Source organism: Oryzias latipes, chromosome 4 (genome assembly GCF_053564925.1).
Source record: "Oryzias latipes strain Hd-rR chromosome 4, Olatipes_Hd-rR_3.1".
NCBI classification, from domain to species: Eukaryota; Metazoa; Chordata; class Actinopteri; order Beloniformes; family Adrianichthyidae; genus Oryzias; species Oryzias latipes.
Window position 1 is genome coordinate 19,553,411 of NC_136240.1, and position 144,179 is coordinate 19,697,589.

The 144,179-nt window shown below is 38.8% G+C and overlaps 7 protein-coding genes across 14 annotated transcripts in view; 3 read left to right on the forward strand and 4 right to left on the reverse strand.

Moving 5' to 3' along the window:
* The first annotated feature begins 3,472 nt into the window (after window positions 1-3,472).
* tmem125a (transmembrane protein 125a) lies at window positions 3,473-19,224 on the forward strand. Its single transcript, XM_011474158.4, has 3 exons — window positions 3,473-3,701; window positions 8,683-9,629; window positions 17,278-19,224. The coding sequence occupies exon 3, from the start codon at window positions 17,695-17,697 to the stop codon at window positions 18,385-18,387; it is 693 nt and encodes a 230-aa protein (XP_011472460.1). The 5' UTR covers window positions 3,473-3,701; window positions 8,683-9,629; window positions 17,278-17,694; the 3' UTR covers window positions 18,388-19,224.
* Window positions 19,225-22,453: 3,229 nt separating this feature from the next.
* On the reverse strand, window positions 22,454-58,834 carry ap1m3 (adaptor related protein complex 1 subunit mu 3). Its single transcript, XM_023954330.2, has 12 exons — window positions 58,596-58,834; window positions 50,378-50,534; window positions 49,885-49,952; window positions 49,313-49,443; window positions 34,424-34,571; window positions 33,255-33,381; window positions 29,050-29,192; window positions 27,993-28,064; window positions 27,645-27,803; window positions 26,395-26,520; window positions 25,470-25,545; window positions 22,454-23,566 (listed from the first exon to the last, which is right to left on the reverse strand). The coding sequence occupies exons 1-12, from the start codon at window positions 58,635-58,637 to the stop codon at window positions 23,544-23,546; spliced, it is 1,272 nt and encodes a 423-aa protein (XP_023810098.1). The 5' UTR covers window positions 58,638-58,834; the 3' UTR covers window positions 22,454-23,543.
* Window positions 58,835-59,177: 343 nt separating this feature from the next.
* c4h1orf210 (chromosome 4 C1orf210 homolog) lies at window positions 59,178-70,650 on the reverse strand. 2 transcript variants are annotated; one of them, XM_078946026.1, is made up of 4 exons: window positions 70,434-70,650; window positions 62,966-63,434; window positions 62,708-62,893; window positions 59,178-62,250 (listed from the first exon to the last, which is right to left on the reverse strand). In XM_078946026.1, exons 2-4 carry the CDS (start codon window positions 63,021-63,023, stop codon window positions 62,048-62,050), a joined length of 447 nt encoding a protein of 148 aa, XP_078802152.1. In that variant the 5' UTR covers window positions 63,024-63,434; window positions 70,434-70,650; the 3' UTR covers window positions 59,178-62,047. The 2 variants fall into 2 exon arrangements, with proteins under 2 accessions (XP_078802152.1, XP_078802153.1); XM_078946027.1 differs by lacking the exon at window positions 70,434-70,650 and having other exon boundaries at window positions 60,489-62,250; window positions 62,966-63,041; window positions 63,133-63,265.
* A 15,545-nt stretch (window positions 70,651-86,195) lies between these two features.
* tie1 (tyrosine kinase with immunoglobulin-like and EGF-like domains 1) lies at window positions 86,196-111,108 on the forward strand. Of its 2 annotated transcripts, XM_023954331.2 has the most exons (24): window positions 86,196-86,465; window positions 87,433-87,729; window positions 87,869-87,979; window positions 88,109-88,264; window positions 92,498-92,629; window positions 94,625-94,771; window positions 94,848-94,976; window positions 95,248-95,393; window positions 96,404-96,548; window positions 97,613-97,771; window positions 97,904-98,041; window positions 99,547-99,849; window positions 100,912-101,202; window positions 101,699-101,892; window positions 101,984-102,130; window positions 102,218-102,281; window positions 102,390-102,500; window positions 104,889-105,079; window positions 105,299-105,412; window positions 106,345-106,415; window positions 107,102-107,142; window positions 108,776-108,872; window positions 108,948-109,047; window positions 110,423-111,108. In XM_023954331.2, the coding sequence occupies exons 1-24, from the start codon at window positions 86,420-86,422 to the stop codon at window positions 110,492-110,494; spliced, it is 3,402 nt and encodes a 1,133-aa protein (XP_023810099.1). In that variant the 5' UTR covers window positions 86,196-86,419; the 3' UTR covers window positions 110,495-111,108. The 2 variants fall into 2 exon arrangements, with proteins under 2 accessions (XP_023810099.1, XP_023810100.1); XM_023954332.2 differs by lacking the exon at window positions 99,547-99,849.
* Window positions 111,109-119,793: 8,685 nt separating this feature from the next.
* Window positions 119,794-138,437, forward strand: mpl (MPL proto-oncogene, thrombopoietin receptor). Of its 3 annotated transcripts, none has more exons than XM_023954335.2 (12): window positions 119,794-119,971; window positions 120,214-120,334; window positions 120,454-120,620; window positions 122,899-123,053; window positions 123,173-123,317; window positions 124,489-124,603; window positions 125,647-125,816; window positions 126,156-126,298; window positions 136,706-136,859; window positions 136,943-137,024; window positions 137,199-137,286; window positions 137,421-138,437. In XM_023954335.2, the coding sequence occupies exons 1-12, from the start codon at window positions 119,887-119,889 to the stop codon at window positions 137,886-137,888; spliced, it is 1,893 nt and encodes a 630-aa protein (XP_023810103.1). In that variant the 5' UTR covers window positions 119,794-119,886; the 3' UTR covers window positions 137,889-138,437. The 3 variants fall into 3 exon arrangements, with proteins under 3 accessions (XP_023810103.1, XP_023810102.1, XP_078802154.1); XM_023954334.2 differs by having other exon boundaries at window positions 119,795-119,971; window positions 137,418-138,437; XM_078946028.1 differs by lacking the exons at window positions 119,794-119,971; window positions 120,454-120,620 and having other exon boundaries at window positions 137,418-138,437.
* On the reverse strand, window positions 131,506-135,314 carry LOC144991892 (uncharacterized). Of its 2 annotated transcripts, none has more exons than XM_078946032.1 (5): window positions 134,711-135,130; window positions 133,449-133,506; window positions 133,245-133,306; window positions 132,363-132,458; window positions 131,506-131,871 (listed from the first exon to the last, which is right to left on the reverse strand). In XM_078946032.1, the coding sequence occupies exons 1-5, from the start codon at window positions 135,008-135,010 to the stop codon at window positions 131,773-131,775; spliced, it is 615 nt and encodes a 204-aa protein (XP_078802158.1). In that variant the 5' UTR covers window positions 135,011-135,130; the 3' UTR covers window positions 131,506-131,772. The 2 variants fall into 2 exon arrangements, 1 of the variants encoding a protein (XP_078802158.1); XR_013655555.1 differs by lacking the exon at window positions 134,711-135,130 and adding an exon at window positions 135,142-135,314 and having other exon boundaries at window positions 131,661-131,871.
* Window positions 138,438-141,110: 2,673 nt separating the features above from the next.
* The window catches only part of ddah1 (dimethylarginine dimethylaminohydrolase 1), a 91,919-nt gene continuing 88,850 nt past the window's right edge, over window positions 141,111-144,179 (reverse strand). For all 3 annotated transcript variants that reach the window (XM_020702490.3, XM_078946031.1, XM_004068032.5), the window contains one exon: window positions 141,111-143,004. In XM_020702490.3, the coding sequence (XP_020558149.1) occupies window positions 142,885-143,004 (120 nt within the window). In that variant the 3' untranslated portion in view covers window positions 141,111-142,884. The remainder of the gene's footprint in view (window positions 143,005-144,179) is intronic.

Here is a 144,179-nt window from a genome sequence, read left to right on the forward strand (position 1 = left end):
TATATAAATCAAACTTTTAACTTTAAATTTATTCTAATTTGATGTCACATAAAACAGTTTTTTTTAACATTGTAACATTCAGCTAGTGTTTGGAGTGGGAAACACCTTAGTAGAAAAAAAACGTTTTCCTTGCACAAATGTATTCCACAATTTTTTTTATTTCACTTCACTTTTTTTGACTCTCAAAAAAGAAGAAAAATAATGAGAATTGGGTTTTTTAGACACCTCAATAATAAAAATCCACACCTGGACCCAAAATGGGGAGCAAACCTTGAAAATCATGGTATTTATATTCCTATATAACAAATATTGACTTTAGTTGCAGCACAGAGGGGAAAACGCAAAAAGAGTTTGAAACTTATTCTTTACCAATCCAGAAGAAGTAGGATGCAGATCATTCTATTTAGAAAAAAACTGATCTACTTAAACATTGGGAAGAATCTAAGTTTCTATTTAAATTCAAATGTCACCTAAAGAGAATGATCCACTTCTTGATCTTTGTGCATTTTTGTGCAAAACACTTTCAAACCTGCTGAATTTTTTTCTAAGACATTATATTTTATTTCTTTATTATAAATGTACATTGCCACATTGAAATAACGGGAAGGCATTTGGTTGCTTTGATCAATGGATCACAGGAAAGTTGTTCAAAGCAAAGTTAAGAAAATGATTCCTCCCCAAAAAAACCAGAAACTGCTTCATAAGTTGCTGTTCAGATGAGTGTGATGCTTAAATGAGTGAAGTGAGATGTTGCATCACCTCCACATTCACACTCTCTTGCTCACATACAGTAATGCATCCATCCAGAACAAGGACACCAATCATTTCCTGTGGCTTTGGTCTATAAATAACGTCTATTCTGTCTGCACATTTTTTTTTTTTTTGCAGCGCCACAATAAGTAACTAACTGTGAATGAGGAACTTGATCTAATTTTGGATTGCAATCCTGAGGGCGATGAAAGAATCAAACCTAAGAAAGAAGAAGAAGAAAAAGGAGTGGTGTTGGGAGCCTGCACTGCAACAAGAAGAAGGAAAAAAACTTGCTGAAAAGCTGAATATGATCCAGACTCAATGCTGAGCTGATGAGGAGGCACAACCTAATACTGAACACAGAAGGATGTCAGTGTCTGCAGAGCTTATTTTTCTTTTTTTCTTCTTCTTCCTTGAACTCCACTGACAGTTTGATGGTTGAAAACATCCAGAGTTTAACTTTTGACAGTGAGCTGCCACTGTGACTCTTTTAGATGGGACATTACCCTATTTTTTACTCCAGAATGAAAGGCAAAACAGTCTTTCTGGGGGGAAAAAATAAATGTTAGAATGACAGCAACTGAGCTCACCTACACATAAAAAATAGATGTTTTTAATACATTCCAGGATTTAGAAAATCCTGGGTTGAGGACACTGCCCTGTGTGTAGGATTATGTTTTATATTATTATGGCCCACAACAGTCAAGGACTACAAGCACCATATTTTTACTTACTGCAATTTTGAGCAAAAATATGACCCCTATAACATACTCAAAACCTTAACAAAATTTGCACACACCAAGAACTTCTACTCTGTGAAAAATGACACCAGAGCGGGAAAAAACGTCCGAAAAAAGGGGCCCAAATTTCTTATGGGGATCGGGGGAAAAAATGAAAGAAACAAAAAGCTCAAAATCCATTAAAGAAACCAAAACATCTATGTTGGGGGTTTTCAAAGGAAGTTTTTAAAAATATTATGGGATATTCACAGGCTTGATGGCCATTGTGTAGCAAAGTGTGAAATTTGACGATGTTCGCATTTTACTACATTATGGGAAAAGAAAGCTTTTAGCGATCATCATGTAATTTACCACACATGCCACCAGGTGAAGTTGACAACCACAACCCAAGTTTTGTTGACCTTTGATCTCGGGAAAAGGCTGCCATTTTGAATATTCGAATAAAATCATCTTAAGTACACGCAACAAATTTAAACTCCTCCTAGAGATTTCAATCCATCGCCTCCTAACTCCTCGAAGATCATTGGAAAGCTACTTGAAAAAAATGCTGGTTTTAAAGTAGGTCCATTTTGAAATGTGTTGGCATGGCGAGCTCACAAAAGTGGCGTTCCCTTGTTACTTGCACATTTTTTTAACTGGAATATCGTGAAAGTTTAATACATGAGTTGTTGGCTCAAACACAAGAAAATGACATATGGTATGAACACATTAGGCTGTTGGATGTGGTTACCAAAAAAATCTTGAGTTGCCAAGGAAATCCAAAAGTTTAAAAATTACACAGACCTGTCTGTCATCCCAAGGCAACCAATGGAGATGAAAGTAACAGAAAAGCCGCCATTTTGAAAACAATTGTATTTTGTTAATTTGGAGTATTATGCCAGCGGCAGAAGGGAGAGTGAGGAGCGTGCAGAAGCAGCTCACCTAGTGAGGCTGTCAAAAGGTGGCAGCGAGAGCAGGTAACACATATGGACCATCCAACGCCGTTTGCAGCTTTAAAGTCCCACGCCATCTTTTAACCTAATGTAAAAGCATTCTCAGTGTTTTTTTTAATTACAATTATCTCGTTTTTAGCCAAAATTTAAAAAAGGTTGTGTTGTTTTCTGGGACTTATTTTCAGAAAAGCAGCAGAAAATCACTAGAAATCGGCTCCGAGTTGTGAGCAGGACTGTTGACGCATAGTAAGCTCAGTTTAATTTCCCACCATCTATTTTTTTTACTCACTTAATTTATAGTCCCTTACAAACCCAACACAACATTCCTGTTGCAACAAAAATGGTGATCAATATTGGAGCTATTCAGCAATACATTTTGATCAAGATGCCATCTCAAAGGAAAATTTAGTAGTACATGTTACTTTTGTCGGCATGTGGATGTTTCAGAATGGAGCAGAGCAGAGATTTTGTGGCTACATCATCGCTGCAAGCTTTTTCCAATGCCATTTTTTCACCTGTCTGATGATTCTGATTCACAACGATTTGAATAAAGAATTATTGAGAAATGCAATTGTGTGCCTAATTGTCTTTATTTATGTCCTCAATCATCATAAAAATGCCACAATGACATGTTAAAAAAACCAAAAACATGATTTTCATTGGAGCGGGTCTTTGGGTTTTCATAAAACAACACATAAAGTCCAATAAGTATTATGAAAGTGTGTTTAATTAAGCAAAATGAGTGTAATTACAGTTAAGGAATCTTCTTCTGTGTCCTTGCACAATCAGCTACATCACTATGGTAATTAGAAAGATGACAGTAAAGGTCACAGGGCTTTCTTTATTGCTGTTATTAACAGCCGCGTGCGTGTAGATTTAGCAGAGAAACCCTGCAGAAATAATCTCCCATGCAGCCGGCGTTGTGTTCATTAAAGCTCTCAGCACAAACGTGTTTTGGTGGACACCCCGCTGACACTCCACCCCCTCCCCCGTCTCAGGCGCCTCCCCCCGCCGCCGCCACCGCCGCCGAGCGGCCGCACCTGCATTAAAGTGGGGACGTCCGGCGGCCGAGGAGGAAGAGAGCGCGCGCAGACCGGGGAGCTGCGGACAGAGCTGAGCCGAGAACCAGAGCGCATCCGCCGGATCCATCCGCAGCGCTCCGACCGTCGAGACCCCAAAGGCGGAGACGGCGCGTTCAAGACGCGCGCTTCCGAGGAATAAAATGAAACGGAGCAGAGCGGGGATACGACGGATCCAGACTGAGCGGATGAGCGCGCAGGTAAGAAAGAATAAAAATACAAAAGAATAGAGCTGCCCCTAGAACAACTTAGAGCAAGAGTGTCAAAAATCTCAGCCTTTAAAGCCAAGAGTTTAAACTAAAATGTGTCTTTTAAAGTTATTAAAAATGATTCTCACTTAAAAAAACATAAATATGTTTTATTTGCATTTATGTAACCTAATAATCAAAGCAAAAATGAACTATGAACTACTCATTTTAGTCCCCATATGATATTTACTTAATCTTAATCTAAAAATGTTAACTTCTTTGGTCATCCAGAGGACTGAGTTTCTGTTTTGGAAATACCTTCAGTTTTCACCTACCAGGTAAACCGAGTTCCATGTAATAAATCAGGAACTTATCTAACAAAGCTCATATACATTTTTTTCTTTTATAAAAGTTGTTTACAAAGAAACATACCTGCAGGGACTTTTATGTTTTTGTTGTTATAGTCTAAGCAGAATGAGTGGAATTTCTAATAGGAGTGGATAATCTGTTTTTCTCACATAAAAAAACAAGGAAGTGAATATGTTTGTCATGGTGTTCCACCCTGACCTTTGCACCCGTCCAAGGCTCTTCACTCCTCCAGGAAATGCTCCTACACTGAAACCCGCAGTTCACCACTCTGCTGTCATATCAATCCATGCTGCATCGTGGAAAATCCATACCAACACACATAAAGGAAGTGTTGCTGAAGCTGTGTTCAATAGTGAAATTGGCGGCGATCAATATGCTGCTCACACGTGGATCTGCCATAATGTGCCACAGATGAATAGTGACAGGGGATTGGAAGTAGATGACATGCTGGTGCTCTCATTAAAGTCCGAACACTTTCAAGATCTGCTAAGAGGAAATCCAACACCTACAAACAAGTCAGGCTGAAAACAAACATGTGATAGATCTCATTAAAAAAAAGTGCCTGAAGACAACAGCAAAGGAAGAAAAGTGTGTGTAGCTGGGGTGGAGTTGTGCAAGTGTTTTATGTGCAGGAATCTGTGAGAGTGGTGGAAGAGCATCTCAGAAGTTTGGGGGCCCTTTTTTCTGCACCAAACAGATGTCGGGTGTCATCTGGAGCAGCTGACACATGAATTATCCTGCAAAGCAACTTTTAGAAAGATTGTTTGCTCTCAGAAATAAACAGATTTTAGTCCATTTGAATTCATCTCAGTTAGAAAAACCCAAATAACGAAAAGTGTCTGATTGAAAAATAAAAGTTTTACTCCGACTTTGTAGTTTACGTTTTTTTTGGTCACCAGATGTTGCAAATAAAAAGGTTTAAATCGTCCCTTGTAGTTACTCTCTAAGAAGGAAGTTGGTGCTGTTATCACATCTTCTCACTGTTATCAGGTCATACCTGCTGCTCCCAACCATTGAAGGTTCAGCTGATCTTTAGTTAATCATAGCAAAATGACTCGTCACACTGATAGCACTTTAAAGAAACAACATTACCCCCCCCACCCCTATTTTTGACCTCAATCTCATCTTCTTAAAACATATTTCCATAGGAAAATTTGTTTGTGAGTTTTTTGGGGGGAAAAACACAACATTTTTATTATTACACATCCAAAATTTATCAAAGTTCTGCTTTAAAATCTGTTAAAGAATAAAAAAAAGAACATAAGAGGGAAAAGAGTTAAGATTTGTTCCCTCTTGTCAGCAGGAGTGAAGCAGAAGGGAACCAGCGTGTTAACTGGTGATTGGATTAGTGTTTTAATTTTGCAGCTGTGCACAACCAAAAGAAACTGACTTACCAGAGGCTATTCCCGCTTTGTGTGTGTGTGTGCGTGTGTGTAAGTGTATGTGCATGTGTGTGTGTGAAAAATTACCCCTTTATTTTACAGTTACATAATCAAAACATGAACACACTTTAATATAACCTACCATTTACTGCTTGCAAAAGATTTGGTGTCAAAAATATCGTTTATACTTTTTACTTATTTGACTCATTTGATTGGCTTCCAGTGTTCAGGTAGAAGAATAAATCAAATCTACAGTTTGGGATTTTTAAATAGCTGCCACAATGCAGAAAAATCCAAATAAGCACATGTGCACAAGTCTTGATTTTTTTTTTTTTATTGTAGACACAGGCTGCATTTTGCATTTTTAAGTCACTTCATCTTGAAAACAGGTGTTTGCATACATTATGCTGCAAGGGCATTTGAGTCAGCGGAGGGGATGATGCTAAGATGCAGTGATCTCGGCCCTTTTTATGCAAGGCTCTATTGCGGCGACCAACAGACGTGAGATCAAAATGTGGCCACGTAAAGGAGGCCTGCTGGTGAGACAGGGGAGCAGATGAGAAATGTTGTAGAAAAGGTCCGTCTAGAAGCAGAGATAAGGGGATGGTAAGAGAGAAAGCAGATGGAGATGAACGTGTGTGGACAAAAGTATCAGGGGAAAGGTCCTGGCTGGACGGGGCTGGTTGGGGATGATGTTGCATCTTAAGATAAGAAATGTGCTCGAGAGGGGAGACATAAAGATACTGAATAATGGAAATTATTGGTGAAGGATGCATTAAAACCTGTAATTATTTCCGCGACCCTTAAGATTGAGAGTCAGCAGCCACATTAGCTGCTCTGTGAATCATTTAGGGGGTGGTTCGTTGAAAAAAGATTGCCTGAAAGATCTATTAGATTAAAATGAATCATCTTTCTTCATCCTCACTTATGTTAGGGTTGCTGATCACCGCACTTATTCATTGTCTAAACATCCCAAAAAAATAGTAAGCAAAAAATATTTTTTGTACCAAGTTTTTACTGTATTGCAATTAGTGAACAGTAAAATATTTTACGAAAACTTTTCCTTCATTAGTTAGCAAAAATGATTAAGTGGTAGCCAGGGTGCAGCCAGCCCCCCCCCCCCCCCCCCCCCCCCTTCATCATGTCTTTAAATCTTTCCTCTTCAACCACTGACAGAGGTCTCATTCCTTTTAGAAACACGTTAAGGATGCTCTGTGTACGCCTTGCAGCCATCTCTGGTGTGCACTGGCTCCTCCCCAGTCTGCCACCAATGGCTCAGAACAGAATTTCGAGCTTCTGCGTCCAAAACATCCATGATCGCGGGTCGGTACGCAAGTTTTTAATTTCGGTTGCGAGCTCCATGTATATATCGGGCGTTCATTGATTGCGCGCTGACAGTTCAACCGGTTGTACTTTTTCACTCTGAATTGCAGCACTGTGACCAATCAGGGACTTGGATTGAGTAGTGACATGCATGTGGGTGGCGCGATGATCATGAAGGAGACATTAACAATTGCGGTTTGTGTACGGTCGGATAAAAATGAATCCTAGAAATACATTTTTTGGAACAGAGCTGTGAAAAGAAGAAGAACCTTTTGCTACCTGCATGTCCTGTGCTTGTCCGATGTAAACAACCGACTGGATGCACGTTTAAAAACTGAAATGACCCAAAAAAAAACAACCAAACAAAATAATAATGCGTTGACAATACTATATTAGCGTCAATGATTTTTGACAGCCCTAGTTGAGATGCAACATGCCTCAGGGGAGAAAGACACTGAAGTTCAGTAAGTGGTTGACTAATGGGGGATCTTCATGACAGTGCAGCGTGGGAAAACACATGAGAAGCAGACAGGAAGTGCCGAATGTTCCCCCCTGTTGTTCTTAAGCCTGTTTGTGTTCTTGTTGAACGTATTGGCAGGCCACACAGGGTCATGCAGACACCATGCCCCACTCGCTGCATAGCTGACACAGCTACTGTAATCCGACCTGCACACTTGGTGCTGAAAAGTGTGAGTCATGTTGTTCTAAAGGCACATCGTTCTGAACCAAACTGAACTGTGCCGTTCAAAAGTAGAGATACAAACGAGTGATTCAGAACTCCTGAATTGACAAGGATCTGGTCCCACATGCATTTAAAGATGGGAGAATGTGTAGTCATGCCATCAGCTTAATGTTAAATGTTAATGTTAAAAAACCCCACAATAGATTCCAATTTATCGACTGACCCTGTTTAGAGAAAAGATCCACCAGCATTGTTGTTTCTCAAAAAACTATAACTTCTAAAGAATTTTTTTTGTAGCTTTGCATATTAAGTCCAGTCTGCACTTAACATCAGAGACCACACAAAGGATCTTGTGGTTAGAAATAATTTAATGTAAATTAAACCAACAAAATGAGCAATACAACTGTCTTCAGAGCCACACAACCTCCAGATAAATGATATCACCACAAAAAAAGTGTTGCTCATGGGTTGGAATAGCTCCTTATTTTGATTGTGACTGCTGAGGACAAATCTGTAGTTTGGGATTTTGACCTTTAATGTTCTACTCTGATCATCATTTGATCTATTCTAAAATGTTCCCCGTGGTCTTTTAATTATAATGATGCCATTTTAGCCAAAAAAACAAAAAACGTGTGATGTTTTCTTGGGGATAGTTTCTGCAGAGCGGCATAAGTTCATTTAAAAAAACAATCACCCCTGAAATGTGGGTAGGTTGGTGTGGAGTAAACTCACCTCACTTCCCCATCATCCATCTGTTCACACCCTCTCCCGCTAGCTAACATTACAGGTGCAACAAAAATGTCAAGAAAGACATATATGCATATATTTGTCTGCAAGTAATGCATCTGATTGGAGCAGAGCAGGGAGCTTGTGGTCCGCCCAGCTTATTTTCTCCGTCACAAATTTGCATTCTTTCCAACTGCATTATTTGTCTGCTCCTAATTCACAATTTAATCAAAGAAATACTCAGAAATGGAACTTTAAGCTAAATTATTTTGATAAATGTCCTCCATCATCAGAATAAAACTACAAAAACATGTTAATAAACCCCAAAAACAAGATTTTCATTGACGTGGCTCTTTAATAACTCTGATACTTCAAAAAAAAACATGATTCATTGTATGTTAAAGAAAATTATAGGGAAGGAATAAATATAAAGCATGTTACAAAAACAAAAACAAAAAATCAAACATAAGATCTAAAAAAAAAATCTTTGTGTTTTTTCTCCTTCTCTTAGATTTTTCCTTGTGATCCATGACAAAGCAAGTACATCGACTCTTCTATTGTCCCAGGGCTGTTTCTCCCCAAGTGCCTTGACTGTCCATTGTGACAGAAAGAGACATCCAGCTTACCGTTTCTGTTTGCCAGCCACAACTGCCAGACCAGGAAGAGTGCTTAAATCTGAGCTCTATCCGTCATCCTCCTCCCCTTCATCCCACCACTCCCTTATCCTGGTCCTTCATTACTTTGCCCCTTCCTCATCTTTAGTTCAGCACAATTCGGAGTCCCACATGACAAGTCAGAAACATCCGCTATTCTCCCACTCCACGCGAGTCTTCTTTCCTCTCCCTCCATCCCCTGTAGTGCTTGGCTTCAGTGCCCATCACATAGACAGATGGAGCCAACCCTGACCCCTCTCCTCGCCCACGGGGACGCCAAGAGAATCAGCGCCTGACTGGAGGAGAGGGGAGTAAGCGCAAGTGCGAAGGGAGAGGCACGGGGGGGGGGGGGGGGGGGAAGTAGACCGTTGCTCCGTCGCCACGGCAACACATCCGACAAACTCCTGGATGCCACTTCATCCGCAGACGAGGCTATCGGATAAAACCACGCGCGGCAGGAAGCGCAGCGGGCGGGAACAGAAGGACCTCATGGTCCCCCCCCTTTGATTGTCCGTCAGACATCTCAGTCTGTGTATTTTTTTTTTCCCTCAAAGACAAGATGTGAACATAATAATCTGAGTATCACAAACACAGAAAAAGGAAAACTTGAGTTGAATTTTCATTCAGAGCACATCTTTCAGACATTTTCCTTGATCAGTGATCTAAATAATTTGGTGAAAGTTGGAGTGGCCCAACCAAGAGCAAGCCAGCAGACAAGGGTATTCTGTTTCCCAAGAAAAGAACAAGCAGAACTTCCTAAAAAGCAAAACAAACTTCCGTCAATCTGCCTTTGGGAGCACCTATGGTAAGCTTCTACACTTTTCCTGTTTGTTAGTTCTCATTGTTTGTTACCTGCTTGCCTTCTGCCTTCCCATAGACTCCTTTCTTTTTTTATTTTTTTTAAATCCAGATCAGCTTCCCAACTAGCACATAATGCCAGAAAAACAATTGAAAAAGATCCAAGCATCAATGCTAAAATGAGCCACTAATAGCAGGTGTAATGAATTCAGCCGGCCAACATATCAGAGGGGGGAATACCAGCGTCCCAAAGCTTCCTGGGTAATTGGAGTGTGGTATACAATTTTTTACTCTGAAGCACAGCTCCTCTAGTGACCTTGCAGGCGTAGGCCGGTAAAAAAAAAAGGGAGATGGAAAGGAGACTGTGTTAGAGATTTGCAGTTACATTGTGTTTGGGCGTTTTCATCATAAATGCTCTGTTATCCAATTTTTTTTGTCACTTAAAAGAGATTGAGAAGTTTTTTCCTTTAAAGAAAAAGACTATCTCTGTTCTTGTAACATGATTACTGTCAGTCTGATTGTAAAACCTACAGCAGAAGAGGGATTGTCAGCTCAAGAGAAGGAATGCAAGTCGATTTTTGTAACACTTTTCTGCCGAAATCAGCAGTAATAAGCTTTTATTGCTATTTTATTTGCCTTTTTTGAAAACTTTTTTTAATGCTGTCAACAATCGATGTTGAATATATAACAGGGCATATATATGAAGACATTGCTTGATTTTTATTTCAGCTCAGACTCCACATTATCGGCCTCTTATAGCCGAGTTGTGGCTGTCGGACTGCATTTGAGGTTTCACAGTGTCTAATTGGAAATCATATACTTCATTTTGTACAAACACTGCAAAATACCTTTCTATTTTGTTGATCTAAAGGCAGTAGTCATGCCACTTTTTCTTATTTTTCCATCAATTTTATTTACAGGTTGTAGGGATTAGAATACAAGCAAATTTTCTTTTTAATCTGAGATTAATGTTTTGTGTTTTTTTTAACCCCTCAAACTTCCAATGTACTTCAAATTATTTGAAAAATATTCCTCAGTGTTTTTTCCACCAAGAGGTGATGCTGTATTAAGTGGACTACATGATTATGTGCCCAAAAAGTTATTCAGCCTTATCGCTACTTCAAAGCATTGTTTGTTTATCTCATTTACAATGTGCAGAAGACATGGATGATGTTGAAAGATCAGGTTTAATTCTTTTTTAAGGGGTTTTACAAAAACATCGGTAATCACATCTCCATGTCTGGGTTCATGGGATCGTTCAGTTTATTTTTTTAAGTGAGGGTTACCTTCTACCGCAGGAGCCAGTGTCTGCATGACGGCGCTTTCAGCGGTACTTCTGTGTCTCTGTTATCCAGTTTGATGACTTGCTGTCCCACATTAGTCCAAGGAGGGAAAAATGAAAAACAAGAATAATAATGTTTTAAAGCAAATAAGCAAAATGTCAGTTTCAGGAGGAGAACGATCAGATTCTCCTCCATGTTTTTTTTTTGTCCTGTGCTGCCAGTAGCTAAGACTGATACACACACCTGCAGAGCCCTCTAGTGATTGTTAGCAGGAAACAACCACTAAAGGGCAACCAGTTGTTATTAGAAAACAAAACAAATGTGAGATTATTTAAAAAATCACATATGTCACTTTTGAGCATAAGTCGCACCCCTAGCCAAACTATGCACACACAAAAAGAATATGGTAGTTATCGACATGTAAATGTATCAAGGTTGTTATGGTGTTTGGATCCTAACAAAGGCTACATCCATCCTTCTTCCACTGAATCCTATTTGGGGTATTTGGGCTACAGAAGCCAACCCAGCTACTGGAAAAGGCAGGTGGGGTACACTCTGAACAGGTCTCCAGTCTGCCGCAGGGCCATGCACTTACATACGCACATAGGACAGTTTAGAGTAACCAATTAACCATGATGTTGGACTGTGGGAGGAAGTCAGAGGGCCTACAGAGAACCCATGCATGGGAAGAACATGCAAACGCCCCACAGAAAAGTCTCAGTTGGGATTTGAACCAAGGCTATCATGCAGTGAGGCAGGAGCGCTAACCACTGCTCCACCATGCATCCTCATGAGACTTTATCTGCTACCTAAAAAAAACTATGGGTACCAGTGTATTTTTTTTATTTATTTTTTTACCTTCCTCTAGGTTCAAACTCTTAAACATGACATCTCTGTTTTTATCATGTTTCACTTTGCCGATACTTTAGAGATGATGCTCTGCATTGACTGATGAGATGGGGGAAAAAATTTATTTAGATGAACCTGTGGACTTTATACAATGAATGCACTCCAGGATGAGCTTTTATTGGGGAAAGCGTGTTTTGTCTAAATTGTCTCACTATGAGTTCTGTAAAAGATGCTCAGTGGAGAGCGAAGCATTGAGTTAATGCTTTTCAACAGATATTTATGGAGCCAACACAACATGGACAAAATGACAGAGTTTAGAGGTCAAAGAAGTCATGCAGGCGGAGGGGCAGACACAGTCCAGCGCCTCTGTCTCTGGAAATGCATCTGAAGATCAGAGCGACAAACACAACAAGAAGTAAGATGAAGCTGTGCCATTAAGAGTTCGATTTCATCTGATGATCTCTGTTGTGTGCCACTGCCTCTAATTCGATCCTCTGGATGTTTCACGAATCTGGGAGACTTGTGCAAAACAGAAAAACAAAACAAAAAAACATTTCATACTACATTCTAAATAAATAAAGTGATTCTAAAATTTCTGTAAAAGTCCAAACTGACACCAAAAAAACACACACACACTTCATTCACAGTGCTATTTCTGTTGGGTGTACCTGTCATTGACTGTGGGCTCAAACTTGATGAGATTAATTAGTGACTCACACCTCTTCATCTCCTTAGTTTTGTGAGAGACATGCACCACACCACACATAAAAAAATAAATCTGTGCATCCTTTATACATCTGCGACTCTTGTAAACACTGGGTGAGTACACACGTACGCTGCATGTTGCCAATAAACACCCTCCCCCTCCTCCGCTGTAATTACCTCCCTCTTCTTTTGACTCCTTGTGCGTTCGCCCCATAACCCTAAGTCAGGGCGGTGCTGCTCTACTTTTCTGAGAGATCACACCTGCATGCGCCAAGAAACAGTCTCAGTTGAGCGTTTTCCAAGCCCGAAATAACCTATTTTTGTAATGGTGTAACGATTATCCGACTATATCAATCCTAATTGATTAATCAGATCGATCTGTCTGAGGCAAGCTGTTAATTAAATCAACCTATATCGTTATAAAATTGTTGCAAAATTAAATAAATGAATTATATAAATCTTGGAAAATATCATTTAGGTTGAGGCACAGAAGGTTTATTTCACTAAAACATAAAAATGACAGTGTCATCACAGCAGATAAGTCACATTTGCAAAGTCATGAGATCATACAGTGTGGCATGATGTTCTAATAATGCTCTGTCTGGAATATTTCATGTGGAAAAAAAAACAGTGGACTGAACTTGAAAATGTAAATGGATTTGCCATTAATTCTTATTTACTTATTTGTTTATAAGCATGTTTAACTTACACTTAATTATAGAAATACGAGGAATTAGGAAAACGTCACCTGCATTGTTCCATACCAGGTATTTATCACTGAGTCAAACGGAATTTCTGGCTAAAGATGTCCTGGATCCATTTCAGGTCAGCGAATCGGATCAAATCAGGTTGTTCAAAATGAAACAATGTCGACAATAATTCATATCAGCAACCACAAATTATTATATGAATTGAATTGTTGAAAATGAATAGTTACATCTTTACATTTTCATTTTATTTGACATGACAAGTTATATGGAGGGAAATAAAGTGATTCAGAACCGCAAAAGGATCTTTAGGTTCGATCAGCGTTACTTTGCTGGTTGGTTGGAGAGAATGAACCATGACTCCTGTCAGCATCTGTTGGAGCTCATGCTGGCTGTGATAGGAATCCAGTCAATAACAAGTTTTAAAGAGAAGCCGCCTGCTGCCCCAACGTCAAGAATATTTGTTTGAGTGCATGTGTGTGTGTGAGTACGTGCTGAATATATTAACATGAGTGTTCAGGGGGAGTGATGAGTTTACAAACTGTGCTGCCGACACCAAAAATGCTGAGGTAAAGAAAAGCGAGAGGGGCCATATAATGAGACTTTACCTGATACGTGATAAAACATCAGATATAGGATATTAATGAACCACCAGGGGAGGACAATGATGATTAACTGAAACACAGAAAGTGGGATCAGGTGTGTTTGTGTGGGTGTTTGTTGTGAAGGATTAAAAAACAATTTGCATTTGTGCATTAGCTGCTGGATTTGCTGCACGTGTGCTTAGATAGGTATGGTTTGTTGTACTGACAGCTGATGCTTCTTTTTAAAAAGCCACCGCCTCACCACGTTACCAGGGTGGAAACAAGAGAACTGCACATGCAAGTTTGTAATTAGGGACAAACTGTCGGAAAATCTTTTCCATCATGCATTTTGACTATAAGGTTAACTAAAAAGTTGAACAGCTTTAGAGATCCTCTCTTTTAAACAAACCCATGATTCTAAGGGATTAGAAAAAAAAAAGAAAAAAATGTATATATATATATATATATATATATATATATAAATATACAACTTCAATAGCCTTAATTTCAGTGAAATTGTTCAAATCTTAGTGTGTGCTTGGATTGGAATTCTAAAAGAAATAACACCATATCATTTTATTTTGTTGGCAATCCATAATAATATTAATTATACATTTTATTTATACAGCACCCTTATGGGCACCCAAGATTCCCGTACAAGTAGAGAAAAAATATAACAGAATTACAAGAATAAAACAGTAGTTAAATTCATAAAATTATGAAACAACAATAAATGATGCATGTGAATTTCTATTCAATTTTATTTTTGTTGGAGGCTGTGGTTGGAAGTTGAGAAGCTCACAAATTATAGGCCTGAAAAATGTGACAAGAGTTTTTATGTAAAAATTAATCCATTATTGTTGTCATCTTTTATTTTCTTTCCCACCAACCACATTCTTAGTGTTCCGTATTTTCATAGTTGACTTGAACTCCAGATGGACGGAGATGCAGGAAACTAAAGATCTGGGGCCTCATTTATAAAACTTTGCGTAGGATTTGCGTCAGAAGTGGCGTACGGATGAAACATAGGACGTGCGTACGCACAGAAATATTCGGATTTATAAAACCGTGCGCACGCACATCCTACGCATCTTTCCCTTAATAAACCACAACGAATTCTAAATGCTGCACAGCTTTTGCGGCTTCATGACACGCCCATAGTTGCCCATAAATAGTCCGTGAAACGCCCACAAATGAATATTCATTGATTGCGAAACCATGGCAAACACAGAGAGGAAATCAAAAAAACGTAACTTCACTCAATGTGAAGTAGAAGTTATCGTTGGCGAGGTGGAAAAGAGGAGAATAATGTTGTTTGGAGGGCACAGTGTGGGCATTACTAATGCCAAAAAGCCACGTGAGTGGCAGACGCCGTAATGCTGTGGCCTCACAACCTCGGACCGTGGCCGAAATAAAAAAGAAATGGTCGGACATCAAAGTCGAGGCAAAAAAACGTCTGGCGCTGCATCGCCAGAGTGTGTCTGCCACGGGTGGGGTGGGGGGGTGGGGGGACACCGGAGCTGACCCCTCTTGATGAGAGACTGGCGGCAAGAATTGGGGAATCCCTTAGTGGAGTGGTGACTGAGGCGCAGGGGGACGCCGACGCACCAGATGCACCGGATGACACCCCCCCAAAAGCCCGCAGAGGAAGTCGGAACCGGGTCATAAGCCACTCGTCCTCGTTTGCCAGCAAGTCTCCTTGCTGTCTAGAGATGCGTTCACTCCGAATTCTTCCATTTGCCACATCTTCTAAGAGCGCAAGATCAGCCATTGTGCGTCATTACGCATTGTGATGGGGAATTTTATTTCCTTCCATTTAATTACATCTGACAAGCTACAGATGTCGGTAATAATCGACGTGGAAATGGGAAATTGTTCAGCGCAAATGTAATTTCTTGTTGCTTTCTGAATGGTTGAGACATGTTTTATCAAAAATAAAACAAACTAAAGGCATATGCATGAATACCATAATTCTGTAGCTTATGAAGAAATGTTTTACTATGTAAACAACTTTCCCCAGTGGACAATTAATGCATCTCTCTCTATCTATCCATCTGTCTGTCTGATTGCAGCTATATCTGCTCCGCCAGACGGACACATTGACGAGAATATCAATTTTGTACATTATTTCGTTCTGTAAACTATTATTTATGAGGATGAATTGCACAACATGCCAATATTGCAGAACATATTTCACTTTTCTTTTTGCAAATAAGTGTTCATTTGAATTTCTGTTGTAATTTTCGTTTGATTTTTTTTTTATTTGTTTCACTGCTGATCGATCAAATGGGTCTTCGTGTAGGCTGTTAATTGTAAGACTTGTTTTGTGAAGTCGTCATGTAATTTCTGAGAGGCAGTATTGTCATTTTCACTTTCACGTGTTTCTTCCATCTGCCGACGGCGTCGCCGTTTCTCATTTCAACCGTTTTTGTGCGTACGCCTGGGTCAGATTGCTTGCGGATGCTTTTTATAAATCTCAACTATTGCGTAGAGAGTGGCGTACGCCTTCTTTTGTGCGTACGCAACGTTTATAAATGAGGCCCCAGGTCTACCAGAGCACAGATCAATCAAAATCACTAGCTAAGCACGGGGTACAAAACTAAACACACACAACATCCAGCGGAGATCAACTAAAACCAAGACATGCAAACAGAAAAAGTGCTTAGTCCCACTCTAATCATTCAATGATCTATTGTAAAAGCAGTCCCAGTGGTCTTTAATTATGATTATGCCATTTTCAGGTTTTCTAGGACATAGCTACTGCAGAGCGGCAGTAATTCATCAGAAATTCTGCTGTGGGTGGGACTGTTGGCACGGAGTAACCCAGTCCCCATTTCCCATCATCCATCTGTTGAACACTCTTTGGCTAGCTTTCAGCAACTCACAGCCCCAACCTAACCTAACTGGTGCAACAAAAATGGCGAGCAATATCTGAGCTTTCCAGAAAAACAAAGAAGTACATGGATCATCTGCAGGTGAATGCATCAGAATGGAGTCGACATCAAAGCTACAAACTCTATCCAACAACATTTTTTCATCTGCTCCTGATTCAATTTGAATAAAGAAATATTCAGATGCCATTTTAAGCCACCATCAATAGAAAAATTAAAACATCAAAATCCCCTATTTTCATTGGAGTGCGTTTTTAATTCATGCCTGTTTCATTCTATAATGAAAGTGGAAATAGCTACATCCTCTCTTAAAGTCTGGATGTTTTGATAGGTGCTGAGCAGACACGCATTGCTTATCTGGAGACTCTCAATAGCTCAACTAAAATGGTTTTTGCTCATTTTACTGTCAGTGCAAAGTTCTCATCTGGTGTCATTATATTAAACTGGTTAGAGGAAAAGAAATTTTAGGAGCACTAAATCTATTCATCTGCTGTGATTTATTGTTGTTCTGGGGGCAGAATAAATGTAGCAGTCAGTCACTGCAGCTTGCTAACAATCGTCTCAGATCCAGTGCCAGAGAGGTCACCCATGAGAAAATAAGCCTACACTGCTAAATATGTCTTTCTTATCTTCCAGGTGACTGCTGCAACAGCGGAGAGCCAAACTGGAAAGTCTGCTGCTGGGATTCTTTGCTTTGAATATCGATGCAGAAAGAACAATTTGTATCCATTGAGTGTGAGCTATAAAGATTTTCTCTCACACAGGAGCCACATTTCTGACTTTGTGGAGCCCGTTATTTCAGTGCAGAGCCACTAAAAACTGGGCTCAGTCAAGTGTTTTAGTACACTCTGAAAAAGAAGAGGAAAAAAAGCTTGACTGCCACCAACTCTAGCCACGTTAAATAAGAATACTAAAGTATCTTCTTTGAAACCAACCTGGATCTTTCACTGGTCCAATCATCTGGGAAGCTGTGGAAAACAGAGATACTTGGGTGACTTTTGTTGTCTTTGAGGAGGATTTGTCTACCTTTGGTCAGCTTAGGGGGGCAAGAGGATGCCAGAACTGGAAAATTACCCACCAGGAGCCAGAGACTCTGAGTTGGATGTCAGTGGGCCGGCAAACCCCGCCCAGATTCAGCACAGCATCCTGGAGGAGCAGGTGGAGCTGTGGTGGTTCAGAGATCCTGGGAAATCTTTACTCTGCTACTGCATCGCTGTGCTTTTGATCCTGGGCTGCGGGCTTGGCGGCGTCGGCCTTCTCTCCACCACCACCAGTGTGTCGAGTGAATGGCGGCTGGGCGTGGGCACAGCCCTGTGCCTCCTCGCCCTGGGGGTCCTCCTCAAACAGCTGCTCAGCTCTGCTGTGCAGGACATGAACTGCGTTCGAAGCCGACAGCGGATTGACATGCTGAAGAGCGGTGGCCTATCGGACCTTCTGGTGGTTTTGATTACTGGGCTGTCGCTGTTGATTTGTGGAGGCGTTCTCCTACATCTGGCCCTGGTTAACCATATGCCAAAGCCAGGACAAGCCCTTAATGACATGTACATTTCAGGATTGGTTTTGCTGGCTGGAGGGGGAGCAGCAGTCGTGGGTGTGGGGATTTACTCAGTCGTGGTGATCCTGCTCGAGAGGACGAGGCATGGACGAAGATTTGTGGATCGAGTTTTGAACATTTTCACGGTGTCAGGACACATGGACCGTCACGCCCGCAGAGAGACTACCTCCAGCTTGGCTAATCTCCTTTGAGCTGCAGTATTGTTAGAGCTGTGTGTATATTGACCTCGGCTAAGCTTAATTATGCCCAGTTATTTAAAAAAAAACAATGTCTTAAACAAAATTTATACCTAACATGCCTCACAGAGTGGTCATACTATGCATGAAACAAAAAGAAAAAAATCTGTTGACATAAAATGGACTCTATGAGAGCGGTAGAAGGTAGTTTGAGTGTTTGTGTGGGCAGCAGTGTGAAAGTTCCAAAAAAGTTAAAAGTGATATTCAGTAACGACAAGCACAAGTTTAGATTAATTTGCAATGTGCAGCAATGTAGAACAGTTGATGGGTGTCAACTGAAAATGATCCAGCAGATCCATCATGGGACTGTTTAAAGGTTCTTCTCTTTTGCAGACATTCATAATAAAGTATGTATTAATATCAGGTCACAAGACCTCGAAGCACACATCTTAATACAAAAAAAAAAGAAAAATCTTTATCTTTATGATTACAAGCCCCCCCTCCCCCCCCTCTGAAGGTTCATGTGTTGACACACAGCGGAGATTTTCTGTCAGACAGCAAAAAGACAACATGATTGTTGGACAAAATACTTATCAGGATAATTCAGGATGTTAGAAGAAATTGTTTGGTTCCTTTTGTTGATCAGCAGCGTATTGTTGACTGTGAATTTCACAGTGCTTTATTATGTTGGAAACAGTATTAAGTTGTGTTTTTGATATAATTGCGTTAAAGGTCTTATGTAAGGCGATCGCTCGTTGTGTGGAAATCATAAACAAGCAACCAGGCCAAATGGAGAAATCTTGTTTTCATATTGACGATTTTTTTCATTAAAGCCTTGGCAAACCCACAAAAGCAAGCTTTGTCCTTATTAAGAATCGGAAGGGTCAAAGGATAGTATTGATCATTGTAGGTTAGGATAATTGACTGTTAATGAGAACTGGACTGAGTGTGACATTAACCATAGAAGATGACTTGTTTCCAGTGCCAATAAATACAGTCGTAATTTTTGAACGATATGGTCAAGCCATGTTAGTCAGACGTAGTCAGTAAGCAGTGATTGGTCCAAGTCAGTCTAAGTCAATGCTTCCATTAACTCTACACCGCTACTACTTGAGAATTGGGAGAATTTGTCAATTAAACACTTTGAACGTTTGACGTGTAACCATACTCTTAAAGAGGCATCTGTTTGGTCAGTTTAAAACCTGAATATTTGCACAACAGAAAAAAAAATGAGGATTAGTAAGAATATGTCAAGAAATGTAGCAGAGCAAGAGTGGTAATTCTGACAAATAGAATGACTGAGTAATGGCTGTTTATTTCATAACCCTTGTGCTATCTTAGATGACCCCACCCCACCCTTACATTGACGTGTTCTCCCTACCATGACAAAGGTAGATAAAGGCGGAAAGATTTCATGTAATCCATGGACACCAGTGAAGATCACAAATCATTGAAGAAAATAGGTTCAGCGCACTGACTAGTGGGTCTAGATGACCCAACTCCAAATGTTAAAGTGCCTAGGATAGCACAAGGGTTAATAGAGGTCTATGGGATTTTGGCTTTTTGGAGCCAGCAGGTACTTCCTGTATGGAACCGAAGGGGGGTCACTAAGTCCAGTTCTCATATACAGTCAATGGTGTGGATGTAACCAAGATCATTTTTATCTACATGTCATTGCCAGCCTCTACAAGAAGTCACTTGTGTCTTAATGTCCTTGACCACACACTTTTTTATTAGTTTTCCTAATAATACTTACATGTCAGTGGCCCAGCTGGTGCAATGGCTGTTTTCCAAGAAAAGATCTGTGATTCGTTGCCCCACAAGGTTTACTGTTGGCAAATGAAAAAAAAAAATCTTTGGCTTAACATCTTATACAGTCTGAAATGAGCAGAACTACTACTTTGTCCTTCACTGTCTTACTGTCTGCTTACCTTACAATAATTTTTTACAGTTACAGGTACTTGTTTTACTTCAGAAAAAAGAGCATTTCTGTTGGGGAAAAAAAGATGGTATATTTTTGTCGATTAATTTCATTTCTGATGTTGACATGCCATCTAGAATTCTTCACATTTCTGACAACACAACACTTTATGAGGCAGAAAAAACAGCTTTTCTTCAAAACTAAATTATGTCAGTGAAGCTAAGCTGTTCTCCTGTTAGTAAATGAATAGAAGTGATATCATGCAAAGCGGACATTTAAAGAGTTATCTTAAAAGCAATAACTTACATAGAAACTATCGTAAAAGGGAACATATACTAAGGTATGAAGCCACTTCTTGATGGTTGTAGGCATAAATTTTCCCTTTTTTGCTGCATTATATAACTAATAAAAAGGAAAATGTATAACATAAAATACTAACCTTACATTACACTTATCCTGTGATAAATACTGAAGCTTGTTTTTAAGAAAAAAAAAACAACCCACAAATATCTGGATTTACAAAAATAATAAACAAAGACTTGTAAATGTGTATTGATTCATAATCAATAGTGACCCAACTTTGAATTAATTTCAACTGTAAAAATTAAGTTAGGAAAATTTTTTATGAAATTAGCTACCTGTCCTATGAGTTTGCAAGGGTTTTACTGAGTGAAAGACTAACTTAGCACATCACACACTTTCTTGTTCCATCAGTAACATGTTGCATATCCTTTAGCTCACTCAGTCAACAGCTTCTTCCTGTCATTTTTAGCCAAACTTAAAGACATTTGATGGAGCTTGTAAGTCTTTGCCCTTGTAGATGTGTTTTCGCCGTGCGTCAAGTGCCACTGTTACTGGCTTGCAGGTGCTTTATGAGATTTGAGTTGGGCTCTTGGCAGATGGCTGACACTGAACCTCCCCAAGGTCCATTCTGCATCTCACTATGGCATTCTGATTGTCCACAAAGTCAAAATACTGATAAAAAAAAAAAAGTTAAAGAGGAGAAAATAATCAAATTTACATCCCTTTACTAGAACTGCAAAAGTACTTAAAATGAAATAAATATATTTTAAATGTGTAAAAAAGATAAATGCCCATAAATGTTCTTTTGTGCAATTTTTGTGAAGCAGGACATTAAACTGCAATTAGCCTTGCAGAACAATAACTTATTAACTATATTTTTGTCTTGTTAATTAATATCCCCTAAAACAATGTGATTGACCCACTGCATTGTGGCTGTGTGTTTCACAATTTACATAGCAAATATCATCGTTCATACTCCAAGCCTTTAAAAAACAACAAAAAAGAATTTACATAGTTCCAAACCTTTTAATAATAAGAAGGCTACTTCAAATATAATTCGCCTTTATAATATTTTCTAAGTTTAACCAAATAGAGATAAAAAGTAATATCTATGATCTAAAATGTTAGGTTTACGAGATCCTTATATTTTTCCTGCTATCTTGACTCATTTTACTTTAAAAAAACTTAAACCTGCATTGAAAATCAACTTACACAGTCTGCATTGCTGTAATCAATCTCGCTTTTTCTTTAATTTTTACAAAAACGTTGAAGATGTTGGTGAAACCTTTCAGCCAGTTTGCATTCACGTCTCTTATCTGCACAGAAACACAAGTGGCTGCCTTGAGCTGAAAGGAGATCACACAGTTCTTCATTGTTGATGACAAACAGTGGAGGGACAATGAACAAGGCCGCGATCTTTGCAGGCTGGTGTAGGCTAGTACCATCTCTTCCTCTTCACACACGCAAACACAAAAGATCACAGCTCACGTTACAGCTTTTTTTTGGTACAATAAATCATACTGCTCCGATAACGTGGGTGTTAAACTTAACTGGAGGAAAGTCTAAACTTTTCTTAAAGCAACCTTGAGAGTCAACAAGAATTTGGTGACAAAAAAACACATTTATACAGAGGTGTAATCTGCAATGAAAAGCATCAGGAAGGCATATTAACTGAGAAGACAAACTGGTGGGAATAAATCCACATTCTATGGCTATCCTGTGCTTGTTAGTAAACTTTAAAAAACGTAAGAAATTTGTATTTAGAAACCTAAAGATAACATTTTTTAATTTTATTTTTTATGCACAAAATATGGTCAAATGTAAAAATAAGAAAGAGAAAAAAAAACTCCAAAACCATTAACAAAAACAAGTTTATTTCCAAATATATCCCTTCAATTCCCCATGGACAAACAGCAGCAGATACATTAATTATGAACATACACAATTTTAAAAAGAAGACACAACCACCTCCCCGCTGCTATCTGAACTGAACCCCCACAACAGACTGGGCTGTTTTCGGCGGTGTGGCTGAACTGAAGTGATGAAGTACAGTACAGAGCAAGTGAACTTAGACAAAAACGCTTCTGATAAAGTACAGAAGCCCGCATGAGCTGGAATAAAGATAATTCTTTAAAAAAAGTGGGCTTGCTCCTGGCGTCTTTACAGCGAAGCTGCACAGCTGATTTTCAAAACAAGGACAAGGTTATAAGCCCCATGGGTCTCTGTTATTATGTTACACTGTCACAGGCTCTGACAATGTTGGGCCTTATTAATCATTGACAGGGTTGCTGGTGTTCCTGTGCTCTTGGATGTATGGTCACAGTGTTAAGAGTGCTGGAAAAACTCAACATTGAGAGGTTGAAGATGACTAAACAGAACGTTTCTTGGGTATAAAGGAGAGGGGCAAGTCATTAGGAATAAAAAAAACTGGTTTAAGAAAGAGAAATTGTGACATCATATAAAAAAAACAACAATAAATGTACAAAGTCAGCAATATTTGTTCCTGAAAAATTCCCCAAAGCCATTTAATGCCAAAACTATAAAAACCACTTGATTTCCTTTCATTATCATCATATCTCATATTGGATGTATTGATGGTTTCCAAAAGTATAATGTTAAATATTATGAACTAAATAAATCTAGGTGAATATGGCAATAAAAAGGGAAGAAATGAGAGCTTCCCAGAACCAGATGGGGTCACAGACGGTCCCTTCATTATTCAGATATTAAAATTGGAGTCCCCAGGAACTCTTATTACAGGTCAGAGGTGATGCGCCACTCTTTCCTGACCGAGAACAAAAAAGGAAGAGGCTGTTTGGACTTGCTGGGGATGCATTTCATAGATGTTGCCCCGCACCTGTCGTCTGCAGACAGGGCGCCGGGGAGGGGGGCGATGAAGACGGACAGAGGGAGAAAATATCCATTTGTCTAGACGCATCTGTGCCCTTTAGTTTGTCCGGAGCTGGTAATCTGCCAAGAAAGGTAACAGCACAGCATTAAAGCACACCTTTCCTCCTCCCACTGCCCCAGCAGCAAACATCAATGACAATGGAGGCTCTGTTCAGGCCTCAAGAGTTTGTAAAAAAGATATGTGCAGGATCGTTGGAATAACACAATCAATGATCAACTCATAAGAGTCTTCTTAACCCGTGAAGACCAGCTAAACAGAGCTTTTATAGCCCTACATTTCAGTTTATTTAAATTTTATCCCACAAAAACATTTCCTTTCTCTGTTATTAAACAGCAAAATGGAAAATTGGGAAAAAAAACATCACCTTCAATTATGGCTTTTAGCTTCTTTCTAAAAACAATCGTATTCTAAATGATACTTTTAGATATAGCTGTAAACATCCATAAAACACATTTTTCCTCCACAGTTGTGTGGTAGGTAAAACCTACTAATGCTCCGCTTTGCTCTACATAATGAAAAAAAAGACACCTCAGGGCTCAACGGAGCCACGACTCGCAACAGCAGCCACACAAAGAAGACTTTATGCAGCAGCAAAATCACAGAGGTGTCACTTTCTTGTTAAAAAGCTCTTTTTCAGAGAGGATGGCGTTGTGAATAATTGAGGAGATAAAAAGGTAAAAAGGGGGGGGGGTGAAACTTCCTTCACTTGAGCGCTTCGTAGTATGGTCAAGAAGAACTTAAAACAGAGCCGAAGCACCTCAGAGTGAGGCCTTTTCTCTGCAAAACGGGATTTAACGCTGATCATAGATCAACAGGGGAAACACCCTTCGAGCAACAAATGATGGGGCCCATCCCACCAAACAATCAGATATGACAGCTGTTTTCTTGTACAACTTGTTCCGTCATTAAAGTCAGCGCCGTCAGGCTGCAGTTGCAGGGTTTCACTTTATCAGCATGAACAGAGGATTCAGTGAAATTAGATCCGGGAGCACCTCCCTCCCTCTGTTGCTGATGACAAAAGTGAAAGACGTAAAAAGCTTTCCCCGAAGTGGCAGAATTTCCTCAGGCTCCTTCCTGTAACCTGGACTCAACGTTTGTCCTCCTCTTTCCCTCATTTGTTTTCCAGATGATGTTAAAGCAAAATAAGCAGGAGCTCGACGTCTGTGGCTGCGTGAGAAGGGGTAAAAAAAATCCTTAAGTTTCTCACCTGCTGAGAGCAGGTGAGAAACTTAAGGATTTTTTTTACCCCAGTTCAGGGGGAAGAATTCACTCTTCCGTCTCCATATCATTTCTATTGAAAATCATCTGCTATCAAGGAGGATTCTGCAGCAGTTTTACCAGCATGCTGTGGTTTGAATGTGTCCATATGTAACAAATGGAAACGATGTGATCTTTGGGAACACATTTACAGGCTGTTCAGGGGAAATCTTAGGGACTGACGGGAGCTCAAGCTTGACAAATACCCCTCGCTGTCCTTGGTGTCACCTTTGAGTTTGACAGATCTGGGTTCATTCTCGGGGCAGCAACTGCATCTCCGGATCCCAGGTGGTTGTGCTGCGACACAAATCTAACTGGCATTTAACCAAGCCTGAACAAACCAGACAGTTTGTAAAGTTTCTATCTTTGGCTACCTGCTCTGAGTCCGTCTGAAGCTCTGATGCCAGAGCTGGGTAACAGATCTGATGAATGTTGTATGGCTGGACTCACCGGGGTGGGCGAGCAATTACCGGTAATGTTCTACAACCGGTAATGATCTACAAATTCTGATCTCTGATTTCAAATTCTGATCTCTCTGGAAACACGGTCTATTTAACAAAAAAATAGTGCAGACTGAACCAATCGGCTTTAAAGAAACATAAAATCCATTATAACGCACAGTAATCTGAATCTAGATTTCTTTAAGTTTTACTCCTTTCTATTTTTTTTGTTGAAATTCTCTCCACAAAGTGCTTGTTTTCTCACCTCCGCTTTGTGTGATGTAGCGTACCCACGGCAACGCCTGATAGCCGCTTTTTTCTATGATCTTCAGGTATCGCACCTGCAAACGGCAAAAAAAAAAAACACAAAAAAATGCTTCACTTAGATGAGAGAGTAAAGATGCTATGTTTTGACCCTCTTTTGGATTCATTTCTTCCTTGTTATGTCAAATAGCCTTTAAATCCTAACCATTGATTGTATATAGAGGGGAGGGATGTGCTTAGATGAGTCATTAGTTTGATCTGAAACCTGTTTCCAGCTCTGCGATTGTTGCCAACTTGTAGTCTTTTGTTTTAAATAAATAAAAAGAAATATGTGGACAGAGGGCATTAATGCTGTTCTGCATCTGAGGATTTGATGAATCCTCAATGAAAAAACTATGTTTGAGATTTTAATCTAAAAACTTTAAAAAAATTTGAGGAACACAAAAATTTCTCCCCTGTACAACTATCCTTAAACTATCCATAGAAGGGAATGCAGTTGTCCAAAGCAGACAGCAAATCTTTATTTTTTTAGTAAATTTGACTAAATTTAGGTTTACTTACTTGTCCAATAATCCACCCTAGTGGTTACTTGATGAACTCATCAGGGTGCAGTTACTTTTTCAATCAGAGCTGGAGCAAAACCCCCTAAATCTAAAAAAAAAAAAAGAGCTGGATTCCAGCTGGAAAACGGTTCTCTCCTAACAATGTTTGAATTATCGGGCAACAACAAAAGCATTCTGGGAAAAAGGAACCTCTATAATTCATTTACAGGTCATTCCATAAATTATTAAAGCTTTTTGGAAGGAGCTGCTCAGAATGGAGACACTACAATTTCATAGATCCAGTGGCATCAGCAGAGGACAGATTTCCCCGTGGTTTAGTGTCCAACTCTTCAGTGTGAGAAGCAATAGAGTGAAGCTTTCTACCTGGATGCCAGACACCGTAAAATAAGGGATCTCAAAGTCGACTGTGATTGGCCGCTTTGCCTCCAGTTCATCACTCTCCACGCTGGGGAGCCCAAAGTGTGCACGCATCACATACTCCTTACCCCCCTAGGAAACGCACAAGCAAAACAAAGTCAGAGCTGCAAAGCTGTTAGTCTCTTTCACCTTTATCTGCAGTAGCTCTAAAAAAACAAAAAAACAGAAACACCCCATTTCTGTGTGTTAACACTTCAAATAACAATGACAAGATGTCAAGGTGAATGTCTTGTTTGGGGTCACACCTGAGACAAAGCCAGCTCCTCTGGAAACACAGAACCAGGAAAATCATTTCTTTGGAAGGCAATGCAAGTAAAAAATTATATTTATTTTGTTTGCTCTGCATTAGTTCCTGGCATTTATGACTTAATAGTCTCTCAAACAAGCATTTCCCGTCACTTCTGTCTAAGTGATACTTCCCAGATTAAAAGCTGATTTATGGACAACTATCCTAGATTTAAATGGAAGTTTAATTCATGCAGGCTTTTATTTGACAGCATTCAATTGCAAAAAAAGACACTCTTATACTTAGACCATATAATTCTGTAAAAAAAAAAACAAAACACTATTTTGCACAATTGTTTTAAAATAAAAAGATCGAATGAGTGCTTGGAGTTTTATTAGTTACATGTTTGCCTAGATTGCTTTTGAAAACACGTCTTTTGTAGACTTTTAAGGTGGTAGGAGGCACAGACAACTGCTCTGCAAATTCACACAAGAGCTGGATGACAAAAGATCGTCAGTCACGCTTCCTGTCAGGGTAGAGGTGTAATGAATTACCCAGCCAATATCAGTTCATGACAGGTGCTTTAAAAGGAAACTTGGCCTGAATTAATGTGTAATGACTTCTCTTTGTTTCCCGAGGTGGTGAGACTTATGTTTGCAGAGTCTAAAAGGCAGGGTTTGGCTCCTAAAGCAAACAGCTCTTAAATGTTTTTAGTATGATGAGAGTCAGTCTTCACGGCATATCTGATCAATATGAAGCAAAGGTTTCAGTAAAAAATGCTGTAAAAAAAAAAGATGTAACAAAACCATTGACTGTATATGAGAAGTGGACTGAGTGACTCTCTGAGTTACTCTCACTCAGCCCAGATCTCTTATACAGTTAGTTAATGGGAAAAAACTCTAGAATAAGACATTTAAATTTCATTTAAAAACTAAAACTACTAGCATCGCTGGCTACATGTTGTACTCACAGGAAAAGACTTGATAGTCCACAGAACGGCGTTTTTCTCGGGCACCCACTTGGCGCTGCCTGTGCTGGTCTTGAACTTGGGTGAGTCAGCATCACTGGGCACTGGCACCATGATGGACACATTGTTGGCAGTGGAGCGGCTCTTAAACTGACTTCGAGCCTGCAAGAGGTGACAGGACACAGTTCAGTTGAGATCTTTTATCGATGACACAAAGCAGCACTTATTAACTTGGGAAGGTTGAAATAATAATAATAATAATAATACCCATTTCAGCTTGTAGTTTTGACTGTTTAGCTGATTTACAATTAAATACCCAGGACAGTGTGTTGAAGTGCGACCTATCCTTACCTTGACTTTGATCTCCACACGGCTGTGAGAAAACTTTTCAATCATGCTCTCAATCCATATGAGAGGCTTCACCTGGCATCGACAGAACAAGAGACAGAATGAGGCGGGGTCAGAGGGCCAGCATCAATGGGACCGTGACAGCAGAGAACAGAGAAACAACAAGCTGTGGTGGTGAAACGACACACAAACATTTGATCTTGTTTGAAGGTGGGAAACATGATTTGCTCATCTCTGTGCTATTTATAGTCGGAGCCGGACTTGGTCTGTTATCCAAATGATTTCAATGATTTCTTAACCCAGAGGGCAGCACATCGGCTGTGTTGCTGTGGAGTAACATCCAGACTTTTCAGAGGAATCGATCTTTCTTGGATGCAGTTTAGAGTTTTGTCAGTTTCCGTTCTGAACTCAGAAACAACGCCGTGAATGACGACTTTGTTTGAGTTTGGGAACAAAGTTGGATGGATGTGGTTCTCAAATCAGGAAGTACTTCTACTGGTCAAGCAAAAAGCCTGCAAAAAAAGTGTGTTTCTACACAAAAAACCCACAAAGTCTTAGCAAGTATTTATGTCTTTATGTGTTATAGTTTAAATATCCTACTGCACTTGATCTAAAACAAGACTAACTCACTAGTAACCTTTTTAAGACAAATTTTGAAAATTCTGAGTCATTTCTTTGGAAACTGAAAATTGTTATTTGACTCATAATTTACATATTATTTTTAAACAGATTTATAATAAACCGTGTAATTCTAGTCTCACTTTAAGATGGTTCTGGGTAAGAAAAAAGGACAGTTGGATAGTTGTGACACTTACAATAGGATGTATTGAGGGGGAAGTATAGGTTTAATCTGCAACAGCAGGTAGAAAAGTCCTAACCTCAATGACAGATTCCCATTTTAAACATTTTAAGTCCTTCATCTGATAACTTTTGGAATCATATTCATATCCTCAGTAACAAGGAGGCTATGTGAGCAAAAAAGACAAATGCTCTAAGTTAGTGAGACAAAAAATGGCTTCCATCTGACAATATGTGACAGATGTGTGTGGATTCCACTCACTGTTGTGTTGAGGCGGTACGACATGAGCTCACTCTCGCCATCCGGTGGAATGAAAGAGATGGTGCGGTCGTTCTCGAAACGGGACAGACGGACGCACTGATGAAACTTCACGTCCTCCAGCTCCACAGCTTTGCTCTTCTCTCCTAACGAGACACACAAATGCTCGCTGGTTTAAACCAAGAAAAGATTGAGAGCTTTTCCACGCAGCCAGGAGGGAAATCAAGGTCAAGGTAATAATGACTGACAAACAATTCCCTCCGTCTCCTGCGCTCGCAAACACTGCAGAAACAGCACGCTGTCACATCCATCTGCCCTCCTCTGGTCCCCTACTGAACAATTATTTTCCTGCCAAACACGAGCGTACACGCCGTTTGCCCTCAATACCTTCCACCAGCATCCCCCGTCTCCCCCACAGGAGTGCAATCAGCTGTCTCCCAAACACAGTCACACCTGCACCAGCAAACTGATGAATATTTCAGGATTACTCATAAGTGAGACTTTTCAATGTGCCTGTTTTATCACTCTGTCAAAAAGATTTATTTTGAAAAGCTTTATGTAAAGTTTGAGCAGTTCATTTATCATCCAAGAACAAACTCTCTCATTGTGGTTTATGTACTTGCACTTCATGAGCAAAGGCACTAAATCTCGTTTCTCCATTTTGCTGCATCTTAGATTTCATCCCATTCATCACCTAATTTGGTCTTTAAAAAAGTTGATGTATACTTTTAAGGATATCTAGGAACTTTATCCGATCGATCCAAACTTTTATGACGTGTAAAACATTTCTCTTAAGCCCTCAGTGGTTTGCTTGAGAAAGTGGATGGTCTCACATCCACTGCAGTTCTGCTGAGTACTGGAAAACGGGGCTTCCTGCTAAATCCTCCTATTTAGTGATCAGCATTTCCGTCGCTGAATGCAGAGCAGAGGCCGTAGCAGAGACTGTGTCTGTGCGAGCACGTGTGTGCGTGCATTTTTCTCCATCGTTTTCCTCTCACCTTCACAGATATGCTCAGGTTTGTGTGGGCGGCTATCGTTTTCCCTCCATTGACTGGTAGCGATTCTGAACTCTTAGATTTGCGATTCCTTCCACCTGTTTTCTGTTAAAGATCCACTCCAATAAAAATCATGTTTTTGGTGTTTTTAAGATGTTCTTGTGACATTCTTCTCAAGATGGAGGACATATATAAAGAAAATTAAGAATAAAATTGCATTTCTAAGTATTGTTTTATTCAAATTGTGGTGAATCAGGAGCAGACAAAAAAATGCTGCTGGAAAAGATTGCAGTTGTGACATATAAACTACAGTCGACGGGCAACAAGCTCTGTGCTCCACATGATTCCGATGCATCCACTCGCAGACAAATAGATCGATGTATGTCTTTGTTTTCCTCATCTGAGCTGGTATCTGGCTAAAAACTGTGCGGCTGGATTGCTTATATTGCTCGGCAATTATGTAGCACCTCTAATGTTAGGCTGAGGTTGTGAGGGGCTGTAATCCGGCAGGAGAGAGTGCAAACAAAAGGGATGATGGGGAAAAAAGCGCAGGCTTACTCGGCACCAACAGTCCCACCCACAACTCAGAGGTGAGTTTCTACTGAACTACTGCGGCTCTGCAGAAACGACGTCCTAGAAAACAACACTGGATTCACTTTTTTTGAGCAAAAACGCATAATCATAATCAAAAGACCAGTGGGGACACTTTAAAAATAGATCAAAAGATGATCGGAGTGGGACTTTAATAACCAACGAGCGCCCAAGCCTCATCAACACAACACGAGAGGAAAAGGTCATGTGGGACATTCGGCGCCTTGGTTGCGCCTCAGGAGCCGGGAAAGGTGTGTTGGTGTCAGAGGAGGATGAAAGATGCAGCAGATTCCCCTGCGGGTGTACCTTCAAGACCATCCTCACCGGTTTCCTTGTTTTTAATGTACAGCAGCAGACAGCTGGTATCTCATTTATATTCTCGGACACGTGAAGCCAGTTCACAGGGGCATTTAATAAATACCACACATATCTAGCAGTTCATCAAGCTTTGGGTTGCTTCAATTGTTATTGATGTGAACACATCTGGCTCTTATTTCTTTCACTGAACATCAAATGACACGTTCTGACATTTACGTTAAATTCTACATTTACACCTAAGAATTATATTAGATTAAATTAGAAAATGAAGGTAAGCTGCTGGTTTAATCCTGATAGCCTGTTTCTGGTGTTAAATTAATAATCATGCCAAAAATGACTCAACTGGCTAAATGAAAGAAACTAACAGATTGGGTTTAAATGATCGTTAATGATTGTCTATTTGAAAATACGTTTTTAATTTTTTTAGAGACTAAAAGCAGATGGAAATATTTTACTTTAAATGATCTGTGCATCAGTATATGATGAAAAAAGAAGCAGGAAACGCTGCACAAACTTTAAATTTATGAGAAAATTCCTGTTATTATAGTTCTCAACTTCTGCCAGTAGAGGGCAGCATCACATGATTTATCCTGCCACACTTTGTCTGGAGCCAGCTGAGACAACCCCTAAAGTCCAACTATGATGGAAAGACATTAGTTAGAAAGTATATTTTAAAATATGCCACGACAAGAGGTGGAAGAAGAAAAAAATGGAAAAAGGCAGTGGAATAATCTCCCTTCCAAGTCTGACGGCGTTTGTCGATCATCATGAGGAATGAGCTTTCCAGAGGATGTGGTGTTTCCCACACTGCTACAGACAGCAGGGGTGGGTTGAGGAGGTTTGCACCGGCACAGAACCTCACCTTTCATGTGCAGGGCTGTAGCCCAGGGTGAGGATTAACTCAGAGGCATAGAGGCCAGACAGTGATGGAGCCTTTCCCCTTCAATGGGGAACAGCGTGTGAGAAGTGAGGGACATGTTGAGGAGATGTGTGTGTAGGAGAGACGGAGGAAAGGAAGGATTCATGGGGGATAGGAGAGGAAAAACCAATCGGTGAAAAAACACTGCTGCAAAAAATCAGAGATGGGAGAGGAGGGGGGAGGATGAGAGACGAGCATAAGACAGACGTGCAGAGGAGGTGTGAGGGTGAGTTCAAGGTGGGAATGATCTGCAGCAAAAAAGTTGGAAGTTCACTTGGCATTCAGTAAAGACGAGGAGATGTTAGTTTTGTAAACTGTCAATTTATGTTAACCTGAGAAAATTTCCTGTCAGTAAAACACAACACTGTGTCACTGTCTGCTCAGAAAATGAACTGAATTATTCGACTTATAAAGGCGGGAAACATGATCAGAATATACAGACACCAATTCGGAATTTATATATGCAACTGAATCTGATGGATTACATTTTTTTGAATTCAGTTTTAAAATGTATTGCATAGATATAGCACTTTTGCATTCTAAAACTATAACAAGGTATAACTTATAAATTGAAATATATTTTTAGAAACAGCCACAAGATTTTTTTAAATCAACTCAAGAAAATTGCAAAAAAAATAATTTCAATAGTTGAAAAAATAAAATAAAATTTATAAAAGTTTTGTTCTCAGCAAATGTTCCTTTCACTGAACCCCGAAGCGGTTTGATGAGGCACAAATATTTGGAGGAATCTTTTGATGTGTTTTTCTTTTGCTGTGTTGCTGCTCTGTCCTTCTAGACCAGTGTTTTTCAACCAGTGTGACGCGGCACAGTAGTGTGCCGTGGGAAATTGCCCTCATTAACTGATCTGAAAACATTTACCATCTCTATAATATCAGCTCTGTGTTCATCCAAACAAACCCTGATCAAACACTGAGTATTTAGGAATATAAAAGATCAAAAAATACTTTTTTCTTTGTGTTTATTTGATTCTATTAAAGACATTTTGATAAGAATGACGGTACCGCGATTTAGCCGTAGCTTCAGCTGTTTTCGGAAAAGTCCCGCCCCTTTAACTGTCTCCTCTAATCATTCTTGAAGGTTTACTCACATGTCATCAGTCTGACCAATCAGAAGTGGTTAAAGTCTTCACTTCCTTGTTTCGATTTAGCACATAAGTCTCTCAGTTCCAACAAAAATACCAGCTAAAGCTCGTCTGTGAAATGCACGTGAGATTGCAGAGGGACTGTACAGACTATGAGCTTTTCCTTTTTATTTTTTTGTATGCTGGTGTGCCGCGGGATTTTTGTCAAGGTTAAAGTGTGCCGTGGCTCAAAAAAGGTTGAACAACACTGTTCTAGACACACGATGGATGTAAAATAACTCACGGCCGGTGATCTCAAACAGCACTTTGTCATTGAGGCCCAGTCTCAGCTCCGGCATCCCAGACAAGACCACTTTCAGTTTGATGCTGCCGACGATTTCGCTGCGCAGGACGCTGCCGTTGGCACTCACCTGGCAAAACAAAGTGAATGATAGGCGTTAGTGATAACTATCTAAACATAAAACATAACAATTATGAATAGAAAATGTAACATAATCATCATTTAATCTTGAGAAAGATCAAACCGAAGTACTTTTGCTACAAAAAATACACATTTAGGGAGTTAATGAAACAGGAACATCTCCAAGTGCAGCATCACATCAGTTAAATAAATGGCCTCCCTCATTAGCTTCTTCCTGGCTTCTTTGAGTTCAGCTGCCCCTGAAATCTTCCTTCAAGGACGACAGCTTAAAAAACAAGATTTTGTTCATCTGATAAAGAAAAAAGCATATCTGTGCACATAAAAGTGCCCTTTTTCTATTGCTGGAGGTAAATTCTGACCTTGAAGAAGGTGTAAAGACCCCCCCCCCCCCCATTAGATCTGCTGGGGTACATGTCCTAATAATACAACATTATTATGCTGTTCCACAGAAACAAAACTACACAAATAGTAACGACCTTCAAAAGATCTTAATCTGAATTCAAGAACACCTTAAAAAGGTTCCTTTAAAAAAAGGTTTAAGGATAATTGAGAGAACATGTTTAAAATTCATGTTTAAAATTTTGAAATCCTGCTGGTCCCCTGCACTCTTGTAAAATGTCATCATCCACAGAGCGCAGGAAAAGGCAAACATAAGCATATCTTAATTAAAGAAAAGAGAATATTAGCCGATTTAAAAAAGAGATGATTTTCTGAGCAAATCAAATCAAAAGAAAGAGGAACATCCAAACACACTGTGGTTCTTTGCAAGCTTTTAGGGAACGTCAGAACCATTTCAAAATAAGAGGGAACACAAATGTTCATTTAAAAAAAAAAAAGACTTTGTAAGAAAAAAAACCCCAAACTTTCTGAAATGTTTCATAGTCTCACCGTTTATGTCTCAATTCTCTTTTTGCATCTGAAAAGTATATCAATTTTTAGATAAACATGCCTGAGCCATAAAGCTGTGCATGCGATGAAAACTCCTCAGGCCCGGCGTTTAATGAAGGCTCTAAAATGAATAAAGCTCTCACCAGCAGATTTACTGACTCAATAACATCCATGAAAACTTCATTCTTTCTGTACTTGATGCCCTCTGAACGCCATGAAACGGCATTGGTGACGGTGGCGGGCGGTCGAGGTGCCCCCACCTCTAATTTATGGCCCTGCTGGGTGATGTACCTGGAAGAGGCAAGAAAAAAAAATATTAAAAATGGAGAAAAAGTGTAAAACAGCTCCTGCTGAGTCCAAAGTCAGTCTGCACTCCTGCTGAGTGTGACCCCTGAATTCAATCAAGCATATTTATCATCTTTCTGCAAAGAGTTATGGCCGTTAAAGAAGGCAGAATTACATAACGATGGTGAACTCCTCTCTTTAATTATAGCACAATCTCCTAATCTTCAACAGTTTGAGAAGCAGCAAACAATAAAAATCCAGGAATAATAGGATTATAAACAAAAACTAATCTGACTGGGAAATTGTAACAAAGGGGATGAGCGTTTATCTCGCAGCTGCAAGCACACGTCTCCTGAGGAAACCTTTCAGGAAAGAAAAAAAAAATCCTTCCTGAGTAGATAAATTCCAAATTCAATCTATTCATTGATGTAATTAAACATCAAAGATTTACACAGGTATTAAAATGACACGGTAAATAAATAAGAAGTCTTTTGGGAAGTATTGAGCCGTGAACAGCAACAGCTTTGATGTATTTGAAAATTCTATTTACTAGCTGCATTGTCAAAAGAAATCCATTCTTACTGGCATCCTTTAGTCATTTTTAACTATTGATCGTGCAGCATAAAAGTGTCCCTTTGTTAACTAGTAGTAAACTACGCTATGTTTAGCAGCCTGCAACAAAAATAAATCTGTTTACTCGATTTGTTCGGCGCTAAAGCGAGCGGATCCGTCTGCTTTTCCAGGAACTGTGCTCCAGTTTACATCATCGTCCTCAGTGAGCTCGTTATTCCGGGGAGATATAATGGCTCGTCATGAGAATAAAAAGAAGATTCATGTAAATAAGCAGCATGTGACAGCCTTGTTTTCACCAAAGCACCTGCCCTTCACCGCCCCCAGCATCCCTCTTCACCAGCCTCATTTCCTCTGCAGAGCAGCATGGAGTTCTTTTATTTGCAATCATCCAGAACATCAACTTTTTGTATGACTGGGAGAAATAATAAAATAAGGAAAGCTCTGAATGTCAGGAATTTATAATGAATGACAAAACAGCAAATCATTGTGCAGGCAGCAGAGCGGACAATTCTACTAATGGCGTGGAAATCGATCGCTTTGGCGGAAACCTTTTGAACTCGTGCCGTTGGCCTGCACTTGAACTTACACCGGAGATTTACCTAATATTCACCAGAGGCTTTGATACAGACACTGTGCAGCTGCACGCCTTCGCCCTGGATTAACGAAAACTCCACTGAAAAGTACCTTACACACAAAAGAAGAAAAAAAAGTGATGCAAACTGCACTCTTTGAAGACGTCTGCTCTCTTCTCCTTTCACTCTGATCGCTCTGCTGACCTCTTTCTCTTCTTTCTCTGGTAATTTCAATCATGTCTTTTCTCATCTCCAACTCCCTCATACCTCCAACAACTTGTCCACCATTTCACATTGAGTCCAAGCAAAGACAAAATAAGAAAAATAAACTCATCAATATTTGTTTAAATTCTTTTTAAATTGGAACTGGAATTGAACTAACGTGTATTTATCAATCAATCAATAAACTTTATTAATCCCACAAGGGGAAATTTAGTATAATATTGTTTACGTGTTGAAATCTGTGAAAGATTTTAAAGCCAGGGTACATTGTAAATGAATTTATATATTACCGGTAACTTGTAATGTTTTTTTATTGCTTATTTTTGTAGTTAATTGCTATTTTTTATGTGCAATGAAGAAATCTTGTTCAAACTCATTAACTATGATCAAAAGCCGACCTGTTCAAGATGCATTCCTATTAAAATTTATTTTTTAACATGTTCTTGTGGCCTTTTTCTGATGATGGACGACATATATATAAAGACAATTACATGAAAAATTGCATTTCTGAGTATTTATTTGATCAAATTGTTGTGAATCAGGTGCAGACAAAAAAAATGCCATTTGAAAAAGAGCTCATTTGGGACAGAGAATATGCTGGGCGGGCCACAAGCTCCCTACTCCGAGGAAGGGGAAGGGGGGTGGGCTTGCTCCAACACCAACAGTGTTTCCTTGGGAAGGTAGTGGAACACAAACTCAGAGATGAATTTCTGATTTAACTCCAGAATTTCTGCCGCTCTGCAGAAGCTATGTCCAAGAAAACGAAACAGGCTTTTTGATTTAGGCTAAAAACACTACAATCCTAATTAAGAAGACCTCTGGGAATGTTTTTCAAATACCGTCTTTTCCACACTATAAGGGGCACTTAAAAGCCTTAATTCTTTTCACAAAACAACCCAAGCGCCTAATATATGGATTATCTCTTTACTGATGTTGAAGCAATTTTGAAAGGTACACGGTGGTCTGCCAAAATGTTAATCTGTATTTTTATGAGTCCCAAACAAGGTTGGGTGTTGTTGTAAATACACTAACATATAGCTGTTTTTTTTTTTTTACATGAAATTAACAAGGCTGGGAGTTAGCGTAGTCGTGGTAACATTTGTTTTGTGGTATCAGTCTGTCTTGTTTTTTATGTGTTGCAGGCATTTTGAATACGCTAACGTGGCAAACCTGTAGCGGGTTACAAACAAGTTCTGGAGATTTTGCTGAATGCAGGTAGTAAAGTTGGACTGATGGACTTATCTGACTTTTGTCTTGCTTAATGCCCCTTCTGTTTCATTGCGCCTTATAGATGACAATTTTAAAAATAGCCTATTCATTGACGGTGTGCCCTATAATCCAGTGCGCCCTATAGCGCCTTGAAAATTCTACCTTAAAAGATTATAGGAGTGGGTCTTTACATAAAGTTAACTGGAGCCAGGTCACTTTAAGGTCAGTTTCCTCATTTTAGAAATGCAGATTCCTCACAAATGTGGCAGCACTTCAACAAGAAAACTTTTCAAATTTCATTAAACATGAATTAGGCCTGCACAATATACCGCAAATTTATCGTTATCGCGACATTAAGCTGTGCAATATGCATACCGCAAAAGACGGCGAAAATCGCAATAAATGGTTAACTTAAATGTGCTAAAACAATCTCATGGCAGCTTGAAATATAAAACAAATGAAATAAATCCCTTTATGCATTTAACCAATCGGAAGGACCCGTTTACGTTGTTGATCAATCAGATGAGCCCTTTTATGTTTGATGTTTGCCTCCTACGTCGACAATGGTCAGTTGGAGTATAATTTTTAAACTGTTGCAGTGAAATGGAAATGATGTTTTTGGTCGTTTTGCTGTTTGTTTATATACCGCGAATTATATCGTTATCGCAATATTAATCACCAATATCGCATATCGCGAGTTTTTCTCATATCGTGCAGCCCTAACATGAATCTTTATACATTATTTAATTTTAATAATATTTGTTTCTTCTATATGTTGTTCTGATTTTATCTGTACTGAAGCAAATTTTTCAGGTAAATGTTTTTCTTTGAAAGTCCCAGGTAGTCACTCTGACAGTAATTCTTTATCATCAAAAAGGTAGAAAGCTCACAGTTCAAATTACAGTTGAAAGTCGCGAAACAATACCTGAGGTACATTATGTGGAAAAGTTTTGTTTCTGCACAATAAGCAAATATGCATGTAAACAGCTTTGTGTTCCACTACCTTCCCAAGGAAACATCTGGCTGCTTGGGTTTTCTCACAATGACTCGGAGAGCAGCCAGAACAAACAACACGTCTCCTGCTTAACAATGAGCTGCAGCCATCTCTGAAATCATCAGAATCTAGAATGACTGTTTGATTTGTGCCGTGGCTCTCATCATCACTCGACCAGCAGCGATAAATGAAAAAGCTGGATCATGATCCACGAAGAAGAACTTTGACACGTCAACAACATAAAGGCCTGTTAACACCGAATTTCGCCCGCAATATTCACCAACGTTTAACGCCTCGTGACTAAACAAAAGGGCACCGATGTGAGTGTGCATACCGACGCGAAAAAACGCCACGCGTCAAAGCGTCACTTTTTAAAAAACGCCTCGGGTTCGTTTTTTTGGTTTGACGCGCCGCGTCGAAAACTATACGACCAATGAGAGTGGCGCTTTTGCACACGTGTCTGGAGCTTCTGAAGTTACAGTAAAACACAACTTGGGGGCGCTCAAACATCAAACTCCCTTTCTGAGCACATATACCAGCGAAGAAGATAGACGGCAAGTAGCGTCAACACTGCCGCGAAGAAATAATGACGGACATTCTAAAATATCCCCGAACCAAGCACCAGTTGGAGCAACTGGTGCTTGAAATATTCATGTTTTCTTTGTATGATTCTGACAAGCGCGTAAATACTTGCTCGCCATCTAATGTCAGGAAATGAAATTGCATGTTGTGTGTACGGGCCTTAACAAGAAAAAAAAAAAAAGTTCAAAAGTGATTGGCATAGAGATTTTTCCCTCGTTTTCTGCCCCAGTTCTTTTTAACTACAGGCTCTTGAATGTCATTTGACAAGCAGGAGAGTCTGCAAATGCGGAGAGATGAAAGGCAAGTGGGCTGGGGTTCGATTTTCGGCTTGTTTTTGTTGTTCCGCTGGGCTTTTTTTTGCCCTGATTGGCCTCAGAAGTGCTAATGAAGGAATCTGGAAACGGGCTTGGCAGCAAACTGACACATTAACATAACAAGAGCAGTCATAAGAAAGAACTGCGCACAACTCAGAGATTTTCCACGGCAGCGTTGAACCAGCATGACATTACCACGTGCTCCGAGAGGACTTCAAATTCTGAGCTGCCAAGGTAAAATGGAAATGTGGAATTTTAAGCTGAAATAGAATAAGAATCCGGAGCATGTGAGTCCTTCCAGCCTCGTTTGCTTCCACCTACGCTCGTACATTGACACGCTCTCCAGGTAAGCAGTGCAGCAACGTAAGAAGTGTTTTGTTGAGGCTGGGTCATAAAGAGGTTAGAGAACAAGAACAGCCTCCAGAGACAGACACAGAGAAGGGGTGTGTGTGCGTGCGCCCATTGGTGATGCGTGTCGAAAAAGAGACGATGACTACACGTCTACTTGAAGAGGAGAGCAGGGCTTTTCTGTCTGAGAGCTTTAAATGTGTCCAACTGATGGTGTCATTGTGTTGGAGTGCCAATAGGAGCCTGGTAATTATCAACACTATTCAGACACCTATACACACACACACTCTTACACTTGAGACAGAATAGAGTTAAAGAGTCATAAACATGTAAGTGGTACAGACAGAACGCCCGGCGTCATGGGAAAGCAAAGTGGGTACAGAGAACTCAAGTACATTTACAGATGAAAAGGGAACGTTAGTCTTTCTATGGAAAGTGCTCATGAAGCAACTCTGTGTACACTTACAACACAACCCCCCATAACAACAGGGGTGGCGGTTTTTTTGTATTCTTTAGTTATTTCTGCCGAGAAGTAAGAAAAAAAAGGAAAATAAGTAAGAAAACAGAAGCTACTGTCTGAGTGAAGAACTCTTAGTTTGAAGCATTATCCCCCAAAAATTAAAAATATATAATTTTGCTAAAATCAAAAGGGAACCTCAGTTCATCTCACCACTTCTCCAGTCTGATGCCAAAACACAGAACTAACACACAAAACAATGGAAGCAATTGAAGGCGGCAAGTAGAAAAGGAAAGACAAAACTGACTACCGTACTCTGCAAACTACAGTATTTGACACTTGCAAAGATTGAAAACTTTTTGACATTTTTTTGACATTCAAGATGCTATATATATTTTATAAGTATTTTTAACTTATTTTTACTCTCAGCACAATTGTTACTTTTTGTCTCATTAAGAGCTAGGATCTAGAAATTATTAAATTATTATTAAATGAATCAACATCATTTTGTATCATACTCTTGACAATGTAAAAACGTGAAATGACGATTTATCGTATTTCGGGCAGATACTCGAAGCAGTGTTTTCAGGTAAATACCCCAGGGCGGTTCAGTTAATTAACTCACCTGCTCAGCCTCCTATTTAAGCCAGGTGCGCAGTTGTTCATTCTTTCTTACCTTCAGCGCTCATTCTTCGCCGGTCTCCGAGGCCGCGGGTCTCCGTCTCTTTCGGCGTCTTGCTGTGTTCCCCCGTCCTTCGGATGGATGATCCCCATCTTTCTGATGTGGGGTTTTTCGTTTCGCCGCGTCTGCTCTCCTTAATTTCTCCTCCGATCCGCGGGCGGCTGACGGCGCACAGCGCATTCGTTTCGCCGCAGTCGCGTGCATCTGCAAGGGGTGTGCTTTCCGCGATGTTCTGGATGTCCGTGCCCCCCGATCAGGAGTAGTCCGGGTCTTCTCGTCTGCCGTGGTCACCCCAATTATCCACGGTGAGCGTCATGCGGTACTTTTCCCGTGTAGTTTTCTATGGCTGCGTCTCACTTCCTGTTTACTTCGGTGACGTCACGCCCCTAAGGACCCTGGGAATTGTGGTTTTGACTCCGGGTCCTTCATGATGCGCTTCTGATTCCTTTTCTGCTGCGTAGTTCTTTGTCGTCCGGTTGTTTTTTTCAGGGGTTGTGGGGTCCTTTCTGTGGTTGTGAAGGCTGGCAGTCCTCGTTTGGACAGGTTTCTCATGCTGGCTGAATTTATCGTGGCTTTTAGCATTTGTTTTCTGTTGCTGTTTTGTTCTTTGGGAGCTGTGTGTAAATCTTATCTTTAATTTGATGCTGGCTTTATTATTATGGCGTTTCTTCTGTTTGTTTTCTTCGTTGTTGTAGCTGCTGGTTAGTTAGAATGTGAATCAGTGTCTCTTGGACCCGTCTCTGCTCTGTGGACATTTTTCCCTATGATTGGTCTCTCTTATGCAGCGTCTATGGCTCATTTTATTCACTCAGCGATCCTCGTTCGTTGCCCCCGCACATTCTGCATCTGGTTCTGCTTCGCCTGTTTTTCCCCGCTCTGTGTACCCCAGTGGGTCCTGCCCTGTCCTCAGGGACTTGCGTCGGCCGCATTAGTGAGTGTGTCGGTCTCGTCGCGGCCTTGTTTTCTCGGCTGGACAGTTAATTTGTTATTCTCTCTCTAGTTTGGTTGGAGGTTTGTGGGGGCTATGTGATGGATTCTTCCGGGGCATCGTTTTCAAAGCCGCCACTGAGGGTGGCCCCTAGGAAGTGTTCAGGTTGACGTGACTTGATCTGGACCTGTTAGCGCCTCGCAGTTAATCTTCTGGGCATCAGTGGCCTGGTTCCCCATGCGCCTTCAGGATTAGTATACATTTTCTTCAGCTCCCCATGCTGTCTCCACGATTTTCCTCCGAACGCGATATAAGGCTGAGGATGACTGTCACTGATGGTCTCACTGTTCTGCCTCTATGCCTCTCAGTGGCGTCTCTTGGCCTTCAGTTGGCGCTCGAGGTGTTTGCCGGTTTACCTTTCCGTTGTCGTGGCAGTCCTCATAAAATCGACTTTATCGCCCTGTACTGGATATTTGTAGGCGACGGGTGCCCTTCATTTTGCATGTTATCGATGATTTCTTGGTGGCCAACTTTCCTCTGTATCCCTGGTCTTTTGAATCTCTGTGAAAAAACTTTATTTTCAAAATTGGGTTTCCACGTTATCTATAATGTACGGTCCTCCACCCGTCCGGATTTCTTTTTCTTCTATAGATTTGGGTGGTTCATTGATGCTTGTCTCTCCCCATTATGTCATCTCTAGCTTTTGTGCAGCATGTCGTTTATTCAAATTTTGGTTGGATATGATTCGTCAATGATTGGGCCACCTGACATTTGCTGTAGCTTTGGTCCTATGGTCATCCGTTCATCTTGTGTTCTTGTTCTGGGTTGTTCGATCCTGGGCCACGTGTTCCTGTTCTGGATTTTCGTGTTTTGTTTGATCTTTCCCTCTCTATGCCTGGAGTGGTTTTGTGATACCTGTTGTGTCTTCAGGCTCCCTCCACTTGTTCTCCTGAGTCTGCGCCTTCTGGTTTGGGGGAAAAGGATTTAAGAAGAGTGGTTTGTGTTTGTCCGGCCGCCAGAATCTACGGCTCTGATGGTTCTTAAGGGGTCGTCCGGTTATTTCATCCTTGGAGATTATATTAAGGCTGTTTCAATATTAAATGATAGTATTGTGTCATCGGTTGACTTGGTTAATGTTTAAATAACACCTTGAGCAACTTCTACCCTGACCGTAGGAAATATATATCACTTGCGCTCTCAAGCTTAGTTCAAGAGTTAAATCTTGTGTCCACAAGTCAGTCTTCTATCTGCTTTTTTTAAGCAGATGACACTCTGCTAGATGCATCCCCATTTAGAGGCTTGTTATACTCCGCCTCTAAATGCTTAAGGTTCAGTCTAGCAAAAATACTATCAAAACCTATGATCCCTCATGGCTCTCAAGTTCTCTTTTGCAGTATCCAGTCGCCCTTGGCTAATTAAAAAATTTGAGAACCACTTATATCAAATACAAGGCATCAAATCCAGCCGAGCTGTAATCCTTTGCCACGTGGGATGTTGACCTTCCTCATCTACAAATCTCCTTGGCTACTCTTCCCATCTACTACTCCTCGATGGCCTCCTGAAGGTGCGTCCCTCTGAAACTGTCAAAGGTTACTTTTCTCATCATTGGAATATATAAAAAATTGGTGTTAAGATTTCGTGCAGGTCATATATTTCACTATCATTTCACTGTTGGAATTTGTAATTATGGTGGTTTCTAGGGTGCGATAAATCCACAATGGGTCTTTACCTTTACTATCTACTAAATTTCACTTTCTCAGATTTGTTTTTTAAAAGCACTGTTATTTAATTTATCTCAATCATTTTGAAACTGTTCAGTTTCTGGGTTATTTATATATTCTTGTCAAGACTAATACTGCTTTGTTTTTATCTATGCATCGCATCCTGAGCCTGCGAACACCTGCGCCCCGATCAGCTTCTCCGTTTCCAGGAAATGATGTCACCCATGCATTCCTTGATCTGGTGCTGCAACGATGACTGCTCGACGTACCTATTGCTGCACTGAAAGTGACGGGGCGTTGGACCTCCTCTGCATTCCAATGACACTTCTGACTGAATTAATTAATCAATGTCAACCGCAGAATGAATGTAAATTCTTCGATTATAGATGTTAAAAGAAAATTATAGCCAGGTGGAAGCCTCAAAATTTAGGTTGCTCTAAGTTGTATCATAGTCTGCGAGGAGCTCGAATCTGGTTCTTAAGCTCATTTGTTTGTAGTATGCCGAAGAAGCATAGTAATTATGGGCGTTGAACTCGTTCTTAATATTGGGATGGAACCTCATTATATGGATGTTCCTTGAGCGCTTATAATTGGTATGCCAAATGGAGAAAATTATGGCTATTAAGCTCGTTCGTGGTACTGTCGTTGGGAGCTTCGAAATAATGGATGTTACTTAAGCGCGTGTATATATAGTTGCCAAAATGGAAGAGTTTATGGCCATCAAACTTGTTCTTGGTTTAATAGAAGTTCCAATAATGGCTGTTAAGCATGTCATACGCCATCGGAAGCTTTGGATTGGATGTTAAGTTAGTGTATCATACGGGTTGTTTGGCGGTTTAAATTATAGTTCTGCACAGCGTTTTGCGGAAGTGAGCTTACGTTCTAAGATCACGTATAAGTAATTTTATGTTGGCTCCCCTTTTGTTTCTTTCCCTCTCTCTTTCAGATAGTATGTTCCTCTAGTGGTTTCCACGAACGGGAGCGACCCTACGGTCAATGGTGCCGGGTCACACATAGCAGATCCACTAGATAGCATGTCCCCTTCGTGGCGCTGTACTCGAACGGGGCGGCCCAACGGTCAATGGTGCCGGGTCACACATAGCAGATCCACTAGATAGCATGTCCCCTTCGTGGCGCTGTACTCGAACGGGGGCGGCCCAACGGTCAATGGTGCCGGGTCACACATAGCAAATCCACTAGATAGCATGTTCCCTTCGTGGCGCTGTACTCGAACGGGGGCGGCCCAACGGTCAATGGTGCCGGGTCACACATAGTAGATCCACTAGTTAGCATGTTCCCTTCGTGGCGCTGTACTCGAACGGGGGCGGCCCAAACGGTCAATGGTGCCGGGTCACACATAGCAGATCCACTAGATAGCATGTTCCCTTCGTGGCGCTGTACTCGAACGGGGGCGGCCCAAACGGTCAATGGTGCCGGGTCACACATAGCAGATCCACTAGATAGCATGTTCCCTTCGTGGCGCTGTACTCGAACGGGGGCGGCCCAAACGGTCAATGGTGCCGGGTCACACATAGCAGTCATACTGGGAAATGAAATGAAAATGGAATGCTGCCGAAAACACACCCCATTTTATTACACACTGATTATACATTCACATTTTCTCTTCTTCTGGATGATTTTAGTGTTGGGGGTTTTGTTACCCGAAAGTTTTATGGAAATTTTATGGAATTTTATGGAAGTTTTATGGAATTGAACGGAGCCTTATGCCAAACGAAAATATGTGAATGCCAACTTAAAGAATGTGGAAAAATGTCAAATAAATATTTCTTACTGCAAGAGTTGTCTGACTGAAATGACGATTTATCGTATTTCGGGCAGATACTCGAAGCAGTGTTTTCAGGTAAATACCCCAGGGCGGTTCAGTTAATTAACTCACCTGCTCAGCCTCCTATTTAAGCCAGGTGCGCAGTTGTTCATTCTTTCTTACCTTCAGCGCTCATTCTTCGCCCCACCCTCCTCCCCGGCTTCCACCTGTGGGCTCCGTAATGGGGGGTTTTGTTACCCGAAAGTTTTATGGAAATTTTATGGAATTTTATGGAAGTTTTATGGAATTGAACGGAGCCTTATGCCAAACGAAAATATGTGAATGCCAACTTAAAGAATGTGGAAAAATGTCAAATAAATATTTCTTACTGCAAGAGTTGTCTGACTGAAATAAGATTTGAGAAAAAACTCAAATTATACAGTATTTTTTCAAACAATTTTAAGGATGTTATTTTAAAGTTAAATAAATGTTGGCAAGTTAGTCTGGCATTCATTGAATGCAAAACTTTAGATTTGTGTTCAAAGAATAAGGGCTAGGTTTTAAAATTTTATGAGGATTTATTAAAATGGTCCAACTTGTTCTAAGATCGTATTATCATTATTTATTTCCTCTTTTTACACTATAAAGTAGTAAGTCGGTACATAAATAGAATTCATTGTTTAGAACTAGCAAAAGATACTTATTGGCCTGTATGACATTTTCTATCGAACAGTTAGGTTTTTAAACGTACCTTTCTCTTTTTGAATGCTTGTGTGGAAATCCTTATTTCTACAATTAGCTATATTTATGTAAGATTTACTGCATGTTCAGATCATTTTACTACTTTCTTGTGATTTTCTTCTAAAGATTAGTGTTTATTACTTTTTTTAGGCCATCTCCTTTTGCAGTGTAAACATGTGGTTTTCTAAAATACTATTTATATGAATACAATATACTGACAAAAAAATCATTGTACTGCTATAATAATTTTTTGCCATCCAAAGTTAGAACCAAAATTCTACATTTTAAAGCCTCACTATCAATATCAGCCTTAGCACAGGCTCCCCACAGGGGTGTGTGCTGAGCCCTCTCTTATATATCATTTACACACATGATTGCACCCCGTCCCACTCTAGGAACACTATAGTGAAATTCGCAGAGGACACCACAATGGTTGGACTCATTTCAGACGTAAATGAGTCTGCATATAGGGTGAAGGTGGAGCAGTTGACTGGGTGTTGTAAAGACAACCTGATCCTCAACGCCACTAAAACAAAGGAGCCAATTGTGGCTGAAAGCATAGAGCCACTGTACATCGGGGGTAACAAGACAGCTAAAACTATCAACAGTACTACATCACGCCAAGGACATGAACTGTTTGAACTGCTGTCCTCTGGAAAAAGATACCGGACAATAAAGTGCAGATCGGTTTTAGAACAGTTTTTATCCAAGAGCAATAGTGTCTTTGAATTCAGCTTGAAGTGTCTGTGCAATAGTATGTATGATGTATACAGAATGGGAGATGAGCATTTAATTTGACTATTTATATATTCATATGTTATTTTAATATGATTATCATTTTAATCTAACACCAGCACTTTGTTTTATACTTAATTCATATTTTATTGTTATTGCTTCCTGCACTTGGAAAAGGGGATTGCTTTTTAATTTCATTGTATAAGTGTGCAATGAAAAATAAAGACTTTTCTTTTCTATTCTATTCGTCTTCTCCCTTCTGCAGAACATGGATCATGTGGTTTCCAAACAAATACTTGAAGACAGCAGAAATAGAAACATGATAGTAGTCCACAAAAAAGGAAACACATTTATGATATACTACTTTACCTCTAGTGTAAATATAACCCGTATCGTCTTAATTAATTGAGGCAAGTTGTCAATTGCATCGACATATACCATTATAATATTGTTTTCAAATGAAATAAATTGATTATATTAATTTTGAAAAATACCATTTGGACTGAGACATGGTATGTTTATTTTACTATAACTAAAAATGACCAAGTGCATCACATCAGACAACATATGGTGGTAAAAAAAAAGGATCAAGCCATCATTCCAGTCCAATGTGTGGAAACACTAATTTTGCAAAGACCTGTCTATACAGTGAAGTAGAATGTTCTAATAATGTTCCCTTTTCATTATATTTACCGGTATCTGGAAAAAAAAATGGACTGAACTGAATTTGCCTTTAAATCTTGATTATTGGTTGTTTGTACACATATTTAATCTACACTTGATTATCTTGCAAGAAATAAAAGGAATCTGGAAACCTTCCTCTGCACTGTTCAGTATCCAGGTATTTATCTGAGTCACATTGGTTAAAGTTTTGGCTAAAGATGTCCTGGATCCACTTTGGGTCAGTGAATCGGATTGCTCAAAATGAACCAATATGAATTGAATCGTATCATTAACCACAAATTATGATATGAATCGAATCATTGATAAAATGAATTGTAATATCCCAGTAGCTAGAAATATGTTTTGCATTAGTGAAAAACAGTAAATTAAAGTAAATCTCTTCCAGTCCATTATAAGCTGGGTTTTTTAAGGTGTCATATTGGAACTGGGGACAAACGTCTTCTGACCACAACCCTCATCAACAACAGGATGTCATTTATGTCTTCGTGGTTAAAAGAATTCATGTACAAAACATATTTTTTTTCTATTAGTCCTTTCTGGCTTTCATTTATTACATTTTTTGACAAATCATGCTTTGAGTTACCAACTTTTTTGTTTTACTTCGAGGTTGGTTTTCAAATGAAAATTGGGAAAATTATCGAATCTATGATTATAAATACAATCTTGTCTGGTATTCTTAAGACATTGCCACATTGGAGGACATTTGACAGCAACCATAACAAATTGTTTTAAATTATTGGCAAAAATATTGAAATAAAGATTTTGAATTTCAGGATCTGTAATTTTGTGGATTGTAAACAATGTGTCATTCTTTAGAAACATAAAAGTAATCTTAGGCCTTCCTTTTCTAAAAAAAAACTGTCTTTTAACTCACTAAAAACCCTCAGTTTCTTGCTTACAGCATTAAAAATTGTGGTAAAATCCAAATTAGGGTATGTAGACATCACCAAGCTGGAATATCAAGGCCAGTGATGATGTTATGGGTATTGTTGTTTCATGACTCGTACAACATCTTTACCCACAGACACACACAGGATGAAAGATAGTTTTGGGACTAGGGTTGGGCGATGTCCCCTAATTTGGCCGTTGACGATGTTTGCTGTCAACCATCGGGATGGACGCTGACATCGTCAGGGGGGGGGTATTTTTACATTTTTCGTTCTTATATAACTGCTATTCGTTATTTTGCTTTTTTCATTTTATTTCCCAACTAATGGTTAATCCGCGATGATCCAGTATAAACTGAGGGAAGTGACTTTAACAGAAAAAGTAACAAGCAAAATAGAAAAGAAGTGGTCCGCTCCCGCACTTAACTAGCGAAGTGGACCGGCGGAGGGCGGATTTACAGCTTTATGTTTGATGGGAAGGGGGGGGGTACATGAGCGGTATGTGTGGGAGATTTAAGACTGCGATCCGTCCCGCAGCTCTAGGGGTACGAGCTATCAAACTCAGAACCGGGTCTAAACGTGTGTCTGAGCACAGTTCGGATCGTCAGCAGACACACAGCGGTTTGAGCTTCAAAGCAGAAATGTCGCTCAGTCCTTAGAAAACATTCAATCAATCACGTGGATTTGTGTTTCCAGTCGTGTCCCGACTAAATAAAGGCTGATGATATTCACAGGATGCAGCGCCACCCAAAGCTAATGTTGTTAGCCCGTGTTAGCATACTGCTAATCCTGGCTACGTTCAGAAAAAGCACTGACCACACGGATTAAAATTCAAATGATGAGCGAACAGGTGTTTCATAATAACCGTAACATTATTAAAAGCACGTTTAGAAGATCGTCTCGTATTTTACCGAGCTGACATGTCAATGTATATAGCTGCTCGCCGCTGTTATCGTTTTGTATTGAATTGTTACCTTCAATAAAGTTTGGAAAAAAAGCCGCTCGCTGGAAGTTGTATCCTCTTCCGGTTTTCAAACTGCGCATGTGCGAATACTGCGCGTGTGCGAATGATTTATTCCGACCGAAATTGTGACCTTAGTGAACGTTTTTATATTCTGAAAACATTTTTCTGGGCCCATCTACACGGTTGGATACTAATCCGACCATTGATCCCATCAAGATATTTTGTACATGTAACCGCGGCTTATGATGTCGACGCGCAACGTGGCGGGGGCGTGGCATCACGATGGTGGTCTCTCCATCGGGATGTCAGTCACCCATCACGATGGACGATGATATCGTCCATCGGCACAACCCTATTTGGGACTCTTACTCTTGGAGGATCTTGCTCTCTGTGGTTTGGGGGAATCCAAAGTCCATCACTTCATCCAGCAGTTCGTACACAGTCACAAAGTTGTCACGGATACTCTCCTCCTCCAGCTCCTTAAAGTACTCCTTAAAAACCTACAAAACATTTAGTTTGAAAAGGTGGTAATCCTTGGTTGATTAAAAACATAATCAGGTTTTTAGCATTTGGAGGTACAGAGATGTCTTGTAATGTTTGACATCTTTTTTTTTCAGAACCCAAAAAGATTTGTTAAGAGAACTCTTCCAGAACCAAAACAGACAATGTTTTAGATGCATGGAGAATAACAGGATTGATGTTTCATCATTCATTTAGAAGTAAACAAGCAGGGTAGTGGGTTACTATGCACGCATAACACTTCACCATGCACAGAGGAGAGAAAACGCCATTAAAAGAAATGAAATGTGATTAGTTAGTGTGGAAACTTATGGTAAACTTCAACCTTTAAATATTTATGAGAATTTGAACAGTGGAGAAAAAAAAAAACTTTTTGGACGTTTGAGGCAATCCTCGTGATCTAAGAGGCGCAGCACACTCACCTGGATTATTTTATACAGGAAGGAGTACACGAGAGCAGCGTTGCCGTTCTTCTTAGTCATCGCCACCACTGAGGAACTTACTGTTAAGAGGAAAATTGTGCATCTCCAAGGGAAATAACAGAAATCTGCACAAGGCTCGGGAGATGAACGAATCACTGACGTTAACAAAAGACTTCAGATTTAAAAGCAATTAGTAACTACGGGGAGGTATAACAGCTCAGCTGCGTAATGCAATGCACTGGGAATAACAGTTACATGCGACGGCAGTGTGATGCTGAATTAATAATGTGTGTGTGTGGGGGGAATAAGGATGCAGGAAGTGGGCCAATACTGTACAGAGAGCAGCTCTACCTGTGATAAAACTGAAGGCGAGGTTCTCAGGAGCTGCCTGCTGCACTGACCTGGATTACAGATCGGCAAGGGAAGCTTCAATGATGAGCATCGTGTCTGTGTGTGTACATGCATCACTCAGAGGTGATGTCTCTTCGGATACGGTACAGGTTGCTGTGTTTGATCCACAGGAAGTGTGTGGAGCCGTGGCTGACCAGCGGTGTCATCTCTGCATCTTCCTCCCTCTTCATCAGGATGGGCATAAAGTGGTCAATCTCGTTCATGTCCATGTTTCCCATGTAGTTACGGCAAATTAGGACCTGGAAAGACAACATAAAAACAAAACAATCCTGAGCCTGGGGTATCAGTGAATTGACTCAGTCATTAAAGATGTAAAGCTTTTTGGCTGAGATACCGAACCTGCACTCTGGCTTAAGTAATCTTTGGGAACCACTAGAAAAAGAAAAAAAAAAAAAGGAAAAATCACCGAACCCTCACTTTTTTTGTCAGCTCTCACCCAGTGGAAATGTACAAACTGTGTTTCAAGCCTTGACGTCTGTGTAGCTTTAATGCACTGATGGATATTTCATCATGAATGATGAATGACCCGCTTCTCCAGATGAAAGAAGAATCGGAGCGGATAGGGTTCAGAAGATTCAGAAGGGTTCAAAATCTGAACAAATCCCTCTGTTATGGCTCAAGAAATGTGAAGTAGATTTAGTGGCTGCAGGCTATGTGATCTCAACTTCACCTCTATGTGCTTTACAGCTGCACTTTTTTAAAACATTATAGATGATCAGAAATAAAAAGGTACCAAAAAAACACATTTTAACTTGCTGTAAAAAGTCTGTACTCTCAAATGTTTTTTTTTAAACAAGCAACAAATGTAATAATGAAAATGAACATTGATCTAATTGTCGATGAGTGGATTAATCTAAGCTTGAGGCCTGTCCAGAGTATTTTCTACGTAACACACAATCTTTTTCAAACTGCATTTCTTCATCTGCTGCTGATTTACAACAATCTGAATAAAGAAATACTGAGAAATGCAATTCAAGTTTAATTTTCTTAATTTGTTTATCATCAGAAAAATCCACTAGAACTTTTCTCTATTATTTACTTGCACTTACAGTGCCTTTAAAGTTTTTGACTTTAGTTTGCACTATTGATGTGGAGGTATTCTTAAAATCACTTCTAGTTTCAAACATATTACTGTCATTGTATGCAGGACTCAACATAAAGGGAAATAGTGGCTCTAACAGGCTGTGACCAGGATGCATAAAGCCTCTTGCAATGCTGAAAGCTCTTCTGTGAGGCGATGAAAAGCCAATGTAGAACAATTTCCCTTTTGTGACACAGCATTTAATCAAGGTACGAGTCTCTTTCATTTTTTTTTCTTCTGTAAAACACTTCCCCTTTCTAAGAACTTTTTAAATGTTGATTATACCCAGTCTGCAGAGAAGAAGCAGTAACCTCTGTGTTCTGATTTAACATTTATATTCTGGAGAAAAACAGCTCAAGCCTGAAGCTACACTCATGTCTTCATCATCAACATGCGTTAAAGCGACCACTTCCAATGAAAATCTATGTAAAACTTTCGTGTTCACGCGTAGCTGCGAACATTTTTTTGACTGTTTTTGTGCTCAACATATAAAACACACGGCCATTGAACGCAGGTTGCAAGTTAAACCAGGTTGAACTTTTACCAGTCAGGGACTCAGATTTGGTACTGATGTATGGATGATGTCCTTCAAGTGCCAACCGTTTGAAAATTGATCATTTTTTGTGCAAAGCCAGAATTATTTGACATCAAATCTTCCATATATCGGAATAGAGCTGTGAAAGAAAAAACCTGAAGCGAGATTCACGAGATTTGCACAGTTTCCAAATTTCGCACCAAAACTCTTCCAACTGTCGGTGGCAGACATCTGCTAGTAAACAGTAGCAAAAGAAAAGAAAAAGAAGCCCCTCCCTGCTTGTCCAGTGTGAACACTATGGGCTAAAAGCGTGTTCAACAACCTGTGCCTAGCATGCCCGGTGCGTCCGTAGCTTCACCCTGACAAAAATACGCAACTCGCTTTTGGGTCAATATTGGAGGGTATTGCGTTGTGTAGAGATATAGAAAAGAGCACATAACACACACAAACAGCAGGATGGTTCAGCAGTTTTGCTCCACTCCAGAAAGAGATGAAACGCTTTTGCGCTTCAGGGATCTACATGACACTTCTCACACACTTTGCCTCCTTCCTGCGTTTTATTTGATAAATCTGTTGTGCAGAAGAGGAGATAGGCAAGGGGGGGGGGGGGGGGGGTGACACGGGGGCAGATGCCACAAAGGTAGGAGGAAATGGGAAATAAAAAAAAAGAAAATTCCACCCAGGTAAAGCAATCTGGGGAGATACGGGATGAAGACAGGCCACTGCTCAGGTTCACTGAGAAGAGATGAAACTGTGTAGCGAATAGTTCAGGGGTCACCCGATGGAGAGGATTAGATGGAAGAAAATCTTTGACAAAAGAAGATGCGATATTGGAGGACTCTAAGAAAAGAAAAAAGAAGAGTTCAGAGATTTGGTCTGCACTGGTGAAGCCAAACTTTGATAGAAAAATGAGGAAAGTCAAAACCAACCTTAACACGTGCGGTTTGGTGATTCAACCTAAAACTGCTATAAATTGTATTTAAAACTCATTAAAAACATGATTTTCTGCTAATATGACCTCTGAGAGGATAAACATTCACCATGATTGAATGCTCCTCAAATAAAATCAGACCCATCTGCTGTGATGTGTCGTTTTTTTCCCCCCAGTTTACTGCTTCCATTTCTCTGAAATAAAATTAATGGGTGCGCGTAGCCTTCTCTTTGCCAGGCAGCAGCATGTTTTTGACATTTATTTCCATTTGCCCGTTCAGAAGCATGTCATTTTCAGTCGTAAAAACATCAGCCTGTGGAGAGAACTCTGCAGAGACGGGACACATCAAACGGGACACCTCGTGCAAATAGTTAGCATATTCCAACCAAGCCACAAAGCAGAAATAATCCAGGGCTCATTAAGTCAATGTGTTGCACCATTTCACTGCATATAGATAAGGTGTGCCTGTGTGTTTTTTGAATCCTTTTTCAAGATTCAGCATTCAGGACTGCAATGAAGCAAATCTTTACAATTTTTTTTTCTTCACGATCTTTACTATTATTAAAAAATGAAGGTATTTGGTTTAAAAAGACAGAAAAAAAATTACAGTTGAGAGGCAGATGGACACATTTATGCAAAGGATTTTTTTAATGAGATAAAAGGTTGCCTCAAGGAAAACAAGGAGATATAAATGTGTCTGATCATTTTAAGGAAAAATTAAGAAAGTCATGCTATTATCATTGTGCCACAAAGGATGTCATCTCATCTGTCCTAAAATGTTCTGTAAATGTCACCAATTGCACAAACAACACTTGAATTTTCTTTTTTAAACACACAAACTTTAAAATGAAAATGTCATTTAAAATGAGGATGACTCCAGAGTTAGTCAGGCAGAATTTGCACTTATGAGAACAGGAAGTTCAATACAGAGAACTCAGAACCTGTTAGAAGGTAGTTTCAAAAGGAACTGGAAATTTTACTTTATTTCCACTAAAACAATAACCTAACCTTCTTTAATAATCCAAACAGCACATTGCTGGGACTCCAGGAAAACAACACACTTGTAAAAAATAAGAGCCTAAAAACTAAAATTGACTTTTGTTAATAATCCAAGTTTCATTTGCTTTACTAAGAGACTCAACATTCAAGATTCAAGAACAACTTTATTAATCCCCGAAGGGAAATTTAGTTGCAGTAGCAGCACTAAGGAAATAGGGGGAAAAAGACAAACACAGACACAAAATATACAGGGAAGACTGTGAAAGATCCGCTCACTCTTGACTTTTAAAAGTAAACAGTAAGAATCATGTCCTCCGATCGCTTGACGAAGTCTAAAACAACTAATAAATAAAATGCCTATATTTCCCATTGACTCTTTAGAACACTGTGCAGATCCAACGCAGTCCCTCCCAAATCAATCTGCCTGTGGGCTGCACAGCGACGAGCTGCTGGGATGAACTGGAGCTTCCTTCAGATAATGGCGCATTGAAAATGGATAAAGAGGCCACAGAGCTGGACGGTCAATTGCAACCATTTAGCGACGGTCACAGCGGTTGATTTTCTGCTCAGTTTGAGATCTGGAGAAGTTCGTCAAGAAGTGACAGTCACATCAGCAACACTGTATGCTCACGTTTTAGAAGTTTTGTTTAGATTTTCTAAACCCAAGCCCCAGGTCACCCATGTTATAATCACAAGTTTTCCTGATTTTTAATAAAAATTCTTTAGACTTGCTATTCCTTTTAATTGAAGATAAAAGATCCTTAACTGAAGACCCTCAAACTAAGATGTGCACTTTAGCTGCACAGCTGCATTATTTAAGTTGCTCTTTCGTTAGGATAGTACCAAGCAAAAACAGAACTTCTGGTACTTAGTACAAGCCAGAAAAACAACAACAGAAAAACAAAACAAAAAAAACGGTTATGCCATTGTGTTTACACAAAATGTTAAACATACAGCATACAGTTTCTCCACAATTGTTGGATTTCCAGCTCAAAGCGATTTCAAAGCCATAAAATGTAACATAAAAAGTCTGGATGGCTGCTTCTGAGATTAACAGATAAAAAAAAATAGAATTTTAGGCAAATAACTAATATATTTTCAGAGTAAAAATGAACTCAGCAGGAGTCCAGTTCAAGTGGGAGCTTATCCAAACAAAGAAATCATTACTAGACTTTACCAAAGATCCTGCACCAGCAGATCAGACAGAAACGTGATGGTTCTGAAGACGTTTGAATTGACTTCTGTCTAGGCTTTTAAAAGAGATCATAGAGCTATCAACTCCACTTGTAGAAGTCAATTAACAGCGGTTTTGATTGACTAAAGGATTAGGACAAATAATCAGTTTGCTTACAGAAACGTATCCAATAAACAACGCCTTTCAAAAAAAAATGTATCTCCACTTAACGATCACGTGTCCTTGGTCTAAAGCTACGTTCACACTGGGTAATGTGACATGCGTTCAAGAACACGCTGAATGTGCATTTAAGCCCATGGTGTTCACACCATAGACACTGAACAAGTAGGGAGGGGCTTCTTCTCTCTCTTTTTTTTTACTAGTGCATGTCAGTAACCTACAGTAAGAAGAGGCTTGGTCCAAAAGGTCAAAGCAGTATTAAACCTTGTGCTATCCAAGGCAGTTTGACGTTTTGACCCCAAAAGACAGTCCGCTGAACTTTTTTCTTCAATGATTTGTGATCTTCATTGGTGTCCATGGATTACATGAAATCTTTCCACCTTTATCCACCTTTGTCATGGTAGGGAGAACACATCAATGCAAAAGGGAAATCCTGCTCTAGGCTTTTTCCTTCACAGCTCTATTCCGATATTTGAAAGACTTGGTCTAAAGTGTAAATAAGTCTAAAGTCTTATTTACACTGACATGGAAGGTGTTATAGCTTCAGATTAACCACAATTTTAGATTCAGCTAATGATTCCTGACAACCTCTAAGCTTCAAGTTGAGTTTGCACACCTCTCAGAAACCCTATAAGGAGGCGGCGGGAACAAACGGCGGCATGGTGGTTTCAATTGACTGACATTTCAGGGAGCGCGGCTGGTCCCAGGCGTGCCATGGCGTGCGGTCTGATGGCCAGAAGGAATGATGGAAAGAGGCAGAGATGGCAGTGGGAGGACGAAGGCCCCGGGTGGAACGTGGCTCCCGCAGTAGCTTTGTGTTTTCAAGAACCTCTTTGAATACCAAAGTAGCCCGTCTCCTTGTAGCTTGCTTTACTGCCTTCAAGACTGAATAATGATACTTATCCATGTCACGTTGAATATTTTTCACTCTACTTTCTACTCTATTTTCAATCTTTTTATTTTAAGTTGGGCGCAGTTTTCTCTTTTTCAGCGGCATTAGATGGGACTTCATCTGGTCAGGACAGAGGCAAAGACAGGAGAAGGGTAGGATTTGAAGATGAAGCGCTGCTGAATTGCCCCAGGGCTTAGATAAATAGATAACAACAGTGAGAAAGAAAAACCCTTTAATCTTTGCAATCAGACATCCAGGCTGTGAGGGACAGATCCTTCTCTCTGATGGGTTTGGTTGTTCAGCTTCTTCAGCACTTCTCTTGCCCTCCTAAAGACTCCAGGAAGGTTTCAACTTTAATCAAACGCCCGCTCGTGTTTTCTTCCATCAGTAAATCTGGCAGAATTATTTAAACAAAAATCTACACATAACGTGTTCAAATCTGTTTTACCTTCTTCTTTTTTTTTTGTCTGACCAAACCAATTTAACTGACAATATTTGAACGGCCCACATGACACAAACCGGTGATCATCAGAATCTGGTGGTGTTTTCTTTACAATAACACATCAGATGTCTCAAAGCAAGCTGGCCAGCTTCAAAGGCCATTTCTTCAGCTTGAGGAGACAGTAAACCCTGATTGGATCATGTGCATCCACCTGCAGAAGGCAGGAGAGGAAGAGGGAACAGGATGAAATGTCAGTGTGGTGGACCATCAGTACCACAGGGCACAACAAAAAAAATAAAACAAACGCACAGAAAGGCATTCAATAGTATCAGAAACGGGAATGCGGGGGCGTGTTATTGTTTTGTTCTTTAAGCTAAGTTTACACCGCCTTGGACACTGTGTGTTCAAATGAGCATTTCCAATGAATAGTCTATATAAATTTGCATTAATTCGCATTCCGTGTTCAGAATTCTCGCGTTCACTACGCAAGTTTCTACCGCCACTCTCGGGCTCTACGTAGAAAAAGTGCGGCATTACAAAGCTTATTAAAGGTTAAAGCAGGTCAAACTTTGACCAATCAGGGGCTCGGATTTGGTAGTGATGTTTTGATGGCATTCTTTTTAGTTCACACAAGTGGCAACTGTTTGAAAATTGATCATAGAGATAAAATGACTGAATGCAATTTGTGCCCGGAAAAAATTATACGACACAAAGGCTGATTCCGAATTCTTCTCCCTACCCCTACATTTAGCCCACCAGACGGAGAGGTATAGAAAAATAGTGTCTTCAAATCATTTTTATAACTTTAAAAAGTCATGCTAAAACAAAAGGCTATTACTTACATTTACATGTAAACTTCTGTGCTTCAGAGCAAACCCATGTGAAGAAATGTGTTTCTCCTTAACAGCACAGCGAAACGCTGTAGCCCTTCGCCCCAAGGAAAGGCCCTTCAAAAAACTATTTCGGGCACCCCTGTCCCTCCAAATGCCCCTATAATTGGATGGATAAGGAGAAGCTGGAGGGGTAGGGGAAGAATTCGGATTGCGCCAAAGTCTTTTATATATCGGAATAGAGCTTGAAAGACAAAGCCTGACGCAAGTTTTGCAAGATTAGCTTTAGACATTTCAAATCAATTTTTTTTTTTTTTATTGTAGGTGGCGAACATAATTATACTATTTTATTTAACCTTTATTTATCCAGGCAAGACAGATGAAAAAAAAAAATCCTGTTTTCAATGCGCTAGTAAACAGTGGAAAAAGAAGAAGCCCCTCCCTGCTTGTCCAGTGTGAACACCATGGGGTTATACCCGTGACCAAAAGTGCATGTGTAGCACGTTCTTGAACACATGCTATGGGAAGATAAGGATAAAGAAGATTAAAAATAGTAAAAATGATTTTATTTATTTTTTTAAATAGAGAAAAAACAAAACTGAGTTGTTTCATTTTAGGATAAATAATTAATGTCAATTAAAAAAACAGTAAAGTCTTTCCTTGCATAGAACAAATAAGCAAATAAACACAACTCTAGTGCATAAGTTCATTTACCTTAACACTGTAATTGTCATCATAGGACATTTCAGTCATTCAGACCCAAACACTAAAGATTGAACACATTGTTAGAGCAATGAAATAATGACTGTTATTTCCATAATGATGCATATATGTGATCCAGCGTAAGTGGGGCTCTATGACCCCTATGGGACAGCTTGTTGAGCCTAAACAAAGTGATGCATTTTACTTTGCAATGGCACACATCGCGTTCAATAAGGGCTGCATGGCCGCACAAGAACAAGCGCTCTGTCTGTCTGTCTGTCTGTGTCTGTGCACCGCCTCATATCTGCAAACGAGTTTGGCAAGTTCCGCTGCTCTTCCTGTCCACTTCAGGGTAACCTCCGCCAAGTTAGCGACGTGTTCATTTAATTCACGTTTGACTTCCAGAGATTCACTAACAGAGCAGCTGACACTGTCCTTGAGGCGAACCATTTCCGTATAAGTCTTCTCTTTGCAGCAGCAGCAGGTGCTTGCTTCGCAGGCAACTTCCCCTCCACTTACTAGTCTCAAACTTACCTTTCCTTTAAGGTCCAGGATGAATATCGCCGACGCCGACATCTCTGCGGGACACTTTTCCTAAACTACGATGAGGTTGAATAAAATCCTGCTCTACTGTAAGCTTTGGGTCACCAAAACGGGCTAAAACTCGCTCCCATCCTCCTCCTCTCCTCCACTCTCGCAGCTCGGTGCGGATCTCTCGGACTCACTGCTGTTCCGGAGAGGATCGTCAAACGCGCCGCAATGACGAAAAACCCACTTCCGGTTCTCACTTGGTCTTCTTTAAAAACAATCTTCTTACACTTTTTTTGTTATAGTCCGTTCTTCATAGAACACTAAAATATTCTTAGGTTTTTCGGATTTCTATCAATATTTTTGTTTGTTTTGATCGTCAGCATGTTTTTATTAAAAAAAAACATGTTGGTTTCAGTTTCATAACCTCCAGCCAAAGCAAAGAAGAAAATCTCAAATAAATAAGTAATAATTAAATGTACTGGAGTAACAGTTAATTCATTAATTCATTACAAGTTTAAATAGTCACTTGATAATATTTTTTATTTAAATGACCAAAACACAATGCTGCTTTAAAGACAAAAACACTTTTTTAAATTAATTTATTTTTATTTTAAAGAATTATAAAACAGTCTGACACATTCCTTTTTGTAATTTTTTAGGGTGGACAGAATTTTCTGACAGGACACCCTAGTTTCCCCATTCTTCATAAGGTTGCATAAAAATCCCATCCCAAAAATACCATCAAATGTGTGTATTGTACACGGAAAGAAAAGTAAAAAATAAAATTCAAATGAAGAATTCTATTTCAGGATCCTTAAAAGAAAAATACTAGCAATAATTATTGAGGATGTTTTGTTTAATTGTGTTAAAATACCGTCCCATATTTCCCATTCAACCAAAACTGTGATACAGGGTTTCCAAATATTTTACCTGTAAAAAAGACTCCTCTTATTTAAGCAGCTAGCATAATTTAGCAAAAAAGCAAAAAACAAAACAAACATTGTTTTGAAATAGTTTCTTGTAGAAAAAACAAAAAGGAAAAAATACATCTGAAAAAGTCGTTTAGCTGCAATACCATTCTTATTTTTAGTTGACATAAGTTTGCATTTGCAACAAACACAAACAATTGCATATTAGTTTGTATCTATACAACATTGACTAAAATACACACATTTACATCCCAGTTTTTTTCTTTGCATCAGTCAAATCCTTGTCATTGTTAAAGTCACTAAACAAATTGATGCTCAATTTTATGTTTGTACATAAGGTTTTAAGGATTTGTAGTAGCATTTAAGTCACAGTAATATTATACCTCCAAGGATGTGGTCTAATATAATCCGTGTATTAAGCTTTCTTTTGTTATGTTCAAATTTACCATGGCCATAAATCCTCTTAATCAAACCCTCTTAAAAACTATCTCAAAAGTTATCAACACATCTTCAAAAACACATATTTTTATACTCATAATACAATGTTGTTTTTTATCCTAAGGTTCTTGAATAGCTCTAACATATGTACATAATTATACAGTATATAATTTTATTTTTTTGTTTGTTTATGCATGTTTATTTTTTCATTTATTTTTTGAATATCAAAAGAGAGCTTTTATTTTGAAGTACACGTTGATCATTTTCCGGTTTTGCAGTCAACTTCACGCGCCGTGTTTCCTGGTGAAGCCTCGCCTGCCAGCTCCACGCAGACCTGTCAGACAGCTCTCATCAGCCGCCTCGCCTGGTCTTACAGGATCTCCAACGCTTCAGGCTCTTCCACCAGACGCGGCGTCAAACTGGTTTACTGTAGTTTATTCCAACGTTTCGATGAATCGGTGTTGATTATGATTCATGTTGGTGTTCAGAAAGAGCAACTGCGATGAGTTTGTGCTTAGTCTTAAGTTGATAGTGATTTTTTTTAAAAGTTAAAATGATTATTTTGGGTCAGTACACCAAGATTAAAGACTGAAAACTTAGTGAATGCGCAGGTAAGGTAACAACAAGGAGGACAGATTTAACCATTCTTCAAAAAAAAAGAAAAATAAACCTGAGCATCAATCATACAATTCTTATTTTGTTTAGAGCACTGAACATTTAGTAACAACAAATGACCTGAATTTTTCACTTTATCTTTAGGAATAGGTTGTTTGTGGCCACAAAAAGAGGAAAGCCACAAGGATCCCTTTCAACCCGAGTGTAAAAATTTAATTCAAATTTATTTGCAGCATAAAATATAGATTTAATCTACTTTTAATATTTATGCATACTATTCTGCCTTTTTTTCTGAATTGATTTTTTTAATAAATGCAGCTTTTCTGAAATTTACTTTCAGCATAGTCGCCGTAAGATATGGTATTTTGAACAAAAATCTTTTTAAAGGTTTTTTTATTTGACAATAAAACAACACTAGAAATCGTGCAACATCACAGGTCACCGAGTCATAAAATGTTAGAAAAGAAAAAGTAACAAACGTGAAAAACAATCAAGAAATGTCATTTGAAGTGCCTGATATTTTTATGTATGCTATAACGCCTCGCCTTTGAAAATAGTACATTTAAAAAACATACAAAAATGGCACATTCTTTGCAAATGAACCACTTCACAACCTTTATAATTACTGCTAATGCATAATTTTTTTTAATTTTGCAGAACTATTTGTAAAATTATTCTGTATTGCTCCATAAAATCAGGCTAGATTACCATCTATTCTCTCTTATACAAAGCCATTCATGATACACCTTATTTGAAAAGATAACTAAACCTTTCCTGTTACTCTGTTTTCCTTTTATTAAAAACAATTAACTTATTTGCAAATAAGAGTTTCTCTTTTAAACACCTACTTGGATATGTATGTTGATGAATTCATTTTGTCTAATTTCATTTTTGTAGTTTTAATATATAACTCCACATGCTCAATGCCTATGTCTTTCAGACATTTTGTGTGCAGGAACATGCAAAATAAATACACCCAAGGAAATAATGGAATCTAAAGCACGGTAGTGGAAATACTATGATTAGGTGTTACTGAGCACGACAGACATTTTTGCAACTTTTTTTCATTGTTTGATGTATGCATGGTCTCATAATGTGTTAGAAGAAAAAAAAAGGCCTTTAAATTGAACTGAAGCAAATAAAGCACTAAATTCAAGTCAGTTGGATCAGGTATAGGGTTCCAAAAAAAGAGGTAAAAGCTGTGTGAAATTCTGTAGATTGGTTCAAAACTTTTGGAAAATGTGTTTTTGATGTGTGTGGAGCTAACAACCTGTTTGAAAAATAAAAGGAGATTTTTCCAAGCTTCCAAATCCAAACCCCATACACAGAATTTAACACTGCTAGAGTATTAAATTAATTTAACCATACTTAGCTTTTGTTCTTCAAGTGTTTAATTTCTAATGAAGACACAAAGAAGAACAAGTGGAAGTGGTGGCTTCTGGTTTGCGGTTCAGCCAAAAGCTTTTTCCAGCACTAACCAATGGAAAACTCTATCTCATCCGTGTCATCCTCTGTGTCTGTATCCAAGCTCTCTGCTGCTCTCTCAGCTCTGGCTCTCTCACTGGTGGGAATGTAATTGTCTTCAATGAAGCCATCATCATCCTCCTCAGTCATGCGTGGGATACAGTTACGGTCCATTCCATAGCGTCCTCGCATGTCAAATCCTGCCGCAAAATCTAAAATTAAAACACAAAACAATCCAGTTTATGCTGTGTGGCTTTCGTTTTGGTCACTTATTTTTTTTGGGATAAATGTCTCCTTACAATAAAATCATGAGTATTTTAATAGTTTATATTAGTAAATACGGTGCACATATATATATATATATATATATATATATATATATATATATATATATATATATATATATATATATATATATATATATATATATATATATATATATATATTGTGTCTAACGTTTTACAAATTGACCAGAAAGATTTTCAGTGTCATGAAAATTCATTTTCCTCCAAATGAGGTTAAAAAATAATGAAAACCTTTTTTTTTTCCAAAGAAATCTATCAAAATAAAAATTGTTATGTTAAATGATTTTAGTTAACTCACATTACAGTGTTACTCAATTATTTTAGCAATGTTTAAAATGGAATCTTTAATTTCAGAGCTTCAAACCTGATGGCTCAGCTTGGCTGCTAACGTCTGCATCTCTCAGCCGTTTGTGCCTGTAGCTGGCCAGGTACTGCCGGATCACCTGGCACTTGGCCAGAAGTGCAATAATAATGGAGATGAAAATGGCTGCGACCACAACCGCCACCAAGAACTCCCACTTATGACTGCTGGATGGGTCGAGTGTAGTTACTGCCAGAGAGAATATTCAAGCATTTACAAAACATGAAATTTGTGGCATGCACTGATTTTTGAGGATTTTACCATTTAGTGTTGTTGGTGTTGCTGTTGGTAAAGTCGTTGCATTTCTTGATAGAGCCATCTGGCTTTTAGGTGTCGTCTGCACCAGAGAAAGATGAGGCCTGCAATCTATTACTTCAAGATTTTCATAAATTCCTAAACTGTGAGACGATCTGCTGAATATGTCTCACTTTCTATAAGATCCAGGGGAGCTTTGGATTGATGGGTTTCATTTTTCTCACCATCTGGGTTTTGTTCTGGTTAATAGGCAGAGCTGAAATGAGATGTGAAGGAGATGCTATAGGGCACGCATTTTCCCGGATGAGGGGAGTCTCTCTGAGGTTTTTGTTCTCCACCAAGGAGGCAAATCCTGAAAGCTCCACCAGGAGGCAGTATTGAGCGGCAGGAACCTCCTTGGAAGGCAGCTGAAGGTTGGGGGGGATGTGAAACCTGAATACTGCCCACAGTCCTGCTGTCACAATCAAATGAGTCTCTGCAGGAAATAGAAGAGAGATAAATAGAAATTAAAACTTAAAGGGAATCTTTGTACTTTGCAAACAACAAAAAAGTTTTTCCTTAAAATACCCCAAAACTACTTTAGATATGTAGAGTCACAGTAAATATATGATGCTATTTAACCCAATTAGCTCAGTTTCTGGGATTTCTTTGCATATTTCATAATTGTGCCGCACAGAAACAACACTGACAACAAATGACCTGAATTTTTCACTTTTTCTTCAGGGATAGAGTTTGTTGCCACAAAAAGAGGAATGCCAGAAGGATCCCTTTTAACCCAAACGTGATTACTGAGTACAAGCTGTCAGAAAAGATCCATCACACCAACTGTTTTGCAAATAACAATCTTGTGTATCCCAGAGGTTCCCCTAGACGATAGTGTTGATGAAATAAAGAAACAGACAAAAAGAAAACATGCAAAAAACACTTCTGTGTTTCAAAGAACTTCTTTGCTTTGCTCCTTCAAAGTAAAACACAGTGAATGTTCATTGTAATAGGTTAAATGCATGCATCGCAATTCTGAAAAGGCAACACACAGGAATTGATCTATCTAATCAGATGCATCTTTTTTATCATCCTAAGCTCCTACCAAAACATAAAAAGCTGTTGTTGCACCTCAGCACTCCATGTCACTAATATGCTGGCTTTTGAACTAAACGCTAAAACACTCTCTTTGGTCTGAAGCAGGGGTGTCAAACTCAATTGCTCAACAGTCCAAAATCCAAAACGCTCTGAATGCCGTGGGCCGCACAGCATAAACTTTTGCTGAACAGACTAAAGCTAAACTTTTAAAACGTAACTTTGTAAAACATAAATATGAATAAAAAAGACAGTCTGGAATAAATCTACTTAAACCTTCAATAACATATATTTTTCTCTCCATAAAAATATATCCTTTCCAAATTATACAAGTTGGAAATAAACATTAAAAGAAAAAACATTGATGTTTTGTTTACTCTGTCATTTTATGTAAAAAAAAAATAAACTTAAAATCAAAATACAGCATAAGATTTTGTTTTCCATGAAAATATATCCAGTCAAAATTATACAAATTCAAATTAGGAATATGCTGCATTACAAAAACCAAAATAATCTGGAAATATAAATCAAATTTGTGCTTCACAGCAAAATAATCTGTTTTCTTTGCTCCGAGTCGTTTTATCAGAGCTGGACGCCCGGCATCATTTTTTTTAACAAGTTGGTTTGTGTTTGTGATTCTCAGGATGGACTGCAGGTACTCATCAGTGAGATGACACCTGTGAGCTGTTTTGTTAGTCTTCATCACTGAGAAGAGCTTCTCAACCGGAAAAGTGCGACCAAACATGCACAAGGTTGGAGCTACAAGGTTGGGGCATTTATGCAGGAATTGAGAGAATAAACTGTGCAGCCCTGCAGTGTTGTACTTTGCCTTCAGTGTGTCATTTCACTGCAGCTCAAACAGCTCCACATGCGTATGCACACGTGCAGTTTCTACATCATTACGTCTCGCCGGGCAGCTAACGCTCTGCATTTTGGGATCTGTAGTGAATATGTTACAAGCCCTACATGTCGTTGGGCCAGTAATACGAATAAAAAATACAATGGTCTTGAAATGGTCTTGCAGGCTAGATAAAATGACATGGCAGCCCGGATATGGCCCTCGGGCCTTGACTTTGACACATGTGGTCTGGAGGATGTAGCCTTTTAAGATTAACATGAAAGACACATTTGAAATCTGAGCTAAAAACTCTTTCCAAACCTGAAACAGTTCATTTTAAATAAGTCTTGGCTCACAGGACACAAGTGTGCATGTCGATCATGTTCAAAAATAGCTTCTTCTTTTAGCATATTGGAGCTTCAGTATCTGCAGGTCATGTTTACCAACAGTTTTTGGCTGTACTCCTAGACTCATTCATTGTTTTTGATGCATACATGCAGTGTCAGACTGTGCCATTTCAGGGCCTGAAATGAATTTAGTATTTAGAGAAACTGGACAAATCTGTATGTAAGTGAAGGGACCAAACGTCTCATTGAACGCCCATGTAGATGTTGGGCACTTTAAAAGTGCTTAAGGGTGTACTTTAATTGACCCAAGTGGAGATCTGTTTGTAACCTTGGCAAAAAGTCATCTGGCTCTCTTTTTCCGTTTGTAGGATTTCTTTTAAAAGAAGCCTCATAAAAAATGTCATTCTGGGAGCTCCCAATCCCTCCAACTCTCAGTAACCTCCTGGGAGTGTTTGGCCTTAAAAAGCTTATGTGTAGGTCACCACTGATCAGAGCTGGAAAGGAAAAAAATGTTCCCTTGTTTCTTCGGTCATTTGATACCAGAATAACTGCCAATTATACTTTTCTGTAAAAGACAAAATCCAGATGTGTAAGTACTAGTGGGAGTTTTTTTTTTTTAATCCAGTTTACTTCACCTTTAGGAAAGAAAAGGTGGTTTGGATTCCTGAGAAAAAGCTGCAAGACTATTGTATTTCTGCTTCCTTTTGCTGCCTGGCTCTGATTGTTTCATTTACTTAAACAAATCTAATTTAGAAAAGACAGCTGGTGGCATTGAGTGGTAAAGTCAAAAAAAGGAAAGTTCTTTGACATGCACCAGGTGGTCCTGCAAAGAGTATTAGTATTGGTTTGAGATGAGGTCATATTTATGGAAAGATTTGAAGAATAATTTGTCAGCTGAAGTGAATTAGGAGCTGTTTTAGAACCAGTCCTGTCTGTAAAGCCATGCTGGACAACTTTGGTCCTCAAGATTTACCACCTTGCCAGTTTTCAGGCCCTTCCTGCAGTCCTTGCTGCCGTTTGCCTGAATCACGTGTATTCAGTCAGTCAGAACATGAAAATACCTGAGGCAACTAATCAGCAGCAAGCGGGGCAGGGAGGGCTAGAAAACAGGAAGGTTGGTTGATCTTGAGGACCGGTGTTGGCCAACCCTGCAAAAAAAGCCAGCAGGGATGAACTCAAAGCTGGATCATTTGAATGATGAGAAATTTTGTCTCTCAAAAATACAAAAAACCAAGCTAAATCCAGTTATGTGAGGTGATCCAGCATTCAACTGCAGCTGTCTAAAGAAAGATGTATAAAGTTAGCACATTACCATGTGCATAAAACATGGCTTGAACACTGCTTTTTTCATGTTTCACTGTTCACTAAACTAGGAGCCTTCCTGGTCACTCCTGCATGCAAACATCTTGCCATTTTGCAAATATGTATACATAGAAGTCGTCTGTCATGTAAGCACAAGCCATTGTAAAAAACTTGTTTATATTTGCATGAAGAACATCGCGTCGGGTCTCCCATGCAAAGGTTATCACACCATGCAAAACACAGAGCTTTTGACAAAGGTCTTTTCTGTAAATGCTAATACTCTCAGACCACACATTACTCTAGATTCCAATGGAAATTACTGTATTTTCCGGACTATAAGTCGCCCTTTTTTTTCATAGTTTGGCAAGGGGTGCGACTTATACTCCGCAGCGACTTGTATTAGAACTAAATTGAAATAAATACATTGTTAACCCTCCTGTTATGTTCATTTGTGAGGAACAGAGATGATGTTCCAGGGTCAAGTGTTAAGAGTATGTTAAGTGACTCAGAGAATCAGTTTACTTTTTTTACAGTAAGATCTTGAAGGCTAACAACATAATATTCTATTTTCCAATGATTTCATAGATTCAGAAATGCAATAAAAATGACTACATTCTACAAATACAGGATGAAAACAGAGTATTAGTTGGCCAATGATGCTTCATGAAAGGAATAAATAAATAGGTATGAGAAAGAATTACTGTGAAATTATGAGATAAACAGTTTGCTATGATTGTGTCATATGAGGTTGTGGAACTTATTAGATCTTGGTCTCAGATTTTGTCAAATAAATTTCCCGTCAAAATGCGACTTATAGTCCAGTGCGACTTATCTGTGTTTTTTTCTACTTTATAATGGAATTTTTGGGCTGGTGCGACTTATACTCCGCAGCGACTTATAGTCCGGAAAATACGGTATTTTATAAATATTTGGTCTTTATAAATAAAGACCAAAGAAATGAAATGGTGAAAACTGCAGTTGAAATGTTTGATAAGAATGTGTCTAAAACCTTGGAATCAGGTTTCTTTCTCGGCTGCCCACCTTATTGATCAAAACGTTTTTGTTTCAAGGATCATTTGGGTGAAATTACATGTTATTTTTAATGCCATTTTCAAACTGCTTATGAAAAGTTTTTTATCTATTCAGAGAAATATTGTTGCTGTAGATTTTGCCATTTTATTATGATCATTCGGTTTTTAGGCGGCAGGAGTTCATCAAAAATTCACCTCTAAGTTGTGGGCAAGAAAAAGCCTGTGCTCATTTCCCATCATACCTTAGTTTACGCTCTCTCGCTAGCTTACAGGCCCTCACAACCCCAACCTAACAATAGCGATGCAAAAAAAATGGCGAGCAATGTCGGAGCAATTCAGCCATACGGTTTTGAACCAGATGCCAGGAAAACAAAGACATACATGGATCTATTTGTCTACAAGTGGATGTAACAGAATGGAGCAGAGCAGGGAGTTTGCGGCCCACAGTTTGTAGATAACAGCTACAAGCTCTTTCCGATGGCATTTCTTTGTCTGTTCCTCATTCACAACAGTTTGAATAAGGAACTGTAAGTCAGAAGTGCAATTTTAATTCAAATGTTTTTTATATGTGACCTCCATCATGAGAAAAATGCTTCAAGTACACATTAAAAACACCAAAAACAGGATTTTCTTTGGAGTGGGTCTTTAATGGTAACCATACCTATCCCAAAAAGTGGGTTTTGTTTTCCTAGGCCTTGTACAATCTCTGTATGTTTAACTTGCGTTCCTGGCCCTTAGGAGATTTTTCACAGTAAGAGATGTCTTGCTGCGGAGCCCAGCCATTAAGCTCCTTCCGCTTCACCTTCTCAAGCTTTTCTCCTACAGAGCTGTTAGCTGTAAACACTGCAACCGGGCAGCCTTTATCTCTTCCTGCTCTGTCCTCACATAGACAAATGCACAGCAAAACACACACAATCAAAGTAGCAGAGAGAGCTTGGCGAGACAGAAATATATGCCTCAGAAGCCTGAAGGCGGTTTGTGTTAGTCATTTCTTTTGTTTCAATGCTCCCAATTATGAGTTGAGTGTCAGTTTATAGACACTAATGATGGCCTGAGGGGGAGAAATGTTGCTTCTGTCATCAAACTGAATTAAACAGCAGAAATGCATTCTGTTCATGGGGTGTGATCAGACTCTTAACAATAAAAGTAACCTTTAGAAGTTCTACTGTTCCAAGGAAGGTTATTTTTCTCCATGTTCTTTCAGGATCACAAATTTTCACAACTAAACTCTAAAAGTCTTTCAGTTGACCTTCACCTCAACAAGTCATATGAACACTTAAACTTAAAAACTACTTGGTAAACAAAGAAAAAGGTTTTGCTTATTTACTCTAAACTGAAGTTTATGGTTTGTTTGCTTTCATGTTAAGTTTTAACCTTTCAACCTCACCAACTTTTCAACAATAGTGGAAAAATGGGCTTTTCCATCGAATTATTCACCATGTAAAATATCCACCAAGTGTTAGCAGCAAAAGGTGTGTGATTGTTTAGTGTGGAAACAATAGATAACCCATATTTTCATCCCTGCTTGTCACATTAAGGAGACATGTACTAAAAATCATTTCATAACAACTGCAGGTGGAGGAAAAAGAAGTACAGAAAATGTATCTAAGCCTAGCTAAATTTGTCTGGCAAGTAACATTTGCATAGATGTTCCGTGTTTAAGGTGTATTGCAAAAAATACATGCTATTGTACATTTTTTTTGATTGGCCTTTGGTCAAGCTGCATTCACACCGCTCATAGCAACTCGCGTTCAAGCCACCACTTTTAATGAAACGTCTATGTAAACGCCTGTAAACCCTCGTTCCGAGCTTCCGTGTTAAAAACCCTGGCGTTTACGCATAGCTATGTGAATTTCTAAATCAGTTCTTGGGCTCCACATGCTAGGCGAATATTGAACGCACGCTGAAAGTTCAACTAGCTGAACTTTCTACTGCTGGAACATCAAAAAGATGAACTTGACACCAAGTCTTTCATATATGGGAATAGAGCTGTGATAGAAAACGCCTGGAGCAAGATTCACGAGATTTCCACCGCTTCAACATGTTGCACTCCTCCAACTGTAGGTGGCAGACATGTGCTTGTGTACTCTAAAAAACAAAAGAAGTTCCTTCCTGCTGGTCCCTGCTTTTCCGGTGGGAGCACCATGGGCTGATGTGCTTTCATGAAATCCCGTATAGCACAATCTTGATTGCTCAGCACATGCTGGAATGAATGTAGCATCACAGTGTTGTGTCGCATCTGAGTTTACTCTTTTATCAGGCATTTTTATCAACATGGCAGGTGTTGTAAGCCTTTAAAACATCTGAGCCAGAAATAGCAGTGGGCCATTAGATTATATGTCTAAAGATTAATACAATTAAATTACAAAAAAAAAATAGAATTGTGTTTAGATCATTATTGTTTTACATTTGTCATTCCACAGACGCTTCTATCCAGGTGTACAAACCAACACACAAATAGACACAGGGTCTTGGTTATGTTGTTAGATTTTGTGTTAGTCTGTATTGGTTCATTCAGGTTGTTTTGCAGAGCACTGAAATGCAAATATTCTGGTCAGGTGTTTTACTGAAAGAAGGAAGAACAGCCTTTCACCAGCAAAGCACAATGAATGCTGCAGTGGAACAATGTTCGACGTTTTTTAAAGTTGACTCTTTTAAAATTCTGTTTTTACAAGCAAAATTATTAAATTTAAAACAGGGTTGTCAATCTTAGATGAGTCTTCTGGTGAATTGCTTTAAATAAACTTTACCCTGCATCTACTGAACTGACTTAGATGTTTTGTACACTTCCTAGTTCAGCTGCGAGAATATTACATCATGGATAATAGTGTCAGAACAGTTTCATTCACTGGAACATGGGTTTAGATAAAATGTCTTACCTGTTCTCTGAAAATTCCCTTTTATTTAAGACTTTGCTTTGGGTCGATCTGCAAACATTGCGTCAGAATTAACATTCTTGTTGTTGCTTTGCCTGTGTCATGGCGAAATGTTGAGCAAAGGTTGAATCGGGTGTTCTCTGTCACTACTTCCTAGAAGGGCAAGTTAACCATTAACCAAGGTGTGCTCTCCTCCGCCTCTTCTTCATTTTCCCTGTCCAATGGCACAGCAGACCCGTACAGAGGGAGGGCTGTCTCTCAGCTTTAACAAACCAGGAAAAGGTGAAACGTGAGTTATGATGCTGTGCTTCCTATAATGACTACCTGTGTGAGCTATAGAGGAGACAATAATCAGGTTTAAAATACATTCAATAACGTTTATGACTTATTTCATGTACCTTTTACCACTAATATCAAATTAAATCAAATCAAATCAACCTTTATTTATATAGCACTTTTACAACAACACGTCACTCAAATTGCTGTGCATAAAATACGATAAAATTTAAAAACAAGATGACAATACAAACAGTGCCAACAACCCCCCAAACCCACACACACACATGTACACACGCCATGATAAAAAAGTGATAAAATGATGAATGCAGAGACCTGGCTTCCTCCTGAAGTAGGGAAACGATATTTTGGGGACATGTCCACATCAGTGACCCCCCACCCAAGTTCACGGAGAACACTACCACAGAACCCCCCAGATCCGATCAAAAGACTCAGACCCGGGAGATCCCATTGCAGCGACCCCGTTCACTGGGAACCGATGTGGAGGATCCCTCAGAGGAAAACACTGGAGTTACAAATAAAATGTAAAAGGAATAATAGTGATTTATAAAATAGTTAAAATATGGTGTGACTAAAAAATTAAAAATAAATGAATAAAATAAATAAATAAATGTATATACATACACATATAAAACTAGTAAAAAGAGAAAATAAATAATTAAAATATCAAATAAATTCCTAAAATTCAACTAAAAGCTAAATTAAAAAGGTAGGTCTTAAGCCTTCCTTTAAAAACATGAACAGTCTCTGAGGCTCTCTGGGAGGCTGTTCCACAGGCGAGGTCCGTAAAAACTGAATGAGGCCTCGCCGTATGTTTTTGTTCTGACTTTTGGTAAAACCAAAAGGCCTGTATCAGAGGACCTCAGGGTCCGCGAGGGCTCATACTTTAAAATCATGTCAGATAAATATGAAGGCCCGAGACCATAAAAACATTTGTAAACCAATAAAAGAACTTTAAAACCAATTGTGAATTGCACAGGGAGCCAATGCAGCGATTTTAAAATTGGTGTAATGTGTTCCCGCACCCTGGTCCTCGTCAATACGCGTGCTGCTTGGAAGATGATGTGTGGATTTGCTGTTTAACGTCCTCTCATGCCCTATGTTATTTGATACATAAATCCTTTTGCGAGATGATTCAGAAAGTAGGACAAGATATATTTGAAGTGAAACGGAGTGTTGTTTGTGTAAGAATCGGAGTGGAGAGAGCAACTCTCTGTTGGCGTGGAGAACAATAGGGCCAACTTCCTGGCAGCTCTGCATCTTAACATTGCCCTCCCTTACTCTTCCTCCTTTACACTTTATGTTCCAGGATGCTTAAGCTGCATGTCTTGAGGCACAGATGGGTTGAGACAGTAAAATGATAAGTCAGCATCATCTGGAGGGTACAGGAAGGGTTTCTTCCTGTAGCTGTTCCTCCTTAGCTTTATACTGTATGTTCCATAGCTTTTCGGTGCTTTACAGTGCATGCTAAATGACTGATTTACCCAAAAGGTTACATTGTAACCCTTGTGCTATCTTAGATGACCCCACCCTTACATTGACGTGTTCTCCCTACCATGACAAAGGTGGATAAAGGTGGAAAGATTTCATGTAATCTATGGACACCAGTGAAGATCACAAATCATTGAAGGAAAAAGGTTCAGTGCACTGTCTAGTGGGTCAATATGACCCAACTCCCAATGTTAAAGTGCCTAGGATAGCACAAGGGTTAATTACACTCACTGTACAGAGCTCAAGGTGGTTGAATTTAAGGCAAACATAGGTAAAACTTGTTATAGATGTCATTTATTTACAGTCATGTGTCGATGTTTGGGAATCACAGAAACAGGCTAACCAACTTTTAGGTTGTGATAGAATAGTTACTTATCAACGCAATAAGCAAATCCCCTGAGAAAAAACATTCAGACCCATGAATATCAGACAGGTTTCAAATTCAGTATTTGTTCTCTTTTTCATTCAGTAATAATTCAATCACAAAGTAGTCTTGATGGTTAAATGCAAGTACACTTGCACACAGACAGTGACTATTTTATCATAAATCAAAATAAATTTTACATCCCTAAATTTTCAAACACCTAGATAATAGATGAGAACATTTCTGATTGAGCCTTTCACAAAACAGTGATAACACATTTTATAGATTGTGCAAAAAGATTTGGAAAATGTCACATGTTTTTCTGGCAACTTCAGGAAATTATCTAATGCATGTCAACATAAACAAAGTTAAGGTCATTAGTGGGTTCATTCTGTAGCTTGTTAAGTCTTGTTAAGGCTCTGGGGGCTTTCCCCATATTTGCTGCCTTTGGCTGTTTACTCTTTGTCCTAAAAGTAAAATGCTGAAGGTCTGAGGTCATGACCGCGCAGAGAAGATGGGAAAACCTGGCAAGGCCCTTTAAGAATGGGAAATAACAACACGTGGCGCGCTGCTACAACAATAGCCAGTTACACTTGGGGAGGAAGAGCGATGTGACAAACAAGATGGTGAGTGGCCATTATGCTTCCAGAGGGGAACTGTAGACTGCAGAAAATTTGTCTTCTTTGCTTCACATATTATATTCCCTGCAGAGACAGATCACAGTGTAAATTTTACAAGGTGATAGCTTCACATTTTTCACATTCTTTTGAGTTTTCATGTCCATGTGTGACCTCCATGTGGAAACAGGATCAAGTGTGAGGGGCTCTTTAAACATCTGCTTTACATCTGAAGACCTGTGAATAAAACTGCAGAATATTCATTCAAAATTGGGACTTGAGTTGTTCCCTCTGTTACACTGAACACAGCATCAGAGGTCTTACGGGTGTGTATTGACTCTCCAGGAGACATTTTTCGTATTTCTGACCTTTGATTGTGCTATTTTGATGATCTACTTTCAACATGGGCTTCCTTCATGTTTTATCTATCACTATAAGAGCACAGTATCAGTAGTTCTAATGTTATAAATGATCTTTTATTTTTTTGTATTTGATCTGTAGCCTCTTCTTGCAAGTGTGATGCGCCTTGTATAATGCAAAAAAGGGATGGAGGAGGTTCTGTACGTGTTTTTGTCTTTGAGGTAATTTTATTTTGAGGTACCACAAAAAAAGTGTTTAAACCCATGCTCCAAGAGACAAACAAAAATTTGAACTTTTTTAATCATAGCTGGAAATACATTGATTTAGTTATTATTACTTGTCTTGATTAAAAAAATGGCTTCTCCAAATGATGTGTTAATCAGTAAGAGCTTGAAATGCAAAATGTCCTGTTGGCAGAAAAAACCCAGATGGAAGGAAAATAAAAAATAAGCCTGCATTAAAAACACATTTATAGTTTTGCACCAAAGATTTGTCTGTGGGAGATTAGCATAAAAGTAACTTATTTTCCTCTCTGAGCCGCTACTGCTGTTTTTTCTGCAGTTTTTATGGATGCTGTAAATCCATTATAGTGAGACAGAGTGCAGAGGCAGGTAATGACACAACATTGAGATAGCTTTTATTACTTTTGCCTGCAGGACAAAAAAAAAAAATCTGTATTCAGCCTTCAACAAATTATAAAGGGGTATGTCCTTTTTTTGCTCCAAATATTGGTGTTGGCTGAAATAAGTGTGTAAGGGTTTCAGTGCCGTCAGTGTTGGATGAAAGCTCCAAGGAGCGGAATCACTGCATGCAGCCCAATTATTTTCCTAGAATGTTTAATCAGATTTTTCTCAAGTGACTCAAAACAAAAGACTGTTGAGTGACATTGCTTTTTAACTATGGAATATGACTGATTCTGTTTAATGTCTGCTGTTAGAAAAATTACCAAATGAGCACAACTGGACGGCTGATATTTTCCAAAAGATCCAATGGTTCTGCCTTTTTTTATTACAGTGCAGGAAAAAAAGTGTGTTTAAGAATATGCAATTCAGATTTTCTATTCGTCTTTGATTCTTGATCTGACAGGTATTGAAAGAAACCAGAAAACACGTGAACACCATCAATCCTGTTGTGTTGGTGGTCTCAGATACACGTTTGTTTTACTCAGGCTGACATTTAAACCATCTGTAGCTTCATCGCTGAGGTCAAAGCTCTGTTAGCTGTTTGGATCACAGCACGCAAGCCCGTATGCTTAGGTTGAATGCCCATAATCCTTTGCTCCTTTGCAGAGTGGAAAGCAGCACATCTGAGTGTTCCCATGACTCCAGAGAAAAACGTTTTTGAATAAAACATTAGGCTTGAGACAGTAAATAATTTTCTTGGAGCTTCCTGGTTCTTTCCAAAACAATGTTTGAAGTAAGAGGTGGTTTTTGTCTCTGCGTTTGGCTGCCTGCTTGCACTTCCAGCAGCCCTGCTGCATGTGATTAAAGATATTTTAGCAATGTTGCACCTACAACTACATGTGTGTACATTTTTTTTTTCTCTTTTGGCTCCAACTCCTCTCTTGCTGTGCTCTTTCCCTACAATAGCCGATGGGAACAAGAACCTCTGCCCTGCAGAGCAGAGCGTGTTTTTGTCTCCGTTAGTTGAACAGGCTATCAGACAGGAGCCGAGGCCCCCTCCACCTCCACCAGCCATCACCTCCACAGTTCTTTTCCTGCCTGTAGGGTGATTCCTGCCCTTGCGCTCTCTCCACTTCCTTCACACACTTATCAGGCTTCAGCAGCCGTACCTTTTCCTGAATCTGGCTCAAGTCCTGTGGACAAAGTGGACGGGCAAAAACAGCTCATCCATCTCTTGATTTCTGCACCATCACCTCTCACAGCATTCTCAAGCTATTTATCTTTAATAATGAAACCAGGTAATGCATTGCTCAATTGCTTTGTTGCAACTGTATCTTCATTACACACTTGGACAAAAGTCAGCCTTGCAGCTCAGCAGCAGTCCAAGGCAGTTTTTTTGGCTTCCTGAAGAAAAAAATCCTCACATACAGAGCCAGACTCACTTTCCTGTATTTCTTTGATACCCACGCTACAATAGGGCCAATGTTCTATTTTTGAAATGTGAAAATTCAAAGCAGTTTTTTTTGATCAGAAAATAATACCAACATGTTAAACACCTAGGAGAGAATAAAGATAGAGCTAACGGCCTTCTGATTCTTTTATGCTTTCTCTTTTTTAGATGGAACTTTTAGCTTTTGATCAAGCCACAAAAAACATATTTTATAGCTTTCCTTCCATAATTTTGTGCACTAAACGCAGTGACAGTTCTAAAATCCCCCCCCCCCCCCCCCTTCAGCAAAAAGCTTTGTCCCCACTTGCAAACAACAAAGCTTAAGGACAAAGAATTTTGTCTCAGTATTAGTGTCATTATTGAAAAAAGAATCAATACAAGCTTCTTTAAGCATTAAATAAATAAAACTGTTGGAAATACATAATTTGAATCATTTCATTTATAACGGCCTACTTCGCTGCTGTTCCTCTTTGCCACCCTTCCAAAGTCTTCAACTTCCCTCTCGTCCTCCCATAGAAAATGTTTTAGCTCTGCCACTGACTAAATGTATTTCATAGCATAAGCAGGATTTTATGAGGTTACTGATATTCAATAGAAAATGGTATCAGAGATAAAGGAAATCATCTTTGAAACTTCAACACGTTTTTTTTTTATAACATGCTTGCTTTTATTTTGCTTTTAACCCTTGTGCTATCCTAGGCACTTTAACATTGGGAGTTGGGTCATCTAGACCCACTAGACAGTGCATTGAACCTTTTTTCTTCAATGATTTGTGATCTTCACTGGTGTCCATGGATTACATGAAATTTTTCCACCTTTATCCCCCTTTGTCATGGTAGGGAGAACACGTCAATGTAAGGGTGAGGTCATCTAAGATAGCACAAGGGTTAAAAAGTGTTTTCATTATTTTCTGATAGAAAACGTTTGGGCTTGTACTTATCAGCTATGAACCACAATTTTATCCTTATTTCACCTTATTTATTATTTATTTTTGAATAGGCAATTTTTCATATATGCATCCATAGTAATGTTGACTTTTTTTGATTAAAAATTTACGAGGTTTAATTGACATGTAATCTTCGTTAGTGATTAAGGTCTGCAATTTTTGCAAATGTATAATTTTTCCAAGGATGTTGTTGCTTTTCTTTTGTGATTTTGACCACTCCACCTTAACTACAGTTTAACCACAGTTAAAAGAGTAAAGTTAAGCATTTTTTTAAAGTTTTTCTCACACAACAAAACTATCTGCATTTTCTTTGATTTTGATTAGGTTTAAAGGAATGCCATCCTTTTTATTTTCTTTTTTTAAGATTGTGCAGTTATTTTCCTCAAAAAAAAAGGGGGGAAAAAAGATCTGACTTAGAGATATATTTTGGATTCAGTGGTAATATGTTCTTCCTTTTAAATTTCTTACTTACCCAGGAACAAAATGAAATTACATTAAGGATTTTTTAATTATTATTTTAAAAGTACCACATTGGAAATTATTAACATTTCCTGGTCATTAAAATATATTCCACCCTTCTTCTTTCCTCAACATGTGTGCACACACAGGTTGGGATGTTGAACTTTTTGGCCACTGTGAACAAAGCAAGATTATGTTTAGAACAAATCAGTTTGTATCACAGCATGCGGGAAATTGTGATGTCTCCACTCACCGCATTCCAGAAAGGATTTGTAGGTCAGCTGACCTTCAAAACAGACATATTTCTGCCGTTCACCGTGTTTCACACGCACAGCTTGCATCTTTCCTGGTGTGAAAAAAATAATTCATTACAAAAAATAAAAAAACATTACAAAACCAAAAGGTACCAAACCAAAATTTTATTCAGAATTATCCCGTTTTCCAAATATATTAATAGATTTTAAAATAGTATAGCTAATACAGTTCACACTAGCTGACACAGCAATGTTGCTAAATTTGCAGAACTGCTGCTAACAACACTGACCGCAATGCACTGACTTCTAAACAGCCAGCAGGTTTATTTTTTTGGAAATTCATTTATTTATTATCATTATTATTATTATTTCTTGCTGGTTTATTGATGATGAGTTTTTGGCATGGGAAATCGTGAAGATTATCTGGAAACACGGACCGCAGGAGATTTATCAGAATCGATACTGCACAGTGCGAACTTCTTTTTTGCATTTGAGAAATGGTGGCTGCCCGCCCACAGCAGCTAAGACAGGCTGACAATTTTTAAGGACTGCCATTTTTTCACCGCGCGGCAAAAAAAAGTTGACCATGGGCTCCAAAACATTAGCATTAACACATTGAATTCGATGGACCTGATAAACTAATCGATATATTAATAGGTATTATGGAGCTGTCGTTTCAAAAGTGGCTGCCAAGTTACTTAAAAAAAAGAAAGGAAAAAAGGTGGAGGGTAGCGACAGAATTAATATCTAGTGAAAAAAATGTATATATTTAAATGCATTTAACGGAACGTGGTACGACCCCAATATAAAAAACATCTTAACTTATTTAAAATGGCTATATTTAGTTTAGCAGAGGTTCAAATGAGGCTAACCGTTAGCAAATTCCCGCTCGAAGTTTTCAATCTCCTTACAGCCACATACACGGCAGAATAGCAGCATTACAATTAGCAATTAGCAGACTTACCTCGTTCACAGCCTCCGTGTTTCTCCGTCCACTGCGGGATAACAAAATGGTGGAAGAAACGAAACTTAAGAAATTCGAGTGGGCGTGGTCTTGCTGGTTTACTCCAATATATTTCCTCTACGTTTTTACACCTACTTTAGCTGCCAATCGAAATGATTGTAGTCTAAAAGGAGTAAAAAATACTCTATTAGAACAAAATGATGGTAACTCCGAAAAAATTACTCTCTCATTTTTCCTGTGTGCTTTTTCACAGAAAACCTCCAAGTTCTTACTGAGCAAATATAAGGAAAGCTTTCTCGGTCCAACGCTCATGTTTCCCACAACACTGTTAGTGGAATGCATGCCTGAGGACACAGAACATCTACCTGTGCAGGGTCAGCTCTGTCTGACAAATCAACATCCCCCTAACATGGACGCTTTGTACTGTGGCAGACGAGTGGGTGACCGTGCTTTGTTTCTGGTGTTAGACCCAGTTCACCTCAGTCCAATTCTCTAGCTTCCAGGACAGACAGTCTGGCGGGAGTGGGGTTGGAAGGGTTGTAGGTGGCTCACTCAGCCTCACCTTTTTTTTCCCCAGTGTGGGACTAGAGAATGCAGAGGAAAGCGACGTTTATAGGCAAGTCCCCTTAGCCCAGTGTGGGTGATGTCTTTGTATGTTTTTTTTTAATTTGCACACAACTTCGTAGAAGCAGAACAATAAGGAGTACCCACAAAACATGAAAATAAACAAACGTTGATGTTTATGCAAACATGGTATGAAAGCAAATGGTTTATAACAATAAACCCCTTGGAAATGTATTTACTTTCCAGTGAGAATTCATTGTTAAATTAGTTTCTGCAGCATTTTTACAGTTCAAGTTCAAAATACAGTATGTCCACATGACGTTCCGTGTCCCAAAAGCCAAGTTACATGTCCGGGGTTTGGGCTGCTGAGACATCCACCTTCAACAGCCAGCTAAACCACATTTCACCAGTACCTTTCAACCTATCCTGCAGGTGATGGGCCTACAGGAGAGTGATCCCATGTTGTTACTTCGGGCTGGACTTGGCCGGGGCCAGTGGGAGGCTGGCTCCAGAGATGCCACTCTGGACGACGCAACAGAATCTTGCAGTTTATCACTCCTAAAGGATGTTCTGAACTGCTCTTTTCACCTGGGACTTGTCTGAGACGGGATACCCTTCCATGGGCAAATGCCCCGGACAGCTCAGCTCCTGGGATCACTCAAGCCTTCAAACCTCTCCACCACATTGTTATTCACATCGTCTGGATGCCTCCTAAACGCCACCCTGTAGACGTGTTCAGGGCATGTCCCCCTGGGAACGTTAGCCTGGGAACGCCTCAGGGTCCCCTCAGAGGAGCTGAAGGAAGATGCAGAGGAGAGGGAAGGCTGGGAAACTTTGCTTAAACTGCTGCCACCGCAACCCGGTCCCGGATGAGCAGAAGAAGATGGATGGATGGATGGATGGATGGATGGATGGACGGACGGAAGGACGGGCGGACGGCGGACGGACGGACGAACGGACGGACGAACAGATGGATGGATGGATGGATGGATGGATGGATGGATGGATGGATGGATGGATGGACAGACGGACAAATGGATGGATCACTGGTTCAAGTGTTGCATTTTTTTAAGACAAAAAGTGATAAAAAACACAAGTCGGTTACAAAAAGACCATTGCTCAATAAGAATTTAAGAAACTATTAATTTAAATGTTTAGCTATATTTCTAACCTCTGCTTGTTAATTTGTTATTCATTAACTTGGCAATCGCCGATCAACAATTATTTATCTGCGAACAGATATCACTTTTTATTCTCACGTTTCACAATGTGCTGTCCTGTTTGTTCTTTATTTGATCTTTTAAATCAGCCTCCAGTTCTTTTTAAAGTTTAAACCCTTACACACAAAACATATTTCTAAAAGTAAAATAAAGCCACTATAAAGCAAAAAATTCTGAACAGCGTTTGCATCAAAATACAGAACTTGTGTGTGTCTCAAAGTTTCATTTTATGGACAAATTTCCTCATTCAAAATATATCTGCTGGTGTATCCCAGGGTTAAGAGCTGGATCATCTTATGTTTATGTAATAATAGAGAAGAAAATGCATATCCATCTGGGATTATTACATAAAACACTATACTTCACTATACTTCTATACTAACTCTTTACTATATACTACTGAAGCCCATTGAGACGACTGTTGTTGTGAATTTGGGCTATACAAATAAAATTGAATTGAATTGAACTTCTTTATTACAATAAAGTGTTGAGTGTAGCTGAATACATTGTTAGAGCTTAAGCCCAAAAAGCTGGAGCAGAAACTTTGATCCATCCCATCTTCTGCTTAGTCACTTTCACTAGTCATTTGTTTTTAAAACACTGAGGTATAAATATTTAGTCTTTTAGCTGGTAAATCGCAGTATTTTTTTTTTGTTTGAGACACTTGTTTACAATGCATTTGACCTTGCCTTGTTGGGGTCAACAGCACTCCTTCTTGGGTCATGGTGACTAAGGATGTGCGGATGTTTAAATTACCCCCAATGTTTTAGGAGTAAAGGCATTGGGGTTTAGTATTAACCTTCAAGCCTCCGTAACTGCTTTATGGTGGGATCTGCTGGTGGAGTCTGAGGAAACGGGAGGCATGGATGGAAAGTCTTCCTGAACTTTAAAACTGAATCAAAGGCCCTTAATTCTGTCAGTCACTTGTTTCTTTCCTCCCTTCCCACAGGACAGGGTGTGCATGCAGTTTTATGTGCCTGCTGGCGTGCGTGTTAGCTGCAAAGAAGTTACTGAAATCGAGTTGATGTACATCCGAAAGCACATGCGAAAGTAAAGACAAATAAATCCTGGAAAACTCTCACAGTTTCATGAAAACTTTCCCATCTGTTTTCTTACCGACATTACTTTTGACTCCTGATGACAATTTCCAGTCTGTAATTTGGACGCTTTTTTTTAATGTTTTCTTAAAAGCCACCTCTTCTCTATAGGCTGAAGAGAGTGACAGGAAATAAGGGAAAGAAAAGCAAACAGCATGGAATGATGGGACACACATTTGTTTTTATATACATTGGCCATGGAGGTGCAAAAATGTTTACAGACGATTTTTCAGCTGCATCAGTTAGAACCAAAGGTATGGAAACATCTCACTTTGCGTGCTTGAAAATTGTTTGGTCAATATGTGTCTGGATCCGATTGGAAACTATTTCATTGCGCAACATGTTTCTTTTTTGTGTTTTGTGCATCAGCAGTCAATTGGAAAGGAACACCAGAACTTTTTATTCATCCCAATCAACTACATCTTAAAGCCGAAGTTATGATGACATTAGTCTGTAGGCAGAAGATGGGCAAACCTGTACAGGGATAGCAGGTAGCCCACAGGGAAAATTTAAGCTGCAGACCACTCGGTGATCCCGTAGAACAGAAATGTCCATGGCCATTTATTCCTATTGACATGCTGCGAGCGACATGTTGTAGCGAACAATGAAATAACACAAAAAGACATCATCCTAAATGCTAGCAATTTAAGTTTTGTCTTCTGTAGGGGATACTTCTAAACTTGAATTTCTCCCCACCATAACATACTGTAATAACTCCATCTATGGTATATCTATAGAAGACATTTGGGGCTTTTCGATGATACCAAATGTGAAGGGGTGGAGCTCTGGGAATTGTAGTTTTTGTAGATTTGAAAACAGTTTGACTGGAGAATTGTTTTTTTCTCTGCTAATCATATGTAAGGGTTGAAGTAGGTGAGATGCAGGCAAGCACGTTAGAAATTAGGAAATTAGACAGAGTGTAATTTGTGTGGGTATCCTACAAGCACTTGTGTATCCTGTGCACACCCCATGTGTGCAGCATTGCAGGCGGTCAATGAGGAGGCCTTATTACCTTTTTAATGACTAGCAAATGGCACAAGGGCACCTTTCCACAGCATCCTCATCATAAGTGTGTGCAGCTTACACTATCCCTACAATTACTTCACAATATACTTACAACGTGCACAACAATGGTACGTTCCATTTTCATGGCATCCCTTAAAGTAACCACGTGATCCTCAAGGGGCAAGACACACCTGCGCTACCCTCAAGATGCAGACACTCCTCTCTGCGACCCACCGCAAGCCCAGACAGCCCAAAAACCCGAAGCACCATAACAGGTCAACCCAATATACAGTATGGGTGCATGGGACTGAGGCTGTGGTATTACCAGGGTTTGATAGATTTTTTTCCTTCTGAATATATCTAATCAGTAATTGCATCACATTCTACAAATCCATCACTTGATAAAGAAAAATCCCAGTCTCAAGGCCTGTTCACACCGGGACGAATTTCGCCGGCGAATTTCGCCGGTGTTTAACGCCTCGTGACTAAACAAAGGGCACCAATGTGAGTGTGCACACCGAGGCGAAAAAACGCCACGCGCCAAAGCGTCAAAAAAAAAAAAAACGCCTCGGGTTCGTTTTTTTTTTCGACGCGTCGCGTCGAAATCTATTCGACCAATGAGAACGGCGCTTTTGCACACGTGTCTGGAGCTTCTGAAGTTACAGTAAAACACAACTTGGGGGCGCTCAAACACAAAACTGCCTTGCTGAGCACACATACCAGCGAAGAAGTTAGACGCCAAGTAGCGTCTACACTGCCGCGAAGAAATAATGACGGACATTCTTAAATATCCCCTTACCAAGTACCAGTTGGAGCTACTGATGCTTGAAATAGTCATGTTTTCTTTGTATGATTCTGACAAGCGCGTAAATACTTGCTCTCTTCTTCTGAGTGAAAAGCGACTTTAAGAATCGTAAAGTTGCGCAGCGCCACCTTGTGTACAGGAGTATTTCTGTTTACATTAAGCGCCATCTAATGTCAGGGAAGGAAATTGCATGTTCGCTCGGCTCATCGTCAGCGAAAATCGCCTGGGTGTGAACACAAAAGACGTGGCGAAAAACGCTGGCGAATAACGCCTGGCGAATATTCGTCCCGGTGTGTACGGGCCTTCAGGCAACCAAAGAACAGACATAACTGAAGTTTGAAGAGAAATTCTAAATTACATTCAGCTATACTTCAACTGGATGAGTGAATAAATGGCATGAATGAAATGAAATATATATTTAGTACACTATAAAAATGCTACACATATGTTTAAATCGATTAGTAGGCTTTTAGATTTCTTAGTTACTATACATTTTTGGAGGAAAAGGCCAAAACTTCATTTACAAAAATAAGGGGGTACAGCACAGAGCCTTGGGGTACCCCTTCAATCTTCAAAATGAGAATAAAACCAACAACAAATAATTATTTTTCACGTTTTCCTTTGAGAAAACCCAGACACCCCACACAAGGAATTTCCACTGCAGCATGATTGCATTTGCGATAATGTTGTGTTAACCTGTCAGTTTGCCATCACGGTTTGTTTATTTTCTTATTCAAAAGGTGTTAACAGATTCCCCGCATGAGGGGGTACATTTATACAGTCGATTAATTAAAAAAGGTATTGAGGCCTAACAGCTTCTTATCTTCAGGGAATGGAAACGTTTCTAAACTTTGCCAATAATTTTCTCACACATACTTTATCTCAGAGTGCCTTTGTCTGTCATCATTCCGTTCACCAGCACTTTCGCTGTTTTTCTCTTAAACACACACAAACAGTTCATGCTCCAACTCTTATCCGTGTATCCTTCTCTGAAAAGTTTCTTAATCTTATGTTACGGGGTTGTTAAAGGGGAGGTCAGGCATTTTGTAACTGCAGAGGGGCTGCAATCGGAGGGGAAGCGAGTTTTAAGGCCTGAGAGGTGTGAGTGACACCTTTTCTTCGGCTCCCAAAGCCCAGCAGGATGACTGCATGTGGAGCCAGGCCAGCTCGCCACACAATGAGGGGAAATGGGAATTTAATACAAACTTTCTCACAAAGTCTCTCAGACCTCCCGCCTCTGTTCCCCGCTTCCAGACACCACCATCACCACCTCTTTCAGCCTGACCACAACAAAAACTCAGAAACTACTAAAACAAGCCGACAAGTGTGCAGCTGTAAACTTACAGTCACAGGGTTTCCCCAAAGATCTGGGCTAACCACAATAAGTTTTTTAAATGGGATTTTTGATCATACAATTTAAAGAAGGCGAAGATTCAAAAAAGGAGGAATGAGGAGTTTTGGGTAATCAAAACGACCACAAAGGCCAAATTTAGACGTCCAGAACATGATCAAATGGTTTGTTGTCATGAAGAAAATGAAATATATATGAAAGCAATTTAAAGTTTTTAAAACAAAACTGTACATTCAACTCTTTGTTTTAGCTTGGCCAGGGTTCTACAGAGCCTGCTGCTGTCATTACGGAAGTGTTCGTCTATTCTTTAAGAGGCTACTTTAGGATTACTTTAGAACAATAAGAATTATTGGATACAATGGTAAAATCCTGCCGAGCACAGACAGACACCTCCACCCTGCATGTTCTCCATACCAGCACCATTTCCTTCACATTTACTTTACATTTACAGACACAACTTTCTGTGCACAAATGCAGTTCTACTACTCTGACCTGTTTCCAGTCTTATTCTCCCTCCTTTTACAAACACACAGAGTTTATGTACAGATACAGTCATAAAAATAGCGGATTTGGGCTTTTCACGGACTCAGCACAGCTACATGCTCAAGTATCTGTCCTGACCTCGCCTTATTTTCCCCCTTGGCTTCCTATGCTGACTCCACCAAACTGTTTGCAACATTCAACATGGCCTTTGCCTTTTTTTACTGTCCTCTTTGCTTTTGTCCCTGAACAGCAAAAAAAAGCATTAAAATAACAAAATGATACAAATCTAGTCTGTTAAACTGTCTTTGTTAATAATTACACGTGAACCATTAATACTCCGTGAGCCCCACTCCACACTTGTACTGCAGACATGTTTTAGAGCACCAACTGTTGCAGTCGGAGTCAAGTTTTGCCAAATGCAACAGCTTTGTTCTTTCACTTCGATGAGCTGCTTCAAATCCCTGCAGCTTTTATGGCTAGCCAGACTCCCCTTTTCCCTCATAATCAGTCAGTCTCAGGAAATGAAGAACAATATGCTTGTTGTGTCTATTTCTGCCCACATCTTCTAAAGCGCTGCACTGTCTTACTCTGAGCTATTGGAACAGCCAGTTTTTATTTCTTTTCTTTTTTTCATTTTCTCTTACATTTCCTTGAGGCTTCATACATTCGCCTTGAAGTTGACACAACTTCTTATTGTTTGAGACTTCCTGTTTTCAACTTTGGGAGCTGACATGGGTTTCTTTGCCTAACAAGGCAGATTCAATTGAAAGCATCTGAAAATGTAAGAAAAGTAAGTGGATAACTGATGGCTACTTGGATAAAAGTCAACCAATCACTAAGTCAAAGTTGTAAATGTATTTAAAGATTCTTCAGCAGATGTGAGGAAAGTAGGATGCAATAAAAATGATCTTAAACACTGGTTAAAACTGTTTTGTTTTAAGTTATTCTGTTTGGCTTCATGGCAAAGAGTCTTGAGGCTAAGGGTTGTGTGATTAAATTGTTATTGTAACCTGTCTCCCTAAGAGTCTAAACCGCTTTCAAAGAGTTGCTTCCTTTTAAACACTTTAGAAACAAGACAAGACTGAGCTTAGCAAGGATTTACCATTGGCAGATGCACGTTAATAGGCATTAATAAAATGTTTTATGATGTTTTAGGAAAAATAACTCAAACAAATAGTAAAGATTGTTGAGATAACAAGCAATGCAATAAATAATAATTTTCGTTATAAAAACTTTTTTCCTCAACATTTGTTTCTAGCTTTGTGCATTATTTCACAGATGCAACTATGCATGAGCAATTTGCAAAAGACTGGAGCAAACAGAGACTAAGCTGAAGTCCAACATAAAGGGATAGGGGTAATGTCCAGCGCGCCAGCAGTCCGCCGCTGTCTGGCGACGCTCTTCCTTCCTTTCCCACCCTAAAGAGGCAGAGCTTTCCCGCTGCTGGAACTGCGCGCGGCAGCAGAGGGATAACGTCCCTTACAGCTACCTTGATTCGGACCAGATTTGACACCTGGACAAAAGCTTTGTAGTATGCGTAAAAAGGCGCACTGCCACAACGCAGCGCCACCGCTTTGGATGTAGACTTCAGCAAGGAGCAAACACGTGATCATCCATTAAAACAACGATACTTGTAGACATGACGATTCTAAGGGTGTTTGTGTTTTGTCTTTTTCCTTTATCAGGTAAGACTGAACGTTAAAAAAAACTTTTTTAACTGAGGAAAAGAAAGATGTTTTCCAGGAATGCTGTGTTCCTATATTCCTCTGCCAGTGCAACATTCTTGTGTGTGATCCCGAAGGGAAAAAAAGGAGCTCATCCATGTTTCCTCCCATTGTTCTGTGGATTTGGGGAATTTTAGAATGAGAAAACTTAAATGTTGGTTAAGCTGTTTACGTTGCCACCTTTAAAAAGAGATATTCAAATGTCTTTCTGGTGTCAATTGGTAAATGTAGGCATAAGTTTGTTGCTGGTACTGCAAAAGCTGAATCTCAAGAGTAAAAAGACCCTACAAAAAATGTCTTATTTTGTGTCTTGTCTGAAAAAAAAAATCTTATCAAGAAAGTATTTCAATAGCAAAATAATCTTAGTTTGAGAAAACATGTTGCATTGAGTAGAATTGTATTTTTACTACCCCATCGGCAGATTTTTTTTCTTCTGCTTACTTAAAGAAAATCTGGCAATGGGATAAGAGTTTTTGACTTATTTCTAAGAGGCAGGTTCTTGCAGTGTAATGTAACATTGGTTAAAAAAATATGCATCTCTTTCCCAGTTTAACCAATTTAATGTTGATTCTACATTATTCACAAAGTTATAATTTGCAATTTCTTCAAAAAACAAACAGAACTAGGGTTATCTAAAATCTTGTTTTGAGATCTTTTTATTTTACCTTTTAGAAAGCTATTATCAATTAGATCAAACCAGATGTGTTTTCTAATACATGCATGAGGTTACAAATGAAAAAAGAAAACAGAAACATAGGATTAGGATCTGAGAAAAGTAAAAATTAAAGAGAAGTGAATTTAAAATCAATACAGTCATTTTCCCAAAAAATCTTGTATTTTTATGTATGAGGTCTTAGGTCTTAATTAATTTTATATATTTTTTTTAGTAAAACATCAATCTTGACACTTGCTTCAACCTGTCCTTTAGATGCTGTGATCGACTTGACCATGATCTCCACAGCAGAGGTCATCCGGGTCAACCACTTCACCATATCATGCATAAATGGAGAACACAGCTCGGCTCAGGTCAAGCTGGATATCAAGAGGGACAACAAGATTCTCATTTTGTCTAAAGAGACAAGTTTTAAAGTACACAAGCAGGACAACAGGCATGTGATTGCCAGAGATTTCCGGGCACTAGATAATATTGGCATCTTCTATTGTGAATCTACCCAAAGCAATTCTCCACTTGAGAAAGTCACCATGATCAACAACTTTGGCACAAGTATGTAAAACTTTCTTGCAACATTTTTTCAGCTTTTTAAAGAAAAAAAATCCTGTTTGGACCACTGACCTATTTCCTCTGGAATAGTGGAAGGCAAGTTACCTCCAGAGAGTAACTTTATATTCTGTGTTCCTAACAGCTAATTTTGTTCCAACATCCCTTACAATGACTGTAAACAAAGGAGAGACGGTTCACCTAAACATGCTGCTCCTCAGCTCTGAAAAGAGAGATGTGACTTGGAAGTACAATGGTAAGACAGCATACACATTCACCATAAAGTCCAAACCTGATTTAGAAACTAGACAGTTCAAAACATAGAAAGACTAACAATTCTGATTACTAATCAACAGTTACTGGTGTTTCTCAATGTTTCATCCAGGAAATTACTATTACATGACTCACTGGAATGATGTGCTCAATCGCACTGCAACACTGACTGTGGAGAACGCTGCATTCGCCAATCAAGGCATCTACAGCGCCAGCTACGTCGGGGACAGTCCTCTGCATGGCGCCTGGATGAGGCTTATTGTCAGAGGTTGGTGTGACTCTTGCATGCATAAATGACATTTTCATGAAAACAAATGCCTTCAGCCACACATTTATAGAAGAAAAGAAATGCAGCTTTTAAGAAAGTTGGTTGATCTCATTAAAGCATCTAAGAAATTCAAACTTGCAAATCGATGAACTTTCTTAGCTTTGCATCACACAAATGAACACACAATTATTTTATCACTGATTATACTACCAGCTATTTATTCATCGTCGACTTTCATTTAGAAAACATTCCAGGCAATTAATAGACTAATCTTTAAGATGTTAACCACTATTGTTTTCCCGAAAAGCTTACTTTAAGGATATTTTTACAGATATATAGCACATACTTTATCTGAAAATAATAAAATCTATTTAAACAGCTCCCTTGGCAAAATTTAGATATTTTTCTTAGTCAATGATACAAAATTCCCAAGCAGCCTCAAATCATGATAGTGCCACTACCCATGGCAGTTGCATCAAACCCTTAAGGTTTGTTTTCTGCCACATTTCTCATTTTAACCAAATTCTGTTTAAAATGTATATTCATTTCTCTGGTTTATTTAGGAACTCCCAATTGAAGGTAATCAGCAATCTTTGCTTTTAAGAGCTTGAGGCTTTTCTCTTCAGGCTACACATTTAAACCTGCAAAATATTAGTAAATTCTTCCAGACTGATAGCTGAAGCAGTAATATTTATCAGCGTGTGCAAGAGCTCTGTTTGTTTATAAAATACCTTCAGTTCCTCTTCTTTGTAAACACTTACAAGCTGTGCTTTTGGAAGACATTTAGAGCTCAAACTTCCTCCATTTGTATACAATTAGCTGTACTGGAGACCTTCTGGTTCAGTCTTTAAACTCGTCCTGATGAGTATCTTCCACATCCCTCCTTTGTACCTCCTCTGGACATGTAAAGATATAAACTCTTCACATGATGAATCTCTTTAAATACGACATGGGCCCTGGTCTGTCCCTAGTATTCTTTCACTGATTAGAATGACTTGGATGCATTCGTTTTTTGTCAGGAACTGGCAGCGAAGGGCCTACAATTCAAGAGACAAATTCAAAAGAATCAGAACTAGATCCAACATGGAAAAATCTTGGGAGCAGCAAAAGGGTGACAGCACAGATAACCTGACAAGGCAGAACTGCATTCTTAAATACCCTGAGGATCATTACCGGAAATGAAGACAGCTGTGGACCATTAACAACTAGTACCTGGTGTGACTGACAGAGGAAAACCTTGAACACAGAACATGACAAAAAACTAGGAAATAAGACTGACACTCATTGTTTTGTCTCTCATTTGCACATCTTTTTCATAAAAAAAGAACAAATGATGCATGTATATGTGTAATATTGGTTAAAAACATGAAGTGATGCATACACGTGGGGAAAGTATTGCAGGTTGATGTAAAAGAAAACAACATTATAGTCATTAAAATTATTTGACTGACAGAAGACAAATTAATCAAATGAAAATGTAGTTAAAATCAACTAAAGGGAAACCAGGCATTGCTACCACATGGTTGTTTATCAGAATTATTGTAAACAAAACAAAACAAAATATTTTTTGGATCATCTTTTAATAAATTCTAAAAGCATTCCCAGTGTTTTTTTTTTTAACTATAAACTAAAATTTTACATTAATTTAAATTACATTTTTATCCAAAATGATATGTCGGTTTCTGGGACGTAGTTTCTGTCTGCAGTGGTATTCTGCTGGATTGTCTCACATAAATAAGACAACAAAAATATCAAGTTAACCCTCCTGTTATGTTCATTTGTGAGGAACAGAGATGATGTTCCTGGGTCAATTTGACCCGGTGCATGTTTTATTAATTAAAAAATGTCTGAAACCCACAAAATCGTAACAAGCAGTGTGAATATATCATCACTAACTCCATTACCAATTATTCTTTTAAAAACTTAGTTAAATGGTGTTCCTTACCTCTAACAGGTAGTGGTTCAATTATTAGATAATTCACTTGTTTTTCTTCAAAATATACATGTTCTCACTTTTTTTGAATTTTTCACTACTGTATTACTTTTGAAAGACTACCATATAAAATACAATAGTTTTACAAAACATTGAAACATAATCTTGAATCTTGGTTTTACATACATGCTCTGTAAACCAGAAAAAAAACAAAATCACAAAACAACAGACAAGCAATCACAATATGAAGTTGTATGTGGGTCTGTACATCTACACAGCACAAGAGTGACCAGTCATCTCACTGTGCTTTGTGCAAATTCATTTTGCACATTTCGCACAGGTCATGCTTGTCTTGACCTAGATCCTGTCTCCGGCTCGACCCGCGCCCCCGACTGTCCCCCCAACTCCGTTGGATGAAGCTCGTCTGCTGGACTTTAAATATGTAGTTGTAGAGTTAGATAAACTTATTCCTCTTTATGAGTTCTGGTAAATCGCCTGTCCGTCCTGGGGGAGGATCCCTTCTTCATGTGGGCACCCCTGAGGTTTATTAGTTTTTTCCGGAATCCATTTTTTTTAGTAGGAGTTTTCCTTACTGCGAAGGGGGATCTAAGGGCAGGGATGTCCAGTTTAGTTTAGTCTGTTTAGTTAGATCAATTTAGTTTTTTCCTATTGAATTCTATGTATTCATGATTCTTTTGATTTTATGTTTTACTTTTTCAATTACCGATACGAAGCCCATCGAGACGACAGTTGTTGTGAATTTGGGCTATAAAAATAAAATTGAATTGAATTGAATTGAACTGAATTAGATTGAATGAATTGACATGGCCACATGAGTCACTGCCATCCTAGTGGGCCCTGGTACCATCTTTATTATGTTTTCTGCAGACAGGTTTGTCTGACGCATATTTGAGGATGAAGACCAATGTATTTCACCATTCTTTGACATGAATGTCTTGCTTGGAGGAACAGGAATAGCAATTCCCTCATCTGGTTCAAAATCCGAATCATTAGAATCACAATTTAGCTCAAGATAGTCTTCTTCTGATCATGATCAGTGATGACTACCAGAATCTCCTGGAATGTCATCTTTCTGCTTCTGCTGCTCATTTCCAAAGGTTTGCCTGTGTAATGTTGGAAAGACTCCCATGCAGAGAATCTTTTATTTGTTTTGCCCCCTCCCCTGTTGAGTGTCCACTCAATGTGGGTTGAGTTTTCCTGCTAGAACATAAATGGTTCCTATCAAAAGTCATAACACCTATGCACCTGTGTGTGTGTGTTTGTTTGTCTGTGTGTGTGATTGGGGTGAAATATGTGTCACAGCTGCAAATAAAGGAAAACTAATAATAATAAGACATCCTTGTACCTCCAGTTTGACTGCCGGGTCAAATTGACCCGAACAGTATCTATGTGATATAAACATGCAGGGGGGGTTGCATATATGTGAAATGAACCATTTTCATAATATATGTTGATTACACTAATTAAGGCAAGCAGAAGAAGTTTCATGCTGGAAAAATACTTTTAACTATTTTTCCTAGATGTTCAAACTTTAAAACGGGTCAATTTGACCCGTAACATAACAGGAGGGTTAAGCTTTCATTACATAAAAAGGTTCATACACATATGTAACTGGTGTGTTAAAAAAAAATCACAGAACCCCTGAATGCGACAATAAAATCTGTCGGAAAACAAGAGGCCACAGATCTTATTTGCTCAGATGCTGGACAGGACAAGTAAAAAAAAAAAAAAAACAATTTTATTGAATTCATTTTCAAAAACAATCTCTGATTTTTATTGGATAAATTTCACTAAATCTTTGTGCGTGATTTTTTTTAATGTTTAAAATTATTACAGCAACCATTCTGAGGTTTAAATTTCATTAACAGAGGCGAAGCAGCAATTCTCTCCACATCTGTAAGAGTTGGACTTCTTCGACTAACTGATTAACAAATCCCACAAGACAGTTTCAGTTTTACACATGCTCATTTTTGGCGGCTGACAAATGGAATGTTTGTGTCATTTCCTACTTCTTGGTTAAAAAAAGGACAAATTAGATCTCTTTCTGTTTGCCAGATGCATGAGTGTTTTTTGCATTTGACAGTTACTTGCTATGAAGAATGCATCATGCGATGTTTTTGCAGTTTAAACAAGCAATGTGTGCTAAAACAGATGTAAACTACAAATCTAATGTCAGAAAAGGATTCTGAAAGTCTCACTTTTGAAAAAATCTGTATGTTTGGGGTTTACTATGAAGAAGCCTCTACGCTGAAAACAAAAAAATACCTTTGTCTCTGCAGATTGTCCCAGTAAGAAGTGGGGTTCCTACTGTGAGAGGGATTGTCCAGACTGTCTCAATGGTGGAATTTGTCACGATGCAGAAGGAGACTGTGTGTGTCCTCCAGGATTCATGGGAACACGCTGTGAGACAGGTAAGAAAATGCTACGTTTTTTGACTGCTTATGAACAGAGAAGAAAAATCTTTCTAAAAAAATTCAATTATAATGCTTTCTGTGATGTGTAACCTGACATTACGTTCTCTGTTTTTTCCATACCAATGTATGAAAGTTCTGAAAGTCTATGTCTATTTATGTCTTTTTTTTCTTCTACATTGAAGAAAGAAAAAAAGACAAAAATAGACATAGAATATTTTTGAAGCCACTCTTGAACTTTTTTTTCACCATACTCCTTAGATTCATGTTGACCTCTGTTTACCACAAGTGTAGTGAACAGTGTCATCTGTGTGTCTTCATATATATGATGTTGATGTAAGAATACTGTAATCGCAACTGACAAGCAAGGGCCCTAAAATAGAGCTTTGGTGCACTCCTATACGAAATTACTACTGCTCTGTTGGTTTTAACTCAATTTGTTTTGTACTTATAAAGTTTACTCGTAAAGGATATGGTCTTGCCGTAAACTATGTTTATACAGTTCTGCAGGAGTTTTTATTTAGGTGCTTTAGCTACAAAACAAGCTTAGCTCTGGTCTTTATAATCATGCTCGTATGAAAAATGAAAGCATAAATATCTTTCTTATTTTATATTTGATCTAAAATACTTTTCCACACAACATTTTTTCTTAAAATGACCTAAGTAAGGAAGACATTGCAGTAAAAGGACTACATCCCTATGCTGTCATGTTTTACTCTCAGGCCACCTCTATCTGAATGTTTAAGTGTTAGCTATCATAAGAGGATGTTTAAAACATTTTCTGAAATAAAATGTTCACAATGAGATAATAAGGGACTTATCAAATGAATATTATTTTTAGAACAGGAGTGGCATTGGTGTGCTTTACTCTTCTCCCATGAAGCAAAGGGAGTTTATTTTTTTAAAGTTTCACTGCTTTGAAATCTAAGTTCATTTCTCAAAAAAAAAAGTTGCAATTGTCTTTTTTAATATTATTATAACGACAAAAAAGAATGACAAATTGGTATTACCAGCTCTTTATAATTACTATCCCTTGGCTAGAAGATTATTGCTTCATCATGGGTCCTCACTATAATCCACTTTGCACCAGTGCATTACCAGATTAAGTCAACACACCATATAACCCATGGGTGGAAATACATTATATCACCCTAATGTAATTACACAAAAGAATACAAATGACAGTTGCTTCAGTTACTCAATTTGTTATCGTACAGATAGTTTAACACGATCTGCTGTCATCCACTGAAAAACATGTTTTTTTAGAAGCTCTATATGACTCCTGAGTCATTGGGGCAGACTTCACAAGGAACCAGATCAGTATATGCATATTGGCATGAGAATGCAGCGAAAAATCAATGTTTCTTCATAATTTTCACAGCTACAATTAAAAATCTAGATTGTACACACACAGGAATTTATTTGAAAAGTCTGACAGAAGATGTGCATTTTTTTCAATTGTCAGAAAAGATATTTATAAAGATAAAAAAAGACAAAAAAAACCCACCCCATACAGGCTGTAATCTGAGACAGTCAGTATCTTATGTGTTGACTTTTACATTTGTTTTAACGTACATTTGTCCCACTAATCCAGAATCCAGGTTGTTTTTCTGCTGGAGGGGAGTGTTTTTTTTTTTAGTGGTACACACGTGGGACTGCTTCTTTTCATAGAAGCAAAAATGCGAATGTGTGACTTTTTTTCCAATCCAAACGCTAGCTTTGCTCTATTCCATGAGTTTTCCATCATTTCTGCGTCTAACTGTAGATCTTTACAATCTGCCAAATTCTACACAACTGAAGTTTGAGTCCCTTTACAGTTGGCATGGACCATTTTTTTTAAACTTAGTGCCACTAAAGGATTTTCAGCCATTTTAAAACGTAGTCACACTCCTTTAAATAAAAACCTGGAGAGTGTTCTGGAAGGCAGATGATGCAGCAAAACTCTAGGAACTCAAACAAAGCTCAGTGGATTTGTTTTTCTCTGATCCGTTACAGCCTGCAGGGAAGGAATGTTTGGTCAAAACTGCCAGGAGTCCTGCAGGTCTGACTCAAACAATAACTGCAGAGGGCTTCGTTTCTGCCTACCAGATCCATATGGTTGCTCCTGTGCCAGCGGTTGGTTTGGACACCGCTGTGAAAAAGGTGAACTTCTTTTTCATGTGAACTAAAAATATTAACAACATGCTGTAAACTAAGTAATGTATTTTGCTTTGGTCAGCCTGTCTTAATGACAGGTATGGACCAGACTGCAGGCTGAGTTGCAAATGCCAGAACGGAGGGATCTGCAGTCGTTTTAGAGGATGTCAGTGTCCGGCAGGATGGCGAGGGCAGAACTGTGAGAAGTCAGGTGTGTATGATACGCAATAATCATTTTGGCCCTCCATTTTCCTGTCATTAACCCTTTTTTTCAAAATTCATTTGTTCCTCACTCAAATACCCCAAAAAGTATCGCAACTTTCAATTTTTATCAACATTTTTTACCTGACAACCTTTTAAAAATTCATACATTTTCTTTGTTTTTTGTAACCCATCTCCTCAATCATTCTTTTTGCTACTTTGTCTATCCTGTCTATCTGTAAAAGCAGATGTTTTCTTCTCATTTCCATACTTTTTTTTAGACCGGGCTCCTCAGATTTTAGGCTTGGATTCTGATCCGGAGTGGAATCTGAACTCCAGCCCCAAGATCTCTTGTTTGGCCACAGGCAACCCACCGCCCAGCCACAACAGCATTGAGCTGCGTCGATCGGACAATATTGTGCTCAAGGTAGGAGGTCGAGAAGTTGCAGGAAGCAGAGTAAAAAAAGAGACAAAGTAGATTAAACAATGGGAGTGATAATTTATGTCTGTGTAGTTAAGGAAAGGTTTGACTGCAAGACCACATAGGAGGAATGGGTCTTATGAATGTGAAGGTAATGTTTTGACTTTCAGTTTTCCAAACATGGCAAAAAATGAAAGTTGAAGCTTCTGTTTTATCATTGTTCCATTTAAATGAATATCAGTTTTACAGAAAATAAAGCTAAGTGAATGGAGGCAGGTAATGAAAAGTTGGGGGCCCAACCAAGACCCTGACCTTAGTTGGGCCTCAAATAAAGAAAACTGAAGTTTAGGTTTTAAAAAAAACCACAGTATCGCAACACATCACAAAACATGGCACAAATCCAAGTTTTTTGAGTAATAGAAATTCAGATAGTGATCTGTAGATTGCAATTAAAGGTAGTTATTACATCCAAACATTTGGGCTGTTTTTTGCGACTCAAAACTGCTGTATCTGGTTCCCTAAGTTATAAACTAAGTTATAAATTTTGAATACATGTTAAATATTCTTTGTTCTTTGCCAAGACACACCACAGGAGTGGACCCTCCCATCACAGCATTGTAATCTTTGCAGCCTCAGACTACATGAGTGTGTTTACAAAACCTGTATGAAACTGCATGATTGAGATGCTAAGAAACATTTCAAGGAAGTCAACGCCACATTGGTCCATCCAGATAAGGCTGCATCACTCTACAGTGCACCGGCTCCCATGCAATGCTTGAAAGTGATATATTCACTTTCTGTGTATTGTTTCTATGCTGTTACATTGAGGAAAAAAAGAAGTCAATCTGATAAAGAACTGTATCAGGGTTTCCGACAAGAACAAATAAATTTATCAGTATGAGACAATTTTTGGACAAAGTTCAAGCACTGCTGTCCAGTAATTGAATACAGGAAATAAAACTACTTTTCACAGTCTGTTTCCCCTTTCCTGTCTGTTATGTTTTTCTCTCTCTTAGCCAACAAGAACAACCATGGACTCAAACAAGAGCATAGCCCTGTTTGAAATCCCTCACCTGAGTGCAAAGGAGCAAGGCCTGTGGGAGTGTAGGGTCTCCACCAATGGGGGTCAAGACTCACTAAAGTTCAATCTTACTATTAAAGGTCCCAGAGTGATTTCTGTTTGAAATAATTAAACATACGGTCACCGGCTACTTTATTCGGTACATCTTGCCTTCAGAGCTGCCTTAATCCTTGGGGGCATAGATTCAACTGGGTACTAGAAACATTCCTCAGTCAGTTTGGTCTATGGTGACATGATAGCATCACACAGTTTCTGCAGATTTGTCGCCTACACATACATGATGCCAATCTGCCGTCCCACTGCATCCCAAAGGTACTCTATTAGATTTGGGAACTGGTGACTGTGGAGGCCATTTGAGTACAGCCAGCTTTATGACGATGCGTTATCCTGCTGGAAGTGGCCATCAGAAGATGGGAACATTGTGGTCATAAAGGGATACACCCCCACCACAGCCTAAACCATTGAAATGAGGCAGGACGGATCTACACTTTCATGTTGTTGATGCCAAATTCTGACCCTACCACCGGCCTGTGTGAATTGTAGCCTCAGTTTCCTGTTCTTAGCTGACAAGAGTGACATCTGGTTTGGTCTTCTGCTGCTGTAGCCCCATCTGCCTCCAGGTTGGACTTGTTGTGCGTTCAGAGATGCTCTTCTGGAGACCTCGGTTCCAACCAGTGGTTATTTGAGTGTTGCCTTTCAATAAACTGTGACCAGTTTGGCCATTCTCCTATGATCTCAGGCATCAACAAGGCATTTCCAACCAACAGAACTGCCACTCACTTGATATTTTCTCTTTTTTGGACCATTCTCTGTAAACCCCAGAGTTGGTTGTGGATGAAAATCTCAGTAGATCAGCAGTTTCAGAAGAACTCAGACCAACCCGTCTGTCACTAACAACCATGCCACGTTCAAAGTCACTTCAAAAACCTTTTTTTTTCTATACTGATGCCTGGTTAGAATTGCAGCAGATCGTTTTGATCATGTCTATATATGCCTAAATGTATTCAGTTGCTGCCATGCTAGTGGCTGAATTTAAATTTGCTTTAATGAGCAGTTGGACAGGTGTACCTAATGCAGTAGCCGGTGACTGTAGAGAGACAGTTTTCTTTGACACTAATGAGTGCAACTATTGTGTCCCACACAGAGCCCCCAGTTCCTATTGGTCCTCCCAAACTGTTAGAGAGGGGTAGTAAGCAGCTGCTGGTGTTGCCAGCAACATCCCACAAAGGAGATGGCCCCATAATCTCAACAAGAGTCCTTTACAAGCCGGACACCAATGGAGACTCTTGGTCCTCAGTCATAGGTGAGCAGACTGAAAGACAACTGTTATAATTGTGTAGCTTTTTCCCAGACTTGAGAACGCTTTGCCTGTTTTGGTCAAAAACCTTCATAATAGGATTCATAATCATCTTGTCTTGCCAACGTTTTCTATAAGTTTATAACAAAGAGCCCATCACGCTGATGAATCTGGAGCCTTCCACAAAATACCGCATTCGGGTCCAGCTGAGTCGTCCTGGGGCTGGAGGAGAGGGGGCTGAAGGGCCAGAGGAAACCATGGAGACGGACTGTCCCGGTGAGATCACCAACACCTGCTCTAGAAACACAACACAACTATTGGACTTTAGGGCTTGTTTTGGTGCCAAAGAAAGTACAAGTTTGTGCTTAACAGAAACAAACTGTGGCCCAGAGATCTGTATTTAGATATGTGATGAAATAAATAGTTTTATTGGCTTGAATAAAGACAGACATTGCAAACAAAAATATAGCGATTTATTGCTAGCAGACCAGGAGTCATAAAATGTGTCAAGGTTAGAATGTGATGTTAAGGCACTTTGACTGTGGCGCAGAGGGAGAAATGAAATATGACAGCTAAGTAAAAGTAAGATTTCTAACCTATAAACTTTGACGGTTTAGTACAATGTATTTTTTTGTCGTGTTTAAAATCCAACCTGGCTTTGAAACCTGGAATAAATCCCCAGGCTAAAGCTAAAACTGCTAAACATGAAATAGAAATATTTCCACCAAATCGTAACCTAAGGACCTAAATCTAGTAATAGTTCAATTTCCCTCATTGATACCTTAATTGTTTCATGTGATTTAACATGAACAACATGTTATGTGTTAACAGCTGCAGATAAATTTGACGGAACTACTTTCTTTTTTGTTTTGTGTCAAGGGGTACCAAATAAAAAACTGATGATCTGGGAACCATTAATGGGACAAAATTTAGTTCCAGTGACATGCTCTAAGTTTTATGCTACGTACCCACCCATGTGACGCGCGTTTCAGAATGCTTTGCTTTTAGCAAGATGTTCACACAGGACTGTTTCCACCCAATACTAGCGCATGTACTCACAGTTGGAAGAGGCTTGGTGCAAAAAATCGAAGCGGTGCACACCTCAAAAATCTTTCTCCATGAATTAAAAGGGTTGGCACCTCTGTGAATTGAAAAGAATGCCATCCATACATTACTACCAAATCTGAGTCCCTGATTGGTCAAAGATCAACTGGTTTAACTTTCAACATGTGTTCAATGGCAAGTAGAGCCCAAACCAGTCATAAAAATGTAAGTAGCAACACATCAACGCTGGAGTTTTGTATGCAGAAGCCCGGAACACGCATTTACATAGACTTTTGATTTAAATTAGTCGCTTGAATGCTTATTGCTGAGGTCGGTATTAACATAACAACAGACTTATCAAAGCTTTTTTAAAAACATCTGATGATTTACTTTTCAAAATTCTCTGTGATAAAAGTTGAAATATCCCCCCAAAAATCCAGGAAAATGAAAAAAATTCAAAATTTCTTTCAAATGTAGTATGTTTATAACCTTGGAAAAAATTGGCTAAGGACAGTTCAGCATATTTTAATAAAATTCAACATGTCCTGAATATTTTGATGCAGGTTCTGCCTGATCCGACAGTGAACTATATTTGAGACAACTAGTAAGCTAAATATCCTAACCATTCCTGCTCTATGTGATGCAGCTTAATGCTAACTGGAAGAAAAAAACAATTAGAGTGGGCTGCAACAGGCAGATACTCCATCAAGCTAATTCTGTGTTCTCTGTCGCTGCAGAGCCCACAATTCAACCTGAGATTGACACCAGCTCAGTGGAGGGCCGCAATGTTACTGTTCGATGGCGACTTCCCCCCAACACCGTCATTACTTCCGACACAGCAACCGGCTTTTTAGTGCAGCTCTCCACTCCTCCACCCCACAATGAGAAACTGCTGGAGGAGACCACTTTGCTCAAGGTGCTCTCCACCAAGTTCCACAACCTGGAGTATCATCAAACCTACACTGTGGTGGTGCGCCTCGTCAACTGTGGCAGCCACGGGCCACTCTCCAAGCCCTACCGCTTCCGCATCAACAGCCAGGGTAACAGACATCTCCCGATAGACGGGGAAAAAACTGCCAGACAAGTTTCTTTTAAACATGTAACCATTTAATATTTAATAGGCTTTCCAATGCCCACGGTTTTTCCAATAATTGGGAGAAATATTCACAGTAATTCTAGTAAACTTAAAGTAGAACAAAATAACCAGCCCCTAGGAGCTATGGCACATTTCCTTGAAATAGATGACAAAATGTTTTCAAAACCTGAAATAGTCAGTCCATATATGCCAAATTTAAAAAATTTTCAAAATTAAATGGTCACATTTTCATTTCATTTATTTCTTTGGATCCACTTAATTCTGAACCCACCAGTTAAGAGTCACTTGGGGCTAATCTCAGCTCAAATTTGGCAAAAGCCAGTCTCACATGGTTTCCAGTCATTATAACTAAGTTTTAGTCATGTCAGATATTGTTAATCGTAGTAGTAGGTTTAGAGGCCGTCATCTGGTCTTAGTTCAGCCCCTAAACCTACTACTACGATGGAATCAACCTGGATGAATGAGAGTCTTCATAGACAAGATATTGTTAAAAAAAAAAAAAAGAAAGAAAATGTTTTACTGCTATTGTAACATGTTAACAAGGTCATGAAATATATATTATTGAGTTTAGTAATAAGTGTAAATGCTTTAAGAATTTCTATGCAAAAAAAAAAATATATACATATGTGTAAAAAGTCACATATTTGAAATATTAAAACATTTTTACTAGACTAAAACTGCATAGGTGTTGGAAGAAAAGAGAAGCTTAAAGACTTGAAAACATTTCCTGTAATGAAGCACAGTAATGAAAGAATGATGACTTGGGGATGTTTTGTTTCTACAGTTTTTATAAGTGTTTCTTGATTTCAAAATGGACAAAAACAATGTCTACACCTGACTGCATTTGGATGTAGTAACTAACTAACTAAATTGTGAAAAAAAAATGTAACCCCCTTTTGTAGTTTTTAGGTAGTTGTTCTTTCTCAGTGCAAGCATTCTGAAAACACTTTATTGAATGTAACATAAATGTGTGTTTGATGTTATATTTGATTTCTCTGTGTCCCAGGACCGTCGTCCCCACGCAACGTTGAAGCCCTGCCCCTCTCCATGTCCTCCATCCAGGTGAAGTGGCTGCCCCCTGAGAATCCAAACGGAGGCATCATTAAGTACATCATTGAGTACCAGGCCATTGGTCAAGGAAATCCTCACCCCTGGGTGGATACAGATGATGGTAACAAGACCACCAAGGATGTGACAGCCCTAAACAGCAGCACGGTCTATCAATTTAGAGTAAGGGCTTTCTCCAAAGTGCCTGGAGAGTGGAGCAAGTTTGTGAAAGCAACAACTCAAGGGGATGGTGAGTTATAAGATTTTGATGTGGTGGAATCTGACAGGCCACCAATACAATATAGAGAACAGATTAACATTTGATATTAACTTGACATGTTTTTTTACTTTGACCAAATCTCAAATCTTTAACCAAATAATCTTGAAAAGCTGGCAAATCCTCATTGATTGATTGCATTATTAGACCAGCCAATAGGACTGCAGACTTACATTATTCTGCTCAACCAAATTGATCATTGATATTGATGCATTCCTATGTGTCATATGTATTTTCTTTTCAATTTAAAAAGAGTAGGAGGAATAAGATTGTAATATTTCCACAGTTGTGGCCAGTGTTTGGCTTTTCCCAGATGGCATTAAACAGGACCACCCACACTGAAAGATTTCAATAACTCAACTAATAAATTTGTCTTGAGTGAATTATCATCACTATCTGTCTTATAGTTGCTTTCTCCTTCTTTCCCCATTTTCCTTTTTTCTATTCTTTTCTCCACGCTGCTGGATAGACTATGAGAATTCAATTCCCACCACCCAGGGTGTTGCTGGTAAGCCTGCTGGAGATGGTTACCAGCTGCTGTTGGCAGTGGTGGGCTCGGTGACTGTTACCTCCGCGGTCATAATGCTGGTACTGCTAGCTCTGTTCTTCATCAGGAAAACCCTGGTCAATCGCCGGCGTACGTTCACCTACCAGTCTGGATCGGTGAGGATGCTTTTTGCTTCACTGTAGAAATTTCGAGCCTTAAACATTTGAAACATTTTTTATTGAATCCGGACATTTTTTTTATCACCAGGGAGAAGAAACTATTTTGCAGTTTAACTCAGGAACTTTGACCCTCTCCAGAAGGCCTAAGCCAACGCCGGAACCTCTCACCTATCCAATTCTTGAGTGGGAGGACATAAAATTTGAAGATGTCATTGGGGAGGGCAATTTTGGCCAAGTACTTAGATCTTTCATTTGATTCCTTCTTTTCAAATTCTTCTTTGCTTAAATTTCAATATTTAGGCTAACAACTGTTTTGCAACAGGTCATTAAAGCCATGATTAAAAAGGATGGCAGCAAAATAAGTGCAGCAATCAAGATGCTAAAGGGTAAGTTACACTTTACTAAAGGTTTTACACCCCATATTTTCAGCAACTGCTGTTCAAGCTTGCTTCACCTGGAATTTGTTTAAACATTGGGTTGTGCTTCCACTACAGAGTTTGCTTCAGAGAATGACCACAGAGACTTTGCAGGAGAGCTGGAGGTGCTTTGCAAACTAGGACATCATCCCAACATCATTAATTTGATTGGAGCCTGTGAAAACAGGGGTGAGTGAGCAACATCTAGTGGCCTTCAATGTATCTGTTTTGTTAGAAAATAGTGGTAGGTCATGGCTTACTATGCCCTAAAGGTGTGATTTACTAAATATTGAAATTAGTATAAATATGGGCAAGCTTGATAGCACACTTGGACTTGTTTTTAAATCCAGATACACTAAGGATTGCACCTATTAATCTGTTCAAATTGTTTGTGTGGCTATTTTTGTTGGAGCAGAAGCAACTTGGTCAATGTAGCAGCACAATTATATTTTTGAAAAGGGAAATACGATTGTCTGTTTTGCTTCTGTATTAACAATGTCTGAAAGACAGATAGGAGCCCGACTTTATGCAGATTAGTCGCAGTCATTGGCTTTGAACAGCAAACATCTCGGGTCTAATAGATGTCAGAGCATCTTTATTTGATTTCCTTTAATCCAAAAGAACTCCGACACTTGCTTTATTTCTCTACTCATCATTGTACTAATTTAATGTGCTGCAAACTATAGACAATGCCATGTCCTCATGTAAATTCTGCTGTATACTGTAGACCAATCATTCTCAAATCTTAATTACACATCATGGACAATCTATCTGCTCGTGCTCAGAATTGTACGCTCTTTACTATAGATCTCAGTACATTGTCACCTAAATATCAATCTTTTTTGTCAAGCTTCAAGACGTCAAAGTAATTACTAGTGCATTTAAAACACCCCACCTTGAAGTTTTATTTGCATATGTAAGATTCTTGAATGAAACTGAAACAAACCACCTCCCATTAGGCTTTAATCGTCTCTAAAAAGACAAAAACAGCACCCATACCAAATAATCATAGCCTGACAGATTTTTGTCCTTTATGACGTTTGTTTGAATTGTCCTAGCACTTAAGTCAAGCTGCTGTGACATGTGTTTATGTATCTGGACGAGGTTTCCTTAAGGTCCGTTTTTACTAAGCAGTTTCAGTTTCCATCTGTTATATCTGATGCCTTCTAAATTAAATGAATAAATTAATTTTCTCCGCTCAGAGCAGAAAAACATCTGACAAAGGAAATGTTGTGTTGCAAGTACTTGAGAGTTTTAATGCCAAACTGAAATCAAACACTTGGCGGATTCTGAGTTTTTGGTGCTCTGCCAGTTCTCAACCTTGACCTGGTTTTCTTCATACTTCTTTTTTAAATGAGAAATAAGATGCCGCTTGAGATCAAGCATTTTGTTACAGGCAGAATAAAACAGTTCTGGACATCAATGCAGTTCAGCATCAGAGAACCTTCACTTCACTTTGACTTTTTGAAAACCAATGGAGGAAGGAAAGGGTGAGCAGTGGGGAAGGAAGTGAAGGGTGGGAAAATAGAAGAGGGAAAGCAGGCAATTAAACATGTTAGAAAAGGACAAGAAAAACAAAAGTTTGTTGAAGGCTATCTGGAAGCGGATCATGTTTGTCTTTTGGGCTACCTCCCAGGCTCATTAGCATGATATTTTAGTAATTACACAATAAAAACACATTTTATAAAAACAAATTCCATAAATCTTAAGAAATAGGATGTTTCTAATGGTTGGCCATATCTTAAATTGTTAAGTTTTGAAAATTCTTGCTTTGATGAATGTTCTTATCAAAAGCAAAAATAAAAGTTAAGAGGCTGTGCAGTGGTTACCACATTTTTCTCACATAGAGATGCACCTGGTTCAAATCCCAGCTGGGTCCTTTCTATGTGGAGTTTGCTTGTTCTCCCTGTGTCTGTGTGTGTTTTTTCCTATAGTCCAAAAAACATGCATCATGAGTTAATTGGTCACTCTATATTGTCTGTTAGGTGTGATGGATGATGTGTGTTGTTGTATGACACTATGACGGCATAGCAGCCTGTCCAGGGTGTACCCTGCCTTTTGCCACCAGTGGCTGGGACAGGCTCCAGCAACCCGTTGACCCTAAATGGGATTGAATAAATCTTGAGAACTGATTTTTTTTTCTTTAACAATACGTTTGGAACTAATTAAATGTTTTGGATGAGAATGGGATAAAAAAGAGAGCTCAAGGAAATGTAAAATGCTTTTCTCAATTCTAGCATGGATAAAATGATTGAATACATTTAATATTTTGGTTACACTTACTTTAATTACCAGGAGACTAAGCACCACATTTAAATCTTTTTGACCATTTTATGGATGGGTTACGTCAAATGTTTTCTAAACCAAAGCAAGACCTAACAGCTAAAAATGTCCATACTTTAACTGAATCTAAAGTTCTGGTGTTCCAGTTGAAATGAGCCAAGGTTCTCCTCATCTCTGAGCCCAGTCAGAAATTTGGATGCATAAGTATCACTTCTGTCTAACCTCCAAACATCCTGTTAAAGTAACTATATTTAGCAGATGCTGAAGCTGGATGTTTTTCCATGTTTTTTCCAGGCTATCTGTACATCGCTATAGAATATGCTCCCTACGGTAACCTGCTTGATTTCCTAAGGAAGAGCAGAGTGCTGGAGACTGACCCTGCTTTTGCCAAAGAGCACGGGACAGCTTCCACACTTACATCTCAGCAGCTTCTACAGTTTGCTGTGGACGTAGCTACTGGGATGCATTACCTCAGTGATAAACAGGTGAGTAGAAAAACCTGAAAATATGATCATGGTCTTGAGATCTTGGCTCAAATTTACCTTTTCAGTGTTCTGGTGGATTAATCTGAGATGCCAGATTTACAGAATTAATTAAATCGTTAAATATAGTTTTAGGGCCATAAGTTTGACATATGTGATGCAATATTATTGTATTTGTTGATGAGTTTGCTACTGTGTTCCCTTTTGTTGTCTTCCCATTAGTTCATCCACAGGGATTTGGCAGCAAGGAATGTTCTTGTGGGGGACAACCTTGTGGCAAAGATAGCGGATTTTGGTCTGTCCCGCGGTGAGGAAGTTTATGTGAAGAAGACAATGGTGAGCAAGTCAAAGATCCAAACAACAGGGGGCAGTGTTTGTTTGGAAGTGAATCTGACTTTGTGGTAATAGAAAGCAAATTTCAAACGATTCTCTGAAAGTGCAGTTAAACAGTTTGGGGGGAAAAAATATGCAAATATTTCAAAGCAATTTTTTACTTAGCTCAGTTGGTTTAAAATTAAATCAATTCCAAAACTATTTGGCTTCAAGAACTTGGAGACTTTAACTCCATTATGCTGTTGATGTCTTTCGTGTCAATAGGCCCACATTTTTGTTTGGGCATTTCCATTAAGTTTTACCTAAGGAAGGTCTTACAACAAAAACTCCATCTTCTTCAATCATAAGTAATCAAAAAATAATCAGAATGCTGTTTAGTGGTCCCTCGCTTTATTGTGGTTCACCTTTTGCTGTCTCACTGATTTTTAGTACAACTTTGCTCTCTTTTTTTTTTAATAGTACATTGTCTTCTGTATTCCGACTGGCAGTGAAAATTGCCAATTAATCCATGCCATGTCTCATGTACAGCATAATATGCATTCAGCTTGCCAAATTGAGATAAATCTTCAATCCCTCGCAGATATTTTATTCTATAATGCTGGAATGATTTTCCTGTAAAGGTTTGAACTTTAAGAGTCCAAACAAAAGAGGAAAATGTGAAAATAATGTTCATACTTGTCAAAGGAAAGTACAAAGTGTTAAGTTTGGAGTTATAAAGCCTTAAAACGTAAATATATATATATATATATATATATATATATATATATATATATATATATATATATATATATATATATATATATATATATATATATATATATATATATATATATATGGAGTTCACATATTACAGGTAATTTTTTTAAGGTAACCCCCGTGATGAGGGAACACTGAATTCCCATTCAACAAATAACTGCATATTTTTTTACTTCCAGGGGAGGCTACCAGTGCGCTGGATGGCCATTGAATCCCTAAATTACAGTGTATACACAACCAAGAGTGATGTGTGAGTTACGCAATAGATTCTTATTTTTTAGAAAACACAAATGAAAGAATCTTATTAATGTTTTTGTTCTGTCTGCAAAAAAAAACTTTTTTATTATTTATCCTTCAGGATGTACTGTATTCACCAAATTTGTACCATTTTAACCAAATTTCTGTTTTTAACAACAAATTCCATTTTTTTCTCTGTTATTTTTTTATATTAACCATAGTAAATGCCCTGAGCAGATTTCACTTTGAATGCCACAAATTGCTTTTTCCCAGAGAACAACAAATCATCCCACTGTCACAGTTGGAGTGCTCACAGTGTGGAGGGTGACTGATAAGCACAGCCAGGAAGCCCTGGGTACAGCTTAGCGGACAGACATTGATGTGGTGTCAACTGCAGCCTATTTTTGCACAAACGAGAACAGAACAGCTAACAGAAGAAGTGTGGAGCTACAATTAGAAGTGAGAAAGTTGTAAACATTAGGAGGAACCGAGCAAGTGAGATGTGCAAAACAAAGTGCAGAACAAGATAAAGTCAGACTAAACAACAAGCCTTAAGCATGAGTGACATGCTTGCTATCTACCACAGTAGACTGTGGCGTGTGATGTGCGGGTATATCTCTTCAGAGAATTTTGTTTATCAGATTGCGCTCACTTGTACTCACTAACATTTCCGTCTCCTTTCTTATGCCCTCCCCCCAGGTGGTCTTTTGGTGTTCTTCTGTGGGAAATTGTAAGCTTAGGTAAGTTCTTATGCAAACAAAACGATGTCTTAAATGTTTTAAAATGTTTTTGAAACTGTTTTGCAATTTAGATCACACATCACCCTGTCTTTCAGTACGAGGCCCAGAATAGTCACGATTTACATTAAGGTTTATTCTTAACATCTGGAAACATAACAATAAATAGAAGAACGTGTCAAATTTTCCTCTGAGTTTTGTTTGGTTGAAATTAACTATAATATATATAGTACAACAACTTTCAAAGTGCTGCATGTAACCAGTTATAAATACATAAATGATACCATGAAGACAACCGTGGTCAAATATTTCAATGACTTACTTGCAGCAATGACGCTTCTCATTACTAAAAAAATTCTCAGTCTGTAATGCGCATTCAAGAATGCGCTAAACTGGCATTCGTGAACTTGCTTTTAGCATACAGTGTTCACACTGTCACTGGACTGTCGCTACCCAATACTAGCATGTACTCACAGTTGGAAGAAGCTTGGTGCAAAATGTCGAAGTGATGCAAATCTTGCTTCAGGCTTTTTTTCCCCCACAATTCTAGTCCAATATATGATATAATTCTGGCAGACACAAACTTTTTATTTTTATTTTATTTTCAACAATCGGTATTCCCATGTTTGGAAAAACTACCAAATCAAGAGTTTCTAATCGATCGAAGTTCAACTGGTTTGACTGCACGTTTTGCACATAGAGCCAAAGAAATCATGCTTAAAAACTTGCGTAAGATGTTAAGAAACAGTCAAATCACATGCTAATTATTTGTGTCACCATGTTGGATGAAAAACATTTGGCTACAACTGTGTCACAGCGAGTAATGATGTCCAAATTCGTGGTCAGTTAACTTTCATGCTGCAACCTCTGAAAACCTGAATGCTCCTGTATGTTAACAAAATCAGCTGATGACTTCACCCTCTTAATAGTGTTAAAGTGTCACACCCCTGAACACAATATCATCTTACCTACAACGTTGTGTTGTATTTCACATTTTTAGATTATATATTTATATTTTATAATTTATGAATTGAGTTTGTTTATAGTCATGTGCTGGAGGTTTGGAAACTGAACTCGGAACTGTGCTGTGGGTGTTGGGTGAGGTGAAATTGACAATGATCTTCACAGCTTGCTCTTTAACCCTTGTGCTATCCTATGAACCCACCCTTACATTGACGTGTTATTCCTAGCATGACAAAGGTGGATAAAGGAGGAGAGGATTTCATGTAGTCCATGGAATCCAGTGAAGATCACAAATCATTGTCTTGTGGGGTCTAGATGACCCAACTCCCAATGTCAAAGTGGCTAGGAAAGCACCAGGGTTACATGGGAAAGTCATCCTGTTTTACATATACAGTACACATTAGTCGCTAAAAAGAGCATTGTTCTCTAGGTACTCAAGTTCTCCATGAGCCTCAGTGTAGCATGGAGGTGAATCTAGAAGAAAAAAGGCCCCTGATGTGCCACCAGGTTCTCAAAAATGTTTGTTTAAATGATGTTAAGGTTGTTAGTCTCCACATACACATTTTATGATTACATCAGATTGGATGTAACCATACATGATGGAAGGATGCTTAAACATGGAAGAAGAATAAAGGTGCCCAGTTAATGACTCTTGCCTCTATTTTGAATGTAGGTGGCACACCATACTGTGGGATGACCTGTGCTGAGCTCTATGAAAAACTGCCACAGGGTTACAGAATGGAGAAACCCAAAAACTGTGATGATGAGGTGTAAGTATTCTCTCATTTGTCAGTGGGATTGATTAATTACTGAATTTTAGCCAATAATAACTTCTGACTGTCCAGCTATGAGCTGATGAAGCAATGCTGGAGAGACCGTCCGTATGAGAGACCCCCCTTTTCCCAAATCTCCCTTCAACTCAGCCGGATGCAAGAAGCAAGAAAGGTGTGAATTCAGTTCATTATTTTTGTTGAAAGAATGCTATTTTGTTGAGTTCTTAGCATTTTAAGAAAATAGTTTTTTTTTCTGTTTTAGTAGTTTATTTTTCTTTTTAGTTAAGAGCTAAACACAATTTTTTCCAAAAGTACAAAGTGATTTTTTTCCTGTCTTTTTATCTCTGGATATGCAAGAGATCGTGTTTTCACAAAAATGAAACAAACTGACCTTTGTTGCCTGCTACTGCAATTAATCTAAAAAGAAAAGTCTTCTTTCTAGATAATATATCTGCTTTTCTTTTGTAAATATTCAATTAAAAACTATGATCTTGGCCTAATTTTTACCAACTTGGTTGCTGACTCATCACTGGGAGCACTGAACACACATTTTATTAGGACTTGCCCTTTGTCTCATAAAAACCATTCGGCCCAAAAAAGCTTGGGGTTGTACCAGAGCAGGTCTTAAAAAGACAACAAAAAAAATAATACACACACAATCACACCAAGATTTTTTTCTACAGCTTTATCCAAGCCAAACTTGTGGATACCTGGATTAGGTCCATTTAATCAATCTGATCAATCTGATTTATTGGATGTAGTTTATCAGTAGGCACAAAGATTTATGGAAATTAAGTGGTAGATCTTGATGACCAGGGTTGTTCATGTGCTTTGCCATTTCTAAACCTTAACCATCGGTACATAATAATTTAACCTTAATAACTTAAATTAAATTAAATTAAATTAAATTAAATTAAATTAAATTAAATTAAATTAAATTAAATTAAATTAAATTAAATTAAGTTAAATTAAATTAAATTAAATTAAATTAAATTAAATTAAATTAAATTAAATCAAATTTTATTTATATAGCCCAATATTACAACAAAAGTCATCTCAAGGGGCTTCAAACCGGTAGTTGGGTAATAAACATGAACCATAAAGAACATAAAGTCATACAGTTCAATAAGTAATGACTAAACTAAAATAAACAGACTAAAGTAAACTAGGCATCCCTGCCCTTAGACCCTCCTTTGCAGTAAGGAAAAACTCCTAAGACAAAAAACGGATTCCAGAAAAAATAAAGAAATCTCAGGGGTGCAAAGATCCTATTGCTACAAATAATAATTAATATGAATCTCCAAAAAGCCCATAGTGGAATTAGTAAAGACATCAGAAATGGCGCTAATAAAGCAGCAACTATAAGTTTTCACACTGACACGGAAATAAAGTGATGAACATTTCTGCAATTATTGACATTATTAACATTTATGAGTGGGAAATAATGACTGAATCCTGACTATGAATTAGGGCTTTGAAAATTCTTACACATGTGAATAATGTTTTTATTTCTTTGTTCTAAACTGCAAATGTTTATCCATCTTTAGGCTTATGTGAACATGGCTTTGTTTGAGAACTTCACCTATGCTGGAATAGATGCCACCGCAGAGAAGGCCTGACTACCAGCCCCCCCAGACCCTCGCATCCCACATAGCTCAAGGAGAAAGTCTCGCAGGGCATCGTCGCGCTACTGCCGCCTCCCTGCTGCTCAAAGACGGCATAGGCGACCTGGACGCCGCACTGCAACCACCCAGCTATAGATGAAGGATGATGAAAGGACACTCGCTAAAGATATCAAGACATTTGGAGTATGGCTGGACCATCAATTGGAGTGCTTTCACTATCAAATGTAGCAACCCCAGGAATAAGAAACACAAACACATTTCCTCCAAAAAGATTTCAGTACTGGTTTGGAGGATCTACCAAATATGGAGCTGTGGGACATGCAGACAAACCACAGGGTCTGTGGGGTAACAGAGCCAGAACTTTCATTTCTTTGGAAAATGCCTTTATCTGAAGGAGAATGTAAAGGACACAGACTGGATAAAGTCTTGGACTGTTTCCGATCAAGTTGATCATCTTTTAAATAGTATAGCACTTAAAAGTAGCCTCATTTGTGCCATATTTGTCTACAATTGTTTTCATGTGTAAATTGCCTATCACTGCCAGTAAAGAACAGCAATGAGTTTATGTAAAATTATTTTGAGATATAAATAAATGTATTAAAACAAAATATTCTGTGATGTCCGGTTCGAGATATTAGCAGCACAAAAAACTTGAAGATAACCAATGATAGTAAATGTTTTCATTCAAATTAATGTTTTAGGTGTCAAGTAGTAGTGTGGTTCCTAGAATTAGCAAAAGTACGGTTGGGAGTGGAGGGTTTAGCCACCAAGCCCCTGTTTTATGGAATAAGCTCCCAGCTCATGTAAGACAGGCCGACACAGTTTCTACATTCAAAGTTAGACTGAAAGCATTCCTCTTTGGACAGGCTTATTGTCAGACTAGTTAGGATTCAGAAATTATTTAACTTAATGTTAATGTGTTTAAATTGAACTTAATAACAATAACTATTTGTTTTTAGGAGGCTGCTAGAAGTTGAAGCTGGGGTAGCTATGGTGCACTAGGGTTCTGTCATCTTTTCTCTTTTCTCATCTACTTCTACCCTTCCTCTCTTCTCTATTCTTGATTCATCATTTAGTTCTCCATGCCGCTGTTTGGTGCAGTGCGATTCATGTACTTTCCCTCTTTCCCTCCCCCCTCCTGGGGAGTGGGAGTGCTTCCAGATCCCAGTTGGCTCATCTGTGCTCCTGTACCTGACAGTGTACTAGAGGGCTGCATTGGGATTGGGTCCCGCCGGGTCCCGCGGGACCCAACCCAAATCTCGCGGGATTGGGCGGTTTCAATTGTGCTGCGGGCGGGAGCGGGCGGCAGAAAAAAAACCCCGCGGGATCAGTGCTGCCATGAATATCTCGTGAATATATATTAGCAGACTACGTTAGGCTGAGCGGCTGTTGGATTCTTATGTACTGAAGCTCCGTGAACGCACCAGGTAGAGACGCCCAATGGCCTCTGTCATCTAACCTGTTGTTGGGGGTGTGCAACGCCCCGCCCCGCCTCTTAGTGTGTTCTTTAAAGCCTGATACCGCGGTCCCGTGTAGGCGGAGCTACCAGCTAGAGGTTCTGGTCTGATCGCTGCATGGAGCGATGTGTGCAAAAATGCATGATAGACACCAAGAATGTGGAGAGATCAGGTTTATAATTTTGAAGAGTTCTACTTGGTAATCATGTTTCCATGTTTGGGTTTATAAAATCATCCCAGCGAAAGTCTGCTTCAACTCCCGCAGTGAAAGCTGCGTCTGAATCTGACGCCCGTGTTTCCATCTCTCTGACAGAGTTTGAAGCCAAAGCCCCTCCTCCGCCTCTTTACCTGCTTTTCCTCTCTACCTGTTCACCTGTTCATATACTCTGTAGCTGACAGTTGTTTTTCCCCGCGCTCCCAGTGTATTCTACAGAGAGAGCGCAAAATACGGTCATCATAGGTTAACACGATAGTCAGGGTAGATAGCGCAGCACACGGATGAAAGAGCTGTCAATCTATCCGGCAACACTGCGCGGATAAGGATGGATCAGGTTACCTGGCAGTGACATGATGTCAATGGATGAAGCAGAAAAGAACCTCAAATGAGGTTCATCGTGAGTCACGCATGGTTCTCAGATCTGCGAATCAGCAAAACTGGAAAAGGCTGAAGCTAAAAGTATTTTTCTGTCAGGAAAAATATAATTCATAGATTTTCAGATCTGTTGAACCATTAATGTTTTTTTCCTCCATAAATTCAAATGACTTTGACCTGCATCTTTACCGGCTGGTTCAGCGCGCTTCAGGCCGTCTGTCTGCGCGCGGACACACGCACACTTTTAACCGAACATAATTTGTAAAAATATATTTAATAATTAAGTTGCAAATTTCAAAAAAGAGGAATGCATGAAAATATGAGGCTGGAGGAGGGACACGAATCTCTTAATTAAACTTTAATATCATCAAAACAAAATACGTGTTTTTTTCCTGCGGGACGGGAGACGATACAAAATCAATGCATCTCTATTACTGTGCGGGACTTAATTCTATGAGTTTTGCGGGTGCGGGCGGGAGTGGACATACATATTGCGGGAGCAGGCGGGAGTGTAACGCATACGTTGCGGGAGCGGGCGGGATTGGTCAGAAATTCAGCGGGCGCGGGCGGGAGCGGGATGAAGAAAATAGTCCCGCGCAGGGCTCTACAGTGTACCTCGTCTCCGGCTCGACTCTGCTCCTGCTCCTACACCTGGCTTTGAATCCTGCCTCTGGCTCGTCTCTGCTCTGTACCTGGCCGTGTACCTCGTCCAGTGGCGGTTTTTGATATGGGCGATGTGGGCGGTCGCCCAGGGCGGCACTGCATAGGGGGCGGCATTTGCCGTGCCCGATGCGTTATGTGGTACGTACTATATTCAACGAGGTAGCTTGAAACTTTTAAGATGAAATTGCTTCAGTAGCCGACACTTAATGCTTTTACTTTGACACATCAGACTCTTAATAATGTCTTCCTCCTATTTCCTCTTCACACTTATGGTGCAAAAAAAAAAAAAAAAAAGAATAATTCAGAGTGAAACAACGTAAAACAGGCACATGAAAAGGATTTAGGCATAACAAACATTCGTGCTCAACCCAATTTCGAAAAAAGCAGGCAATGGGGATTATTTCCCACAATTCTTTGCTCCGACACAGCAGACACGATGCGCACGTGACCACCGCCCTCTGCTGCAAGACGCTTGCGGCCACACCTCTTTGCGGTAGTCTTTGGAACATAAGTCAAAAAACTCGAGAGGGGAGCGCAATTCTCCGGTGGCTGGCTGAATCACACTAACAGGTTATTGGGAGTCTTTTTCTATCTGACAATCAACTCTGAGCCGCAGCTGCGCCTCCCGTCATAGAGACGGAGCCGCGTGTGTCAGAGGGAAGGGGAGGGGGAGGGGGGATGAGCGCAGACCATTTTTTATGGATTGAGTTTTTTTGGAGGATTTCTACTGTTGGTGTTGCACAAATTTAGGGAAATGCCAAATATTTTTGGAGTAATCCCACTGATGAGTTCTAAGATTTAGTCTTTAATGTTTTATAAGACCTAAACATATTAATCACAATAAGTTTTATTTTTTAGATCTAATCCCTCTGATATGTTTCACAAAGACACACACAGGACGTCACACATTAAGAAATTATTGCTAAAAAATTATTTGATATGTAATTTCTTATTAATATTTCCAGGCTTTCTTTGTTTTGTCCTGCAGCATGTTCATATTTGTATAATTTTGACAGAACATATTTCTATGGAGAACAAAATATTACAAGTTATTTAAGGTTTAACTTGAGTTATACTGGATTAATGTTCCTGTTTTTATTCATATTTATGTTCAAAAAGTTCAGTTTAAAAGGTTTAAAATTTTAGCTTTAGTGTGTTCAGTAAATGTTTATCTTCTTCGGCCCAAAACCTTAAGCGTGTTTTTAACTTAGGCCCCTGTGTGACTGAGTTTGACCCCCCTGTAATATGAGTCTAGAAAATTCATGCATTTTTTGAGTAAAATGGTTAAATAGAAGATAGGGAACACAACAGGATGATGTCAAATTTTGTATGTGTGCGGGGGGGGGGGCTGGTGGGGTTACTCGCCCAGGGAGTAAGTTAGTGTAGAACCGCCACTGACCTCGTCTCTGCTCCTGCTCCCACACCTGGCTTTAGATCCTGCCTCTGGCTCGTCTCTGCTCTGTACCTGGCCGTGTACCTCGTCTCTGCTCCTGCTCCTACACCTGGCTGTGGATCCTGTCTCCGGCTCGACTCGCACCCCGGCCGTCCCCCAACTTCATCTGGATGAAGCTCGTCTGCTGGACTTTAAATATGTAGTTGTAGAGCTTGATAAGTTAATTCTTCTCTATGAGTTCTGGTAAATCGCCTGTCCGTCCTGGGGGAGGATCCCTCCTTCATGTGGGCACCCCTGAGGTTTCTTCGTTTTTTCCGGAATCCGTTTTTTTAGGAGTTTTTCCTTACCGCGAAGGGGGGTCTAAGGGCAGGATGTCCAGTTTAGTTGAATTAACCACTTAGCTGCTTTACAAAAACTTTGTACGAAATTATTATTATTTTTTTTCCATATTACAAACAAACATTCTGCTTATGGACAGTATAGTGCTTGGATCGATTCAGATTGATTAATCAATTTCATCAACCAAGCCCTAGTAGAAGGTACAATGGCTGGCCACAAGCTCCCTGCTCCACTTCATTCTGATGCGTCCACTTGCAGATAAATAGATCCATGTACGTCTTCGTTTTGCTTGTCTGAGCTGACATCTGGTTCTAAACAGCTGGATAGCTCCAATATTGCGTTCCACTTTTTGTTGCAATAGTTATGCCATATTGGGGTTGTAAACTAATGGGAGAGAGTGTAAACAGATGGATGTTGGGAAGTAGAGGTGGGCCAACCTCACATCAACACTCCCACCCATCCCACCCACAACTCAACAGGGGTAAACTCTGAACTACTGCCGCTCTGCAGAAACTTTGTCCTCGAAAACAACACAGTTTTCAATTTTTGTTTTTTTTTGTTGTTGCTAAAAACTCCATAACCATAATTACAGACCTCTGGGAACACTCATACAATCGATCAAAAGATGATTGGAGAGGGACTACATACATCTGTATATCTGTATAAAGACTACATTTCAAATAGGTACACCTCCATGCTCAACCTACCCAAAAATCTTTATTATTGGAAAAAACATAATAAAAAATGGGCTAAAACCAAACATTTTATATAAGTAGACAGTGCATGTGATGACTTCATACTTTGGTTTGCAACGGGCTAATTTAATGCTAATTTCTCAATCAAATTTCAAAAAGATAAAATTCACAGAACAAGCCTGGTGATTAAACTGATCCAGCTGGCTGTTACATATTACCATCACACCACTGAATAATATGGTATTTCTTAAGTTGGTAAAATATTTTTTTTTACTCGGTAAACACTTAATTCTATCGAATTTATGTTTAATTGTTGTTGTTGTTGTTGTTTTTTATAGAATGTGTTGACTTTCATGAGGAAATATATCTTTTGTGCAACTTGGGGGGCTTAAGGAGCTCCTGATCTGTCCAGCTGCATGAAGCTGATCTGTCACTGGATTTCCTCCACCAACCAACCACAGGCCTGGAACTGTCTGTCAAACATTGACACAGTGAGCCAGCTTTTTGAAGTCTCTATTACGTTTGTGGTAAGGAAGCAGGATGGGGGCACTTGAATATATTTTTAGCCCATGTAGTTTAAAGAAACTGTGTTTTAGAAAGAGAAAGCAGTTCAGACCCTTCCCAGACTTATTTTCTTACAAACTGCCATGCGATGTTTCAGTCATTGGGGTGGAAGTGTACAGGGGGGTTAAAAATGGCAGCTTTGCTTTCAAAATGTAGTTTACTTCCACCAGGAGGACTTATACTTTTTAATTGAGTTTTCAAATAAGATTTTCAAAATCCATAAAGGTTTGAAAGCAGGTCGAATTATGGAGCCTAAGCTGAAGATTTCCTTTAGTCTTGATATCTGCTTCACGAGAATGGAAGCTTTACTGATTTGATATTTATATCCTTCATTTATTAGATTTTAATAAAATTGTTGGATCAATAAACCGCTTCTGCAACAATTTGTCCCAACCAGGTAATTTGGCCAGATAAGAGACAGTTTTTATCCTTCCATCCATTTTCTTAACCCTCTGTATCCCATTTGGGGGAGTAACAGTTTCTATATCTTGATAAACCATCAGTGGATGATTCAACAGTATGTGGCACTTCATAGATTTGAATTATAAGCTGTTCTTTTTTTCTGGTGCAAATGCAAATTTGCAACAAAAAAAAATCTAAATAGTGTTTTTATGAGCATTGAAATGTATATCTTGCAAAATGAGATAAATGCACCATAAATGCAGAAGTTTTCTTTTCTTTTCTTTTCTTATGCAGCAGCTGAGCAAACAGACGAGAGCTGAAGGCCTCTTGTTGGACAGATTTTACTGTTACAAGAAAAGAGGATAATGGATCTCCGGATACATGAGGTATACATTTGTATATAAACCCTTTTTGTATTTGAGGAAAAACGAACGAGGTGTGCTGGGTAATGGGGTTGCTGAGGGGTTGAGGCTCTTGAGGACCAGGGTTAGCCATCCCTGGCCTAGTGGGTCTGGATGACCCAACTCCCAATGTTGAAGTGCCTAGGATAGCACAAGGGTTAACCTGTGAAGGAGGTTTTTGAACTGTGGGAGGAAGCAAGAGTCCCTGAAGACGACTTGTGCATGCACCATGAGAAGATGCAAACTCCACACAGGCAGAATGCAGCCCAGATAACAAGAAAATGTGTCTTGTTGGTGAGAACTGACGGTATTGCCCTTGAGGCAAGAAAGAAAGACAAAAACAAAATTGTTCATAAACCCAAAAGTTACTTCCTACCTTGTAGATGTTGTTTTGTGGAGTGGTTAGCTTAGTAAAGCTGAACTGTTGTCCTGATAGACAGTTTTTTTATGCTTGTCAAAGTCTATACCATGGTCAGGCGTGGTTGTGCCAATGTCCTGTTTACAGACAGTTTGTAAAAGTAGACGTGCAGTGGTGTGTAGACTGTTATTCATTACAGATAAGGTCAAAAAGTTCGTAATCTATTTTGCAAAAATGTATTGCACTAGAGTTCACATGGGTGCACAGATCAGACAGAATCGGTTATCTCACAAAAGAATAGATCTTTGTCTCATGCAGTAACATCAGACCATGCTCTACCTGCATTGCACACACTGAAATATTACAGGTTTCTGAGAAGTTAGCGTGCCCTGCGCACAGCTTCAGTACCTCCAGTAAATTTACCAAACGCTGATAAAGACTTATCTACAGATGAAGATAGCATAGAAGCAAGCATAGAAAAAGAAAGAAACCACATGTTAACAGCATAAAAGCCCCTTTTCTCATGTATGATTATAAAAATGCTTCAAACATAATAAAGAATAGTTCTAATGAACCTTTACGGGGCATTTTTGATGTATTCATTTGAAAATAATCAACATTTTTTATGATTTGTTCCTTGGTACTAAATAGGTAAGACACAAAGAAGAAAACTGTTTAGGGTACATGTGTCAAACTCAAGCCAAATGAGGCCCGCCATGTCATTTTATGTGGCCCGAGAGAGCATAAAAGTTTTTAATTTCTTATAAGAAAAAAGAAAAATTGTTCTGTATTTATTCATATCTTGGGGGAATCAGACTTGAAATATCGGATTGGGCAACAATACATTAGGATTTAAACACTGTCCATATAATCTAACCTGTCAGAATCAAATTTAACCCTTGTGCTATCCTAGGCACTTTAACATTGGGAGTTGGGTCATCTAGACCCACTAGACAGTGCCCTGAACCTTTTTTCTTCAATGATTTGTGATCTTCACTGGTGTCCATGGATTACATGAAATCTTTCCACCTTTATCCACCTTTGTCATGGTAGGAATAACACGTCAATGTAAGGGTGGGGTCATCTAAGATAGCCCAAGAGTTAAAAGGATTTATGCTAGAGTAACAAGCAAACATATGTTTTCTATGCAACTGTCATTGTCACTTCAAAAAGTTATGATGAACAAATAAAGAGTTATTTAACATTAAGGAGTAGCTACATTTATTTTACATTTCATTTAGTTACATGTATAAGTTACATCTGGCCCTTTGAGGACAACCACTATGCTGATGTGGCCCTCGGTGAAAATTAGTTTGACACCCCTGGCTTAGGGGATACATTACATGTATTCATTAAAATAGTTTTTTTTTTTTTTTTTACTGAGTTTTGTTTTAAACAAATTTAAAAGGGATGAACAGAATAGTATAAAGTGTTTAATATTTGTCTAAACAGCAGATCTGCTAGAATCGGAATTGGCAGGTGTTTGTAACATGACTTACTTTGAATGAATTTGATAAAGTATTATACATTTGATTATAAGGTTCAAATGACATGCTAAAATTATGGTGTTTGTTGCAGTCAGTCAATTTTTGCACCTTTCAAAAGTAAACTGTCAACTAGCTCATTTAAAAAAGCCTTAATGGATGACAACTGTTTTTGTTTGCCCATGTTGCTGAACTGTGTCGAGATGTGATAAATCAGCACATGGACTGTTTGCTACTGAGGCAACAATAATTAGGACATTCTGAGCATCGACTCATACTTTTACTATTTTTTCATTTGCCTGTGGAGAGGTTTATGTGCATGTAATAATGACTGAATACTGTATCTGTCCTGTATTTTGGTTCATAATTACATCACACAGCTATTCATGGTGTGCAGTTCCCCATTTAAGACAGTAACTATTTACTTTTGTTTTCTAAACTTGTCTAAAATGACATGAAAAAAAGCAAAAGCTTTGAAATCATACAGGATGAGAAGAGATTTTTCCTCCAGGAAAGCTAAAATGTCCGTGAGTGTAGAATAACTTCAAAGAGGACACGACCTAGAAGTAATAGGGGAATAGGGGAAGTAATAACGTACGACCCTAAGATGAACTTTTTCATGAAGATTTTACAAGCAGCAGCTGAAACTTGGAAACTAGTTCAGTAGTAAAAACAGAAACCAGGTGTGTACATCCAATGATCCAGATGTGACAGAGCAGAGAATGAAGCTGTACTGAAAAATGCAGATGAATTTAGTCACAATTGGATAAAAGCAACGATGATGAATCGTTTCAACTTACAGGGAAAAAACAAAACAAAATCTAAAGTCTAAAATTAATATTGGATGTTAACCACTCCCCTTTTAGTCCTTTTGGGTGCCAGTTTCCACTGAACGTAGAACTCACTTCCTTCTTTGAGCATAATTAGTCAAACTGAGCCACCCCCCATGCATATGCAATGTGATAAACACAACACACAAGCGTGTGTTGTTGCTTTTCAACTGCCGCCGTGCTCCTGAGCACAATACTGCTGTTTACCATGAGTTTGCTGTGCAGGTGGATGGTGCCTGTTGTTTTGTGCATTCATTGTTCCAGTGGACTTGTCAATTATGTATCGGAGGAAGGTATGACATGCCAGTGTTACATATTTTGATTTGCTGCAGAATGAACATTGTTTGTTCTGTAGCTGTAATGTTTTTGCAAATGCAGAAAAAAAGCAGTTGGCGTTTCAAATACTGTGCTTGCCAATATTGGAATGTGTGAAATACATGTTTCGTGGTCTGTTGCACTTTCAAAAAAATAAATGTTGTGTTTGTGGAGAAAAGGGGGTAAGCATTTCTCTTATTCTCATTATTTTCTCGGGCAGATATGTTCCTCTTGAAGGATGTGCAGGACCCCAAGTGTTTCACTCGAACCCTTAATGATTTCACCTGCTTCTTTGAGACATTTGACAATGAAACTTATGATTTGCTCTACAGTTATGATAGGTATGTATGGAAACATTGATTTCAGTTCTTTTGTTTCACTCAGGATGTTGTGGTCTTGTCGTCTGTTTTCACTTTTTAACATCTTTATCCGTTTTTGTTTATTTCTCTATGTGTTCAAGCAATCCCTCAAAATGTGCTATGTCAGTCCAGAGGACACAAAACGGGTCTTTCCTGCACATATGTTCATTTTCCGATGTCTATGTATACGTTAAGATGGACATCATGGTGGTAGAACCTGCCAAAAACACCATTCTCTACAATCGGACTGTCTGTGTGGAAGACAACTGTAAGAATCTCATATTTGTCACTTATTTTATGCTTTAACCCTTGTGAAGAAAAAAGGTTCAGCTGACTGTCTAGTGGGTCTAGATGACCCAACTCCCAATGTTAAACTGCCTAGGATAGCACAAGGGTTACACAAAAGAGGGGATCAAAATAAACTCAAAGTGTTTTTATGAAGATCTGTTGGTGCTGAAAGAACCTGAATTATTATCTGATGACATGTTATGCCTTTTAACTGTGAATTGGTGCTTAAACAGAAAATTATTCCGACAGGCACTTAATAAAAAAATAAATAAAAAAAACACAATTATCAATTTAAAAAACAAGTCAGGGTAAAGCATTTATCAGAAATGAGCATACAATGACAAAAAATGATGGATTGAAAAAACAAATAGATAACTAATTGGCAGAGGCAAGGCAAGAAACAACTTGCAATACTTTGAAAAGTTAAGGTTATTTTCTTGTTTGAAACTTGTTTAAGATACTTTAAATAATCAGGAAAGCAATTCATAAAGATGGTAAAACAGGCCCGGCTCCTTTATTTATTGTTTTGAACTAATCAATTTTCAATTTTCATAACTGAAGCTTGCTCTGTAAATTTTTTTTTTCTCATTTTCAAAAAATAAAACCCAGATCCAAAACAAACTCGCCACTTTACATTTTAGTAAATTCCTTAAAGTGTGACTCACCAAATAAACAGCACTCTGAACTGCTACTTTTGGCCAGCAGGGCTACAAGTTGTGCTACAGATATAGCAAACATTGTAATCCAGCGCTGTACTCTTGGAGCCACATACATTTGAGGATAGTGTGTTCTGCAAACAATGGGCTAAAATGAGGTGTGCTTTGTGTTCTGACAAAATACAGAAATTCAGCACCAACAGCTTTGTTTTATTCGGATTTTTACTCCACTCTAAAATGTTTATAATTTTATCAATGAGAACCTTTTTTTAGGTTAGCAGGGCAGGGAGCAGGGGCTCATCAACTAAAAAAAAGATTTTTGTACCAAGTGCTTGTGAAAATAAGCAACCTTTTTAAAAGAGAAGGCAAAATAAGAATTGCTTTAGCCCCACCTAGAGTCTAATCTGTGTTTGAACGGGTGGTCCCCACAAACACCAGGAGACACCACCCCACTCTTTGCATCATCATCATTACTCAACGTCCTGCTCCAACCACATCCACCACTTCCATTTTGTGATCTTGAACATTTTTCTAATTCATCAGCTCTTTCAAGTTTTCTCACACATGTGGAACCTGTCAACACATTTCTATCACACAATTGTGACCCATTATTCAAGTTGTCACCCTTTGTTTGGCCCTTGTCACCTTGTGCTGCATCTCTCTGCTCTCCTGTCTTCTGCCCTTTTAGAGTCTCACTTTTTCTTTACTAACATTTCCCTTTTAACATTCTCCTGAACTTTTACATTCCATCGTTAATTCTTCTTACCCGATTTTCTCATTTCTTTTGGCTCACCAATACCTACCTCCCAGTCTCTCTGTTCACTTTAACTGTAACTGTTAAGTCGTCTGGAAGAATCTCCTGATCTCCCAAAGCATGTTTCAGCTCCTCCTGGAAAGCAACACAGCACACTTCCTCTATGGCTTTTTAGGCACCTAAACTTATAACTTCATATAATTATTGACTTAAACCGACTTAAAGGATAACAAAACAGTTGTGGATAATCACAATTGAAATGTGGTTCGACAGGGGTTTAGCATAAATCCAGCAAACCTCAAGTAGTCAAGAAAACCAAATTAAAACACACATATCCTCACAAAAAAGCAACAACGTCTGAAATGTAAAACCAAACATGTAAACACTATTCCCATATTTATGAATCCATAAAACTACATTTAGAGGTTAAGCCACCATAGGCAGTGGAGTATGTGTGGTCCTAGACCTCTTGGTTAAAACTATAATAAGGAGTAAACTCTATCAGGCCACATGGTCCTACCTCAGGAAATCATCATCAATTTTGCGATGGGTAGATTGTTTTTTTTCCACTGGAGAATACAAAAGAAAAGGATTGGACTCTAGAAGGCCATTGTGGTAACAAAAGAGACAGTTGAGAGGCAGTATTTCTATCACATTTGATAAAGCTGGATGTTTGGATGTATGGTAAGAACTATTGACTGAGAAAATTCTTTGGATTTCAGATTTTTGCTTTTTTCAGGTTCATGGAAAATTTGTTTCATAAACACCAAAAAAGAAAGAATGGTCACAATCCGGGTCGTTCTCAAAGTAGGGGCAATGAAATATAAGAATTGTTTCTTTTTCTATAGATCTTCCAGATCCCCGATTTAGTGTGGTATTGCAACCAAATGGCCCAGGACAACTGCAGGTCTCATGGTTGGCAAAAGGAAAGCTGCTGGACCCCGAGTATACGACTTACAAAATTCGATACTTCACCAGAACCCAAAAAGAAAGAACAATAGAGGTGATTTTTTTTTTTCAGAAAGGCTAAATAAAAATTCTTTGTTTGGAAGCAAACAGAGTTATTCTGACACAATGTGAGCATAACAGTCATGACTGACTATCTCTTTTTAATGATTTCAGATTGAGAAGACAAGTCTGGAGCTTTCTCTGGTTCCAGGTGAGGAGGTTGAGATCCAGCTTGCTGTTAAATGTGGTTATGATGAAAATGTAGGACACTGGAGCAGCTGGACCCAACCTGTCCATGCCACAGTTCCCCAAAGTGCAGGTGAGGCCTCCTTCAGACCAAATGAATGAATATAAAAATGACAATTAAAGATTTATTATGCTTTGGAATACACACATTACCCAATGATCACTGCTTGGTATGGTGACATTATTTTGCAATTATGATGTACTTAAAATGCGGGGTAAGAATGTTGTAGGTATAGTGCATAAGAGGCGGTTGACAAAAAAGACAGTACATGGAAGGTCTCCACCCTAATTATTTTTTACCTACTGGGGGATCTGCTTTAGATCATAGCCCTTAAACCTTTAGTTACCCTTTAACTGCATGAGTCATTACTCCCAATTACTCTGATTTCTACTGCCCATAAAATGTTACAAAGACTCCACTTACATGTGATTTTTTTACAGTCATCTAGGTAATGTGTTCATCCTTTGTTCTGTTGGATGTAGGTCAACAGAACGCAGGTTCAAAACAGGTTGAACCTAGTAAGTAGAGCATTTAACTTAACTGTTGATTTGCTGCACTGTGAGGTCTCCCTGCTATTTGGATAGCTCCTGAGAATGATAGATGGATGGATATATAGAGCACTTCAGGGCCATCATGACGAATGGTTCTGCTGGTTAAAAGCTGCTTCCTGAGAAAAATAGATGTACTTTATCAGTGATTGAATAACTGACAAGTTGCCAGCAGTGGGATCGGGAGTGTGCGTGTGTGGGGGGTCTTTTTGCTGGTGGAAGACAGACCTTAAGCGCTCCTGTGAAGGACACCTGATTCTGCACATTATCCACAGCAATGTTCGCTAAATTTTTCCATACAATTGAAGCATAATTCCCATAATCTTTCCCTGACTACCGCCCATTTAACTCATAGTAACTGAAAACGTTTACAGTAAAGAAATGACAGCTGCGCAGTGATAGATGCGTATAAACATCCAGGATATTGTGGTAAGCACCTTATGGGAATAGAAGAAAAAACTAGCTGTCACTTATGAAATAGTTTTCCAGATCTTTCTTTTTGTGTGCCATTGTCCTGTAGGCTATCCACTGTTGTTGCACAGTGCCATCAACATTCATACCATATGCCATACTTGCCATGTATTATTAGAATACCTATGCAGTATTCATTACAAATAGAATGCAAGCTGTATATTTAAGGATCACAAAAATATTAAAATGTGAAATTCTATTGATAAAGTTTTGTTTCTTTGCAGATGACATCTCACTAACATGCAGCACATTTGATCTGAAAAGTGTCACCTGTCATTGGAATGACGTCATGGCTTCTGAAGAAAGTGAAAACAAACTGTTCTACAAGATGGATATCAAGTAACACATTTGTTTGCTTCCTTTTAACACTGATCTTTATCACTCTGCTTAAGAAAGGCAGAAGCAAAGTTCTTTTTCTGAAAGTCCCACTCAAACTATATTTGAGCAATAGTAAAAGCGTTGCAAGTGGACTTTGTGCTATGATTGTGCTGTTTTTAGCCAAAATCAAAAAGCCCGTGTCATTCTCTAGGACATAGTTTTTGCAGAGCGGCAGAGGACCCTTGGCGCGGAGTAAGCCTGCCCCCACATCACTTATTTGTTAACACTCTCTCCTACTGGCTTACAGCTCCTCACACCCCAACCTAGTATTACCAGTGCCACAAAAGTGGCAAACATTTCAGCCGTACAGTTTTGAGAGAGAGATGCCAGCTCAGGCGAGGAAAACAAAGACGTACATGGATCTAGTCGTTGTACAAGTGGATGTATCAGAATGAAGCGGAGCAGAGAGCTTGTGGCCTGCCAATTGTAGTACCTATGTTACAGATACAAGCTTTGTCAAACTGCATTTTTTTGTCTGCTCCTGATTTAAAATAATTTGAATAAAGAAATACTCAGAAATGCATTTTTAATGCCCTCCATCGTGAGAGACATACCACAAGAACAATTCAAAAACACAAAAAAAAAACATTTTCATCGGAGTGGGTCTTTAAATTAACATTAACAGTGAAGACAAAAAGATTTTGATGCCAAATAGAAAAAAAATAATCCTAAATTGGTGAATTGTATCACATGACCTCCATCTATCACAGAAGATTTCAATCTTTGTGCTTTCAGTCTTTCATGAATGATTTGCTAATTACCTCAAAATTGTACCAGAAAGGGGTTTAGTTAAAAGATTCTTTTAAAAATATTTTTTTTTAAACTTTTTGCTTTTACCATCACTTTAAAAACGTAAAAGTATTAAAAGTAAACTCAAAAATATCGTCTTTTATTGAATTGTTTTTAAATGTATTGCCAGGATGTGTGGCAGTAAAATGACTTTCTGTTTAAAGAGAGGCATATATTTATGAATTTTTCTGTTTTTTTTTCTGTACCTGTTTCAGAGAACCTCCATACTGGACGCCCTGGTCTGAGTGTGTTTGGAGTGGGAACATAACTAATGTGTGTCACTTTCATGGAGATGAGTCTAAAAAAGTTATGGTCAAGCTCGTCAGCACTTCAGCTGCATCCAACAGAACTTTTTTCACCGAAGCCTTCAAGGTCAAAAACTCTAGTGAGTGATCGTCCTTTTTTTTGTCAGAAATATCAACATTTTTCTGTCTTAAGTTTCTTTCTTTCTAATTTACTCAATGGAATATTAATTTTATGCACCAGAGTCAAACAATGTTCTGTTTTTTGTAAACAATAAGAAATGGCAAGTTTAGTTCAATTTTAGAAACCAATTTTCATACAGTGGTTTATTTTATAATTATAATGACTGAACTAGGTAGACTTTGTTTCATGGTGTATTCCCCAAGCGGTCAAAACACTATTGAACACTCAATGTTCTTAACCAACAATAGAGTTTTACAACTTTCTCTACAAAATATTTTGGGCACCTTTTTGTTTGCAGTCAAAACGTTTCCACCGAGCCATCTGAGAGGAACGCTGAAGAAAGGAGAGCTGTGTTTGGACTGGGAAGCTCCTCGTTTTGCATTGGAAACCCATCTGCAGTATGAAGTTGACATTAAGATCAGAGGAGGTGAAGGATGGAAGGTGAGTTCCAGAATATGCATGAAGCCTTTGACTCACATTATTGTGTGGTTAAAGCAGCATTTTGGTGAAGACAAAATGTTGTGTTTTTTCTTGTTTTTCTTTGACCATTTGAATTGGGTGAAAACAGAGAAGCTGTGGTTTCATTGTTTCAAAAGATATTTATTGCAAAGAGGTGAAGAGGCGTGTAAAAGCTGGTGAGAACAGAAGGTATCAAATAGATGTAGACTGTGATGTGTGACAAAAGGTGGAAAGGAAAGGTGTAGAAGACTGCAGTGACAGCAGCCATGTTGTTGGTTTAGAGACTAAGAAAGAGACAGGAGGCAGAGTAGGAGTAGGGATGGGTACCGAGCCCCGGTATTGAACGAGCCCCGGGGCCACATTCTTCAAGACCGCAGTATCGTTAAGATCTGACCTCAACGGTTCTGCTATCGGTACTGGAGAAGTCGCTTTATTTTTTGTGTCCCACAAAATAGAAACGTTATCTGGCATAGGTAACTCATCAAGTAACTCATCAGTGGTGGTTTTGTAGGGGACACGTGAGCGCCCCCGAAAAAATCCTTCTATCCCCCTCTACTCTAAGAACACCCATTTCCGTGTAAAATTAATGAAGTTTGCGTCAAGGAGTCCCCACCATCCTGTCACCTTGCTGCTACGATGACCGTATGTTGAGCTGTCTGTGAACACGCTGCGCGGGGGGGGGGCTGCACGCGACAAACCGTTCCAGACCCGCGACAAACTAACGGCTGCTTTCTAGAACTTAATAATACTTAATAGCTAATGATATTCATCGTATATAAAGTTAATATAATTTATTGGGTTTACTGGATTTAAAGAAAAATAAAAAAATAAAAGCTAATCTGCATCAAAGTGAATTTGTTTCCATCATCTCACTTAACTGAACTCTGGTGTTTGACAGACAGAAAAGTCTGTTCAAGGTTGTGGAAAATGGACAAAAGATTAAAGGAAATATCACGCTTATAAAGAAAAAAAATAATGAATTAAATAATTAAATAAATATCCTGTCTGGAACATTCTCATGTATAAAGTAAAATGTTTTGTTAAAAAAACAATGTTGCAAAATGAGGAAATAAATCACTTTATGTTCTCAATTTGTTATTTATTTATTTATTTTTCGTCCTTAAAAAGTATCGATAAGAGTACCGTTAAAATACCGGATCGATAAGCAGTATCGATAAGAGTAGTAGTACCGTTAAAACCTTAACGATACCCATCCCTAAGTAGGAGGTCGCAGAGGTGAAGATGTTGAGGTTGTCTGTGAGTGATGAGGATGGAGAGGATCAGGAATTAGGAATGAATCCATCAGAGGAACAGCTCGTGTTAGATGTCTTAGTATGGAGAGAAATTAGACTCAGTTTGATTTGTGCGTGCGTAATTCTTGATTTGTGCGTAAATTAGGATTTGTGTATGCATATTCTTGCTTTGTGCGTGCGTAAATTAGGATTTGTGCATAAATTTGGATTTGTGCGTGATTTGTTACTCACATAATACGTTTTGTGTATAAGTTAAAAAAATATAAAATGAAAAAAATACAAAATGCAACTTATGTGTGCACAAATTAAGATTACAACAGCTTGAAACTACTTACACACACACATCTTTAAAAAACACGCACGAATCCCTTGTTACGCACACACGAAGCCAAAGTTACGCACGGATCTACCGTGAGACTCAAAAATTCGTCCGTAAGTGCTGCGTTTAAATACCAGTGGAATGCTCGGTCATTAGAATTTTCCTATCAGCCTTCCCTTCTAAACGTATCCAGACAATGACTCAATCAATACATGAAGACAGTAGATGTTAGTGTTGAACATAGAGGCTACTTACTTCGGGGCGCTGACCACCGAGACGGGCCGCCATTCTTCCGTGACTCTCTCAGTCTGACTGCCTTTGATTTTTCCGGAAGAAAAAAAACAGTGCCCCCTACTGGTCGTTCCTGTTACGCATTTTGTATTAATTCGGTGTCTCGGAGAATAATATACTTTTAATATATATATTAGCGTTTAAAAGTGAACGTCATATTCTCAGATAATAGTTTTTATTTTCCTTTACAGTTTTTTTTAAGCCCTGCTACACCCACTGAAGAAAATACGTTTAGAAGGGAAGGCTGATAGGAAAATTCTAATGACCGAGCATTCCACTGGTATTTAAACGCAGCACTTACGGACGAATTTTTGAGAAGTGAAAACAGTCTCACGGTAGATCCGTGCGTAACTTTGGCTTCGTGTGTGCGTAACAAGGGATTCGTGCGTGTCTTTTAAAGATGTGTGTGTGTAAGTAGTTTCAAGCTGTTGTAATCTTAATTTGTGCACACATAAGTTGCATTTTGTATTTTTTTCATTTTATATTTTTTTTAACTTATACACAAAACGTATTATGTGAGTAACAAATCACGCACAAATCCAAATTTATGCACAAATCCTAATTTACGCACGCACAAAGCAAGAATATGCATACACAAATCCTAATTTACGCACAAATCAAGAATTACGCACGCACAAATCAAACTGAGTCTAATTTCTCTCCATATCTTAGAGACAAATGCAGGGCAGCAGATCGAGATGTTTAGGACACATTTATGAGGAACCGAGAACGACCAAAGAGGAGGTTCATGGATGTACGAGGACCTGAGAATGGTTAAAGTGAGAGGAGAGAATGCATTTGCTATGTTAAGATCGCCTCCATAGTGATCAGGATTGCTCCATATGAATAGTCACTTTCTTTATGGCGTTTCATTTTATTTGCTGTGCAAGTTAATCCAACAATCTGCATGTGCTGGCATCAAATCAGTTATGAGCCACAGCCTGGGCTCATAGGCAGCCTGAATATAAATATTATATATAATATATAATATTAAATTATAATGTTATTCAAGGCATTTTTCATTGGATTATCAAAGTTCTTTTTCAAGTGAAATTTTATTGAACAGCAGGGTCTGGCAAAAAACATTTGCACATTATTCAAAAAGTTTCCTTATCGCTAAAGATACACACTTTTGTATGAGGGGCCGTATAAGACATTATTTATTCTGAACCATTCACATTCATACATTCTTGCTCTCACAGTCATATATACTCTCTTTCGCATCCATATATTCTCTCTCTCGCATGCATATATATTACTTTACACATACATACATTCTCACTCTCATTGTCACTCTTAAAAAAGAATGTATGTATGTGAAAGACAAGTATATATGAACGTGTGAGGAAGAGTTTATATGTGTGTGTGAGAGAGGAGTATGCATGAAACGGAAGTGACTTTGGATGAAAAGGAAGGCACTTTGAATGAAAAGGAAGGCACTTTGCATGAAACGGAAGGCAGATGATTTCTCGTGCTCTGATTGGACGAGAGGCCGCCACCTCCCATTTTGAACAGACGCTAACACGAACCAATAAGAAGGCCATCGGAACCTTAAGAAATATTTTATCTTCACCTCAAGTGGTCACAAATCTGTCTGCATCTCTAGAGACACAAAGGAATGTCTCAAATACCAATAATGGTAATAGAAGTGCCACCGAAACAGAAAATCCGTATCCACCTTATTCCTAGCCCCCATGAGCCTTTGCGTGAATTATGGGCGACACTTCCTGTAGACGCTGGAACACGCATTTACATTAAAACAAATTCCTCTTGTTTTCGATCCATAACTACATATAAATGTGGGAAAAACCAGCTGTCATTTCTTAAAAAAGGCAACGGTGAGGTGGAGATGAAATATTTGTTAAGGTTCCGATGGCTGCAGGACCCCCGTGGCTACTTCTTGCCGGTTCGTTTTTTTTTTAAAATAAACTTTATTAACAATATCTTGCACATACAAAATACCAAACACAAAACTCCACTGTGTGCAAAATACAATCTTCACGTTCGCCATGAGAATGAACAAAAAAAACATAATGATAACCATGTAAAACAGGTTATGCAAAAAGAAAACAAAAATAATAAGGCAAAGGAATCTGTTAAAGTTTCAGGAGAGACCATGTTTCAACTGTTCTGACAGCTTTTTTGTTAGTGGAAGATTTAATACTGTTCACATACAAAACCATTTCTTTCTGAAAAACATAAAACACGTTTTTTTTGTTGGCATATTTACACTTGTGTATAAAGTATTTAGCCATAATTATAAGTAAATTAACTACATATATCTTTTCTGCATTAAGTCTTTCTTGTGTAAAATATCCAAAAATAATATGCTCGTAAAATAATCTATAATCTTCACATAGATGAGTTCTTATAAAATGTATCACATCTTTCCAAAATAGTTGAGTGAAAGAGCAAAACCAAAAAAAGATGAGGCACAGTTTCTGGTGAGGAATGACAGAATGAACAGTTTATGTCCAGATCTTTTTTAAACTTAGTAAAGAAATGTTTCACTGGATAAAATTTGTGAAGAATTTTGAAAGAAATTTCTCTGATTTTATTGGTGATGAAATACTTTTGTGGCAGGGTCCAAACCTTTTCCCAGTGAATTCTACATCCAAAGCTGTTCCAGTATGAGATAACATACGGTTTTGTGGCAATCTCATTTTGAAACAGAGAACGGATACTTTGATTATTCCTGCTAGCTGAAAAACATACCTTTCCACACCACAAGTCTGTTAATTTGGGATTTCTTGCTGGTTCATGTTAGCGTCTGCACTGTAATCCCTAGCGAGTTGACTGAACTTAAAAATTATTGTGTAACAGATTACGCAACAGTTAAGTTATATTATTAAAACTTTTAAGTTAACATTTATTAAAATTCATATTGTCAGTTGGCTTACATTTGTATTATTTCATATAAAAAATATTAAGATTCCTCAACTTATAAAAGAGAGATTATTTACTTAAAGTTTTTAATATTTTCCAACTAAAAAACGCTTTAACTAACTATATTTTTATATTACTCAACTCATAAAATATGTAAAATTCACTCAAATGCTTTATAAATTCTTTAACTCATTAAATGTGTAGCATTGAAAATATTTAAAATTCTTCAGCTTAAAATGTATTCTAAACAGAGATATTGATACTGCCCCACTACATTTTAAAGGCTAACATTGATAAAAACCAACAAACGTGAAGGCCACACAATAGTGATTGCATAATACACTTTTTTTAATTGCTCTTTAAAAAAAAGCACAAATATCAAGAGGATGAAGAAACAATAAGTGCAATAAAACTGCATTATAAGAGTGCCACACAACATATTGACAAAAAGAGTTGGTTTTGTATTGTATGGCAGAAAAAGCATATGATCACAACAAAACACATTAGTTACATAACACTTAAACCAACAAATAGTCCATTCTGGAAGACTCACTCAACGAAACATTCTTCAGCGTCAATAAATGTCCTTTCAGTGGTTTGCTGTCCTCAAGATTCAAGACAGCATTCTGAATAAATATGAAGGCAAGTTCAAGTTTTTTGGGGTGCTGTAGGTCCAGAGCATAGATGTCCCCAAAGAGTAGAAGAGATTAGTCAGCCAGATGTGTGGGACCACTGACGGCAGCATCAGGAGCGTCACCACGACAACTGAGAAGATACCCACAGCAGTGTCTGTGAGGTCTGGTATTCTGGAAAATACAAAACAAAAAACACAGATGAGTTCAGACCCTTAAAGATATTCATCACACTAATGTCCAAAACTGACATTCCTGCCATCTGTCAATGGGAATCTTTTCATGCTAACATTCTGTTAGCTTTTAATCAACTGGCTATGATGTTTTAAGGACCAACTCCAATTAAAATTGTGTTTTTAAAAAGTTCTTTAGCATTTTTCTGAAGGAGGACATTTATAAAATAATTTAAGACTAAAGCTTCATTTTTCTTTATTCAAATAATGATGGATCAGGAGCAGAAAAAGGTAAACGAAAATGTTCCCACTCCTTCCAATCAGGAGTCCCTGATGTTCGTCTCATCTTCCATCTCATTTTTAAAACCATTTAAAAATATCACTCAGTTTACAAACTACAAACAATTGCCTATTTATTATGTCACTCAATAAAATCTCAATCAATATTAAAGGATTAGTGAAAACCATTGACAGGGAGTCGTTTGCACTTACTGTACAGGTCTTGAAGAAGTTGGAGGCATCTTCATGCAGATAAACAGGAAGTGCAAGGAGGACAAGTGCCCGTCTCATGTTCACGTCACGCTGGTCCTAAAAGAATAAAAAGAAATATCCATTACCTTTGAAGCAAATGCAGAGCAAACACTTCCAATATTTATTTAAGGAACTTTAAGAAATAATAAAATGATACCTTTTCTAGATGTCTATTTCTAGTGAGAGTACAATACAGTGTTCATGGCATGATCCACTTCAGGTCAAAGACCCAAAGTCATTTGAAGGCAAGTTACACCGTGGCTTCTTACAGCTGTTATCCGTTTTTGAATTATGCACATTAGAAATTCACCTAGAGGTCATAAATCCTAACCAAGCTGGCCAGTTCCTGTCTGTTTTGGTGGACTTAGTCTCAGAAAAGGGCAGCTTTAAGTTACACAAACTGCACAATTTCCTCTGACTGCATCTACTCTACATAAATCCATTTCAGATCTTGACAGATGAGTTTTCATGGTTTCAAATGATGGAATGGTGCTAATGCAACATCATTTTATTATTGTAATATACTGTCATAAAGACATGACAATATTCCAAAGTGTTTCCACATACATGGCAGTGGAAACACTTTGGAATATTTGCTATGTAGTACTGCAGTATTATATGTAGTACTGCATAGTGCCAAAGTAGCAGAACACAACTTGCACCTCCATTCCATTGTGCCACCTTCAGCCTGCAATCTAAATATGTTTAGTTCAAATGTAAATAATTTCAGCTCTATTTAGACCTTTGGCTAGTTAAAATGTGCATATATGTTTCCATGCTGCCGTATAAATCTAATAATGGTAATAGTTCAGGATGAATATATTAAATAAGTATAAAACTCACCCACTGACAGGTCTTTTCTGGTGAAATGGTGACTTTCTGGTGAACTTTCTGAAGTTCAGTATCTGAAAAAGTCCAAGAGAGATTTTTCAATGTTAAAAAATGTTTCAATTATATTCTGATCAAAAAACATTTATTGCACTACACAACCTATTGCATTTTTTGTTTTTTTAAAATAGCTCTAGACAAATAACTGAGACAAGTTACCTCGCTGGCCTTGGCGTCTACCTGGAGGTGAAACACTGAACACTCTGTAGTTCGGTACCTGAACACAACACGAGCACGTTGATTAATTTATTTTTACAAAAACCTTTTTTATAACGGAGATCAGTGATTTATAAAAGCTTAAAGCTGCATTCAAAACCCAATGCTTCCATGTAGCCACCAGGCTTAAAACTGTTGGCGGTAGCTCCTCCCACACAACCGTTAGAGGCTTTGAGTGACATTTTTGGACAAATGTCCAGCAGCAAACTTTAGCCACAGACAGAGGCCTCCAACGCGAATTTCACACGCGGATCATGTTTAGTGTGATTGCAGCATAACAGATCATTTCTACCTCTGAAAAAAAAAAACACCTCATCACTGTCGTAACTTACGGGCAGAAATGCATTTTGGGTTTGGCTCGGTCTGCTAATATGACAAACTAATCATGTATCTTCTTCTTTCTCTTTCGGCTTTTCCCATCAGGGGTCGCCACAGCGAATCATCCTTTTCCACCTCACTCTATCATGGACATCTTCTACCCTAACATTAGCCAACTTCATGTCCTCTGTTAAGACATCCATGTATCTCCTCTTTGGCCGTCCTCTTGCCCTCCTGCCAGGCAGCTCCATCTCCAACATCCTTCTACCAATATATCCACTATCCCTCCTCTGAACATGTCCAAACCATCTCAGTCTGGCTTCTCTGACTTTGTCGCTGACACAGGCAACATGAGCCGTCCCTCTGATGTACTCGTTCCTTATCCTGTCTAACCTGGTCACTCCTAAGGAGAACCTCAACATCTTCATCTCCGCTACCTCCATCTCAGCCTCTTGTCTCTGTCTCACTGCTACCGTCTCTAACCCATAGAGCAGAGCTGGTCTCACCACTGTCTTGTACACCTTTCCTTTGAGTCTTGCTGACACTCTTCTGTCACACAACACTCCTGACACTTTCCTCCAACCGCTCCAACCTGCCTGCACTCGCCTCTTCACCTCTTTTCCACAATCCCCATCACACTGAACTGTTGACCCCAAGTACTTAAACTCCTGCACCTTCTTCACCTCAGTCCCCTGTAACCTAACGCTTCTACCTTGATCCCTCTCGTTCAGACACATGTATTCTGTCTTACTACGACTGACCTTCATACCTCTTCTTTCCAGAGCAAACCTCCACCTCTCTAGCTGTTCCTCCACCTGCTCTCTACTCTCACTGCAAATTACAATGTCATCCGCAAACATCATTGTCCAGGGAGATTCCTGTCTTACCTCGTCTGTCAGCCTGTCCATCAGCATAGCAAACAAAAAAGGACTCAAAGCTGATCCTTGGTGTAGTCCCACCTCCACCTTGAACTCCTCTGTCTGACCTACAGCACATCTCACCACCGTCATACTTCTCTCATACATGTCCTGAACTACTCTGACATACTTTTCTGCCACTCCAGACGACCTCATACAGTACCACAGCTCCTCCCTCGGCACCCTGTCATACGCCTTCTCTAAATCTACGAACACACAATGCAGCTCCTTCTGACCTTCTCTGTACTTTTCCATCAACATTCTAATCATGTATGCATTGCCACATTAAGCTCTAAAACAATCGTAACACACATATGTTTAAACAACAGTAAACCACATTTACGGTAGTATAAGAGCATTCTTAAAGCATTCATTCAAAATAAACCATGAACGATACTTACCAAATTAAATCAGGGCTGAAGACAAGACGGCACCATCAGCGATGAGGCGGATGAAAAAAAAAACCCGAGGTTGGGGCGTCTTGAAGCGGGACGAAATCGCAACGCTTTGCAGAAAAATAAAATGCTCGACTTTCAATTTCAAACGTCGCATACTCGCATTCGGCAAATCCAACATGGCCACCTGAGCTAACGTAGAGAAAACGAAAGACCCTCCCACCAGTACGTGATGACGTCATGACGCTACTTCAGGGATCTTAAAATTTTTGAGTGCTAGATACAAATAAGCTTTAAAATATTTAGCACTGTTAAGTTAAATTTGAAAAAATCTTGATAGAGCTTAATACTTTATAGTTGAATCAACTACAAAATGACATTTAAGTTGTGTAACCTTAATAGTTATGAGTCAGTACAAGTGATAGGGTTTAGAGTGTGTTCAAAATGGGAGGTGGCGGCCTCTCGTCCAATCAGAGCACGAGAAATCATCTGCCTTCCGTTTCATGCAAAGTGCCTTCCTTTTCATTCAAAGTGCCTTCCTTTTCATCCAAAGTCACTTCCGTTTCATGCATACTCCTCTCTCACACACACATATAAACTCTTCCTCACACGTTCATATATACTTGTCTTTCACATACATACATTCTTTTTTAAGAGTGACAATGAGAGTGAGAATGTATGTATGTGTAAAGTAATATATATGCATGCGAGAGAGAGAATATATGAATGTGCAAGTGAGAATATATGTATGCGAAAGAGAGTATATATGACTGTGAGAGCAAGAATGTATGAATGTGAGAGAGAGAATATATGGATGCGTAAGAGAATATATGTATGCGAAAGAGAGTATATATGACTGTGAGAGCAAGAATGTATGAATGTGAATGGTTCAGAATAAATAATGTCTTATACGGCCCCTCATACTTTTGAGAAAAGAGACTGTCAGACGTTTGTGCCCCCCACCCCCCTTCCCCCTTGTGTCAAGCTCTTCACTTATGCAATACACAGCTTGCAGAAAGGGGGGGATCAAGGGCAGGGCTACTCGGGTCAGCACCAGTGGCCACGCCCATGTAGAAGGGATTTTGGAAACAGTGGCTTCAGTTAGACGTGGTTAATAATCAACACTGAGGAAGTTTTAATTGAAACAAAAAACTTTAAGCACTTATATAATAGAAAAGGCTTCTCTCAAAAGCTGTCCATGATGTACTTCTTCAACTCACCACTAGATGAAGCCAAAATATGGAATTCCAAATGTTTCATAGATATGATTTAACCCTTGTGCTATCTTAGATGACCCCACCCATACATTGACGTGTTCTCCCTACCATGACAAAGGTGGATAAAGGTGGAAAGATTTCATGGAATCCATGGACACCAGTGAAGATCACAAATCATTGAAGAAAAAAGGTTCAGAGCCCTGTCTAGTGGGTCTAGATGACCCAACCCCCAATGTTAAAGTGCCTAGGATAGCACAAGGGTTAAAGTCCTGCTAGTCTGAACTTATGCAATGTGTTTATGTAATGGGACACTAAACCCAAATTTGTCTGTTTCTTTTAATTTGTGTCTCCAGAAGGTTAAAGAAAGAGAGACCCACACATGCATGAAGCTTCCAGGCAGCAGTCGTTTCATAGTAAAGATCAGAGCTAAACCAGATGGGCTGACATACTCTGGAAACTGGAGTGACTGGTCAGATGCATTCACTGGCGAGATGACACCAGACACGAGTAAGCTTTAAACAAAATTGTATACAAACACAAAAAACATTTCAAAGCTGATCTTTCTTTTTAAATCCTTGTGCCTTTTCCAGACATTTTCCTTGTCTGGTGGATCCTTGTTCCTACACTGATCACAGGAGTCATCCTCATCTCAGTCCTTTTACTTTATCGCAGGTAATATTTGTAAAACTTAAGTCAAACGATTTCCGGACACATTTATTTGTGGGGTGAAACAAGCCAAGTTGGGAGCATTTTGTGTTTCCTGCACGAATTTTGTTAACCATCTCCTGAGACATAACTTTTTATGTTAAACCATACAAATGTTTTTTTTTTTTTTTTTTTTTTAAGTAAACTCAAGCAGTATTTTTGGCCCCCTGTGCCCAACCTGGAAAAAGTTCTCCAAGGCTTTCTGACAGAAATCAGCGGGCAGAAACTGGTAAATGACACTATTTCACATTACTATTTGTGTTATTTTGACACACAAAACAGTTCATTTTCAAATGTATTCACTTTAACTGTAAGAGAATCAACATTTATTTGCTAATAAATGTTTTCCTGTGATATCAGCAGCCTCCCCTCACAGTAAAGCAGTGCTTTGAAGAAACCACTTCATCAGTGGTGGAGATACTGTCTGAAAGTGATGCCCTCCAATCGGAGAAGTTGTTAGAAGAACCTTCCAAACTACTGTCATCTACCGAAAGCTTTTTCACTGAAAGGCAGGTCATTGGAAGTCCTGCAACAGAAGTCTTCATGGATTATGTGACCCTTGAAAAAGAGCTGCCCCTTCTTTGCCTCGGTGTAAATTTTTACCTGTATGATCAGGTTACGGAGAAAGGAGGTCCTGATGAGGGTCCCAAACATCCCCAAAGGTGTGTCTGCTTTTGCCCTGATGGCTCATCTTACGTCAGCCTTTATGCAGAAAATTACTTTCTGAATGATTCCTATTTGCCAATGGCTGACCCTCTGGAGAGCAGCAAGGGCAGAATGGATGATAGAGAATTTCCAGGCAACATTTACACAGATGTGTCATACACCTAAAAGCAGTTCAATCAAAGTACTTAGCATGCAGTTCACACAGAGTGCTTAAAGAAACACACCATACCTCACTGCATATAAATGCAGATGTCTGTTCAAAACTCTAAACCTCATTTAAAAAATAATAATAAAAAATTGACTATTGACAATTTTGATGTAAACATAAAAGTGTTTATTTTTTTGCATTTAAACAGCGCTCTGAGAGCATTCCTTAATATAGATGCTTTTAAACACAACATAATTAGTTCAAATTGTTTTTGTAATACTTTATGTAGTATTTCATCAGTGTTTTTTATCATATATTCTAAAAACAAAACTTTAGAGAGGATTTTCTTATTGTTGATATATGTTTAAACCAACTGAGGATATTTTTGTATGTAAAGGAAAAAAGGAAGATGAGAAGGTTATCCATCGAAAATATTATATATTTATATATATTTATATATAAATAAATATACACTGTATAACGTTTTTATATGTTTTACTTAACTTTTAAAACATGTATGTTGAGCTTTTATTTTCCAATAAATTGTAATATTTCTCCTGCTCCAACTCCTGAAATCTGTTTTACGCGTTTCGCACCACCAGAGGGCAGTAGAGATTAACAAAGAATAGACGTAAATTGTTCTTGAGTTGTTTGTGAGCCTGGATTATAGTGACTTTTGTGTCATGATAACATAAATATATAAATCTAATAAAACACTGAGTCGTTAAATTGTTTATTTAACAAACAATAACAGTCAAAATGCCTAATTTAGGGTGATAACAATAATTATCACAACTTGCAAAATCTAAAATAAGACCCCATGGAAGAGTTACATCATGGCTGTTGCTGAAAGGATCATTAGAAGAAATTCCAGGCTTCATATTGATTCAAGATTGTTTTCATCTTCATGGAAGGCATATATTGATGATTGTAAATGGGAAAAATGGGGGAAATTTTAAAGATTTGCAGAAATCAAAACTGCTCTGCATTTACTGTTTGCTGTCAGTGCAGATCTAGTACACTGTCTTCTGTAAAGTAAACATTAAAAAGGTTTACTGTTGCATAAAATATTTGTATACTATAGTGTAGAAATATTCAAATCAGGGATTTACAGATGACACTTGAGCTATACTACATTGCAGTTTTTCTACTCATCAGAGGTCCCTGCTGCACTTTGAAATAAAAACTGCATTACATGAGCTGAAAGCCACATATCTCTGGGTTAACATATCTCTTTGTTCAAATGGACAAAGAGACAGACACTTGCTGTATGTTTAACCAGTCTATATTTTTGCCTGCTTTTAGGAGAAATGAGCAGCAAGGTCTATAAAGTGAGCATCTGGGTCTTTATCACTTAAATGTACATATATCTGTTAAACTAAAATAAAAATAAAAACATGCACTTTTGTGGAGGTTTTATAATGCTGGTAAATGTTCAGATGTCAGAAAGATGTTAAATGTTTCAACACTTTCCCCTTTTTTCCTAATAACAATGAATGATTGTGAATATTAGAGGAAAACTTTGAAGAAATGTTAGTTCTGATTTCTTCAGAAATCAGAACTAATATACTGTTTGCTGTCAGTGCAGCTCCTGTCTGCCACCTTCAGTAAAGCATACCGCTGTCACACTTTTACGACAGGTCATCACGTCTACTGCGTTCACCAGAGCGCATGACATCATGGCCATAAATTAACCCACAGTCACCCATGAGACAAAAAAAGGAGATGGAGGGAGCATTCACTGGGCGAAATGAGAAAAAGAAAGGAACAGATTTTAAAGAGTGTTTACTGGCGTTCAGGCCTCTCCTCTCGACATGAATTCTTTCCATGTTTCATCACTGCCCACTTGCCCAAACGCTAATGTCTATGGGGGTAGGTTGAGTCACCTCATGATGTCATTTCCTCAACTTTTAGACGCAGTTGGACTGAAAGCAGAACGGCCTCAGATGTGATGGAGTGTAACGGGGGGAGTCGCTGCGTGATGGCACAGCTGTTTGACCTGTTTACTGGCCTTTAGGTTGAACTCCCAGAAATCAGAGATAAGGGCACTAAAGCAGTAGAAAAGGCTGCCAAGTCCTTCTGGAAACAGATCAAACAGGGGCTTGTTAAGAGCTTGTTCTGTGTGCAAGCAAACAGCAGACAGCTTTGTCTCCAGAGGAGTTTGTGGAGCAGTTTCACAGCAGTAGTCGTGTCAGTACCAGAGGGGGGACACTGTGAGGAGTTTAATCATTTTAGTAACAATAAAAAGCAATCACTGGCCAATTCATCAATACTGTTTTCAATTTTTAAACAAAAACATGTGACAATGCTGCTTCTCTTCTTTGCTGCATCCGTGAAATGTTGCAGCCTGCACACTTTAAACCTTTTGCATTCCCTTATTACTCCATCTATTGCTTCTCATCTGTTTACTGTGTGTTCCCTGGTTTCAGTGGAATGACTCACATCTGCATTTTTCCAACAACCCCTCCTGCTGAAGCTTCGATGAAGAAGACAGAGTTATTTGACAGTTTTTATCTCAGGTTTGTGTCTTTGCCATCACACAAGAATGCACGTTGTTATATTTAGACTAATGAGCCAAGAGCTCCATTTAGGGTTTGACTTTCCATGACTGGAGTGCAGGGCGTATAGACACAACCGAGTGGCTGATTTGGCAATATAGGGGGTTTAAATAAGTAACATTACATAAATTCTAAATCTGTCAGAGTTTCTATTGAACAAATTGATTTTTTTGTCAAAGGTCATTTTGTAATCAATGAAAGTTTAACCCACTTTCTCAGTGCTCTTCCCAAGGCAAAACTAATGATGTAAAGGAAAATACTGATACACATAATGACAAGGGCATTTACAACTTCTGCAGTATTGTTTCAAAATTCCCAAACTGAGTTTATCCAAGTGACTTCTGGAATTTAAAACTCCCAGCAACCATATTAACTAAGTTCTTAACTTGGGTCGTGTCAAATCCTGACAGCACAAACTGAATAAACTGTAAAAATAAAAATAAAACGAGGATAATTGTCCACTAAATTATGCAGTCATGTATCAAAGAATGAACACCCTCCTTAGGTTTCACGGTGATTTCAAACATGATTTAGAGACACTGATGTTTGACAGGTCTAAAGCTGAAAAATCCTGAGTGAGTGTGAAATTGTTTTTTTAATAAATTACCCTTTTGTGTTGTTACAAATTACAAACATGTAATTATCAAGAGGAATTGGCCACTAAAAGTAAATCAAAACTGCTTATAGTTCATGTCTGTTAATTTTAATGTCAATAGGGAGAAGTGACAAAGGTTTCACCCAAAAAAAGAGAAGAGCCTCATCTCAGGCTTCACAAGCCTAGATTAAAAAGTGAAATATCAAAAATTCTAATGACAAAGTGTGTTTACATGGAGAGATCGCCTGAAGAAAGCCTGTTTAATCCCAACAGCACACATTTTAAACAGATGACACTTAAGTTACAGACCCATAAGTAACAATGTTTGGTAAGCTTTAAATTCTAAACTTGAAATTATTCATACCAATGGTCAGGCATGGTGGTGGTGGAATGATGATTTAGTTACTTCCAAAGCCTAGGCATTTTTGTACTCACTGAGTCTAACTTCATGTACAAGCAAGCAAGGAAATGCAATGCCCAAAGCAAACTCCTAACACAGACTCCATTGTTAACAAAATCATATTTGAAATAACATTTTTGCAGGTTTCTGCAAAGTTGTTGAGCCTGAAATGCACACCCACTAAAGTTTGGACTAAAGTCTACAGAGGTCAAGCCTATACACAGAGCATCCAAGCCAAAAAAAAAAATGAGATCACAACTCAGCCAAAATTCCTATGACACTATACCGTAAATTAGTAAATGATGCGCTCTGATGGAAAAACAGAATTTGATGAACAAACCACCGAATCATGCAGCAATATTACAATTTTAGTTTATTTTGAAAATGTAGTCAGAACTAAGCTACTTTTTATTTTAGTCCTGATTTGCACAACCTCAAAACTGAACACATTGATGGTAGTTCTTACACTGGAAGCAGGATTAGTTTAGTGCATCTTAATCTGACGTCAAATTCCTACAAAATTCAAATTATTGTTATTCAACAGGCCTAGACACATACATGAGTACACTAAGACACGAAAAATGGATTCACAGTTATTGTGGTGAAAAATGTTAGCTACTTTTGCAATCAACTAAACATATAAGGAATATAACTGTATTGTTTACAACTTTATAGTAAGTATACTTTACAATAGCACCCAAAGTATTCATTACACAGATCTGGATGTTCTGATGCTTCCAGCACCAGAGCTCTTCCTTGTGGTTCTCTGACAGAGTTGTGAACATCAGGCAGCAGCTAAGGCTTGAAAACCATGTGAGCCCAACAACTAAGTGTCTAATTATGGGATATTATCTATCCCTCATCTGATTTAGGAACACATTTTTAATCACTTTTCCAAAGTGCTCTGAGGGGAAAAGAAAAAAAAAAGAGTTTGAACTGCTTCACAGTTTAATTTTTTATGTGCAATCCAACATCTATTGACACTTTTTAAGCCATTTTAGTTTAATTCTGTCTGTGTTCTGTATCTCATGGGTATATAGTGCTTCAATGACATGTTGCATGTTGTTGAGTGTATATATGGTATGTGTGAATGTCATATATAAGTATAAAGACTTGTATGAGTTTGTCTTTGACATGTTCATACATTTTAAAAAGGACAAAATCTTTGGAAGTTTCACTTCTTTCACATTCTTTTTGGTGGCGGGGTTTTTAATATAAAGTGACTTTCATTAACATTCAATCTTTGTATCCTATGATCAGGTTTTTAGTCGTGTGCATTTTGTCACACTGTGCAAACATTCCATATAAGTCTAATTTCTTTCATTTCCAATCAATTTTGTTTCATACTACATAATTTAAGTGCTCAGGTTTTTTTTTTTTTTTCTAAATCTTGGCTCTATAATAGGCTCAGACAGATTTCGTTTGTCTGCCTCCCACTTAAGGACCTCTAGAGAGCGGGCTTAGTTGTCGGGCTTCTTCTTGTTGATGAGCACAGAGCAGCAGGTGAGGGCTCCATCCAACTTGACCTTCTCCAGATTGGACACAGGGATCAGCATGTGGTCCTTTAGCTTCTCAAAGACCTACGAGGCATATAGACAAAAGAGGAAGTGGAAGTTACATCCTGGACATATCAAGGATTATTTGCATTTCTACAAGACCCTGCAATGGAGTGTACTATGCCTTTGGCCACTGGTAACTGGGACAGGCTCCAGCAACCCTATGATCCCAAAGATTCAATTCAATTGTATTTGTATAGCCCAATATTACAACAATAGTCGTCTCAATGGGCTTTCTAATAAACATGAAATCATAAAGAACATGAAGTCTTAAAAATCAATTAAAATTCATCCCTGCCCTTAGACCCTCCATCTCTGTAGGAACAACTTCTAAAAAAACGGATTCGGGAAAAAAGAAAAAACCTCAGGGATTTCAAATTGGGGTTTTTTTTGGGCTTCAGAGAGCTGTTTAGTAGGATGCACTGGTTTATTGTTACAAGACAGGCATCTTTGTTTATGGACCCTGCTCCTTAAAGGGAATTTCCCTGAGTGAAACACTTTTTAAGAGCCGACAGCCTGTTTTGCAAAACTGCAAAGACTGTGTTAGTCTTTGACAACTGGAGCATAACTGACATCAAAGATAGAGCATGGACATCAAACTGCAGCTTTCTAAGCTATCTAAATTGTGTTCATGTGGTAAAATCAAATATAAGCCAAAACACTTGGCAAAAAAGTTTCATGCTGTATAAACAAATGTGTGGATGCTTATATGGCTGATATTGAACGCCACTTTTGTTGCAACACTAATGTTAGGTTGGGCTTTTTACGGGCTGTAAGTTAGTGGCAGAGCATGTGGACAGATGGATGATGGGGATGGGGGTGGGGATGGGGGTGGGGGTGGGCTCACTCTGAGTCAACGGTCCATCCCCTCAAGTCAGAGTAGAATTTCTGAAACTATGTCCAAGAAAATGACAAGTTTTTAATTTATTTTTTTTTTTGGCCTAAAATGACACAATCATAATTAAAAGACCACTGGGGACACAGATTGAAAGATGATCTGAAGGAGGGGGTTTAATAAAACTAACACATTTTGGTTATATTAAGTAAAATTTTAAACAATTAGCTAGTACATAAGAGAAGTTGTTCCTGCAGAGAAGGTCTGCAACACTTGTTTACTCTTACTTTCCTGTGGTACAAAGCCCAGAAGAGACACATGAAGTTAAAGAGCCAACATTAAAGGTTTCCTTGTCTCCAGGCAA

Coding starts and splice junctions, on each gene's coding strand:
- ap1m3 (XM_023954330.2), bottom strand. CDS start 58,637: ATGTCGGCGTCGGCGATATTCATCCTGGACCTTAAAGGAAAG. Junction 49,444..49,884: donor TCCTGTATAAAATAATCCAG/GTGAGTGTGCTG, acceptor AATGTTTTGTAG/GTTTTTAAGGAGTACTTTAA. Junction 23,567..25,469: donor CTACATCACACAAAGCGGAG/GTGAGAAAACAA, acceptor CTTTCTTGGCAG/ATTACCAGCTCCGGACAAAC.
- mpl (XM_023954334.2), top strand. CDS start 119,887: ATGAGTTTGCTGTGCAGGTGGATGGTGCCTGTTGTTTTGTGCATTCAT. Junction 120,335..120,453: donor TTGCTCTACAGTTATGATAG/GTATGTATGGAA, acceptor TATGTGTTCAAG/CAATCCCTCAAAATGTGCTA. Junction 120,621..122,898: donor TGTCTGTGTGGAAGACAACT/GTAAGAATCTCA, acceptor CTTTTTCTATAG/ATCTTCCAGATCCCCGATTT.
- tie1 (XM_023954331.2), top strand. CDS start 86,420: ATGACGATTCTAAGGGTGTTTGTGTTTTGTCTTTTTCCTTTATCAG. Junction 101,203..101,698: donor AGCAACAACTCAAGGGGATG/GTGAGTTATAAG, acceptor GCTGCTGGATAG/ACTATGAGAATTCAATTCCC. Junction 102,131..102,217: donor GGGAGGGCAATTTTGGCCAA/GTACTTAGATCT, acceptor GTTTTGCAACAG/GTCATTAAAGCCATGATTAA.
- c4h1orf210 (XM_078946026.1), bottom strand. CDS start 63,023: ATGGCTCTATCAAGAAATGCAACGACTTTACCAACAGCAACACCAACA. Junction 62,894..62,965: donor AACACCAACAACACTAAATG/GTAAAATCCTCA, acceptor TCTCTCTGGCAG/TAACTACACTCGACCCATCC. Junction 62,251..62,707: donor CAGCCAAGCTGAGCCATCAG/GTTTGAAGCTCT, acceptor TTTTAATTTTAG/ATTTTGCGGCAGGATTTGAC.
- LOC144991892 (XM_078946032.1), bottom strand. CDS start 135,010: ATGATTAGAATGTTGATGGAAAAGTACAGAGAAGGTCAGAAGGAGCTG. Junction 133,507..134,710: donor TGGACAGGCTGACAGACGAG/GTAAGACAGGAA, acceptor TGTTGTGTTCAG/GTACCGAACTACAGAGTGTT. Junction 131,872..132,362: donor ACTTCTTCAAGACCTGTACA/GTAAGTGCAAAC, acceptor TGTATTTTCCAG/AATACCAGACCTCACAGACA.
- tmem125a (XM_011474158.4), top strand. CDS start 17,695: ATGCCAGAACTGGAAAATTACCCACCAGGAGCCAGAGACTCTGAGTTG.